The sequence below is a fragment of the Miniopterus schreibersii genome (assembly GCF_964146895.1).
Source record: "Miniopterus schreibersii genome assembly, chromosome: 19".
Taxonomy (NCBI): domain Eukaryota; kingdom Metazoa; phylum Chordata; class Mammalia; order Chiroptera; family Miniopteridae; genus Miniopterus; species Miniopterus schreibersii.
In genome coordinates this window covers 35,200,392-35,344,570 of record NC_138119.1, presented here as the reverse complement: position 1 = coordinate 35,344,570, position 144,179 = coordinate 35,200,392, and the positions used below count along the sequence as shown (strand labels likewise).

The 144,179-nt window shown below is 43.3% G+C and overlaps 3 protein-coding genes and 1 long non-coding RNA gene across 7 annotated transcripts; 3 read left to right on the top strand and 1 right to left on the bottom strand.

The window, feature by feature from the left end:
- Window positions 1-31,686: 31,686 nt before the first annotated feature.
- GJA8 (gap junction protein alpha 8) lies at window positions 31,687-34,574 on the top strand (the record flags this gene model as incomplete). Its single annotated transcript, XM_081121913.1, has 1 exon — window positions 31,687-34,574. Exon 1 carries the CDS (start codon window positions 32,991-32,993, stop codon window positions 34,572-34,574), a length of 1,584 nt encoding a protein of 527 aa, XP_080978039.1. The 5' UTR covers window positions 31,687-32,990.
- A 15,444-nt stretch (window positions 34,575-50,018) lies between these two features.
- Window positions 50,019-106,258, top strand: GPR89A (G protein-coupled receptor 89A). 4 transcript variants are annotated; one of them, XM_081122036.1, is made up of 15 exons: window positions 50,023-50,225; window positions 68,381-68,440; window positions 70,315-70,418; window positions 72,422-72,528; window positions 72,837-72,938; window positions 78,691-78,811; window positions 79,542-79,622; window positions 85,650-85,759; window positions 92,380-92,468; window positions 93,304-93,396; window positions 100,242-100,337; window positions 102,473-102,562; window positions 103,714-103,779; window positions 103,919-104,050; window positions 104,258-106,258. In XM_081122036.1, exons 1-15 carry the CDS (start codon window positions 50,184-50,186, stop codon window positions 104,330-104,332), a joined length of 1,368 nt encoding a protein of 455 aa, XP_080978162.1. In that variant the 5' UTR covers window positions 50,023-50,183; the 3' UTR covers window positions 104,333-106,258. The 4 variants fall into 4 exon arrangements, with proteins under 4 accessions (XP_080978163.1, XP_080978162.1, XP_080978161.1 ...); XM_081122037.1 differs by lacking the exon at window positions 104,258-106,258 and having other exon boundaries at window positions 50,019-50,105; window positions 103,919-104,214; XM_081122035.1 differs by lacking the exon at window positions 104,258-106,258 and having other exon boundaries at window positions 103,919-104,214.
- On the bottom strand, window positions 105,156-140,504 carry PDZK1 (PDZ domain containing 1). Its single transcript, XM_081122034.1, has 10 exons — window positions 140,237-140,504; window positions 132,725-132,803; window positions 115,426-115,637; window positions 114,481-114,730; window positions 112,752-112,888; window positions 111,427-111,622; window positions 110,502-110,698; window positions 107,985-108,209; window positions 107,069-107,356; window positions 105,156-105,637 (listed from the first exon to the last, which is right to left on the bottom strand). Exons 3-10 carry the CDS (start codon window positions 115,633-115,635, stop codon window positions 105,584-105,586), a joined length of 1,557 nt encoding a protein of 518 aa, XP_080978160.1. The 5' UTR covers window positions 115,636-115,637; window positions 132,725-132,803; window positions 140,237-140,504; the 3' UTR covers window positions 105,156-105,583.
- LOC308549444 lies at window positions 111,546-114,091 on the top strand. Its single transcript, XR_013997756.1, has 3 exons — window positions 111,546-111,926; window positions 113,259-113,359; window positions 113,732-114,091. It is a non-coding gene; the product is annotated as an uncharacterized lncRNA (long non-coding RNA).
- Window positions 140,505-144,179: the final 3,675 nt, after the last annotated feature.

The following is a 144,179-nucleotide window of genomic DNA, read 5'->3' as shown; positions in this document are numbered from 1 at the left end:
AGACTCCAGATAGCCATAGCAATCTTGAGACAGAAGAACTAAGTTGAAGGAATTATGCTACCTGATATCAAACTATACTTCAAGGCCAAAGTTATCAGAACAGCATGGTTCTAGCATAAAAACAGACATATAGATAAATGGAACAGAATAGAGAGCCCAGAAATATATCCATACAATTACGGTCAATTAATATTTGTCAAAGAAGTAACAAACATACAATCACTAAAAATAGTCTATTCAATAAATGGTATTGGGGAAATTGGACAGATATGTGCATAAAAGAAACTAAACCACTTTTTACACCATACACAAGAATAAACTCAAAATGGATTAAAGACTAAAATGTAAGGTTAGAAACCATAAAAATCCTAAAAGAAAATATAGTCAGTAAAATCTCAGACATTTCTGGTAGCAACATTTTTTCTGATATATCTCCTTGGGCAACGGAAACAAATCTAAATATATAAACAAGTGGAACTACATCAAACTAAGAAGTTCTTTCACCACAAAGGGTACCATCAAGAAAATGAAAAGACAACCCACTGAATGGGAGAACATATTCACCAATGATACACCTGATAAAGGGTTAATATGTAAAATTTATAAGGACTTTATAAAACTCAACACTAAAAGAACAAACAATCAGCCCTAGCCAGTTTGGCTCAGTGATTAGAGCATCAGCCCAAGGACTGAAGGGTCTTGGGTTTGATTCCTGTAAACGGCACATACCTCAGTTGCAGGCTTGATCCCCACCCCTCATCAGGGTGTGTTCAGGAGGCAACCAATCAATGTGTCTTTCTCACACAAATGTTCCTCTCTCTCTCTCTCCCTTCCACTCTCTCTGAGAAGCAATGGAAAAAATGTCTTCAGGTGAGGATTAAAAAAAAGAAGAAACAATCCAATTTAAAAATGGGCAAAGAAGTTGAATAGACACTTCTCCAAAGAGGACATACAGATGGCTAATAGACTTATGAAAAGATGCTCAACATCACTAATCATCAGAGAGATGCAAATTAAAACTACAGAGATATGGCCCCACACCTGTCAATACAGCTATTATTGATAAATCAACAAACAACCAGAGTTGGTGAGGATGTGAAGAGAAAGGGACCCTCCTGCACTGTTGGTGGGAATGCAGATTGTTGCAGCCACTGTGGAAAACAGTATGGAGTTTTCTCAAAAAAAATTAAAAATGGAACTGCCTTATGACCCAGCAACTTCACATCTGGGAATTTATCAAAAGAAACCTGAAACACTAATTCAAAAGATTATATGCACCCCTATGTTCATTGCAGTGTTATTTGCAATAACCAAGATTTGGAAGAAGCCCAAGTGCCCATCAACAGATGAACAGATAAAACAGCTATGGTACATTTATCCAGTGGAATACTATTCAACTGTAAAAAAGAAGGAAAGTTTACCTTTTGTAGCAGTATGGATGGACCTGGGAAGCATTATGCTGAGTGAAATAAGCCATTCAGAGAAAGACAAATACCATATGATTTCACTTATATGTGAAATCTAAAGAACAAAATAAACTAACAAACAAAATAGAAACAGACTCATAGATACAGAGAACAGACTGACAGCTGTCGGAGGGGAAGGGGGTTGAAGAACTGAGTAAAAAGGTGAAGAAATTAAGAAAAAATACTCATAGACACAGACAACATTATGGTGATTGCTAGAGGGAAAGAAGGGTAGCGGAAGGTAGAAGAAGGCAAATGGGGCAATAAATGGTGATGGAAGGAGACTTGATTTAGGGTGATGAACACACAATACAATATACAGATATACAGATGATGTATAATAGACTTGTACACTTGAAACCTATATAATTTTATTAACCAATGTCACCCCAATAAATTCAATTATAAATTTTTTTAATGGGAACTGGAATCTATTGTCAAAGGAATCAAATGGAAATTCTAAAGCTGAAAGAAATATAGTAACTTAAATTAGAAATGCAATAGCATGGTTTGAAAGCAGATTAGACATAGCTGAAAATGGGTTGGGTTCCCATTACCTACAAAGGAGCAAATTAAGACTGACAGATTACTTCATAAGAGAAACTATAGAAACCGGAAAGCAATGACATATTTTAGGTGTTGAAAGAAAATAACAGCCTGTGAGAAAACTCTATCATCAAAAATAAAGTTTAAGTTAATACATTTTTAAACAAAAGCAGAGAATTCATCAGAAGTAGGCTCACACTAAGAGAAATACTACAGTTGGTTCTTCCGAAAGAAAAAAAAAAATCATCCCAGTGGTAGGCTGGAGATGCAAAAAGAAAAGAGGCAACAGAAGTGATAAATATGTGGATGATGCTAAAGAAATATTGTATAAATTGATAATATCATGTAAAGAAATTTCAGTTCCTCAAGTTGCTTGTCTAATGGACACATCCACTATAGTCACCAAGGTGATCATTGGAAACACTTTGACATTTTTCAACCATCACATGTGTGCTGGCCCTTCTTCTTAAGTCACAGATGGATTTAACCTTTAACCACTAATACTAAATTTCATTATTTTTGTTAGATTTGTTTGTTTTTTACCAGAATGTGTTGATCTGTTACAATGACTCCATTCCTATACATATGAACATGATTTCTCCAACACACTATATGCAAATGGCTGTACAATCTTTGTGAACATAAGTTGATAAGTTATGTGGTCCCAGAATCTAATGATACATATTTTTAAATTAAAGGTCTGATGTCACCTTCATTATCATTTATTTTCTGCTCCTACTATCAACTATGTTGGATGCTCTGGTACACCTCACTCTATTTCAGCAGCAGTTATCCAATCTTGAGTTACAACCACAGCCACCTTCATTTTCACCCAAAATGAAATCCTTTAGGCTAGAATTAGGCACAGTTTTGACTAAGGAATTTAGGTTAGTATGGTGTATTTGCCATGCAGCTCTTTCATTTTTTAAAATCTAGACTTATTAGTATACCATTGTCTAGTCTATACTACAGATACCTAAGATTTATTGGGACCAAATGTTGATCCTTTATATTGATTATTTAAATATTTTGTTGTCTGGCGTTCTAAGAAGTTCAAGTCACTGCTTGGTGATGTTAAGTGAGACAATTTATACATTTTTAAAATTTGTCAATTATAGTTGGCATTCAATATTATTTTACATTTGTTTCAGGTGTACAGCATAACAGACATTTATATAATTTACAAAATGATCCCCCCTGTACTGTAATTGATTATATTCCCTGTACTGTAATTTACATCCCCATGACTGTTTTATAACTACCAATTTGTACTTCTTAATACCATCACCTTTTCCACCCAGCCCTCCAACCCCCCTCTTATCTGGAAACCATCAGTTTGTTCTCTGTATCTATGAGTTCATTTCTGGTGGGGTTTTGTTTGTTTGTTTACTTTGCTCGTTAGATACCACATATAAGCAAAATCGTATGGTATTTGTCTTTCTCTGTATGACTTATTCACTTAGCATAATATCCTCTAAGTTCATCCATGTCCTTGCAAATGGTAAGAATTTGTTCTTTTTTATGGTTGAGTAATATTCCATTGTATATATGAACCACATTTTTTTCTTTTAATCTTCGCCTGAGGATATGTATATTGATTTTTAGAGAGAGGGGAACAGAGAGAGAAAAAAAACATATTGATGTGAGGGAGAAATATCAATTGGTTGCCTCTCGTATGCACCATGACCAGGGATTGAATCTGCAACCTAAGTATGCGCCCTGACCAGGAATGAAATACACAACATTTTGGTGTATGGGATGATGCTCCACCCAACTGAGCCACCTGGCCAGGACTGTACCACATCTTCTTCATCCAATTGTCTATTGCTGGGTACTTAGGCTGCTTCCATATCTTGAGTATTGTAAATAATGCTGCAATGAACATAGGGGTGCATATACCTTTTCAAATTAATGTTTTGGATTTCTTCATATAAGTACCCAGAAGTGGAATTGTGAGTTGTAAGGTCGTTCTATTAAATTTTTGAGGAACTTCCATACTGTTTTCCACAGTGGCTACACCAGTTTGCAATCCCACCAACAATGCATGAGGGTTCCCTTATCTCCACATCCTTGCCAACACTTGTTGTTTGTGGATTTATTGTTGATAGCCATTCTGACAGGTGTGGCTTTAATTTGCATCTCTCTGATGATTAGTGACATTGAGTGTCTTTTCATGTCTATTGGCCATCTTTATATCCTCTTTGGAGAAACATCTATTCAAGTCCTATGCACATTTTTTAATTGGAGTGTTTGGTTTTTCAGTGTTAATTCACATGAGTTCTTTATAAAATTTGGATATTAACTCCTTATCAGTGTATCATTGGTGAATATCTTCTCCCAATCAGTAGGTTGTCTTTTTGTTTTGTTGATGGTTTTCTGTACTGTGCAAAAACTTTTTAGTCTGATGTTGTCTCATCTGATTATTTTTTCTTTTGTTTGCCTATCTGAGGAGATATATCAGAAAAATATTGCTATGAGCAATGTCAGAGAGTTTACTGCCTATGTTTTCTTAATGATTTTATGATTTCAGGTCTTACATTTAAGTCTTTAGTCCATTTTAAATTTATTCTTTTATATGGTATAAAGAGGTGGTCTAGTTTCTTTTTTTTACATGTATCTGTCCAATTTTTGCCGTACTATTCTTTTTTAAAATGTTTTTATTGATTTTTTTTTTTTAGAGAGAGAGAGAAAGGGAGAGAAACATGGATGTGAGAGAGAAACATCAATCGGCTGCTTCCAGCATGCCCCCTACTGGGGATCAAGCTTGGAACCCAGGCATGTGCCATGACTGGGAATTTAACCAGTGACCTCTTGGTTCATGGGACGACAATCAACTGAGCCACAGTGGTCAGGGCTTCTTGCCTCCTTGAGACAAATCATGTTTATTCATTCATTCGACAAACACTTTTTGAGCACCTAATATAGTAAAACTCCTGCAATGACAATGAATTAGAATTAAGACAATTGGATATTGGCGCCTATCCTCCATCCAACCCCATTCTCAAATGGAGCAGTCTGAATGTATGGGGAAAGAGAGGAAATGGGGAAAATGTGAAAGACAGTTTGGGGAGAAATTAGGGAAATAATACACAAATGTGCCTTTGGGAGCAGAGAGAGGAGGGTGAAACCCAGCATCCTCCATATCCCCTGAACCCATCTACTTGAATTGGGCCAACAAATGAGGGCTGCTAACCAGGAGATTTCTAGAATCACTGCTCTTGCCCTGGAAATTCTAACAACAAGACCTGAAATGTCCCTATCAATAATTAAGCTAGGACAGATAACTTCCACCAGGAGCTGCCAAATCAATCATGTGGTGATAAATTTGAATGAGAACTCCTAGTTAATTTGACCCCTCACTTACTAATAGTAAATTTTTGGACACTAGTCAATAATTAACATAATTTTATTAATATTAATTTAAATTACTATTCCCTCAAAGAACTTACATTTTATGGGAGGAGCCATCCAATGTAACCAATAATTGTCATGCAATTTAATAAATTCCATAATAGAGATATGGATAAGACAGAATCATCCCAACCAAACAAGGGAATAAGTGACTTTCTTTCTTATGTTTTTCAAGAGACTAACGTGATGATCTTCATTGTAAACACTTTGAGACTTTGAACAAGTTGTCAAGAACGATGTGTTTTAGATCTATGTCAGACTGACAGATGAATGTGTTGAAATAAATACTGCAAATGGATCAACCACTGCAGTTCAATTTGCTTTCATTGATTATATTCAGTGTCATCATCATTGTGGTCGCTATTTCAGTTGTTCTTAAGTTAAAGTTAGCTACATTAAGTCCATTCTTCAACTAAGCTAATTAACTTCTAAGCAGATAAAACACAACTTTATTTGACTATGCTAGTGGGGGGAAAGAGACCAGTTTAAAGAGTTATGAAAATCATTAAACTTAAAACTAACATGAGAGAGAAAAAAGATTCTTTTAGGACCATAGCTTTTTTCTTTCTAAGAATAGAAGAAATGGGAAGGTGCTAAATCATTCAACTGGAAGTTTAACATTTTTTAAGGCAGCTGGAGAAGACTCAGAGAAGGCTGTCCAAGGTCGAGTGCTTATAAACAGCATGAGACGAAGGAGGATTGGAGACCAAAAATCCCTGGACACTAATCTCAATGTTCTTACCTTGCCCTCTCTGCATAGTTCTTCTGCCTCGTCTTCAGTCTGCTCTAGCAGTCAGCCAAAGAGCAGTCAGCTGGTCTGGTTATAAAGGAATTTTCCATCCCCAGGAATAGTTACAATAGGGTTTCAAAAATGCAACTTACAAGCAAAAACATACAGCATGAAACATGAAAGGAACTGGGTTATGCATAAACCATGAGACATATTTGCCAGGGCCTTCTTCCTTAAAAGGGTGGATCTAATCACACACAGAGTCATGAAGGGGATGGAGTTAGCCTGAGTGGCCCCCAGAGCTCTGCATTACCAAGATTAAGGAAGAAAGACTGGGAAGAACTTGGGCATCCCTCTAACAGAAACAATTCCAGTTGGCAATGAGCTATGTGTCCCCTTTTCTGTAATCCTCTGGTCTTGGCCCCTTTTATCACTTTTATATTTGCCAGTTATGTGTCTCAGTTTCGTTTACCCATGCCCACTTCCGGCTGATTATATTTTCTCTCTCATTTTAATAGGCCCGTGAAAGTACAGATCTTCCATTCCCACCTCAAAGCAGACATCTTACTTCCTAGCCTTTCATTCCCATCCAATAAAACATGCTGAACATAAAATGATGTAAGATCCACTTCCACTAATACCAGTTTAAAGCTCAGTTGTAGACTCTTTCCTCCTTTCCCTTCATTGTTTATTAAGAGGAAAAAACTAATGTTACCAGAGCCTTGAACTCTGGCTGCTATCTCTATCTCTACATTCTCCAAAGGACCAGTGCCACGTAATGGAAAAAACACAAGCTCTTAAGTTCAGGGGGCCTGAATATAAATCCTGATCCTGTCACTTCTTAACATTTTGACCTTGTACAAGTGGATTAATATATTTAACTTCTATTCCACTTTAAAATGGGAATGAAAGAGGTACTTTATAAGACTTACATGAGAAATAAATGAAATGATGTATGTAAAGGTGTATGTCATACAATGTGTAGTTAATAAGTGCTAACTATTAGAAAAAAGACTCTTCCATTTTAGGTGTATAATGCTTTCATTTCTCATAATAACATTGATATCCACATCCACACATGTTTAACTCTTAGGATATAATTGGTTATACAATGAGAACTACATTGTGTCAGTCCCTAATAGCATGAGTGATAGACAGTAGCAGACCTTTCTGCTTAGTGTTTTGATCAAGAAGTTGCTGTGCTTTCTTATTTTTGGTCAGATTTCCAACCAAAATGGATAATGAATTAATAGAGCTAAACTAATATCTCTGCTCCAGTAATTGACAGAACCATTTCTCAATCTAGTTCCACTCACCCCTGGGGCCTTTCCATTCATCATGTAGAGTTTAAAGAAGGAAGCTGGCCTCCTTTAGAAAGTTCTGGCAGAAACAGTGGCCCAGGCTTTAGGCAGAATCAACGTGTGCCCATCCAGAGACTCACCATGAATCCAGACAAAGTATGGAGTTGGGGATTACTTCATCTTTTAGTTGGCACTGCAGTTTTCAAAGGTCTTTCATATTTCTAACCCTCTAGGAAAGCCAACTCTATATTATACACATATTTAACACTCGAGATGTCTCTTTCATTGAGACAATATTAATTAAATGATTACTTATGTATATCATTTGTTCAGTGTCTGTCTCCAGGACAGGGATCATGTATAATTAGTGCAGTGTTGTATATCCAGCTCCTAGCCCAGTGCCTGGCACAAAGTGGGTACTCAATAAATATCTGTTGAATGAAAAGATGTTACAACACTCATAGACCCATCACTCTCTAATAAAATATCTTTAATCAAGCTAACAGGCTTAGTTGAAAACTTAATCTCTTGCCAAAACAAACATCATGACATTTTTCCAAAGCCAAAAGTAAGTATCTTTTTGGATAATCCATGCTCGACAGGTAATCAGAAAAGGGCTACAAAAATCCTTAACTCTCCTTGCTAATGAATCATCATCCCATTTAAGAAGTCTGCAGAATATTTTCTTCCTGATTCCATTTCGTTTTACTTAAATAGTTTCCAACCTTAATAGATTGTTTCTCCAGATTAATTCTCCTCACATTTTTAGAAAATGGATGACACATGGCCCTCACTCTGATCTTTCTATTCTTCAAGTGGCCCAGGACTTAGAAAGCATCCTAAAGCTGATAATATATATTTTGAAAATTTCAGAAAGTTTTCAGATTTTTCCAGATTACTCTTTTCTGATTTCTGCCCATGGCTTCTTTTTTCTTTTTCTTTTTTAAAAAAAATCCTCACCAGAGGACATTTTCATTGATTTTTAGAGAGAGGGGGAGGGAGGGAGAGAGGGAAATATCAATGTGAGAGAGAAACATCGATCAGCTGCTTCCTGCTTGAGCTCCAACTGGGCCAGGAATCGAACCCGCAACCTAGATATGTGCCCCGATAGGAAATCAAACCCTTGGCCTTTCCGTGTGCAGGAGGACGCTCCTACCAACTGAGCCAGACTGGCTAGCCTCTTTTTTTTCTTTCCTTAAAATTTTTTTGTTGAAGACTAAAAATAAATAATCAGGGAGGTGTGAGAGAAGCCCTGGGATGTGCTTTATTCCTGGCCTTACCCAGATTCACTGTGGCTGTGCCTAAAGCTGTCAACACAGTTAAATGATATGCCACTGTCCACGACCTGTCCTGCCAGGCAGTGCCAAAAGCTGCTTTGGTTAATTATTTTTAAATACAATTGGTGTAGAAGTGGAGTATAGATCCTGCCTTTGCAAGCTTTGGGCAGGAACGCAGTCTGCCTCTTTCACCTATTTCTCCATCTGCAAAATTGGTATCACAATAAAATCTCTCCACCTTAATATATAGTAAAAGATAAACTACCCAGGACCATTGATGATGAAAAGGTGCCTTGCAAACACCTCAAAATTCTATTTTCTGGACTGTCTGTGTCACATCTTGCATCTCTAACAAGCTTTCCTCAGCCATGTTGTGGACCCGACCCCAGCATGTACAAGGAACACATACAGACTCATCTTAGTGCAAACTAAGTCAAATGAGATAAAAGTTCTCCTAAAACCCACATCATAACATTCCTGAGCCAAATGTAGATCACTTCTGGATAATCCAAGCCACAACTCTGTAGGCAATGAGGCCTAGCCTTCTTTGGGTGCTTACTACTGTGTGCCAGGAACTGCTTTCAGTGCATTAGCTATTCAATCCTAACAAGTACTCTATGATGTAGGTGCTATTATTAAACTGCATTTTATATATAAGGAAACTGAGGCACAGAGGGATTAAATGGTTTGCTTGATATCACACAGCTAGTAAGTGGTAGAGTTCAGACTTGAGCCAGCTGGCTTAGCTACAACCTCTATTGCATTTCAAGATAATGTCAGCAACCATTTATGTGCCAGCCAAGTACTTTACATAGATTATCTCATCAAATCCCCATAACAATCATCTCTAACTACAGGTGATAAAATTGAGAGACTTAAAAGAGTTAACCTGCCAAAGGAGAGACTGGAAAATGGCAGCAGAGGAGGTGAATCTTTCTCCCACCTCCTCCCAGAATCTAACTGGAACTGAACTAAATTGGGGAATATTCACCTGAAATACCAGCTGAAGACTGACTGAAGAGGAGTCTTTTAAACAAGGATAGGCAGAAACCAGCTCAAGACTGGTAGAAAGGGCGCCGTGGTGAGAGGCTCTGGCCCGGCTCTCAGGAGTGGCCGGCCAAGGGTGAGTAAGGCTCCCCCAGAGAGGAGGGAGGTCAGACACTCGGCAGGGCACCCCAGCCCAGGCGGCCGGAGCTGGGAACAGCCGCTCATGCAGCAACACTGGTGGGACCTCTAGGAGCCAGAGACCTGAACTGCCAGGAGACAAAGCCACTTGTTTTAAAGGGTTGGCACACAGGATTTCCACTTCCAGACAGTCACCCTACGTTTCAGTGGAGGGAGGGCAGTGCAGACGGAGTCACCTGGGGAGGGAAGGAGTTGGGGAGAGTCATGGGGAGGGCAGCTGCGAGGATACCTGTCCTGAATCATACCTCCCGCCCCCCATATCACAGCTGCAAAAGCCCCTCCCAACAGCAGAAGCCTAGGGAAAGGCAAATACCCCACCCCCTGGGATACTCTTGCCCCACCCTCAGGAATCCAGCCTGGCCACCCTGCATCTCAACCACTGCTGAGGAGACAGCAGTCTCAGAGAGCAGTAGTCTCAGGGAGCGTCAGTGGCTGGCTGTTGTGGGGCCGTTGCCCCCACATTCCTGGGAACCGGGCTGGTACTTCCCTCTCACAAGAGAGCTGATAGAAACTCCTGGATTCCAGCAGACTCCACCAGCCTACCTAAGAGGGGCTCTGACCAGTTGGGGCCATGGAAATAGTCCGGGTATACATATATCACCTTTCCTGAAGTCTGAACATATGCTGCTAAAAAGTTTGTCTAGGAGCTCAGCTTGGCCCCTCCCATGGAGGTAACCAAGCCCAGTGAAGGTAACCACAAGCTGTGATCCCTTAAAGCTTTGAACAGGGCACCCAGAACCAAACTTGGGCATCTTCTCACATCAGGTAGCAGAGAAGTACCTCCTGGTAGGCTGGAGATCAGCATACAAAACAGTAAGCCTCAGACAACATAAGAGCATGATCCAATGGGAAATCCTCGTAGGCACTAAAATCTGCTGAGACAAATTTCACTTGGTTGGGTTTTTTCTGGCTTTTTATTATTATCATTATTATTATTATTATTATTATTTTCTTTATTTTTTTCCTTTTTATTGCTTTGGTATTTTTTCTTCTCTTTTCTCTCTTCTTTCTTTGGTATCTCTTCTTTGCCTTCTACCTTTTCTTACTTTCTTTTTTATTATTTTTTTCCTGTTCTTTGCTTTATCTTTCTTTCTCTTCTATTCGCCTTTTCATAATTTTTTCTTTCTTCTTTTCTTTTTTACTGCTTTTCTTTTTCTGCTCTTTACTCTTATCATTTCTCCCCCTTCTTTCCTTTCAGAATCTTTTTTCTTCCCCTGTAATCTTTTAGTGTTCTTTTTATTTTATTATTATTTTCCTTCTTCTTTGTTTATTATTCTAGCTCTCTTTACTCCTTTCTAACACTCTTTTCTCTCCTGGTTGTTTTTGCTGTTGTTGTTGGGTACCTTGTATGTTTTTGTTTGTTTACTATTTTGTTTTGTTTTGTTTTGTTTTGTTTTATCCTATTATCACCTATAAAACAGCTCACACAAGGTTGTCAGGATTGAGCCACACAGTTAGCCAGCCTGAGAGGAGATCCTACACATGAACTAGACAACAACAATCAAGACCCAACTACAACAGGAGAGCCCCAAAAATGCACAAAAGAGTCACTCCTAGAGCATCCAGCTCAGAAGTTCAAGGAGACCACACCACTGGGTCCCACAGGACATTTAGTACAGAAGGCTACCCCACAAAGACTGGGAGTCATAGCAGGTATAACTAATACATAGAAACAAACACAAAGAGACAACTAAAATAGGGAGACAAAGAAAAAAACTCAAAAGAAAGAAGAGGAGGAATCTCCAGAATAAGACATAAAGCAATTTATCAAACATAGAGATCACAGTAATGGTTATGAGGATGCTCAAGAAATGTAATGAGAACTACAAGAGACTTAATGGGAACTACAAGAAACTTAATGGGAACTACAAGGAACTTGGTGAGAACTACATCAACAAGAAAAAAGACATAAAAACCATGAAAAAGAACCAATCAGAAATGAACAATACTATATCTGACATCAAGACTACACTGGAAGGAATTAATTAAAAGTAAGCTTGATGAAGCAGAGGATAGAATCAGCAATATGGGAGACAAGGTAGAAAAAACACTCAATTAGAGCAGCAAAAAACACACTCACATAAAAAGCATGAAGAGAGTTGAAGGGAACTATGGACAACATGAAACTGAACAACATCCACATCATAGTGGTTGAAGAAGGAGAAGAAAGTGAGCAAGGAGTAGAGAAACTGTTTGAATAAATAATGACAGAAAACTTCCCTAACTGGATGAAAGAAAAAAATCACACAAGTTCAGAAAGCACAGAGTCCCAATAAAGGTGAACACAAAGAAACCCTCACCAAGACACATCACAACTAAAATGGCAAATGTTAAAAACAAAGAGAGAATCTTAAGAGCAGCAAGAGAGATACAATTACCTACAAAGGAGTTCCGATAAGGCTGTCAGCTGATTTCTCAACAGAAACACTGCAGGCCAGAAGGGAATGGCATGAAGTATTCAAAGTAAGGATCTGAAACCAAGACTACATTCAAAATTGAAGGTGAAATAAAGAGCTTCCCAGGCAAAAAATTGGGGGGCTAAATGAGTTTATTACCACAGAACCAGCATTACAAGAAATGCTAATGGGGCTGTTCAAAGAAGATGAAGAAAGAAGGTGGGGGGAACATAGGCATAAAGAATAAAAATGGCAATAAATAAGTACTTATCAATAATAACCTTAAAAGCAAATGGATTAAATGCTCCAATCAAAAACATAGGGTAGCTGAATGGATAAGAAAATAAGACCCATATATATGCTGTCTACAAGAGACCCACCTCAACAAAAGACACAGGTTGAAAGTGAAGGTATGGAAAAAATTTTTAAGCAAATGGAAAAAAAAAGTGGGCCTAGTATGTATATCTGGCAAAATAGACTACAAAAGAAAGGCCATAAAAAGAGGCAAAGAAGGTCACTACATAATATTAAAAGGATTGCTCCAACAAGAAGATATATCCCTGGTAAACTATATGCACCCAATATAGGAGTGCCTAATATATTTTTAAAGTCCTGGAGGACTTTAAGGGCGAGATCAATAGCTATACAGTCATGGTAGGGATTTAATTGACATTGATAGTACCATTTCACCCCAAAGCTGCAGAATATACATTCTTCTCAGCTGCACATGGGACATTCTCAAAGATAGATCCATGTTAGGACACAAAGCAAGACTCTACAAATTCAAGAATATTGAAATCATATCAAGCATCTTCTCAGATCACAATGGCATGAAACTAGAAATCAACTACAAGAAAAACACTCAAGAACATTAAAAAACATGGAGCCTAAATAGCGTGTTATTAAACAATCAATAGGTTAGCAATGAAATCAAGGAAGAAATAAAAAACTTCCTTGAAACAAACAAAAATGAACCATACTGATCAAGAAAAAAAGAGAACACAAATAAATAAAATCAGAAACGAAAGAGGAGAAGTAACAACTGACACCAAAGATATAAAAAGGATTGTAAGAAAATATTAGGAACAACTTTATGCCAATAAATTGGGCAATCTGGAAGAAATGGATAAATACCTAGAAACACAATCTTCCAAAACTAAACCAGGAAGAATCAGAGAATCTGAATAAACAGATTACAACAGTGCAATTGAAGCAGTAATGATAATAAATAAATAAAAAACTCCCAACAAACAAAAACCCTGAACCCAATGGATTTACAGTTGAAATTTACCAAACATTCAAAGAAGAACTAACACTTATTCTTCTCAAACTATTCCAAAAAATTCAAGAGGAGGAAAAATTTCCAAGTTCATTTCTTGAGTTCAGCATTATTCTAATTCCAAAACCAGATAAAGACACTACAAAAAAAGAAAATTATAGGCCAGTATCTCTGATGAATATAGATGCTAAAATCCTCAACAAGGTATTAGCAAATCCAATCCAGTAACACATTAAAAAGATCATACACCAAGATCAATTTCAGGGAGGCAATGTTGATACTATATCCACAAAACAATAAATAGGATGCACCACATAAAACAAATTGAATGATAAAAATATGAACATATCAATAGGTGCAGAAAAAGCATTTGATAAATTCCAGCACCAATTTATGATAAAAACTCTCAGCAAACTGGGAATAGAGGAAACATACTTTGACATAATAAAGGCCATATATGACAAACCTACAGTCAACATCTTACTCAATGGGCAAAAACTATAAGCAATCCCCTTAAGATTGAGAACAAGACAAGGATGTCTGGTGACACTCTTATTCAACATAGTACTAGAAGGCATAGCCACAGCAATCAGACAGGAACAAGAATTAAAAGGCATTCAAATTGGAAAGGAGGAAGTAAAAGTATCATTATTTGCAGATGACATAATATCGTATATAGAGAACCCTAAAGTTTCCACCAAAAAACTACCAGAACTGATAAATGAATTTAGTAAAGTAGCAGGATACAAAGTAAATGTCCAGAAATCAGTTTGCATTTTTATACACCAATAATGTACTATCAGAAAGAGAAACTAAAAAATTAACCCCATTCACTATTGCTTCAAAAAGAATAAAATACCTAGGAATATATTTAATCAAGGATGTAAAAGACCTGTACTTGGAAAATTATAAGACACTAAAGAAGGAAATTTAGGAAGATGCAAATAAGTGGAAGTATATTCCATGTTCATGGATAGGAAGAATTAACATCATTAAAATGTCCATACTACCCAAAGCAATCTATATATTCAATGCAATTTCCATCAACATACCAAAGGCATATTTCACAGAACTAGAAGAAATGTTTCAAAAAATTACATACAACTGCAAAAGACCCCAAATAACAACAGCAATTTTGAAAAAGAACAAAGTTGGAGGGATCATGCTACCTGATATCAAACTATACTTCAAGGCCAGAGTTATCAGAACAGCATAGTACTGACATAAAAACAGACATAAAGATCAATGGAACAGAATAGAGAGCCCAGAAATAAATCCATGCCGTTATAGTCATTAATATTTGACAAAGGAGGCACAAGCATGCAATAGGCTAAAGATAGTCTATTCAACAAATGGTGTTGGGAAAATTGGACAGATACATGCAAAAAAGTGAAACTAGACCACCTCCTTACACCGCACACAAAAATAAACTCAAAATGGATTAAAGACTTAAATGTTAGATTCAAAACCATAAAAATCCTAAAAGAAAACACAGGCAGTAAAATCTCAGACATTTCTCATAGCAATATTTTTTCTGATATATCTCCTTGGGCAAGGGAAATAAATAAAAATAAATAAACAAATGGGACTGCATCAAACCAAAGAGATTTTGCACAGCAGAGAAAACTATCAACAAAATGAAAAGACTACCCATTGAATGGAAGAACATATTCACCAATGATACATCTGATAAGGGGTTAATATCCAAAATTTATAAAGAACTCATAAAACTCAACACCAAAAAAATAACCCAGTTTTAAAAAATGGGCAAAAGACCTGAATAGACACTTCTCTAAAGAGGACATACGGGTGGCCAATAGACATATGAAAAGATGCTCAATGTCACTAATAATCGGAGAGATGCAAATTAAAGCCACAATGAGGTATCACTTTACACCTGCCAGAATGGCTGCCATCAGTAAATCAACAAATGACATGTGCTGGTGAGGGTGTGGAGAAAGGGGAGCCCTAGCACACTGCTGATGGGAATGCAGACTGGTGCAACCACTATAGAAACAATATGGAGGTTCTTCAAAAAAATTAAAAATTGAACTGCTGTTTGACCCAGTGATCCCATTTCTGGAAATATATCCTAAGAATTCCGGAACACCAATCACAAACAATTTATGCACCCCTATGTTCATAGCAGTGTTATTTCCAATAGCTAAGATCTGGAAACAGCCCAAGTGCCCATCAGCAGATGAGTGGGTAAAAAAACTGGTACATTTACACCATGGAATACTATGCAGCTGTAAAGAAGAAGGATCTCTTACCCTTTGAGACAGCATGGAGGGACCTGGTAAATATTATGCTAAGTGAAATAAGCCAGGCAGAGAAAAACAAATATCACATGATCTCACACATATGTGAAATCTAATGAACAAAATAAACTGACAAAATATATCAAGAGATATGGAAGCATGGAACAGACTGACAATTCTCAGAGGGAAGGAGGAGGATGGGGGCGGGAAGAAACTAACCATAGAACTTATATGTGTATATGCATAACCCATGAGCACAGACAATAGTGTGGTGAAGGCCTGGAGCGGGGCGCAAGTCCGGTGGAGGTAGACAAAGGGAGAAATGGGGGACATCTGTAATACCCTCAACAATAAAAATAATAGTAATTTTTTTAAAAGGGTTAACTTGCCAAATATTAGTGAGCAGTAGGTTCAGAGCCAGGCTGTCTGATTATAGAGTCTGAAAGCCAAGAAAACACTAAACCATACTGAGAAAGCCAATAACTACAGTAACTACAGAGGCTTCCCTGCAAGGACCCCTCCCCCTTTAGAAGGACATGGAGATGTGCTCGCTGGATCTAGTGAGGAAATTCCTCTGGAGTTGCCACTCTGACGGGTTTGTAGACAGGCCAAGGGGAGCAGGAGCCTGGCTGTAACCTTGATCAGCCAGCAGGCATTTGGAGGGCAAACTCAAGGGCAGGCCACCCACCGCAGAGGAGGCCCCTCACAACTCGCTTCCATGGTTCCACCAACCGTGCCTCCAGTAAGAGAGGCTTCCTACAGCATACAAATGAATGAACCAAACTCACACAATCTCAGCCGTAACTCTCAGAATGGACTCTGTAACCAAAATGACCGCAGAATGTTTCTCTCTCTGAGGTCAGGGTCTGCTATCGCTGAAGTTTACCCTTGCTTTGCCTTCCTGGAACCAACACTCTCTACAGTTTACTTTTGCCCTTTCATGATCGCATATTGCCCCGGTACAGTCAGAGTACAGTGTACTTATGCAGGACCAGAAGAGACAGGCGGACCAGAAGAGGAAAGACGGAGGCAGCAGAGAATCTTGAGGCTTGGGTTTGGCAGTCTGGGGTTGAGGGGCGTGAGAGGCAGGGTGATTATTTCAGTGATGAAAGGTGCTAGCGAGTAAGAGAAAAGGAAAGGAGAATGGGGGTGCACTCCAGGCATCCAGCTCCACAGTGTAACAATCATTGAACAGTAAGAGGGGACACCAAAAGGCCCACCCAGGAAATGCGGTCATGCAATAAACAGTCCCCACATTCAGGCCCAGGTCTTGCCCTTTGGCATTTCCTATACTTTCAGTGCCTCCCATTTAGACCTGGCCCATCCACTCTGGCATGACTCAGTTCCCTCAACTGTGTTGCAGATCTGGAATTGGCCTCTTTCCTTGCCTAGTCACGGAAGATTTCCTAAAAGCCCGTGTGTGGAGCAAAAGGGAGACAGCATCGCCCCCTAGCGATGCGAGTCCAATCTCCAAGGTGCTCTGGAAGCTTTCCTGGACTGCCAGGAAAAGGCAAGCTGTCAGAATGGCAATGATTTCCTTAGAAACTCTGTCAAAGTGACCTATGTTTTGTCAGAATGGTGAGGTCTCCAGACACCACCACCCTGCTCCCCAACGCTCCCAGTCAGTTTCCCTTGGGGAAAAGCCACACCTGTCCGCAGTGTCTGTTTTAAGGTAGGATGTGGTTTGGTAGGATCTGGGCTGGGGAGGAAAGGAGAGTTCTGATTATTTTGTTTCATTTTGGTCCATTCTGCCAAACAGACAGATTTTCATTTGTCTCAAATACAAATAAATAAATAAAAATTTCTCAAGTCAAACACCGTTACAGATGCACCCCTAAGGAATAATGAATTACCTTTTTCATGCAAAGGAAAGAAAGGCCCAGAGAGTCATAGCCAAGCCCGGGGCAGATGGAGGAGGCAGGGAAGGAATTTTGTTGATAGGTAAACTTCTGGGCCTTGCGCTCAAAAGACAGGATAGGAGCACTGAGCTCCGGGTGCCTGGGTCAGCTCTGTCCCCCGAGCTGTGCTGTCTGCTTGCCCTGAAGGCCCAGGCAGACGAACAGTATTCCTTCTGCGCAGTATCTCTGGGGCGGCCTGAGGCTTTGCCGCCACACTGGGGTCGCCCTCCTCCCAGCCCCTCCTCTGCTCTGTTAAGAGGAGAGCGGACGCTGAAGGGTGGTCAGGGCACAGCTGAAGCAGCCACATCAGAGCGTACAGCCCAGTGTCCAGACCCAGCCCGGCCAACCCAGAAGCAGGCGTGACTGTGGCAGAAGGAGCCAGCCTGTTTCCATAGATACGGATTTCAGTTGCATCTTGAGACATCCATGCCAGGCTGCCTGGAGAGGCATTGTTTGGAAGCCTGGGGACTCGCTCAGAAGGAAAATGAAGAGGTAATTTAAAAAATTCCAGTGGTTTCTCTCCCAGCTGCAGGCCCAGAGCCCCCTCTGCCTCTAGGGAGGGTCACATGCGAAGGTAGGGGGGAAGGGGGCGCCCCTCGGGGCCCAGCTTGTGGTGAGCAGCGCCGGCCACGAGCTGCGCCTGCCCCTCGGAGAGCCCTCATTTTGAAGGACTTAGATTCCCATCTCTGCTTTCTCAGCACTCTTCCGTAGCTCTTGCAAGCCCTCAGACTTAAGGTAAAATGGGATTTATTAGCAGGATGTCCTTCCTCCACAGTTTGGGGGAGCCATTAACATGGCTCAGTGGGTCTCAGAGGGCACATCTAAAGCCCTGTGCCAGTGGTAATGTCAGAAGGTTTAGAGAGCTTTCCTCTGGGCCTCCCATACCCTCCCTATTACGTGTCCAGCGTCCCTGCAAGAGTGTGATCTGACTTTGGCCTGTTTTGGTGAACTGTCTGGGCAAAAGGGGCCTGACGTCTCCCAGCCTGGCCTTGGCCAGTCACGCCAGAAACACAAACGTTAAAGGAAATCCCAGGTTCCTCGGTGACCACAGGACCCGAGGACATACAGAGCCCTCACGTATCGAGTCTTCAGGAAACGGGCAGCCTCTTCCCCAGTGTCACCCTGGAGGGTAGGGCGGGCATGAACTGGCCAAGGACCTTCGAATTAAACCTTTTCAGTTCTTTGTAAGTTCACAGGAGTTTGCGAGTGAAGAGTCCAGTTTCAGGGGCCCGATGACGGGATCTGCGGTGCCCTTCTTGGGGGAAGGGCTCAGGAAGGCTCATTACTGCCTCAGCAGGCAGACCTGGGGCATCTTGGAAGAGTGAGCCTCTGCGCGGGAAGTGCCGAGGCCGGGGAGCGCAGAGTCCACCGACATTTTAGGGGCAAAGCAGATCTCCTGGTGTTCTGAAGGTCTTGTGCTCGCCAGAGCCAGAGACTAAGGGTGATAGCTCGCTGGGGAAGCTCTCTTGGTTCCCACACATGGTGCTGGCTCAGGCTGATTCCTGTGTCTGAGATCCCAAGGAGCCAGAACCATCTCCCCACTTCCCTGACCCTTCCCCTGCAGCTTTTCCCTCCTGGAACCATGTGGGCTGTTCCCCAGAATCTGCCCATCTGGGAAAGGTCACCTTCATTAAACCCAAGTGACCCTCTCCTACCCTTCTCAGGAATACTCGGTGGACATTCTCGGGCATCTTCCTGTCCGAGAAGAGGAAGAGAAACCGAGAAAGGTAAGAGTTTACATGCCCTTGTTTTAGGTGCACCTGAGCAGCTTTAGGCCCTCAATCCCAGGTCTCTGAAGGTCACAGCCAAATGTCTCTTAGAAGCAGCCATTTCAGGGTTTCTCTTACAGCTGCCAGATGGTGAAGGAATTACAATGTCCCACCCCCTGGTAACCCCCAGTGAGGCCTCCCACCAGGACTTTGAGAGGAGAGGACTTACCCTGGTCTCCTGGGAGTGGCTCTGCCTGGAGCCTAAGAAGGACTCCCCTTACCCCCAGGTTCAAACCACCCACTCCCTGAAACCCTCACTGCCCTTTTCCACTTCTATATATACATCTCTTGCCATCTCATCTACCTGGAATGCCCTTTTCTCTACTCACCACTCATTCATTTAGTCATTTATTCATTTACCAAAAACCCACTGAGTTCTTTCATTTGCACAGCCTTCATAAAATAGATATGAGTGAAACACACTGCCTTTACTCAGAAATCTCACAGACTAGCAGGGGAGACAGACACATAGCTGAACCATTAAAAACACACACAAAAAAAAAAACCTAGCCCTGGCCTGTGTGGCTCACTTGGTTGGAGTGTCCTACGGTACACCAAAAGGTGGTGGGTTCAGTCCCTGGTCAGGACACATTCCGAGGTTGTAGGCTCAATCCCCTGGTTGGGGCATGTATGGGAGGCAACCTATCAATGTTTCTTTGTCACACTGATGTTTCTCTCTCTCTCTCTCTCTCTTTCTCTCTCTCCCCCCTTTCTCTCTCTAAAATCAATTTTTAAAAATAAAAAATAAAAAACAGGTGTCAAAGTAGAGGCATGGAGGCAAGAATCAGGGTAATGTGTATGGGGAACTCAGTAGATTGTAGATGCTGAGGGTCAAGTGCAAAGCTGTGAGTGGCCAGCGATGGGCTGGAGTAGTAGGCAAGCTTCAGACAGCAGAGGGCCCCATATGCAATGTTAAAGGCTCTAAGGTTCATCAGCTGCTCTTGGGCCTGGTTTCATTGAGCTACAGGGCTCCTCTGTGGTGCCTGAGAGGCAGGGCCAGGGGCCTATTGTCCTTGGCCTCAGTGACTTATTCTATGTACTCAATTGCAGGGTAAGGTTTAACTTGAAATAAAAATGTTGAACAATATCTCTGATGTGACAGCAAGCTACAGAAGGGTTTTAAGTCTGGGAGGGATGTGGTCAAGCTTCTGTTGGCTTCTGGGCCCCACTTCCAACCATTCCTCAGGGCAGTCTGCTGCCTAAGAAATGTTCTGATGGTAATAAATGATTTGCAGCAAAAATGAAAGCACCTTTGTTACATCTGTGATCATTGTTGCTACTTACTGTACTCAGAGGGGGAAAAATGAAGTGAGGATCTCCTTCCCCCTTGGATTTCAGACAGACCCATCTTAGCCAGCTGTCTGTGCTGATGACTCCATCTAGTGGTACAAAGGCAACGTGACCCCAGAAGGAACCAAGCTGGCTGTGGAAGAGATAACCTGAGTCACATTTATTTGTAAAATTCTGTATTCTCTTATTTAACTCTCAAAACAACTCAGCAAGGTCTGCCTCATTGTTTATACTTGTAACAGGTCAGGAAACTGGTGGGTGGACAGGAAACAATATTTGTTTTGAGTCTTCTTTGGACCAGGACCCGACATTAGGTGATCTACATGAGACTGGCACCATCCTGGCTTCAAAGGTGGTAAAGCCGAAGTCCTTGGCGACTGAGACCAACTAGAGTAAACCACAGGCAGTAACGTTTTCCTGCTACTGGATCCATGCTCTGTGTGATGAATGTGGTCAAACTTAAACCCCTTTTTTAGGTTAAAAAAATAAACAATAAAAAATAAACCACCAAGTGGTAAAAGATAAAGAAAGAAGCTTTTTTGGAATTCAGGGCAACTGGCCCAGACCACAGCTATTTTCTTTGTCAGAAAGAAAAAGAAAGGGAAAAGATCTCCTCCCATAAAAGGGTAGGAAAAAATGCCTGTAAAGGAAAAGATGATAACATTTTTGCTCTCTCCTCCGCCCACACATAATATATGAATATAAGTACAAGTTAGGCATCTGGAACCATAAAGAGGCAAAACAAAAGAGCCTACAAGAAACCAGAGAACACAGGTGACCCCCAGCTTTGGCCTTCTGATATGCAAGTCAGAACAGGGCCTTGAAAACGGTGATGACGGTGAAATCTGTTGCCAAATGCATCAAGTTGGGGAATAACATTTATAGAATTCCTTTATCATTAAAATTAAAAGGCCAGTAGAGCCCGGCCGGGCGTGGCTCAGCGGTTGAGCGTCAACCTAGGATCCAGGCGATCGGGGTTCAATTCCCTGTCAGGGCACATGCCCGGGTTGCGGGCTCGATCAATGACTCTCTCACCATTGATGTTTCTCTCTCTCTCTCTCCCTCTCCTTTCCTCTCTCTGAGATCAATAAAGATATATTTAAAAAAAAAAAAAGGCCAGTAGAAAAACTAGGAGACTCAGCAGTACTCATATTGCTCTGACAACTCAGGTTTTCAAGAGTTTAGGCTTAAATGCTAAATTGAAACAGATTCTATCGTAGCAAAAGGTTTTTTCCAACTGGTCTCCTGAATTTTAACAAAAAGTAAAGGCCTTTCTATGCCAGGCCCAAAGGAACTATAAATTTTTAATGACAGATTTGATTAGATAAAAATATCAACCTTCTGTACAGCAAAACATACTAAAAGCAAAGTTACAAGTGATAGTTTGAAAATTTTTATAACATCTGTGACAGGAATAATAACTATAGTTTATTTAAAAAGAGCATATAACATGGAAAACTCAACTAACCCACCAAAAATGAGCAAAGGATATGAGTAGGCAACTCAGAGAAAAAGAAATGTAAATGGCTGGTAAACATATGAGAGCCATTCCATCTCTCTAGTCATTGGGGGCGGGGGCATGTAAATTAAAATAACACGATTAAGAAAATTTAAAAGACAGCAACTGAGACCCAGGCAACAGTATGGTGCTGGCCAGAGAGAAAGGGGTGGGCAGGTAGGAGAGGGCACGGGGATAAATGGCGATGGAGGAGACTTGACCGGGGTGGTGACCACACAATATACAGATGGTGCAGTGCAGAACTGTACCCCTGAAACCTGCATGATTTCATTAACCGATGTCATCCCAATAAATTCAATAAAAAAGTTTTGAAAAACAGTAACAATACTTTTGCCCATCCCATTGTCAAAAAAACATGAAGATGGACAATAGCCAGCAATGGTAAGAATATCTCAAGCCTGGCTGGTGGGGCTCAGCGGTTGAGCATCGACCCAGGATCTGGGAGATTGAGGTTCGATTCCCGGTCAGGGCACAGGCCCTGGTTGCTGGCTCGGTCCCCAGCAGGGGGCGTGCAGGAGGCCGCCGATCAAAGACTCTCTCATCATTGATGTTTCTCTCTCCCTTCCTCTCTGAAATCAATAAAGACATATATAAATATATATACATATATATATATCATGAAGTGCCCTCTCACAAGCTTTTTCAAGAGTACAGTCTGCTACAGTCTGTTTTTAGAGTAATTGGTAGTACCTACCAACTTTTAAATTTTACCTATCTTTTCAACAGTCAAAAGCAACCTAAATGTCCTTCGGAGAAAAACCAGGCTGAACGAATTTACCAGGAATGCTCTGCAGACAGTAACAGGATGAAGGTGTACTGCAAAGATCACCAAGATAGTTTACGTGAAAGAAGCAGGTCACGCGGTAATATAGAGTGCACTCATCTCATCGGCATTTATATACATATATGCATAGGAAAGAGTCTGGGGAGATACACCCCGAGCTGTTAAGCACAGTCACAGTGATGATAAATAGAAAGACGCGGGAAAGGAGAGATCGTCACTTTTTATCCTACAAGCTCCTATATTGCTTGATTTTCTTCAATATGCAAGTATTCATGCCATACATTTGTAATTTAATAGTTATACCTGGATATGTGCAAAGTGAATTAGTCTATTTAGAAAACATTTGCAGCTGTGTTGGTTTTTCAGAACAAAAAAAAACTTTAACACCCCAAATGTTAACTGATTAGCACAAAGATCAGAGACCTCAAAGGCTCTGAAAGGTCAGCGCTGCAGAGTTGAATCTTATCATTAAAGGGGACAGCGCGGGAAGCCAAAGCAAACATGGGCTTTGGAGTCCAGCAAAGCCAGCTCCAGTCTGGCCCTGACCCTTTCCTTTTTTGACTGGGAGAAAATTACTTAACCCCACTGAGTCTCCATAAAATGGAAATGAACATGCCTACCTCTCGATCTCAATGCACACATCATGCATGTATAAATGCCCCCCCTTCTGATTTATAGTATTATATATGTAGGATGGACTAATGTGGCAGCTGAGAGACTACAGTGACGTCCATAAGGTTGGTTGTTGTTTTTTCTAATGGACCCCAAAAAAGGTGTGAAGGGCCCTGTCTTGGCAGCAGAGTGTCAGGGCGTGCAGGGGGATGTGGGGGAGCGCTGCAATACAGTTCTGGGCACCGCAGCCAGGGCGGACAAGGTCAGTGGCTGGGGCTGCCTCTAGCAGCATTGCTAAAAGGTAAGCTGGCACCAGAATCACCAGGAGGGCCTGTTAACACAGCCTGCTGGAACCGCCCTGGGTTTCCGATCCAGGAGGTCTGGGTGGGACTTGAGAGCCTGCGTTCCGAACAAGTTCCCAGGCGCTGCTGATGTGGCCGGCCTGGGGAATCACCGTGCGAGACCCACTGACCTACGGAGGTTAGGCTGCAACAGCCTCTTTCCCTGCCCCTCTTCTGGAATGTTCTCTCCACACACCCGCAGCACCGTAGTCTCACCGCTGGCCAATGCCAGCTCCTGCAGCCTGTGCTTCTCTCTTCGAGGTGATGGGACAGCTGAGGAGAACCCAAGACTTGTAGCAGGGACGGGAGGAGTCAAGGACAGCCAAGAGCCAGCCCCAGCCCTGGCCCGGTCCCGCCTGTTCTGCGTGCTCAGCGCAAGGACGGGAAACGTGTCCCCTTCTGCCTAAGCAGATTGGGAAAGATAACTTTGTTAGCTGGAGAAGCCCAGGCGGAGGGGGTGTGCTCTATAGAATCGGCACAATCTGCTCTCACGCATGAGCTGCTCCTTTCAATGGAGAGCCCCGCCTTGTCCTGACCACTTGTCTGTGCGGGAAATCCTCTAATGAGTGAAAGTGACCTCCCCTTGCCCCCTCCAGCCCACCCTTTGCCCCTCAGGGCACAGGAGCACTTGAGTCTCGGCCAAACTGCTACGATGAAGAATCTCTGGCTCACAACCAAATCGGCCAGAGAGAAGCGACAGAGAGGGCCATGGCCCTCTCCAGGTGGCACAAACAAGAGGAAGCAGGCATGGATCCCTATGCAGGTGAAGCGAAGAACCCTTGAACTTTCTCCAGTAGTATCCAAACCTTCCTCCTAATAATCGTTAACACAGTGACTATTTATCAAGTGCTTATGATATGCCAAGCACTGAACTCAGCTTTACACACATTGGTTTTTTGTTTGTTGGCGTTGTGTGTGTTTTTTAATATATCTTTATTGATTTCAGAGAGAGGAAGGGAGAGGGAGGGAGACAGAAACATCAATGATGAGAGAGGGTCATTGATCTGCTGCTTCTTGCACGTCCCCTGCTGGGGATCAAGCCCACAACCCCGGCATGTGCCCTGACCGGGAATCGAACCTCAATCTCCTGGATCCTAGGTCGATGCTCAACCACTAAGCCACGCCCGGCCGGGCCACACATTGTTTTATTTAATCACTACAATTCTTTGAAGTAGGAACTGGTTCCCATTTTTCACAAGGGAAAACAGAGGCAGAGACACTCAGTTGAAGTCAGGCAGCTGGCTGGTAGTGATGCTAAGACCACCTCAGGCCATAGCCTGGCACTAACCACGTCTGTGTTTAGTTTCCTGCAAGGTGGAGGCCCAGTCCTAAGGCCAGATCAGGGGTTCAGGCTGGGAGACCAGCTTCCCCACCATCCCCCTCTCCTTGAGCACATGTACATGAGGCCTCTGCACACTCCATTAGCCAGGCATTGCAATGGGCCTGGGCCTTATCCACAGGGCACAGTGCCAGGCACACAGTCTCAGCAACAGCCCGTGGTGGACAGGAAGGGCAAAGTTGCACATCGAATGCTGGGTATCTCATCTGTTGGTGTTGGGGTTTTAAAAAGGTGAGAGCAAACAAAGCATAATTGGATAAACAAGAGACAAAAATTACACTTCCCAACCATTTTTGTTCTCTCCCACTCTGGTCCAGCCCCTCTGGCCTGCTTGCTGCTGAGGGCCTTTGCCCTGGATTGTTCTTCCCCACACACACCCACGGTTCCCTCCCTCACCTTCTTTAAAGTCAGCCCAAACCTTACCTTCTCAGTGAGGTCTGCGTGAACGCCACCTCCCTCCACCTGCCATACTTTTCATTTCTGGGGGCACATATCCCCTTCTAACCTCCTATGTAATACACCTGGGCACAGAGCCATGCCATGACCTCTGGGTATCATTTCCACCCTGAGTCTTGGTTTCCTCATCTATAAAATGAGGGAGTTGGGGCCAACAATCTCTTCTGATCTTTCTCAGTTCTGGCATTTTCCCTGTGGAAGGGGGAGTGTATGACCTTGGTCAAGGCACTCTTAGAAACAAAACAACCGGTGACCCTGCGGCATAGGACACAGTAACACTCAGAGGGGGAGAGCTCACAGCAAACTAATCAACGCCAGTCAGGGATGCACAGCATTGCATGGGTTAAATCAGTAGCCACCCTCGTTATCAAAAGTCCTTTTCACAAAACTGGAAGGGCAGTTATTATTATCTCTGTTTCACAGGTGAGGAAACTGAGGCTTGGAGGGGCTGAGCAAGCTGCCCACAAATAGAAAGCAAGAGAGCCACACCCAGAACCAGGTCCTACCTTGGCACTCATAACTGCTCCACTGTTTCCAAAACACTCTCTGGCAAAACAAGGCCACCATTAGGTTATCCAGAAGGTCAATAATTTAATAACCTATTCTATATGATTACAGAACTGGTATTTGCATTTAAATGTGGCAAATCTCATCTCCTAGAGATTTCTTTATATCAAATGAAACAATAGGACCACCATGAGAAGACACCCTCTGAAAACCTGAGCAACTGACTCCTTCCTGATAGGAACAGGCAACTCATTTCTCAGGGATGGCTATAAGAGCCTCTCTCCCCGTCTCGTTAAAAACGTTCCTCAACAGGTATGGAATTAAGTCTTTCTGTTTTCGAGGACTTTCCAGCTGCAAGGAGAACTGACAACAGAAATTCAATCAACTGGGCATTATTAGTAGAGTGTCTTCAATGTCAACAGAGTAAATAAGCAAAGAAAATGCTAAATTGGAAAGTGAGATTCTACCAAGCCTGGGAGACTATCATGGTTCAGAGGTCTGTTGACATTCCCTGCTTTTCCCAGACTCACACCATCTCTACTACCATCTCTCACACATGATGACAGGAGATGGGGCCGCCCCCCATATTAGCCAAGTTGGGTTGGGCAGCCCTGGATGGAAGCTCATTTTGAAAAGAAGCTTTGTAGGTTCTGGAATGTCTCAGGGAAAGCACAAGCTCCGGGAATTTACATTAAATGAATGTTCTCAAAAGAATGACCACATTTCTTCCCTCTCTCCTCTGACTTACTTCATTGATACTGGGGAGCAGCCTTGAACAGCTGTTTTTGACTGAGGGATTCCCTAGAGGGCACTGTCCTAGTCAGTGTGGGCTCTCAAATTTGAAAGTTAAAAAGAAATCCAAATTCTAAAGTAAATAAGGCTGTGGGCTACTGAGCATTTTAATAAAAATAAAATTTTAGACTCACACAACATTGGTGCCACCCTCCTTCAAACTGCTGCCACCAAAATGCAATCTGCTGCCTGGCCGGCGTGGCTCAGCAGCTGAGCACTGACCTCGGATCCAGGAGATCGCGGTTCGATTCCTGGTCAGGGCACATGCCCGGGTTGCGGGCTCGAACCCCAGTAGAGAGTGTGCAGGAGGCAGCTGATCAATGACTCTCTCATCATTGATGTTTCTATCTCTCTCTCCCTCTTTCTTCCTCTCTCTGAAATCAATAAAGATATATTTTTTAAAAAAATGCAATATGCCCATGACACCAGAAAGAATAGGAAACTGGAGGAGGGGGCAAGCACTTGGATTTCTTTTGTGTTAACCCTCAAAGCTGCCTTCCATTTAGTAATCATGCATTGAGATTTCCTTAAACAATCCCTCTTTCAACTATTTTTATCCATTGTTTCCACAAATAAACTTAGAGAATAATAATGACCCAATTTTTGGTTAAAAAAATGTGATCAAAACAACCATTTTTTTTATACCACTACAATAGTCAGCCCCAGACAGCGAGACAGGAGTGGGCCTCAGAGAGGCAGAGCATCGGTCCTCACTAAGCCACACTGGCATGTCACCCCAGAGCCCCTCAGTCCTCACTAAGCCACACTGGCATGTCACCCAAGAGGCCCTCAGTCCTCACTAAGCCACACTGGCATGTCATCCAAGAGGCCCTCGGTGAGCAAAAACCTCCTAACCCTTCTTCACAGATGGAAAAGCTAAAGTCTAAAACTAATAGCTGATGGTGTAGAATCCCCCTGATTCTGCAGCTTCTCAAAAGTATTCGTGGCCCTGGGAGGCGTGGCTCAGTGGGTTGGAGCTCATCCTGTGCACCAAAGGTGGCGGGTTCACGTTCAGGAGGCAGCCGATCGATCTTCTCTCTCACATCGGTGTCTCTCTCTCTCTCTTTCTTCTTCTCTCTCTTCCTCTCTCTCCCCCTTTCCTCTCCAGAATCAATTTTTAAAAACTTTTACGTATTTGTAATCATGAGTGAAACAGGTGGGAAACGTCATTACCTTGACAAATGGTGCGAGAGTTCTTGGGAGTATTAAGGCTGCTTTTCAGAGATGGGGCTGCCCTACTGAAAGTTGTTAGACGCAAGACCCACCAAAAGAGGGTAAAATATTGTCCTTTGAAAAAACCAACCTCTCTCTGGGGTGTCTTTGGCACAGTCTGGCTCAGAGCAGAGGGGTGCACACAGGTGACCTCTTACTGTTCCTACATCCCTATGACTCTCTAAGCTGCTGAGACATTGGGAAAATACCCCTGCACTCATGCCCCCGGAGGGAAGCCAGAGGCTCCTGTCGTAGAGGGCCTGTCTGCCACTGAAAGACACTTTCAGAGGCCGCAGAAGCCCCATCTGAGCTTTCCCACGTCAGCTCCCCGGCCCTCCTCCCCTCAGTGCCCAACATCGCTCTCCCATTCTCTCTCTCCTATTGTTTTCCAAACATCCCTCCCCTCATGAAAGCTGTCTGGCTGGGAGCTTAAAATATTGCTGGACAGTAAAACCTACCCATCAGGGCCAATCCAGTCGTTTCTGCTCGGTCGGGCAGCACAGCAGGGGTGGGGCAGAGAAGTGGGAGGCAGGCTTTTAGGCGCCAATGGGAAGAAGCCAAAGTTGCCATTTTGCTGCTGAGCGCCAAGGGAGAGAGCGCCTATTTCTCCAGGGGACCCTACTCTTATTGGCAAGTTTTCTTTGGGTGATATTAGTGTGTAGCCTTCCCCCCCCCTCCTCTTTCCCAGTCTAATCTCAGGGCCATTTCTGGGCTTCTCCAAAAGGGAAATGGTTTCCACTAAGATTCAGTCTTGGGTTGGGAGGGCTGGACTTAGAGTTCAATTCTGAAAACCCTGCAGAAAGGAAAGGAATGTAGGAATGGGGAGGGGGGCTCAGAGATGTCCAAATTGTAACTACAACTTGACTTTGTAGGGCCTTTTCCTTTTTCAGAATGAATTAACACGCCTCCAGGAATCCAGAGGCACACATTTGATGTTTATCAGTTTTGTGCTTTTTCACTCAAGCTCTGCAGTGGGGGTGATTCTTATAGCTATCGAGTGCTGTGGGTGTTGGGGAGGCTTCGTGCTCAGCATTTTCGATGTTGGAGTGTTTCGTGGATCACAGGAATGGCTCTGGCTAAGAACTGTAAAACTCCCTGGGAGTGGGTTCTGTTGTCTCTCAGGGAGCTGCTGGCTAAGGGAATGCTCTAGAAACATGAGTGGAGGCACATTTACAGTCCCTTACCAACAGGAACAGTAAGTGGCCCTCTGATCCTCTGGGGAGCTTGTTAATACGGATGCGTGTGTGTTGTTCTGCCTCTTCAAAGCCAGGCGAAATCTATGCTACGCTGGAAACTGCCCTGGGCTTGTCGCTGGGAAAGCAGGGCCCACAGCCCACCTCTGCCCTCACTAGCTGAGCCATCTCAGGAGACTTACTTTACCTCCTAGTCTGTCTCCCTACCTGGTAATGGGGGCTGGTAATGCCTAGTTCACTAGTTCTCAAACATCCATCTGTGGACTTGTCAGTTCTGGTCCCAGTGAATTTTCAGCATCCTATGAAAAAAATGTGAGGATGATGTAGTAAACAACATAGCAAACTTTTCACCAAGTTAAAGGTGTTTGATTTAAAGGTCTTTCACTCTGAAATTATGTTATTTTTAGTGTTATAATATTAAAATTCCCCTTTCATGAAATGATGGTGAAAACGGACTGTAGTCATAGTTAGTGGCTTAATAAGTTTATTTTTATGTCCTCGCTTGGCAAAATAAGAAGTTGGCAGCTGTATCGTGGCCACCCTATTTTGTTGTTTTTATACTAGTCTGTGAAATCCTGGTCTGAGAATCGCTGACCTAGTTCACAGGATATTACGAGGACTGAAATAAGATATGTGAAACTATATAATTTATGAATACATAAGGGCTCCCCAAACCTAAGGTGTTATTTTAATCCTTACCTGAAACCAGGGTCCGCTGGTGGGATGTTCTGGTGGATGTTTGAACTCCACCAGAGTTTGGAAGTTTGAACTCCAGGGCTTAGTTTCCATCTGTACCTGTTCACTAAATTTTCACAAGCAAAAGAAAGCAGAGGATTGCATCTTTGAAGAAGAGAAGAGAAATATTCTTTTAGATTCCTCACTGCTCCAGTGAAACAGTTTGCTCTGACTTCCTTCAAGTATAATTTTGATTGTTAGACATCAGGAACCTAAGGCGCTTTCCCTCAGCACCTCTAAGGCTTTTCTCCGTAACAGCTCAGTTTACTGTTCCAGTGGCATGGAATTGAAAAGAGTTTGTCCTAAGTTACAGTTTGTCTCAATTTTACAAGAAATATTGTAACTAGGCTTTAAAAAAACACACACACTCAAACAGCCCTAGCTTTGCAGGGTGGGGTGTGCAAGAGACGTCCTGTCTGGCTTGAGTACTCAGGAGGGACTTCATGTGTTGTGAACATGTGTCATGACACTGTTTGATCTTATACAAAAGTGTCTCAAAACAGCAAGTTTGGGATCAATTTACTATCCTTTTTCAGTACTTGCCATTTGTTTGCAAGCCCTCAGTCTCCCCACTGCTACCTGCAGCAAAGAGGACTCGAGTTCCCTAGACTCTAAGTAATACCGGTATTACATGCACTGGGGGACTGAGAACGTCAGATTTCAGATCATTACTGCTGGTCCCATCCACTGGTGTCTACGGAGCTCCCACACTGTGATGGTCTTTGTTCTGTGTCATGATGGTTCACGGAAGATGAAGACGAAATGGTACCTGCCCTCCGAGAGCTATTGCTCCTAAAGGGGAAAAACAAGACTGTAGACATACAGTCCTGAGAGCACGTGCTGGCTGCACACATTCATGTGGGTACGTGAGTGAACTACACAGAAACCCCAAAGGACAAACATGATACAATATAAGCAAGATTTCAAAACCGAGTTGATGTATCAATGGGGATGAAACATTAGCAACACTAGCCTTAGAGTACATCAATGCCAGACTTTGTCTTATAGGAGTAAAATACATAGTTGTTGTTTTAACATGAATTAATTATTTGATAAGAAATTCTGATTTTTTTAAAAAAAATTTTCTCTACCACCAATAGGATTTATACTTGGGTTGCTTACCTGATTGTGATGTTTCCCACCTTTTTTCACTTTTTTTTTTTTTTTGGAAGATGATGTGAATGGCTGCCACTCTTTACAGGGCAAGCACTAGATTTACCTCTTTGAGGAGTGTTAGCAGCAGAACTATAACTAGATACACACAACCGAGGTTCTGAACTGCTGGTTCTGAGAGGATCCTCTCTCACTCTCAACACCCCTTTCCTACAAGGAACTCTTCCCAGCCCCAGCGTGCTGACTGGCGATGCCACAGCTGCTCTCACCTTCCCAGGAGGAAAGAAGCTGCTGCTGGATGTCTCACCTAATTGGGAGTTTCCAGGGCACCAAGAAGAGCATTGTCCTCTGCCCTCCAATGTGCAGCAGACAGCGATTTTGTGCACCCCAAGAGCATAAGTTGGGCATCGCTCATGCCTGCAATCAGTGTTGGCAACCAAGTGCTGTTGGAAGGCGGCTTTCAGATGCCATTCTGCTCGTCTTCTCCTGAAGATGAAACCACTCTTCATCACTCTTTCAAGTGTTAACAAATATCGCTGTCATTAAAAATTGTGGGCATTTTCCTTTGGCCCCATGTGACTCCTGATCCTATAGGGTAGGACGTGGCTGGAAGAAGCCCAGAGCAGCACCTGTGAGAAGGACTCTTGCCCAGGTCTGAGGGCAGTGATGAGTAAATGCCACAACTCTAGAGATGTCCAAGCTGGAGGGACATCTGTCCTAGACTGAGGTGGAAGTTTTGTCATAGTCCTTCACAGGGCACCAGCTTGCACAGCGGGTTTGCACTGGGTTAATGGCCCAGTTTGCACACCTCACCCCTGTCACTTCAACCACATTTACATTAGTTGTTTGCTGTTGCTGGGGCTTTATATGTTATCGTACTTAATGGTTGCTATTTTTTGTTTTTATAAATCAGTTTTTAGCTCTGTTAAAATAACTGCACTATGGACCCTAACTCCTTTCATTCTGTGGGACACTAAAGGTGTCCCAGTGGCTTTCTCCCTCTGTAGCATGATTCCTCACCAAAGCACTCTCTCCATTCCTTGGGTTTAAAAGGGTATTGATAATAATTTTAAGATACTGCTCTCAGTTGTAAAGCTATTATGTAGGGTTTCCAGATTTCCACCTGGAGAAGAGAAAACATAAATTAAGAATACGGGAGCCAGAGAGCTGTGTAGCTCTGCCCCCAGGCGGTGTATTTCAGTGATGTCATGGACACGGCCTTGGAATCAGGCAGGCAGAACTGCTGCTGTTTAGTTTATCACAGACTATTATTTAACCTCCCTGAGCCTCAGCTTCCTCCTGTGTTGGAATCAAGTTTGTTGACAAGCACTTCTCAGGCTCTCATTATTTGCTGGGCTCTGTGAGGAGCACTCAGTATCCAGCTGTAAATAAAGCAAGTGTGCTCCACGTTCTCATGAAGAGTGCAGTCTAGCAGGATCAAACTAAATGAAATAACATAACGTCAGAGGTCTCTCGCAAAGTAGACATCCAGTCAATACCAGTTTCCTTCAAGCATGTGATCGTTAGGCAGCTCAACAGAGTCAAAAGTCAGGTAGCTACAGACACTCTCAGGCCTGCATGAGCCGTGCTGGGGGCCCAGGGCTCAGGCCGATGAGCCTTACCTATGCCTCATGCACCTTAGCTCCGCCTGTGCTCTTGGTTTCATTCCAGGTGACCATGGATCTGTATTTTGGGTGGCGTTCGGGGGATTACACACATATAGATCCTTTTAGTTGGCTTGTGAAGCGAATGAGTACAGCTATTACCATTAAGCCCGGTTTTCAGACAAGGGAGCTAGTGGAAGCTGATTCCTCTGACGTCCTATCAGGTGGGCTGTCCCGGCAGCTCAGACAGGGGAGGTCCCCCCAGGGTCGGCGGGACCGAGTGGGGTGCCCTGCGGCCGCTCAGCTTCTGCTGCTGCCCCCTCCAGGTGCGCGGGAGATGGGCGACTGGAGCTTCCTGGGGAGCGTCCTGGAGGAGGTGAACGAGCACTCCACGGTCGTGGGGCGCGTGTGGCTCACGGTGCTCTTCATCTTCCGGATCCTCATCCTGGGCACGGCCGCCGAGCTCGTGTGGGGCGACGAGCAGTCGGACTTCGTGTGCAACACGCAGCAGCCCGGCTGCGAGAACGTCTGCTACGACCAGGCCTTCCCCATCTCCCACGTGCGCCTGTGGGTGCTGCAGATCATCTTCGTGTCCGCGCCCTCGCTGGTGTACGTGGGCCACGCGGTGCACCGCGCGCGCGCCCAGGACAGGCGCAGGGCGCGCGGGGCGCGCGGGGCGGGCGCGCGCGCGGGGCGCGGGGCGGAGCGCGGCGCGGGGCGGCTCCGGCTGGAGGGCGCCCTGCTGAGGACCTACCTCTGCCACGTGGCGTTCAAGGCGCTCTTCGAGCTGGGCTTCGTGGCGGGCCACTACCTCCTGTACGGGTTCCGCGTCCCGCCCCTCTTCCGCTGCAGCCGCTGGCCCTGCCCCAACGTGGTGGACTGCTTCGTGTCGCGGCCCACGGAGAAGACCGTCTTCGTCGTGTTCATGCTGGCCGTGGCCTCCGTGTCCCTCTTCCTCAACATCGTGGAGATGAGCCACCTGGGCCTGAAGAGGGCGCGGTCGGCCGCCCCGGGGCCCGCGGGGCGCGCGCCCGAGAAGCGCCCCCCCTGCAGCGCCGCGCCCTCGCTGGGGAAAGCCGCGGGCTCCCGGCTCCTCCAAGGGGAGAAAACCGAGTCCCACTGCGTCCCCTTGGCCGAGGTCGGCACGGCGGGGACCAGCCCGCTGCCTGCCGGGCCTTGCCTTCCGCTCGAGCAGACGGGCGCAGGGCCCCTCGGGGACCCGTCCGGGGCTGACCGGGAGGCGCCGCCCTCCTCCGCCCCGGTGGGAGCGCAGGGATTGGGGGGCGACGGGCAGCCAGGGCGGGAAGGAGCGGAGCCCAGGGCGGGAGAGGCGGGGCAGGAAGCGGAGAGGGGGAGCGCCCGAGGGCCGGAGACCGCGGCGGGGCGGGAGGCGGGGGGAGCGGAGACCCCCGGAGCGCGGGAGGGGGCGGAGAGCGCGGAGCCGCGGGCCGAGCGGGCCCCGTCCCCGCGCGCAGCGCCGCCTGGCGGTGACACCGGCCCCCTGAGCGGGCTGAGCAAGGCCGGTAGCCGGGCCAGGTCTGACGACCTAACCATATGAAGTGGTGCCAAAGAAAGAAAGAAAGAAAGAAACCACCGGAGCTAACCCGTAGGGCAAGGTGAAGGGAAAAGATGCCAAGTGATTTGTCTTCTGTCCCTCCCCGCACACCCTCCCTGGCTGGACGGGCGCGCAGTGCACACTTAGGAAACTGTCTTTCCCGTATATAAGGGCTACCAAGATAAACGCATTGTCCCATCCAAGTTCCCAGGCTCCTGTGACTGCCCTGCCCTCTCCCTCAACAGCTGTGGGACCCTGCTTTGGTCCCCATTTCTCCATAGAAATCCTTCAGATCAGAGCTGCGATTGCCTCATAGCTTTTTATTAGTGTTGTCTCAAGCCCACTAACTCAGTCAGACTTTGTCGCCCCAGCCCTTCCCTAGCAGATACCATGTGACCCTGTATCAGGGGTCACAGATGCCTACAGGCCACAGGCAGGTGATTTCAGGTGGCGAGGTGGGCCTGTTCTAATGCATGGAAGAGCCAGGAGTGTGGAAATGGGAGAGCAGAGGGCAGCTGCTGCTCCCTTCCAGACCAGGGCTACCAGGCAGTTATCTGATTTTTCAAGAGAAGCCAGAAATGCAAACATTTAAGTGAAATTTCCAATATTTTTAATGTTGCCAACTAAATTTTAAATATGCATGTGGGCCAAACAAAATGTGTGTAAGCCAAGTTGAACCTGTGGGCTCCAACTTGCAAGGTCAGCATACAGTAGTGAGCCCGGCCGTCCTGTGGTGTTGGGCATATTTTTTGTGGTTTCAGCTTGTTTCTGTGGCTTCCGAACTCCATTACTCCGTTTTTGAGTGTTCAGTCGAAATAATCAACCCAAGAGATACCCAGCGTTCTCACTGTCCTTTCTTTTGAGTCACTGTAGCCCCTGGGTTCTGACACAATTATATCCCTGGTATTGTTGGTAATTCTGCCCTGGGCACCATCAGAGAAAGAAAGCATGACCCCAGGCCTTCTCCCTGTGAACTAAAAGGGCTCTGAGGCCTGGCAGTGGTTCTCTTCCCTGAAGCAAAAAGGCCCTTTGCTTTCCTTTCCTCTCCCAATAGCAGTGCTCAGCCTAAACTGTACACCTCTTTTCATCAGAACAGGGAGCAAGCCAGCTTTGAGCCAGAGGACACCTGCCCACAGACCTGCCTTAAGGAGAGTCAGCTCTTGGGCACCAACTGTGTACAGAGGCCCATCAAAGTGGCACTAGGGACAGTCTCACAAAGTGTAAGTCCAAACAGCCAAGCTCCCAAATTCAGTCCCAGGGCAGACTTCATCCTAGAAGGGATATAGAGCCTGAAGGGAACAAGAGGGTTCTCTAAGGTCTTCTATCTTTCATCCCCACAGCCAACAACCCTCAAGCATTGAGTCCAGTCAGGGAAACCCTCAGGAAAAGTACATATTTCACACAGGGAGCAGCTTTGCCTAGAGCCAGTCAATGCTCAGAGCAGAGGGAGAAAGTCAGTGGCCACCAAGATGCTTCATCTAAGCCAAAGTTACACTTCATGCACTGCAGAGCCAAGGCTAAGGCTGAAGGATAGAACCAAGTTGACCTGCTGGGGATCAGGACAGAAAACCATCAGGGGGCCCAAAAAAGGTACCTAGAAAAACTGCCTTCATTCTATCTTCCCCCCCACCAGCACCATCCTACAGCATGCAAATCCCTCTTGCTGCCCTCTGGTTACCACCTTCCTTTTAAGATATTCATACTAGAGCGAAGCCGACTCCCAAACCATTCCTCCCCCATGACAATATTCGCATTTCTTGGTGCCCCATTCTAAAGCAGAGGGGCCTAAAAATTAAATTAATCCTAAGGTCTGATTGTTTGATAATTACTCCAGAGAAAATTTGCATTTTGAAAGAAAAAGCCTAAAATATATTTTCCTGGTTCATCCAAAGTGATCTTTTTTTTTTAACCTTTATTTTTGAAAGTATTACAGATGTCCCTTTTTCCCCCCATTGATCCCCTCCATTCCGCATCCACCCTACCCCCAGGCCTTCCCCAGACCAATGTCTGTGTCCATGAGTTTTGCTTATAAACATTTAAGTTCTTTGATTAATCTCTCCCCATTCACTCCCTCCTCCCCACCTTCCCTCTGAGATCCCTCAGTCTGCTCCATGCTTCTATGTCTCTGGATCTATTTTGTTCATTATATTCCACATATGAGTGAGATCATGTGGTGTTTGTCTTTCCCTGACTGGCTTATTTCACTTAGCATAATACTCTCCAGGTCCCTTCATGCCATCCCAAAGGATAAGTGATTCTTCTTTTTTACAGCTGCATAGTATTCCATGCTGTAAATGTCCCACAGCTTTTTTATCCACTCATCTACTGATGGGCACTTGGGCTGTTTCCAGGTCTTAGCTATTGCAAATTGAGCTACTATGAACATAGAAGTGCATATGTTCTTTCTGATTAGTGTTTTGGGTTTCTTAGGATATATTCCTAGAAGTGGGGTCACTGGGTCAAATGGCAGTTCAAGTTTTAATTTTTTGAGGAACCTCCATACTGTTTTCCATAGTAGCTGCACAAATCTGTATTTCCACCACCAGTGTACCAGGGTTCCCCTTTCTCCACACCCTCACCAGTACTTGTCATTCATTGTTTTGTTGATGGTAGCCCTTCTGACAGGTATGAAGTGATACCTCATTGTGGTTGTAATTTGCATCTCTTTGATGGTTAGCAACATTGAGCATCTTTTCATATGTCTCTTGGCCATCTGTATGTCCTCTTTGGAGAAGTGTCTATTTAGGACCTTTGCCCATTTTTTAATTGGATTGTTTGTCTTCCTTTTGTTAAGTTGTATGAGTTCCTTATATATTTTGGATATTAACCCTTTATCAGATGTGTCACTGGCAAATATGTTCTCCCATACAGTGGGCCCCTTTTCGTTTTGTTGATGGTTTCTTTCGCTGTGCAGAAGCTTTTTATTTTGATGCAGTCCCATTTGTTTATTTTCTCCCTTGTTTCTCTTGCCCTAGGAGATGTGTCGGCAAACACACTGCTATGAGAGATGTCTGAGATTTTGCTGCCTACATTTTCTTCTAGGATTTTTATGGTTTCATGTCTTACATTTAAGTCTTTTATCCATTTTGTTTATTTTTGTGTATTGTGTAAGTTGGTGGTCTAGTTTTATTTTTTTGCATGTACCTGTCCAATTTTCCCAATATCATTTATTGAAGAGACTGTCTTTACTCCATTGTATGTTCTTGCTTCCTTTGTCAAATATTAATTGACCATAATGGCATGGGTCAATTTCTGGGTTCTCTGTTCTGTTCCATGGATCTATATGTCTGTTCTTGTACCAGTACTGGGCTGTTTTGATTACAGTGGCTTTGTAGTATAACTTGATATCTGGTATTGTGATCCCTCCAACTTTGTTCTTCCTTCTCAAGATGCCGTAGCTATTCGGGGTCATTTTTGGTTCCATATAAATTTTCGAAGTGTTTGTTCCAGGTCTGTGAAATATGCTGTTGATATTTTAATAGGGATTGCATTGAATTTATAGATTGCTTTGGGTAGTATGGACATTTTAATGATGTTAATTCTTACAATCCACGAACACAGTATATTTTTCCACTTGTTTATATCTTTATCACTTTTTGCAACATCCTATAGTTTTCTGAGTACAGGTCTTATACCTTCTTGTTTAAGTTTATTCCTAAGTATCTAAATTTTTTTGTTGCAATGGTAAATGGGATTGTTTTTTAGTTTATTATTGATAGATACGTATCTATTGCCATTTTAATTCTGTATGCCTATGTTTCTCTCTCTCTCTCTCTCTCTATTTCCACTTCTAATTACACAAGCTCCTTTAACATTTCCTGCAATGCTGGTTTGGTGGTGATAAACTCATTTAGCCTTTTTTTCTCTGGGAAGCTCTTTATTTCACCATCTATCTTGAATTATAGTCTTGCTGGGTAGAGTAGTCTTGGTTTCAGATCCCTGTTTTGCATTACCTTGAATACTTCATGCCATTCCCTTCTGGCCTCTAGAGTTTCTGATGAGAAGTCAGCTGACAACCTTATGGGGGCTCCTTTATAGGTAACAGATTGCTTTTTTATTGCTGCCTTTAATATTCTCTCTTTGTCTTGAATTTTTGGCATTTTAATTATGATGTATCCATGTGTGGGCTTCTTTGGGTTCTTCTTGCTTGGGACTCTCTGTGCCTCCTGAACTTGTGTGACTTTTTCCTTTACCAGGTTAGGGAAGTTTTCAGCCATTATTTCTTCAAACAGGTTCTCTACTCTTGCTTACTTTAGACCTCTTCTGGCATTCCTATGATGTGAATATTGTTACCTCCCATGTTGTCCCACAGCTCCCTTAGACTGTCCTCCTGTTTTTTGTTTCTTCTTTTTGGACCTCTGATTGAGTTTTTCTACCCTGTCTTCTAATTCACTGATCTAATCCTCAGCTTCCTCTAATCTGCTATTTATTCCTTCCAATGCATTCTTTATTTCTGCCATGTCATTTCCTTCATAGTTTCCATATCTTTTTTTATGCTGTTAAGCATCCTTACAATCAGTATTCTGAACTCTGTATCTGATAGATTGCTTATCTCCATTTCATTTAGCTCTTTTTCTGGAGACTTATCTTTCATTTGGGGCTTGTTTTTTTTTGTCTCCCCATTTTGGCTGCCTATTTGGGTTTGTTTCTATGTATTAGGTAGATCTGCTAAGACTCTTAGTCTTTGTGGAGGATCTCTGGTGCAGGCCAATGTCAGACGCAGTTTGTGACTGGCCCTGAGTACCCTGTTTGGAGCTATCAATGACCCTTGGCTCGAGGTCTCTTCTGCTGGTACTGGATGTGGTTGGACAGGACCAAAATGCACACTATTGCTCCTACAGTTTTGCTCTTGAATACCAGTTTTAAGGAAACATAAACTCAGAGCCTGAGAACAGCTTGGTACTTACCAGGATAAAGGATAAAGTGTACCTCAACTAGGACCTAATCCAAAAAAGAAAAAACTGTTATAAGTGGAAACTCCTGGTGCTGTTTAGAAGCAGTTGTAGAGGTATAGGTGCCAGTTGCTGGTCTCCTCTCTGCTGGGCGACCAGAGTGTGGATGAGTGTATTTGCTTGGATGAAGCAGCATCCTGCTTCACTCTCTCTACCTACCCTGCCACCATGGAAGCTGACATTTCTCCTTAGTCTTCCCAAAAAAAAAGAGGAAGCCTATTTTTGAAGAAACAGACACAGGCATCAAGGGGCCAGGATTTTTTTCTGTTTGTGCCATTTAGGAGCTGTGTTATTATCATCTACCTCAGTTTTCTGTCTACAAACTAGAGATAGTGTTTGTCACCTAATGAGTTGGCTGCCAACCCTGGAGCCTGCTGAGTGGTGCCACTTCCTGAGAGGCTTCTCCAACAGCAGGGAGACTGGGAAGAGGGGCAGGTGGGTGCTTTCCATCTGACCCTCCCCATCTGCCTCGCAGTTACCTGCTGAGGGTTTTTCAGTGTGGAATAGACACTCCGGAGCTCCAATCAGTTTTCTTAGAGAAGACTCAAAACAGAATCTTGACACCATATGTCTAGTAGGAACCTGAGACTCTGACCTTGAGAAATGTCTGGGAACAGATTGGCAATTACTTTCATCCTCTGCAAAATGTCCTTCATGCCCCGCCTTAAGCTGCCACACAACTGCTGCCAGCTTCCATTCACAGGCAGCTCTGTGTCCACGGAGGCTCTTACTCTCTCTACACAGCTGGGTCTCTCAGTATCAGTTTTGAGGCAAATGATTATGACTGACTCAGGATTATAATCCCCCAGGCTCCATTAGCTCCAGCTTTAAATCCTACTCCTTGTCCTTCCCTTGTTATAATAACCCTTTAGGGCACATGGACCTACCAATAAAAAGGATTGGACAGCAAGACATAAAAAGTGCCGCTCCCTCTGGAGGAGAAGGGCTAATTGACTAATAGCAGTTATAATACCTCCATCAGGGGAGATCTGTGACCAGGAGGGATCAAGTTACTCAAAGTTTGGTTAGACATTTTCAGGCCTGGCTCTGTAATCTCCATGCTCAGCATTTGCGGCATTATAAAAAGGCCTATCTGACTTTTCGCCATCTTTGTGTTTCTTTTGATCCATCAACAAAGCTAGACTGTGAAGAATCTGCCCCAGTTTCTGGTTATTATTCCTTTGAAATTAAGGAGTTGGGGAACAAGAGGACTGGGGTATGGTGAGAGGGGCAGTGGTATGCTGGTAAACATTTAACAACCAGCTCTCTCCAGTGTAAAGAGGCTCCAGTTTGTAGTGTCTGCCAGTTTCCTTGGTGTAAATTCTCTGGCATCACCAATTTCAAGCTACCAACATAACGTCACTGAACACAGAGATGGGAAGAGATGTGCAGTAGCACATTATAAAATATTTCCACCACATAATAGATATAAATAACCTCAAGAGCATGGGTAATAGTAAAATAATTAAGAATTAAAGAGCTTTCAGTATTTATTACCTTTGCACTTCATTTTTTTAAAGTTTATGTAATTTAATTGTTAACAGTGACTGTACTTAACTAGGTCACAAAATTTCATGAAACTTAGCAAATGATGTTTACAAACCAGTTCAAGTCAACTCCAGCACATATCTGGGTGGGACAGAGGAGTATTTGATTCAGAAAGAACATGAAAACTCTCCTTGTCATTTGAGATTTGATCCCTCCCTTTTTCACGCAAACCTCAGGAAAAATCAAAAAGTACATATATTTATTTTGCCTTGTGGGGAGAGGTAAAACAATAGGATTTATTCTCTTCCATGTGATTGAGAACTGTAGAAAGAGTTGAAGTTATTCAATGCAAGTAAAAATAAATAGGCAACTTAAGATAAGCCAAATGATTCTGCCTGAGATTTATCCTGGGCTACGTGACTAGTGAGTTGTTGCTGACAAGTCAGTTTCTCTCCACTTGGGCCTTTCCATGAGCCTGCTTGAGGGTCCTCATGATCTTGTGCCTGATTTCCCCCAGATCAAGTGATCCAGAGATCAAGGCAGAAGTTTCAGTGTCTTTTATGACTTAATTGTAGAAGTCACTTCCCATTACTTCCGTTGTATTTTATTGATCACTTTCTCTCAAACTTCTCTAACTACTGTGGAGGGACTAAACTAGAGAGGAACAAGGTTTATGGTAAAAATATCAATTTTGGCTCCTTTTTTCTTTTTTTAATGATTTCATTGTACATATGATATGTGTTGTAATCTGCTCTAAATGCTTCTTAGAAGTAGGCAGGATCTGAACATTAAATGGTAACTGTAATGCAAATTACAGATTGCTGTACAATTGGCAATATGAGGAACCCTCAGCCAAGGGTGATATCTGGTCATGATTCCATGGCCAGAACAGAGTTTTGAGGGTGTGTTTTTTTCTAGCTTCTGTTTTTCTTTAAGACTCAGCTTTCCTGAAAACTGTTCAGTTTTTTAATTCATCCAAGTTTTCCAGTTGCATTTTTCCACCTTTTTCATTTGCTACTGTTATCATCTCTACGCTGGCCAGATCTGAAGATGGAAGAAAGTGAGTCACTCCCAGAATTGAGTTAGGCTAATAAACCCAACAGAAAATAGATGAGATCAAATAAATGTAGGTGGGCTAAGCCAACAGGATACTATGTAACAAAACAAGGTACTCAGTCACATATTTAAAGCAGACCTAATGGCAAATTACAAATGTGGACATCTCTAGTATCTCCTAGACCAGAACCTCAGCTCTGGAACAACTCTATATATTTCTTGAATTACAGACTAGTTGTCTTTATATATTTTAGAGGAAGGACTGGACAACACTGTGGTGACTGCTGGGGGTAGGGGGAAGAGGGTACAAAAGAGTAAAGGGGGGATCAGTGGTGATGAACAGAGACTTGACTTGGGGTGGTGAACACATAATATAGTATACAGATGAGTGTTGCAGAATTGTGCACCTGAAACCTGTATAATTTTGTTAACCAGTGTGACCCCAATAAATTCAATAAAAAATAAATATTTTTAGGGACTGACCTAGTAATCAAAGACCCTTCTTGACTCTTTAAAACTCCTGTTGACCTAATTACTGTATCTAGTTGGTCCGACACATAGGCTGGAACAAATGAGTGACAGACAAGGAAAATAACAAAGAGACTGCTGACAACTTGGAGTCTCCGAAAGGTTTCAGAGACATGAGAAGAAAACAAACAGTGGACACCAAAGTAAACGAATAGTATAATTTCAGCCCTGGCTAGTTTGCTCAGTGGTTAGAGCGTCGGCTTGTGGACTGAAGCGTCCTGGGTTTGATTCCAGCCAAGGGCACATAACTTGCTTGGAGCCTTGATCCCCAGCCCTGGTCGGGGCATGTGCAGGAGGTAACCAATCGATGTTTCTCTCTCTCTCCCACTTCTATTCCCTCTGAAAAGCAGTGGAAAAATACCCTCAGGTGAAGATTAAAACACACACACACACAAACATACAAAAAAGAATAGTATAATTTCAAAAGGTATTTAAGAAAAAAAAGCAAGTTTAAAATCTGTTTTGAAGAAAACATGGGCTCTATAAAAACAGGAAGTGAAACACAATAAGATGATAAACTGAGTTGGAAAAGGAGTTGGCAGAGTTAGCAAACAATGCCACAGCAGAATTAAGAAGATAAAGAGCAGAATTAGCAACACATAAAGTTAAATCGGTTTTATAAAGAATAAACATCAGAAATTCTTCCAAGAGGAAGAACAAAGTGATGAAAATTACCAGAGAGGAGATAACAGATATGAAGAGAAGGCAACAGAAATCCAATCCATAGCCACTGGCGCTCCTCCAGCAGTCAGGAAAAGTGACCCATAGCACCAAAGATATAACGGGGAAACTTCATTGAGCTAATAAAACTGAAAACTCAAAGACATTCACCATGTACCAGGAAAAAAATCTAGATACATTTTTATTTCCAGGTATAGACATTATTCTACAATTTTCGCAGTATAAGAAAACTGCCCCCGCTACGGTTTGTGTGCTGCTAATGAACAGCTATGTTTTCACATTCTTGCCCAGTTGTGAATACAGAGGAGGCTCACTTTCTGTCGGTAGGAGGCGAGGCTCCCTGTCAAAAGAATGGCTGTTCCGATGTCAAATGCTGGAGAAAGATCCTAAGATGAGAAAAAAAATGATTTGGAAGGTGAGCCTTAAATAGGAAGAAGAGGGAATTAATTCCTTTCTCTGTCTGAGCTCATTCTCTTGAGTCTGGACTCCCAAGAGTCTCAAGGTGTTCAATATGTTTCCAAAAGATAAGGGAACAGTGCTACCTGCCTGTGGAAGCAGGTCAGGGACTAGTAGGGAGTTCATGAGTTAGTATCTGTCAAGACCGTGGAAGAGAACCTAGCACATAGTAAGCACTCGGTGAGTAAGCTATCATCACCACCATAAATATCCTATGTGATATCATTACTGTCATTTAACGTAGTGTTATTACTAAATGAGAGACCTTAGACTCAGCTGGGATTCAGGATGTAAGGGGAGGGTTTGTGCACTTGGCCTGGGAGGTTAGAGGGGAGAGATTTCCCCTCTCTCAGAGGCTACTGTTGGTCATGGAGATCAGTCATAGCTCTAAAGGAAAAGAGAAGCCATGGTGAGCAACCAAAAACCCATGGCTCTCCATTGCAGCCATTCCTCCCAGTGTGGAGTTAGTCCCTCAGGGGCCAACTTTGATGTACAGGATGTTTATTAGGTTACCCTCAAAGGAAGGTAATATCAGGCTGGCTTCATACGTTTCCATAACACATTAAATTTCAAGAAAGGCCAGAACATCTGTAGGCTATTGGGGATCAAACATTTAAACCAGGAACTCCACAACAAGCCAAATTTCATTCATAAGTGAAGGCATCTGAAAGGCATTCTCAATCTGCAAAAACGCAAAACACCTGCAAAACCTTCTTTAAAGAAAAATGTATTCATGATCCAAAGCTTGTTTCAAGCCAAAAGAGAAATAATTTTTAAAAAGAATTCAAGATGGTAAAGTAAGCAAAAGGCTAGTGATGAATACTGAAGACATTAAGCGTAAAATCAAACATAACTATAGTAAGTACAGTTACAAACAGAAGAGAAATGTCATAATAATTCTCAGCACACAGTAACTTTTTAAAATTCAGGCTTAAAGCCACAGATTGTACTGCCATACGCCTGGGAACTGAGTAAGGTGGAGGGCGCAGGGGAAGAGAAAGACATGGATGAAGATGGCGCCAACATTCTTAATGTACAAAGACGGTATTTTAGTCTCTCTGTCAGTAGTTAGGAAAACTGTATGTGTTATTCTAAAACAAAAGGTATGCCTCCCAAAGTGCTAAGGAAAAAAAGTAAGGAACAAACAGTCAATATAGCAAAAAAAAAAAAGGAGGGGGGGAGGAAAGCCAGGTAAAACAAAATAAGAGGGAAGAATCATTAAACCAAACCAAAATATTGATTTTTTTAATATAAAATATAACACGCAACAAAGACATAATATGAATAATTTTGTACTGAAAAATAAGATATTGGACCATATGAAGCCCTCAGACATATAAGGGGATATGTACGGAAAAATAGTAGTAGGGAAAGACTAATAAACCTCCTTCGGTTCGTGACAAATAGAACACAAAAATATAGAGGACCTGAATACAATTTACAAGCCTGGGTTCATGGACATGTAATGGAGTGCTAAATTAATACTCCCTATATCACAGACACAGCGACTGCCCCTTGCCCAGAGAAATTTGGAGGCTTGGATAAGTGTTTCTTGTGAGCTAAATTCTTCATCACAGTATTATTTTATCATAACAGCCAAGCAAACAAACAGAAAAGGCAGACTAGTGAAATAAATCATGGTCTACTCTTATGATGGGTACTATTGAGTCAATGCTGCAAAATCTTCAGCATGAGAAAATGCTCATGATCTATTTCTAAGCGAAGCAGCAGGTAGCAAAACACTTTGCTCACAGTGCCCACCTGGGGGGAAATGGAAAAGTATATGTGCCTGGGTGTGGATGGGGGACTAAATGAGTAACCAAGAATAATAATGAATGTCCAGGTTTTAAAAATACACCAGTATTGGGCTCCTTTGTGACCATGTGGTAAATCATACATCTTTTACTTTTATTTATGACTTTCAATTTATATGTTCAATTTTAAATTTTCTCTCTATGTAGTCTTCCCTTTTACTCACAGATTATATGGATCAAATTAATTCTGTACAAGAATCATATCAGTAGGGAATCCCCAAATGAGTTTTAATAAGCGGGGGAAATTTTAATGTTATATATTTTAAATAATGCCTCTGAGTCTTTCCAAATTTGGGAGATATACAATCACCAGTCTTTTCATTTCAACTTGAATAACTGAAAAATTTTAAATATACATTTGAACTGATTAATAATGAAGGAAAACTCTGAATGGAAATTCATAATAATAATGGGTAAAAATTATTGCATACATACTATAAAGTACTTGGTTTTCTTAAAGTTTTAAGTATATTACTTATTTATTCCTTGTAATAACTTTACGAGGTAAGCTCCTCTTCCTCATCCCTCTCTGTAAGATGAGGAAGATAAGGAACGGAGAGGAGAGCTGCTCGCATGGGGACACATGACCATTTAATGCTTCTTCATTCCCAGGAAGACAGCCTCAAGCACTTGATTCAGGTTAACTGTAACTTGCCCTGGCTGGTTATCTCAGTGGTTAGGGCATCAGCCTGTAGACTGAAGGGTCCTGGGTTTGATTCCTGCCAAGGTCACGTACCTTGGTTGCACACTTTATCCCCAGGTCCTGTTGGGGCACGTGCGGGAGGCAACCAATTGATGTCTCTCGCACCGATGTTTCCCTCTCTCCCTCCCTTTCTCCCCCCTCTCTCTGTCTCTCTCTCTCTCCCTTCCACTCTCTCTGAAAAGCAATGGAAAAAATATCCTTGGGTGAGGATTTAAAAAACAAAGCAAAAAACCTCTAACTTAGCTGAACCAATCAAGGCCCAGGACACGGCATCCCGAGTGCACACCAGGTGAGAGTCAAGGTCAACATATCCAAGATGAGGTTGTATGAGGGGAAAGAACGAAAGCCCACAGCCAAGGTCTGAAAGAGTGGGACCGGCTAGGGAAGGGGTTCGAATTAGACTCGAGGAAAATGAGTCTAGGGGAGTTTCTGAGCCAAGTCACAAGTGGTTGATAGGCTGTGCTCGGGCTAGAGTGAGCATGCCTAGACGGGGAAAGAAAGCCCGGAGTACAGCTGGCATCGCTCTGGCCCTCGGCTGCCTTTCGCCAGGCAAATCAGGGCTGACCTTTCCCCACTGGGAAGGTCCTGGCTCATTCTAAGAAGCCTTTGAGGTGGGAAGCAGATTCTCACCACCACTCCTCCAGCCCTGTCCCTGTCTGTAAGAATCTCCTGCGTAGCTGTTAAAATTCCTGGGAGCTACCCTCAGAAATCCTGAGTCCACTCGTCTGCCTTAGGGCCCAAAATTCTAAATTTTAAACAAGCTCCCCAAGCAGTGGAAACACCACACTTTAAGAAAACAGGCCCCATACACTTTCTAGGTATCCAGTATAGAAGCTGTCCATGGGACCATTGGGAGGTAAGTGCCTCCTCTCTGGATATTTGGGGTTTTCTGGCTTACTAGGGTATATGGTGGGGTTCAAGGTCCCAGTGAACCTGGCAAAGCAAGGAAAGCTACATGATAGGATGACTGTATGTGGACAGAGGAAGCTGGCATAGAATGCCATGGAAATGTCATGTCTCAAACTTACTTACAACTGCATGTAAATCTCCTACTGTATCACAATAAAAATTTTTTAAAGAATTCCTAACAGACATTAACCAGCCACTGACTGGCATGGGCAGGTGCTTACGTGTGTGCATGGAGACATGCTAGGGTGTTTCTCAGGGATCCAGTGTTAGTATCAACTCCTGGGCTCAGTCTTTTTATGAATTTTGAGGAAGAAGAGAATATGGTTAGCTGCCAGGATATGGATGGTGCTGGAAGATGAGAGAAGGCAGGTGTTATTAACACTGTAGTTGATATGAAAAAGGGTACAGCAAATTGATGTGAATAAACACTGGCCCAAGGGACATAGATTGATCATGCTGTCAGTAGGCACTTTACTGGCAGATCTGTCTGGCTGTCAATCTCTAGATCAACAGTAAACAATAGCCAGTAGCTATGAACATAAAATATTTTGGAAAGCATCCTTGGAAAATGGGATGCAAACTGGACGCTCAGTCAGAGCCCAGGTGGCTTGACAGTCCATGAAGGCAGAAGCAGATCTTACTACTGAACAGGATAGCAGCAACTAGAGTAGATTGAGAGAGTAGTACTAGGGGTAGGGATGGGAGGACAAGCCATTCCGGTGGCTAAGTCCACCACCATCAGGAAAGGGACCAGCTTTGAGAGGAGAGCAACTGAACAGTAACCTAGTGTGAAGGTTTCTAGAGACATTCTGCGGTCAAAAGCCGGGGTAGCAGTTCATAGGATCGTCCAGGCCTGTCCTTGACCTGGACACAGGCATTACACTGGGGAGAATCCTAAATAATGTCATTCAAAGCCTTGCACATTCCTGGGGTTAGCGGGATTGCATACCTTTCTCTGGAAAATCAGGTTCACTGAGACCCTGATCCCCACCATGCATCCCTGTAAGCCACCATGGTAAGCTGTTTGTCTTGATAGGCTCTCCCAGACTTCTGCACTCTCACATGGCCTTGAGTCTCAGTTACATGAGTTCTAACTCATCGTGCGTAGCTAAATGCCTACACAGTGTATACCTGCTTCCCTGATATGTGTAGCCAGGGACACAAAGTTCTCTGGTTTAAGACTTTCCCCTGGTCAGACTGCCTCTGCTGCTCCCTGGCCTTCTGGATCAGGACTGAACATGGGAGAGGTAGTTTTGGCTGCTTAGAATGGCAGAGTTCAATACTGAGAAAGAGAGACACCTTCCCTGTGTGTAATAAACATGTGAGTCTCAGTTACTCAGATTTCAGTAGTCTAAGCACTCGGGACCTAGATGTCAGTCCACACAAGGCTGTGCTTCTAGATATTTCGGCAGTTTTAATTGCAGCCACTCCCACACTAGGTGATTGCCCTCAGCTGGAGCCAGCTTCTAGGACTATGAAACTTGAGGGACTACAAGCACTGGCTAGAGCCCAGGTGGGAAAGAATAAGCCCACAGCTGTGCATTAAGCCTTCATGAAACCAGTGAATGGCTGAAATAGGGATTCCATTTACATTTGAGCAACTCCAACATGAGGAGGAGGGCTGCTTTCTAAAATAACTCATCTTCAGGTTCTTAAAGAATTATTTCTTGTTTTGAATTAAAACCTTAATTTAATTTCCTGTACTTTGCCCTACAAGTATCTCTTGGGGCCATATAAATTCTACCTATTGTGCCCTCCCCGCCCCCCGCCCTCCGGCCTAGCGCAAGGGTTGAGCATGGACCTAGGATTCAGGAAATAGAGGTTCGATTCCCACATGCCCGGTTTCGGGCTCAGGCCCCGGTAGGGGGCATGCAGGAGACAGTCGATCAATGACTCATCACTGACGTTTCTAGCTCTCTCTCCCTCTCTCTTCCTCTCTCTGAAATCAATAAAGACATATTAAAAAAAAAAAAAATTCTACCTATTCTTTCACATGAAGACAGCTATCATGTTCCTGAGTCTTCTTGCTTCAGTTCCTTTAATTTGTCCTAATCTAGTGGTTCACCAGCGAGCATGCTTCAGGGTCCCCAAAGGGCCCGAAGCTTCGGGACTGCGCCCCAGCCCCATGAATTGGAGAAGTGTGGCCCCGGGCGCAGAGGGGGCGCAGGGCAATCGGAGCTGGTTCCTGGGGCACGTGGGGGCCTCACTGACCAGCTGTCAAATGCTGAATGCGGTGAGGAGGAATGTGCCGCTGCCACTTGAGAGATCCAAGTGTCACGTTTCCTTTGTGCATTAACCCATCATTTATTCTCTGTGGTAAAAGGCTGCAGTACTCCAGGCGGCGTCTGATGGGTACCTCGCACGAGATTATCACTCCCTTGCTAGAGGAGGGCTTTGTCGTTCTTGCTATCACATCAGAAATTTACTTGTTAGCTAGAGTTTTAAAAAATCTCACCTGCGTTCCCACTCGCCCCTCTCCTTAACTGTGCAGTTGTTTGTGGAGCCAAGTATAAGTTGTAACACTTAGAACACAATGCCTGACTTGTGCTCTCATTATAATTATTATTAACTTCATCTTATTAGCTATGACCATTACGAAAAGGGGTTACCACTTAAAATAAGATGTTCGGTCGGGCCCCACCTCCTTCAGCCTCAGAAATGAAAATACTGCTTCGCGTTGCTCCGCTTTCGGATTTTCAGACCACAGCACAGCGTCTCATCGCTGGGCTTGGAGCCCGCTCGGGCTAACTAAGCCCCGCCTCCAGAGCCGCGTCTCCCTGGCCCCGCCCCTGCCTCGGCTGCTAGGCGACTGGCGTCCGCCCCGCCCACTCCCAGATCGCGGACGTGCGCTGGGTGCGGTCGCTGATTGGCTGGCTGGGGCGCAGCTTGATGGCGTCGGGCAGACCAGCCTCTGTCCCAGCCGAGGCCCGGGGCGAAGGCCACCAGGGTAAGGGGGCCGGCGGCCCTAGGCGCTGCCGCCTCGCGGAGTGGGGAGTGGACGCGCGAACTCTCCCTGCACTTCGCCATGAGTTTCCTAATAGACTCCAGCATCATGGTTACCTCCCAGGTGAGCCACTGCCTCCTGCCCCGGGCCCTCGGCCTCACTTTTCCGAATCGCCCTCTTGCGGCTCAGCGACGCGGGCGGGCCGGTGTCTCGCCCCCTCGCTCGCCGCCTGGCCCTCCGCGCCCGTTCCCCGAGCTCGGGAGGGTCCTGCGCCCCCGCCCTGGTGGTCGGGAGGCGGCCTGCGGCAGCCCGCACCCCGCCCAGCCTCCATTCCACCCTTCCCCGTACCCCCTCTTTTCTGTCCACTCTTGGAAGGGGTCAGGGGGCCTCAGCGCCCAGAGCCAGGGCCTCGAGAGAAGGGAGCGGTCCCCAAAGGGCCCCGAAACTTGCGGACGGCGCCCCTGTCCCACGGGTTGGAGAAGTGTGGTTCCCGGCGCAGAGTGCGCGGCGGGCCGGCGGGCCAATGGGAGCGGGCTGCTGGGGACACGTGGGCCTCGCTGGTCAGACGCGGGATCCGGGTGCGCGGGAAGCTGCCCCTGTCGCTGGCGGTCTGCAAAGTGGGAGGCTTCCTTGGTACAGTAACACGTCATTCTTGATGCTCTCTGCTGCCCGTGCTCTTCGGGTCTTTTTCTGACTCTCCTTTCTTCCCAATGGGCCACCTTCAATCATTCGTGCAGTCCTCGAACTTTTTATCGACCAATATATGAAGCTCTGAGGGTTCAATCATAAATAAGACACTGGCTGTCCCTGCTCTATAGAAGCTTCGCCTAGTGAGCTGCTTGCTTTTACCAGGTCATTTGTTGAATCACTCTGTTTTGTTTTCTTCATAGCATTTATCAAAGCGCTGATATTATTTATGTATTTTTTGACATCCTGTCTTGGTCATAGCTGAATCCCCCCTCAAGTGCAAGCACTCAAATATTTGTTGGCCAACTCTTTTCCACCCTCATTTTCCAGTAATTTAAAGTACTTTTTATTTTATTTTTTCCCCATTTTTCTTCAATTTATTGGTGTGACATAATTTTAATATACGTTCCAGGTGTACAACTCTATAATCACCATCTGCATATTCTATTGTGTATTCATCACCCTAAGTCAAGCCACCTTCCCTCATCATTTCTCCCCCCTATATCCCCTTCTACCTCACCCTACCCGCTTTCCCTCTGGTAATCACCACACTGTTGTCTGTGTCTATAAGGGTTTCTGTTTGTTTGTTTTGTTGGGGGGGTTGTTGTGGGGTTTTTTGTTTTTCTTTCTTGCTTAGTCCCTCACTTTTTACCCAGCCCTCAGCCCCCCTCCTCTCTGAAAGCTGTCAGCCTGTTCTCTATCCATGAGTCTGTTTCTATTTTGTTTGTTAGTTTATTTTGTTCATTAGATTCCACATATGAGTGAAGTCATATGGTACTTGTTTTTCTCTGACTGACTTATTTCACTCAGCATAGTGCATCCATGCTGCTGCAAAAGGTAAGATTTCTTTCTTTTTATGGCTGAGTAGTATTCCATTATGTAAATGTACCACAGCTGTTTTATCCACTCATTTACTGATAGACACAGGCTGCTTCCAAATCTTGGCTATTGTAAATAATGCTGCAATGAACAGAGGTGCATATATTCTTTTGAATTAGTGTTTTTGGGTTTCTTCAGATAAATTCCCAGAAGTGGAAATACTGGGTCATAAGGCAGTTTCATTTTTAATTTTTGAGGTAACTCCATGCTGCTTTCCTCAGTAGCTGCACTAGTCTGCATTCCCACCAACAGTGCACGAGGGTTCACTTTTCTGTGAATCCTCACCAACACTTGTTGCTTGTAGATTTATTGATGGCAGCCATTCTGACAGGTGTGAGGTGATAGCTCACTGTGGTTTTAATTTGCATCTTTCTTGATTAGTGATGTTGAGCATCTTTTTATGTCTATTGGCCATCTGTATGTCCTCTTCGGAAAAGTGTCTATTCAGCTCGTTTGCCCATTTTTTAATTGGATTGTTTGGGGTTTTTTGGTGTTGAGTTTTATGAGTTCCTTATAAATTTTAGATATTAACCCCTTATCAGATGTATCATTGGTGAATATATTTTTCCATTCATTGGGTTGTCTTTTCATTTTGTTGATAGTTTTCTTTGCTGTGGAAAAACTTTTTAGTTTGAAATAGTGCGATTTGTTTATTTTTTCTTTGGCTTCCCTTGCCCAAGGCAGTATATCAGAAAAAAATGTTGCTACAAGAAATGTCTGAGATTTTACTGCCTATGTTTTCTTCTATGACTTTTATGGTTTCAAGTCTTATATTTTAATCTTTTATCCATTTCGAGTTTATTTGTGTGTATGATTTAAGATGGAGGTCTAGTTTCATTTTTTATACATATCTGTCCAATTTTCCCATCACCATTTATTGAATAGATTGGCCTTATCCCATTGTATGTTCTTGCCTATATTTTGTTCCATTGATCTTTATGTCTGTTTTTATGCCAGTACCAGTCTGTTTTGATTACTATGGCCTTGTAGTATAGTTTCATATCAGGTAGTGTCATTCCTCCAACTTTTTTCTTCTTTCTCAAGATTGCTGTGGTTATTCAGGGTCTTTTTTGGTTCCATATAAGTTTTTGGAATATTTGCTCTAGTTTTGTGAAATACGATGTTGGTATTTTGATAGGCATTGCATTGAATCTGTAGGTTGTTTTGGGCAATATGGATGCTTTAATGATGTTAATTCTTCCTATCAATGAACACAATTTATGCTTCCACTTCTTTGTATATTCTTCAGTTTCTTTCTTCAGTGTCTTATAATTTTCCGAGTATGAGTCTTTTACATCCTAGGGTTTTTGTTTGCTTGTTTGTTTAAATTCCCACTTGGCCTGTCCAGGCGTGGCTCAGTGGTTGAGTGTCGACCTAGGATCCAGGCAGTGGGGGTTCGATTCCCGGTCAGGGCACATGCCCGGGTTGCGGGCTCGATCAATGACTCTCTCATCATTGATGTTTCTATCTCTCTCTCTCCCTCTCCTTTCCTCTCTCTGAAATCAATAAAGATATATATATTTTTTTTAATTAAAAAAAAAAATCCTCACTTGAAGGTATGTTTTTAAGAGAAAGAGGAAGGAGGGGTGGGGGAGAGAGAGAGAGAGAGAAACATTGATGTGAGACAGAAACATCAATCAGTTGCCTCCCACAGTGCCCCGACCAGGGATTGAACCTGCAACCTAGATATGTACCCTGACCAGGTACTGAACCTGCAACTTTTTGGTGTATAGAACAACGGTCCAACAAATAAGCTAACAGGCCAGGGCTTTATTTTATTATTATTATTTTTTATATAATTGTAAATGAGATTGTTTATTTCATTTCCTTTTCTGATAATTCATTATTGGTATATAAAAATGCAATTGATTTCTGGACATTTATTTTGTACCCTGCTACTTTACTGAATTCACTTATAAGTTCTGGTAGGGTTGTGGGGTTTTTTGGTGCAATCTTCGGGGTTCTCTACATACAATATTGTGTCATCTGCAAGTAATGACAGTTTTACTTTCCAGTTAGATGCCACTTATTTCTTCTTGTTGTCTAATTGCTATGGGTAGAACTTCCAGTACTATGTTGAATAAGAGTGGTGAAAGTGGACATCCCTGTCTTGTTCCTGATCTTAAGGGAAATGCTTATAGTTTTTGCCCATGAGTATGATGTTGGCTGTAGGTTTGTCATTCACTGCCTTTATTTTGCTGAGGTATGTTCCCTCTATTCCCACTTTGCTGAGAGTTTTTTATCATAAATGGGTGCTGGATTTTATCAGATGAATTTTCTGCATCTATTGGTATGATCATGTGGTTTTTATCTTTCATTTTGTTTATGTGATGTATCATGTTTATTGATTTGCAGATATTGTACCAGCCTTGCATGCCAGAATAAATCCCACTTGGTCATGGTGTATGATCTTTCAATGTATTGCTAGATCTGGTTTGTTAATATTTTGCTGAGGATTTCAGCATCTATGTTCATCAGGTTATTGGCCTATAATTTTCTTTTGTAGTGTCTTTATCTAGTTTTGGAATTAGGATAATGTTTGCCTTGTAAATTGAGCTTGGGATTCTTCCCTCCTCTTGAATTTTTTTGGATTAGTTTGAGAAGAATAGGCATTAGTTCTTCTCAGATTGTTTGGTTAAATTCACTGTAAAGCCATCTGGTCCAGGACTTTTGTCTTGTGGAAGTTTTGTTTTGTTTTGTTTTCAAATATGTCCTTATTGATTTCAGAGAGAGGAAGGGAGAGGGGGAGAGAGACAGATAGAAACATCAATGATGAGAGAGTCATTGATCCACTGCCTCCTGCACGCCCCCCACTGGGGATTGAGCCTGCAACCCGGGCATGTACCCTGACCGGCAATTGAACCACAATCTCCTGGATCATAGGTCGATGCTCAACTGCTGAACCAGATTGACCAGGCGGAAGTTTTTTACTAATCCTTCAATTTCACTAGTTGTAAACTGTCCAGATTCTCTTATTCTTCCTGATTCAGTTTTGCAAGATTGTATGTTTCTAGGAATTTGTCTGTTTCATCCAGATTTTCCAATTTATTGGCATATAGTTGTTCATATTTTCTTTCGTTTATTGTTGACTGTACTACAGATGTCCCCCACTTCCCCCCCTTTACTCTCTTCCATCGAAGCTCCACACTAACCCAGGTCTTCATCACACTATTGTCTGTGTCCATGGGCTATGTATATATGTTATTTGCTTAATCCCTTCCAATCCACCCCACCCCCACCCCCTCTGAGATCCATCAATCTGTTCCATGCATCTCTGGATCTATATTGTTTGTCAGTTTATTTTGTTTATTAGATTCCACATATAAGTAAGATCATGTCATATTTTTCTTTCTCTGACTGGCTTATTTCTCATCTCATAATAATCTCCAAGTCCATTTATGCAGCCACAAAGGATAAGAGGTCTTTCTTTTTTACAGCTGAATAGTATTCCATGGTGTAAATGTACCACAGCTTTTTTATCCACTCCTCTGCTGATGAGCACTTGGGCTGTTTCCAGATCTTAGCTGTTGTAAATAACACTACTCTGAACCTAGGGGTGCATATATTCTTTCTGATTGGTGTTTCAGGATTCTTAGGATATATTCCCAGAAGTGGGATTGCTGGGTCAAATGGCAGTTTCATTTTTAATTTTTGGAAGAAATTCCATACTGTTTTCCATAGTGGCTGTACCAGTCTGCATTCCCACCAGCAGTGTACTAGGGTTCCTTTTCTCCACATCCTCGTCAGCACTTGTTTGTTGATTTATTGATGGTAGCGGTTCTGGCAGCTGTGAGGTGATACCCCATTATAGTTTTAATTTGCATCTCTCTGGTGATTAGTGTGGTTGAGCATTTTTTCATATGTCTGTTGACCATCTCTATGTCCTCTTTGGAAAAGTGTCTATTCAGGTCCTTTGCCCAGTTTTTAATTGGATTGTTTGTCTTTCTCGTGTTGAGTTGTATAAGTTCTTTATATATTTTGGATATTAGCTTCTTATCAGATGTATTATTGGTGAGTATGTTCTCCCATATAGTACGTCTCCATTTAATTCTGTTGATAGTTTATTTTGCTCTGCAGGAGCTTTTTACTTTGATGTATCCCATTTGTTTATTTTTTCCTTTGTTTCTCTTGCCCTAGGAGATGTATCAGTGAAAATACTGCTGCATGAAATGTCTGAAATTGTTTTAGCTATGTTTTCTTCTAGGATTTTTATAGTTTGAGACTTACATTTAAGTATTTTATCCATTTTGAGTCTATTCTTGTGTATAGTGTAAGTTGATGGTCTAGTTTCATGTTTTTTCATGTACCTGTCCAATTTTCCCAGCACCATTTATTGAAAAGACTGTCTTTACTCTGTTGTATGCTCTTGCCTCCTTTGTCAAAGCTTAATAGACCATAATGGTGTGGGTTTATATCTGGGGTCTCTGTTGTATTCCATTGATCTATATGCCTGTTCTTGTGCCAGTACCAGGCTGTTTTGATTACAGTGGCTTTGTAGTGTAGTTTGATATATGGTATTGTGATCCCTCCAACTTTGTTCTTCTTTCTCAAGATTGCTGAAGCTATTCGGTCTTTTGGGGTTTCATATAAATTTTTGGAATAATTGTTCTAGATCTGTGAAATATTTCATTGATGTTTTAATAGGGATTGCATTGAATCTATGGATTGCTTTGGGTAATATGGATATTTTAATTATTTAATTCTTCCTAAACATGAACACAGTATATGTTTCCATTTGTTTGTACCTTCCTCTTATTTCTTTTTTCAATGTCCTATAGTTTTCCAAGTATAGGTATTTTACTTCCTTGGTTAACTTTATTCCTAGGTATCTTATTTTTTTAGTTGCAGTGGGGATTGCAAAAGGGATTGTCTTTTTAGTTTCTCTTTCTGAGATTTCATTATTGGTGTATAAAAATGCCACCGATTTCTGGATATTAATTTTGTATTCTGCTACTATGCCAAATTCATTTATTAAATCTAGTAGTTTTTTGGTGGAGACTATAGGGTTTTCTATGTACAATATCTTGTCATCTGCAAATAATGACAGTCTTACTTCCTCCTTTCCAATTTGGATACCTTTTATTTCTTGTTCTATTCTGATCACTGTGGATAAGATTTCCAGTACTATGTTGAATAAGAGTGGTGATTTTTATCCTTCATTTTGTTTATATGATGTCTCACATTTATTGATTTGTGAATATTGTACCAGCCTTGCATCCCTGGAATAAATCCCACTTGGTCATGGTATATGATCTTTTTAATGTATTACTGGATCCCATTTGCTAATATATATATATTTTTTAGCATTTTGGTATCTATGTTCATCAGGTATCTTGGCCTGTAATTTTCTTTCTTTGTAGTGTCTATTTCTGGTTTTGGAATTAGGATAATGTTGACCTTATAAAAGGAGCTTGGAAGTCTTCCTTCCTCTTGAATATTTTGGAATAGTCTGAGGAGAATAGTTGTTAGTTCTTCTTGGAATGTTTGGTAAAACTCCCCTGTGAGGCCATCTGATCTATTCAGATTTAATGGTTCTTCCTGATTGAGTTTTGGAAGATTGTATGTTTCTAGGAATTTACCCATTTCACCCAGGTTGTCCAATTTGTTGGTGTACTGTTGCTCACTGTATTTTCTTACAATTATTTGTATTTCTATGGTTTCAGTTGTTACTTCACCTGTTTCATTTCTGGTTTTACTTATTTGGACCCTCTGTCTTTGTTTCTTGATGAGTCTGGCCAAAGGTTCATCAATCTTATTTGTCTTTTCAAAGAACAAGTTTTTTGTTTCATTGATCTTTTGTATTGTTTTTTTAGTCTCTATGTCATTTATTTCTTCTCTGATCTTTATTATTTCCTTCCTTCTGCTTCCTCTGGGATTTTCTTGTTCTCTTTCTAATTCTTTTAGTTGTAATGTTAGATTGTTTAGTCAAGATATTTCTTGTTTCTTGAGGTAGACTTATAATGCTATAAACTTCCCTCTCAGGACTGCTTTTGCTCAGTCCCAAAGATTTGGGATTGTTGTATGTTCGTTCTCATTTGTTTCCAGGAAATTTTTATTTCTTCCTTGATTTCATTGGTAACCCATTCATTGTTTAATTACATGCTATTTAGTCTCCATGTGTTTGAATATTTTGAGTGGGTTTCTTTTATAGTCAATTTCTACATTCATACCATTGTGATCCAAGAAGATGCTTGATATGATTTCAGTCTTTTAGAATTTGTTAAAACTTATTTTGTGTCCTAACACCTTTAGCTTTTTCTTGTCTGAAAAGCTCTTATCTCTGCTTCAATTTTAAATGATAGCCTTTCTGGGTAAAGTAGTCTTGGTTGTAGGTCCTTGCTTTTCATTACTTTGAATAGTTCATGCCAGTCCCTTCTGGCCTAAAATGTTTCTGTTGAGAAATCAGCTGACAGTCTTATGGGAGCTTCCTTGTAAGTAGTTAATTGTCTTTCTCTTGCTGCTTTTAAGATTCTCTCTTTGTCTTTAACCTTTGCTGTTTTAATTATGATGTGCTGTGGTGTGGGCCTTTTAGGGTTCATCTTGTTTTGGACTCTCAGTGCTTCCTGGGCTTGTGTGTCTTTTTCCTTCACCAGGTTAGGGAAGTTTTCAGTCATTATTTCTTCAAATAAGTTCTTGATCCCATGCTCTCTCTCTGTTGTCCTTCTGGTACCCCTATGATATGGATGTTGTTACACTTCATGTTGTCCCAAAAGTTCCTTAAACTATCCTCATTTTTTAAAATTCTTATTTCTTTTTGCTGCTCTGATTGGGTGTTTTATTCTACCTTGTTTTCCAAATCATGATTTGATCCTCTGTTTCATCCAACTTACTGTCTATTTTAGTGTATTCTTCATTTCAGACATTGTGTTCTTCATTTCTGACTGGTCCTTTTTATGGTTTCTGTGTCCTTTTTCATGCTGTTGAGCATCCTTATAACCATTGCTTTGAACTCTATATTTGATAAATTGCTTGCCTCCATTTCATTTAACTCTTTTTCTGTAGATATCTCCTGTTCTTTCATTTGGGGCATGTTTCATTGTCTCCCCATTTTGGCTGCCTTTTTGTGTTTGTTTCTATAGATAGATCTGCTGTGACTCCCAGTCTTGGTGGGGTCGCCTTATATGGTAGGTGTCCTCTGACACCCAGTTGTGCTGTCCCCTTGATCACCTGTGCTGGATGCTCCAGGAATGTCTCTTATGTGAGTAATGCGAGCCATCCTGTTATATTTGAGTCTTGATTGCTATTGGCTCATTTGTGCATAGGATCTGCCCTCTGGCTGGCTGACTGTTAGACAACCCAGACCACAGTGTGCGAGATTTTGTGCAGGTGCTGACCACAGCTTATTGGATCCTGCTCTGATGTAGTCTGAAGCTGGGCACTGAGTATGTTGGTTTTGGGCCACTTGGGATGGACTCTTGTGCAGACCAATGTCAGACACTGCCTGTGACTGACCCTGATCACCTCTCTGGAGCTACAAGTGATCCACATTTTCTAGCTGCCCTTCTGGGCCTTGGTGAGGGGGAAAGGGCCAAGCCGCACACCAATGTCAGCTTTTACCAGTACCTGTTTTTGGGGCAGGTCAGCATAGTCCCAAAGCACCCCAAGATCTACCTTCGCCTGCCGGTTGCCTGTTAGGCTTAGCCACTGGAAGACCCCCTAACGGTACTCAAGCTGCATGAGGTACATTCTCAGTGAGTCACCAGGTAGGGGTTATGTTGTTCACCAACTTGATACAGGTTCAAATTCAGTGCCAGTGATGGGTGTGAGTCCACTCAGCAAATGTCCCCAGGTATACCAAGTATAGCTGCCATCCACTCGGTGTTTGCTCACCTTTGTGTTAGGGCAGCATCTCAGGGAGTCAAAAGGGTGAGACCAACAGAGTTTGTCAGTCCTAAACAGACCGAGATTTGGCATGCGAAGGGAGGGCTCTGTTCCAGTGCCGCACGCGAGAGAAAATGGCCCCTGTCCTAGAGCCACACAACTCAGTCTGTCCCAGATTTTGCCAGGAGGAGAGCGAGCTCAGCAGGGTGTGCCATAGGCAAGGGGGAGGATGGGGCTAGTGGATCTCTTGTGAGAGTAAGGTACCAGTCAGGCTTTGGTGGGGGTTATGGCCCCTGTACCAAAGCCACATAATTCAGTCTGTCCCATATTTTGCCTCGACCTCGACAGGGCAGAGCCACCAGGAATCAGTCAGCCAAAAGCCCAGAAGGTGGTTCTAGTTGGTGTCCCGTGAATGGAAAGCGCCAGTCAGATTCACGGGAAAGTGGGAGTAATGGCCCCTGCCCCAAAGCTACACAACTCAGTCATTTACACCCCCTGATCTCAGACCTCTACACCCTGGCCAAAGGAGCTGACTCCTCAGCAGGGCATAAGCTCCCCAGGGTGGGGCAAGATGGAGTCCAGAGTTTGGGACTATGGCTTTCCCCCAGGCTGATGCCACATGGAGGGGAGTGTTCCACCTAAGGAAGGTGGCTTCTGTGGTATGGGAAAATGTAAAGTACTTTTTCCTAATTTTTCTTTTACCAAGTGGCAAATGACAGAAACAGTTCCTTTTTGAGATTTAAAGTCAATTAAATCTTTGGTTTTTTGACCCAGGTTTCATATTGCTTCATCCTAATGCTTCTCTCTTTCAAGGAGAGCATTGTCCTTGGCTCTTGAAAAACTTTTATTACATTTTAGAAAGTACAAAACAAGGAACACCCTAATACAATAACTATTTTGAAATTTGCAATCCCTTTTATAGTTTTCATAATTATTGGTTTTTATTGACTGCATAATATTCAAGTGTATCAATATACAAAAATCTGGACATGTAATTTTCTTGCTTTCCTAACTTCTCTAAGGCTTCCTGTGCCCTTGGTGACAACTCAGGGTTATTTTCAACCCTGTGTCAACTCAAGAAAAATGACAATATTTGAGTATCTTTTTTTCCACTCAGTATAAAAATAAAGGTGTCAGTGAGGAGATTGGCATTTCATGTAGCCTCTAACTAAGACTTTTAACATGAATGTAATTGATTGATAAGTTGATCCAAGAGAGTGGCTTTCTGATCTTTTATGCCATCTAATACTTTAACTTGCACACATGCATTCCACATGCAGTATTAAATTCTCAAACCTGCCCTTTACAAATGAAGAACTAAGACCTAAAGAATCCACTGCATGTAATGTTCTGTATACAAATATTTATGTGGCTGCTTTATCATTATTTAGATATCAGTAAAAATGTCACTTGGCGAAGGCTTTACCTACTCCCCCCACCCAGTCAAAGCATTCTCCATTCCAGCCACCTTCTTTCTCATTTCCCTGTTTCAATTTCTTCTTAGCATCCATCAGTATTGTTTGTGTTTTAGTGAAATGTAAACTCCATGAGCCCAGGGTATTCTTTCTTGTTTTCTGCTGTAGTCCCTAACATCTAGACCAGTTGCTGGCACACATTCGTGGCCTGGAAAATATTTACTTAATGAAAGCATCTATGTAGAGAGGTGTGGTTCCCTTAGAAATGCCTGCCCCTCATTTTTCCTGTCTTATATGAACTGAAAGATTTATTTGAAATGAAATCTGAAATTAGAGGTCATATATTGAAAGTGGTCATTCTCAGGTAACATCTTGGTTGTAGAGATGTTCACCATGTCACAAGATAAAGTTCAAACTCTTCCTATGGCTCACATCTTATGATGAGACCCAGCTCTTTCCTCTGCAGCTTTGGCCCTCACCATTTTCCCTTCACTTCATACTCTAGCCTTCTACTTCCTTACCTTCAGATTTCCAGCTTGCTCTCTCTTTCTGGACCTTGTACCCTGCCGCTTCACTTCTTTCTCCTGGCTAATTCCTTCAGATTTCAGCATGAACAGCCAAGAAGCCTCTCCCACACTAGACTGTATGTGTCCCTATACATAATACTTCCATAGTACTCTTTGCCTACTTCCCTTGTAATATCACTATAATATAATTACATTATCATCGTGTTTTGTAATTACTTGTCTGTCTCCTCCACAGATTATAAACTTCAGAGCAGTGACCATGCTCTCTTGTTCACCATTCTGTCCCTAGGACCTGGCACATATTAGATACTAATAAATATTTGTTAAATAAAGTAGTAAATAAATTATTCAAGAAAGGGATCTTTTCCAGTCAGTTCTTAATAACTGGCCATCTTTTTTTTTTTTTTTTATCTGTAGCTAATTTTCAATGTAGGAGTGATTTTTTTGATTTTTTTTTTGTAAAAGCAACTGTTATCTAACTCATCTTTTGAGCCTTCTGTACAGTCATAAGAGTTGCTAGTTCCAGAGTACATTCTAAGTCCCAAGGTCAAGACTGTATAATTTAAAAAATATTAACTCTCTGTTTTGAATAAGAAGTTGTGCACCTTTTATATGCAAAACTGTTTGAAAATGCTTTTTTTTCCTTCTGCTTGTTTTTCAGATCCTCTATAATTTTACCAGAATTCATATTTATCTTGGACTTAATTCTCCAGTTGCTTTTTTTTTTTTTGTATTAGTTGAGTAAAAGTCTTAAGCTTTTTTGTCAATGTGAAAGAAGTCCACAATGAAGTATTAAAGGTATAGATCTCTTCCTCTTTTTCTTCCGTTTCCCATCCTCTCATATATATTTATCATTTTCTCTTGTTTTCTTTTCCTTATATAAGTTCCATTTCAGGGCAGTCTAGGTGTTACATACTGTTTTCTTTTTTATCATCTACCTTCATCGTACCACTCACAGTCCTGAATGCCTAACTTCTCCATCCTCAGACATGACTCCATAAGTCATGTCAACGTAGCCTCTAAACTCGGAATTTAAGTATCTTCTCCAGTGGTGATTTATAATAGCCAGAGGGTCTCCTAGGTGTTCTAGGGGTATTTTCTCCTAATCTGCTCACCTCTTTCCTTTTCTTCTCAGTCTGAAACTACTTTCTCACACCCTCTTGTTTCTTTACCTACATACAAAACTCTACACTTGGATCACTGCTGTTGTTTGTCCACTACTAATTCAGGGCCTGAAGGCTGATGCGGAAAATCATGCAGCTGTGGAGATTACCAATGCCACGAGTTTATGGACACCCTCAGCTCTGAATCATTTTTTCTTTGACTTTAATTGGCAACTTGTTCCATTCCCCTCATTATTTCTCTGAGTCTTTATCACTCTCCTCAAAGTCCCTTTTTCCATCCTCACCTCTCTTACTCTCAGCAGATGACCTTGCCTCCTACTTTAGCAACTAAAGTGAGGCTGGAAGTGTGATCTCCTTCTACTTCCTACCTCTTAATCCAAGCAGTTACCATACGCACAACCCCTTCTTCCTTCCATGTCAGGAAATAAGGTGCTCCCTACACCTATTGAAAACCATCTTTGCCACCTGTGCCTTTGATCTTGGAGCAGCTTATTGTGAAGTGGCTGAAAGCACAAGCTTTTAGAGTCTGTCACTCAGACTTCAGATTGAATCCTGATTCTGATACTTACTGTAAACAGATTAACTTTTGTAAACCTCAACTTTCTCTGAAATGAGAGCAATCTAACCTACCTTATCAGGCTCTTCTGATTTAGTGACATTATCACACTAAGCACTCAGAGTTCCTGGAATATAGCAAATGGTCAATAAAGGATAGCTGCTGCTAATAATGGTAAATTAATAACATCGCCAACTCATCCTGATACCGGAAAGGGGACCTGGCCCTGAGAGGGCTTGCCTAGGGCCAGCCAGTAGTGTGTGGGTTTCTTGACTTCATGCAGGAAAGATTTCACATCACAAGTCCAGGTGAATTTTAGAGTGTGTTTATTAAAGCTGGGGACAGTGAAACAAGAAAGGGCTGGGGAAGTGAGCCTAGGCTGGTCTGCTTTGGCTCACTAAGAAGTCAGAGAAAAGGGGAGTTTGGGGACAGGTTCCAGGGGGTGGGGGGGTGTCTAGGGTGAACTGCCGCAGTCCATTGCTGCCTTGGTTGCAAGCCTCTTGGGGTCCATTAGAGTTTAGTAGATGCACGCCTGTGGGGGAAGAGGGAGACTTAAGGTGTAGGGATGCTCCTGGAGGGAGAGTGGTTTAGGGGAGGATCTCAGTAGAATATTCATCAGTTTTGTGTGGATGCACCAAAATGAAGATTATTCTCTTAACCTCATCTGTCCTTGGGTGTGGTTGGCAAGTGGTGCTAATTGGATTTCTGCTGTCTCCCTGAGTAGGGTGATTTAAGCTATTTACCCTCTGGTTGGGGAGGAGAAATGCAATTCATTTACTCTAGTCCCTAGTTTAGGGAAGATAGGATTTACTAGATGGCTGCAAACTGCTGTTTAACTCTCTGCCTCAGTTTCCCTATTCTGCGTGTCCTGCTTCTGGCCTGTCTCAGTCCTCCAGTGTCCCATCAGCTCCTTCTCATGTTTGTTTATCCTCTTACTCTGCTTTCTTCCTCTGGACCTATAAGCTTTACCCCACATTCTTCTCTAGGCTACTGTCTAAGAGAATGTTTTCTCTCTCATTCTTGGCTCTGCCTCGGGTAATTTGTGCTTCTGGTCTCGATTGCCTTACCCTCAGCCCGCTACAGTCTGGTTCCTGCCTCCGTCTCACTATTCAAACTGTTTTCCTTAAGGTCAGCACTGACCTCCCTTACCAAACCCTTTGAACGTTTTCCAGCCCGGCTTCATTTAATACTTTTTTAAACTCTATCCCCTTGGTTTCAGGAAACCATACTCTCCTGGTGTCTGTTCTTTCTCTGACCATCCCTTCGCTTTCTTCTTCCTGGTCTCTTTCCATTCCTACCCTCTAGTGTTTTGGTCTTGGCTTATGGCTCTCCTCACTCTACATACTATTCCTGAGTGATGTCATGTACTTTAGTGGTTTCAACTCTTAGGTGTATCTCAGCCCTGCCTTCAATCTGTCTTCTATATTGACCTGGGTGACCCGTAGGCACTTAGCATTTCTAAACGTGAACTTCTCATCTTCCCCTCTCCCACCCCCATTCCCAAACCTTTGCTTCCTCCAATATTCATTGTCTAGATTGGGCGCCTCACTCATCCTTGATTCCTCCCTGCTGATTTACCTTCTAGGTACTACTTAAATCCTCTCCGACAACTCTCATCTGCAACAACCTCTGTAATGTTTCTCTTTCAGCAGTGTTGTTTCTTTCAAATGCATCTTCGGTGTAGCTTCCGTAGTGCTCCATATAAAACAAACCCAGCCATGTCTTTTTCCCATTGAAATGACTCCTCATCACCTGTAGACTATAATCCAAGGTCCTTAGGGTGGCCTCTAATCCTCCTCACTAGCCTCATTTTTAAGCACTTCGTTCTTTGAATTTTGTCTTTCAGCCATACCAAGCCATGTATAGTTCCCAGCTTATGCCACACTGTTTCTTACCCTGTGCCTTTAATCGTGCTCTTTGCTCTGGGAAGAAAGCCCTGCCTGCCTACCCCACCCCTTGTCTTTTGCCTGCCTGACCCTTTTTCATCCCTTAGCAGAGTGATTTTTTAATATTTTAGAAGTGATGGAAACCTTTGAGTGTGTGCTAAATACCGTAGAACCTCTCTTTGGAGAAAATGCATATGATCCCCAAATTTGAACATACCAGGTTTTAAACCTAACCTAAAACCTCCTTCAGCTAAGGTATTATCTTCTCCAGAAAACTCTGTCCTAACCCACCATAGATTGGGTTGGTCTCCCTTTTTCATATTCATTAACAATATCATGTGCATATTTCGCTCATTGCATGTCCCATATTACATTAAAATTATTTATTTAGTGTCTTTACCACTATACTTTGATCTCCTTGAGGGTGCTGACTATCTTACTCATCTCTGTATCCCCAGCATCTAGCACAGCACATAGAAATTATTACACACACAAAAATTAAAGTTGAACATTCCCAAAGAACAAACCAGCATTCAGCAAACATTTATGGAGAGCCTGCTCTGTGCCAGGCATTGTGCTGAGTACTGAGGATTATTAACAAGACAAGCACGATCCTCCCAGAACTTACAATCTAATGGCTGAAGAAAGTATGTGTCTGTATGTCCTTGTTTTTTACTATGTACAATAAAAGAGTTTGTATGCTTCCATCTCTTCCCACGTCCCTGCCAGTTCCTCTCCTCTGTCACCAGCTTTTAGTTAAATATATTCTATTACGGTTTTAGTTCTAGTATTTCTGTGTTTAAATATCCTTTGTACCTTTACATATTTTTATATAACTTTGCACCTTTAAATGTCCTTTTATATCTGTTAGTTGACTTATCAGTTTTAATATTCTTTGGACTCAGGTTATGAAAGATAAGTTAATCTACACTTAAGTTACTTCCTGTCTTCTCTCCCCTTCTGTTTATCCAGTCATTTATTACTTACATTATTTCTAAGTTGTGGCTTAATTTTACATATTTCTAAAGTTGTTTTAGGCATGGCTGTACATTTTTAAAACTTCACTCTTGCCCCTAGTCTTTTTTTCTGTGGTTTTTCTAGTCATTTTGTAGTTGGCTGAAATTTCCTACAGTTTTTCTTTTACTCTGTCTTCTCCTATTCAGACTTTGTACCTCAATATCCCTGAATAGAAGTAGCAAGAATATTAACAGCAAGATTTATTGGGTACTTAGTGTGCTCAGCACATTTATTATTTGTTTTTGGTTTTTTGGTTTTTAATTTAGCTTATACAACTTTATCATAAATAAATGTTTGATTTTTTTTTTTTTTAATTTCTCCCATCCCCACTCTTCCCTCCCCTTTGGCAACCATCAGCTTGTTCTCTGTATCTGTTGGTCTGTTTTGTTTTGTTTGTTCACTTGTTTTGTTTAGATTCCACATGTAAGTGAAAGACAAATTGTGGATTTGTCTTTTTGTTTGACTTTTTTCTCTTAGCATAATACCCTTTAGGTCCATCCATGTTGTTGCAAATAGCAAGATTTCATTCTTTTTCTTGTTGAGTAATATTCGACTGTGTGTGTGTGTGTGTGAGAGAGAGAGAGAGAGGGAGAGAGGCATCTTCTTTATCCGTTTATCTATCGATGGATATCTAGGTTGCTTCCATATCTGGGCTATTACTAGTAATGCAACAATGAACATAGGGGTGCATGTATCTTACAGAATTAGTGTTTTTTGTTTCCTTCAGATAAATAACAAGAAGTGAAATTGCTGGGTTGTATGGCAGCTCTGTTTTTTATTTTTTGAGAAATCTTCATACTGTTTTCCATTGTGACTGCACAAATTTACAATCCCAGTAATGCCCATGAGGGTCCCCTTTTTTCCACATCCTTAACAACACTGTTGATCCTTGATTTATTGATGGTAGCCATTCTGACACGTGTAAGCTGGTATCTCATTGTGGTTTTATTTGCATTTCTCTGATGATTAGTGACATTGAGCATGTTTTCATATGCTTGTTGGCCATCTGTATGTTCCCTTGGGAGAAATGTCTCTTCAGGTCCTCTGCCATTTTTTAATTGGATTGTTTGGGGGTTTTTGGTATTAGGTTTTATGAGTTCCATATATTTTTTTGGATATTAACTCCTAATTGGATGTATCATTTGCAAATATCTAATCCCATTCATTAGGTTGTCTTTTCATTTTGCTGATAATTTCCTTCACTGTGCAAAAACTTTTTAGTTTGTTATTTTGATGTTTTGTTGAGTTTTAATCTTAAAAGGATATTGAATAAAAATGTATGTATTTAAATCAGACATCTAAAAAGTATGTGGTAAGTGCTTTGATAAGGGAAGTAAGGATAGAATAGGGATTGTATGAAAAGAGAAAGTTATTTTTATTTGGCAGGTCAGAGAATGCCTTCCAGAGGTATGTTAAAACCTGTAGGATAAGTAGGGAGGGGACTGGAGGGAAGTTCCTGTTAGAGGCCAACATCTGCAGAGGTCTTGATATGAAACAGTGTTGTGTCCAAAGAACCAAAGGCAGTTCCGTGTGGCTGAAAATGTGACTTTGGTGGGTAGGAGGACACAGCAAGAGGAGGAGGTGTCTGTTAAACTGCTTAAGAGTCCTCACTTGCTCCTCAACTCAGTGGGAAGGCATAAGGAATTTTACTCTTTAATAAGGTTCCTAGCCCATATAGGAGAAGAGGGGTTGTGCCAGAGTGTGTGTGCGTGTGTGTGTAAAGAAGGTTCTGTTTACTTGAGATAAACAAACCAGCTCGAGAGCACTGAACGGAGCTGTCATGTGGCTACTGCCTCTGATGCCCTCCCAAGCCAAACTGACACAGTGGCATCATGCGATCTCTTGGCTTTACACTGAGATGGAAACCACTTACATGGATTAGGAGGGATGGTAGAGAAGCTAAGAATGCCCCATGAAGGAAAAACCTATAAAAAATACCACTCTTTCTACTACTTTCTATTTTGTTTTTTTAATCTTCTTTCCCATGAAGTTGTTTTGTCTTTTTTTTTTTTAATATTTGCAAACAGGGATCATCTGTAAGTAAGCAAGTTTCACTGACTCCTTTTTTATTTGCTAACTTCTCTGGCTCATAAAAGGATTATCATTAAGATTATAGGAAAAACATATACTTTAATTTTTGTCTAACTTAAAAAACATTTTAAAACATGAATAACTTCAAAGATTGAAGAGCATTTCAATATCTACTCCCAATGTTGAGGATTTTAATGAATAGATCTTATATGAGTAGATCTCATCTTTAATGTCTGAAATAAACTAGTTAGCAGACCTTTTATCATAAAATACTCTATATAAGGCATTTATCAAAAGCTTATGCATATTTACTTTCTATCTCCTTTCTCCTTCAGATACTTTTCTTTGGATTTGGGTGGCTTTTCTTCATGCGCCAGCTGTTCAAGGACTATGAGGTGAGAGGAAATCATTCTGATGATGCTAATACTGTATGAATTTAAATTGCTTTAAAATGGGGCAAAAAGAAGGCTTCCATTAAAGAAAGGTCATGTTCACTTCCAAGATAGGAAGTTTTTGTCAAATGAGCCCTGTGTAATTCTTAACTTGCAGACTACGATTAGGCGTAGTTGATTTTTTTTAAAAGCAAGTCGTGTATATAGCCAAGAAGCCAGGTACAAGAAATGTCATGCCTTGGTTACATCAGTGTGCACACCAGTAGCAAAGACTTACTCTTTGGGAGAGAATTTAACTTATGTCTCATAAATGTTCCTGTTCATTTGGGCACCTGTCCGTCAATGTTAATGACCAATCTTACATCCTAAATTAATTCCAAAATCCTAAGGCTGGTCTGGTTCTTACCTTAAGCCTTGAATTCCGAAAAATATCAGCCTCGACTGGACTTTCCCTACTTACTCCTCTTTGTTTAGTAAAAGCTCAGCGGCTATCGGCTGTTTTGCGGCCCTTCCTAGAACATCCTCCATTAAACCTCCCTGGTGAGATTGGACTGTGGTCTGAAAGAGCCTGGGATTCTAGAGTTTCTGTTCTGCTCAATACTTCAAGACCTCCCAGGGAGGTTCCAGAACTGGTCCACAGTCTGCAGAATATTGAAGAAACCTCTTTAGCTCTAACGTACATATATATAACCTGCCATTTTTATTGTCACTGTGCCTCAGGAATTCTAAGTGCTACTTATGACCCTGGCACTTCATTTTCTTGTTCTTTAAATTCTCCCTCCATAGAGGATGAGAGTAATAGTGACCCATGATTCAGAAGCACTACCTACTTTCTTTCTTTTTTTTAATTTCTATTTTATTTTTTAACATATTTTTATTGAATTTATTGGGGTTACTTTGGTTACTAAAATTATACAGGTTTCAAGTGTACAATTCTATAATACATCATCTGTATATTCTATTGTGTGTTCACCACCCAAAGTCTAGTCTCCTTCTGTCACCATTTATCCCCACACCCCTTTACCCTCTTCTACCTGCCCCCACCCCCTTTTCCTCTGGTAATCACCATACTGTTGTCTATTTATGAGGGTGTATTTTGTGGGGTTTGTTTTTGCTTAATCCCTTTACCTATTTCACCCTGCCCCTCAACCCCTGTCCCCCTCTATCTATGAGTCTGTTTCTATTTTGTTTATTTATTTTGTTCATTAGATTCCACATATAATTGAAATCATATGGTACTTGTCTTTCTCTGACTGACTTATTCACTTAGCATAATACCTTCTAGGTCCATCCATTCTGTTGCAAAAGGTAGATTTCCTTCTTTTTACAGCTGAGTAGTAGTCTGTTGTGTAAATGTGCCACAGTTTTTTATCCACTCCTCTACTGATGGGCACTTGGGCTGCTTCCAAATCTTGGCTATTTTAAGTAGTGCTGCAGTGAACATAGGGGTACATATATTCTTTCGAATTAGTGTTTTGGGTTTTTTCAGATATATTCCCAGAAGTGGGATCACTGGGTCAAAAGGCAGTTCCATTTTTAATTTTTTTTAACTTATCTTTGTTATCAAAAGTATTACAGATGTCCCATTTTTTCATCCACTGACCCCCTCCAGCCTGCCCCCAGCCCAGCCCAGCCCTTCACTGCACTATAATTTTTTGAGGAAACTCCATACAGTTTTCTACAGTGGCTGCACCAATCTGCATTCCCATTACCTACTTTAATCTATTTCTTTAGCAACAGGCAAGTTACTTTTGTGGCCCTCTTTTAATGACTTGAGAATTTCTTCAAAATAAGTTTTCTGACTTGTAACCCAAAGATTATCAATTCAATATTTCATACAAGAAAGTGAGCCTTAGTCTCTCTTTGGCTTTTGGCAGGTACGTCAGTATGTCGTCCAGGTGATCTTCTCTGTGACTTTTGCATTTTCTTGCACCATGTTTGAGCTCATCATCTTTGAAATCTTAGGAGTGTTGAATAGCAGGTGAGTAAGCGTGTTCAGTAGCTCTCCTCCTGAAGAGGCCTATGGGACTTTCTTTGCAGTAGAAGACTTTCTTGTATCCCATAGCTGAAAAAATTAACCATGTGGGTAGTTCTTACTAACTTCATTAACTGTGTTGATTTCACAGGCATGACCAAGTCTGATTGAAATTTCAGTGTTCCTTAAGGATCTGTTTTAAAGCTACTCCTGTCCTCCTCCAGATAACATACCTGTTAGTTTATTAAACAGTCTACCCAAAATATTTCTTGCTTGTTAAATTGCAAGCTTGAGGGGTTGTTTTGTGTTGCCAGTGTTTGTATGTAGAGTATACTAGCTATTCTATATGGATTTTTGTTGTGATTTTTTATCACTACATGTAAATGTGTTTTAAGAATAAAGTGGCAGCAAAGGAACAGTGGCCTCTGCTGCCTACACTTCTGCCTGGAAGAAAGCTGCCCTTCCATCCCTCGCCCTGATGCCAGACAGTTCAGTTCCTCTCTGTAAGTCCCTAGTGCCTTTCCAGCTGCTGCCCAGCATTGGAGCTCAGAGAGTGAATCAACTCCAGAACCTGTTGGCAGTCCCCAGGAGCATTATAATAATCTATGTATGGAAAATCCCAGAAAATTGATCTTTTTATATTGCATATACTCCAAGGAGTGGATGAAGAAACTGAAAAGGGATTGGAAGGAATCACATTAAATATTGCTGGTAACAATCACTTAATGCCAATGGAAAGAGGAACAGGTGAAGATTTTTGGACTCTTCTCAGAACTTTAGAGAAGAATTGTATGTTAGATATCACCCCATAAGTGATGTGAGTGCATACTATGCTGCAAAAGTGCTTCAGAAACAGTCCCATTACTTAAACCTTATAATGATATTCTCCAGAGCAGGAGGATTGATTGCTAAAGCACAGCATAAGAATACAACTCTGAAATACTTAAGAATGACTGGAGCCCTGGCCGGTGTGGTTGGGCATCGTTTGGTTGGGCATCGTTCTGCGCACTGAAACGTAGCCAGTTTGATTCCCCATTAGGGTGCATGCCCAGATCGCAGGCTCAATCCCTCCTCTCTCTCTAAAAATCAATTTAAAAATCTTTAAAAAATAAAAGAATGACTGGAAACAAGATTGAAAATAAAGGTGGAATGTTTTTTGCTGCAATGCTACAAGTTAATTCATCCTTAGTATGCATTGACTACATTCAGAATACCAGTTTTCAAAGGAGAATCTTGGCCCTGACCAAGAGTATTTTTTTGTTCACTGCTGAGCAGAAGTAGTGTGGCCTCCTCTTCAAAAATATAATCTTGTTAGGATCCTTAATTTTCTCAAGAGAGTGTCACTTTACCCTCAGCTCAAAAGACTGTTAAAATGCATGGATCACTTTTGATTGGCACTATGGATTACACTTGTCCTCTCAAGCTCACTGCTCCCTCCCCATTTCAGAGCTGAACTGCTAAGTATGACTGCCTGGAGGATGTGTAGCTTTCTTGTTTCCCTGGAGGCTCTAAAGTGGGTGAATCCAGATGAGCAAAAAGCTGTCAGTATATCTAGACTAAGCGATACTGGCTCCCTGTAGGGCGGCCTTTACTGGATAGCTCTGTTTTATGATTCCTGCCATCTGTACTAAGGGGAAACAGTACGAAACAGTCTCTGAAACTCAGTGATGTTTCTCTTGAAAGGATGGTGTTGATGACATTGTTAATTGCCCTCACATCTTCTTCCTTTTGAAGTCTTTGAAAAAATTTCATTGTGATTTTGGTAATAATTCAGTAATAATAAATCAGTAATAATTATGCTTCCTTTAAGCAATTGTTAAGATGATTATACATACCTTTTGGAACTTTATTTTTTTAATCTCTATAAATGAGCAGATGGTATCAGCCTAGCTGACTAATTAGATGGGATATACTAAGTACTGAGTTCAAAGAGCAAGAGATCCTTTGGAAGACTAAAAGGATGAAAGTTGCTGTCTTCTCCTCGTGATAGTCTTTGGCATTTATTTCAGCTCCCGTTATTTCCACTGGAAAATGAACCTGTGCGTAATTCTACTGATCCTGGTTTTCATGGTGCCTTTTTACATTGGCTATTTTATTGTCAGCAACATCCGACTATGTGAGTAGTTTACCTTCTCATGTTGGCTCATACATTGAGGCTGTGGGAAGCTTTATTTCTACATTACTTTCAGTAGCTGTTGTTTGGGGCCACCTCACACACAACATCTTAAAAAGGTTGGCACAAAATAAATAATGAATGAATGAAAGTGGTAAGGATGCTTTCTCTAAAAGTTGTATTGTTCCATTGTTCATTTGCCTAGTGAACAAGCCAGCCAAATGTTAATTAGCATTACCCCTTGGCTTTTAAGTAGAGCAAGTCTTTAGCATGTACCTATTTAACTTACAGACTTGTCTCCTCTTTCTTAGTGCATAAACAGCGACTGCTTTTTTCCTGTCTCCTATGGTTGACTTTTATGTATTTCTTCTGGAAACTAGGAGATCCATTTCCCATTCTCAGCCCCAAACACGGTGAGTGTGTATGTGGTGGAGAGGGGGAATGGGTTGTTTATAATTTTCTGATACTGAAAAAAATAATTTTTAAAAACTTCTGATTGTGAGAAATATAGCAAATTATGTCTGAAAATTTTATGGTTTTTAATCAAATTGTGCCTTCACCCTAGGTGTTACATGCTGATTTCTAGAACAGACTTCTTTCATTTGAGAACAGGAGTTTTTGACCTTAGGTTAGTGTTTAAACTTCAGGAGAGTAAGGAGTAGATAAAGGTGTCCTTAACTTAAATCTCCTGATACTATATGCAGATTATGGAAATATATTTGTATGTGTGTTTGGAGGTGGGGTGTCTATAAGCTTTTATCAGATTCCCAAATGAGTCTGTGACCCAGAATATCAATGGCCACTGCTAAAGTGATGCTAAAGATTATCTTCAGGGAGAATATGTATTTGAGGAAGGAACAGTGACATAAAACGCTCACAATTAATAAAAATAGAAAAGCTTTCAAGAAACAGTATCTCTCCTCACAGAAGAAAGTTCATTTTAAATACAAGAATAGGTCATGAACAGAGTCCAAATTTCTGTGCTAAAAGCCATAAACAAAAATCTCTTGGCTAACAAATTCTTGTAGAACTACATCAGAAATACATATACAAACCCATCTAAAATAAATTGGAGAGCTCACCTGCAGCTTTCATACTGGAGCTTTTTAGAGATTATATATATATATATATAAAACTTTTCTGCTCTACCAGGATTCTTATAACAGAAAACAGTCTAAGTAGTTTAAAGCAGAAAGTGATATATTACTGAGTTTTAGGGAGTTTATAGAATTTCTAGGAAAGTGGAGACATGAAGCTTAAATGCTACATAGTGAAGAGAAACATCCTAGGAATACCACAGTACTAAACTAGAAAAAATCCCACTGAGGTTATCACCTGCCACTCAGGACCTATGACATCAGGGGCCAGAAGAACCTGGGCCCCAGCTGCTCCAGCCCCCAAGTGCTGTTATTATTCCTACACTATTTACTAATGCATTTGGTCTCATGCGGGCATGTGAATTTGATGCAGCACTGGTAACATTCAGACTCTTACCTTCGGAGAAACCTAGGAAAGAACTTTTGCTTTCTGCCAGATTCTATAGTATAAGAAAACATGCTAGAAAGGGGTTGGAATAGTGTTAAATGAACCAGCATCTAGAATCTGCCTTCTCTCTCAGGCATCTTTCCATGTCTACTCATTTCCTGTATCAGGGATTTGGGAGAGAGGTTATGAGACTCTCCTGCAGGAGGAACAGAAGAAATGTGTAAATTTTAAAAGCATATGCAACATCATAAACAACTGTATATTTTATAAACTATTTTGAAATTTCAAATAACATTTTTAAAAGACCAAAAAGTTAAGAAACATTAGCCCACCAAAAACATTCAAACTCAACATGGCATACAAGACCCTCCACAGCCTGACTTGCTCTGTGTGTCTGTCCTCCAGGCCTCCCAAATTACTTGAAGTTTCTGGAGCTGTTCTATCAGCCTGGACAATCCCTTACCCCTTGTCTACCTGGAAAGTGCCTGTTTATTCTTTCAATAGTCAACTCTTGTCAATTCCTCTAAGAAGATTTTCTTGGCCATCATAAGGGAATATTAATTGCTCCCATCTCAATGTACTTGTATCTCCTATAAAATTTATAATTACTTGTTTTCTTTTCTACTTGCTCATTCACCTATGAGTTCTCTGATGTCAGAAACTACATCTTATTTATCTTTGTACCTCTAGTGCCTAGCGTGGAACCTAGCAGTAAGTTTTTATTACCCGTTTATTGAATCAGTGAATGAAAAAAATTTTAAGTCTTGCCAAGGAAGTAGATGAGTTCAGGAAAGTAACTAACACTCTAGATAGGAATTTAGGATTTGACAATATGGTCAGCGTGCCCATTTCAGTGTTGGGAAAGATTTGGAGAAGAGAGGCCCTGATAATATAGCTCTCATATAAACTATATCAAATAAACCCACAGAGAGAGAGATTTGCTTGTGATGTTAGAAATGAGGGACAAGAGTTATAAAAGGCTCCCAGGGCTGCTTATGATAACACAAGGTCACATTCAGTCCACAGATGTGACTGAAGCCACTCTCCAGCGTTTATCCTGTGAGCAGTCAGCCCATATGACCAGGGCAGCCAGACCTTGCCCAAGGAGAAAGAAGGCTGTCCTATCTATCGGACTTGAACCTCTCCCCTTCTCTCAGTTCTATGGGAATATCCTAAAGGACACACTGAGAGGAAGAGCTAGGGAAATCGTTTCTGTTTCAGTCTTACCTTTGTGCTCCAGTAAATAGGTATTTTGATTTTATGTCCAAATGTTCAGGTATCTAAGTTATTTGACCCTTAAGAGAAGTAAGATAGAAGAAAAGTTTTGAGAGTGGCTGAGAAACAGCCAGACTTACACTTTGTAGATAGTATCTACAAAGTACTTTAAACCAGGGAACGTATTCAATAAAGGGACGCCACCTTAAGCAGGATAAAAGTAAAGGAGACATTTTTCTGGGTTTTTATATTTAATAACCTGTATTAATCTCTTGGATATTTTCTATGTTACTGGGTGATAATTACATACCCATAGTCAACAAATATTTGTTAAACATTTCCCACGTGCCAGGCTGTCAGGAAAACAGGTCAGTAAGGCACGATTCTTTCCTGTAAAGAGGTGCCAGCCCGGGAGGGAAAGTAGAATCAGCGGGATTTGGATGAGGGCTCACTCATTCGCTTGACACCCACAGCTGTTCACTGAGCACCTGGCGTACAGGAAGCGCTGGGGATACAGCAGGAACAAAACCAACTTGCCCTCTGCCTTCCTGAAAGTATAACCTGGCAGGGGCACTAAACAGTAAACAAGTAAATATGTAAACAAGTAGTTGCTGGTTGTGACCACTGTCATCAGGGAGCAAGCACGCAGCTCTGAGAGAGGAAAATGAAGACAAGGGCATCATTAATCGAGTGGCGAGTCAGCCTTTCTGCATTAAACTGAGATTTAAGGGACAAGGCCAAAGGTGGACCCAGCGAGAAGGCACAAGAGGCATCATGTAAAGCTTCGAGGTCAAGAAGACTCGGTGTATTCCAGGGAGAATAAGAGAGTGGAGAGTAGTGGTATGGATTTTTAATTTTGGTGACTAGATAGTTGATGATGTCATTTTCTAAGGTAGGCCACGCAGAAGAAGGAAGTTCATTTGAGCTTGGGATATGTTGAATTTGAGTTACCGATGCACATCCAAGTGATGTTCAGTAGGCAACCGGATACAAAGTCAGGAGCTTCAGAGAGAGAGATGGATTCATCAGCCCTCATGGAGCTAACTCCTGGAATTGAAAAAATTAGACTAGGCATCATCAGCTAAATGCCGTTAGGTGAAGCTGGGGAAACGGGGGAGATCACCCAAGGAAGATGTGGAGACTGAAATGAAAGAGAGGATTCTGGCCCATGCAGAGCAAAAGACCGAAAAAAAAAAAGCAACTGGAAAAGTAAAAGGGAAAACTGAGGGAAATGGTAATATGAAAGCCAAGAAAGGAAAATAATTTTAATAGGAACAATTCCTTATCTTAAAAGATCAAATAAAACAAGGATTGGAAAGTGTCATTGAATTTGCAGCCAGAAGAAAACTCATGACCGTATGATAGGAATGGGTAAGAGCCCAGGCCCTGGAGCCAGACTGCTTGGGTTTGAATCCTCACCTTCCACAGTTGCCCTGTGGCCTCGACTGAGTTACTAACCTCTTCATGCCTCCGTTTCCTCACTGTAAAGTGAAGTTTTTAATATCTACCTCATAGGGTTGTTAGGAGGAGTAAATGAAGTAATGCAGTAGAAAGCTTAGAACAGTGCCTGGTACGTAGCAGGTGGGTCATGACGTCATGAATGTTACTGTTGTGTTGCCAGTACTGTTATTAGTGAAAGCAGATTCCTTCAGTGTGGAAGATTGGGACGAAAGCTGAATTGCAGCCAGTTGATTAATGAATGCAGGTGAGGAAGAGGTGACAGGGAGTGTAAACTTCTCTCAAGAAGCTTGGCTGTTAAGGGGAAAATAGAGAGGATTGGTAACTAGAGGTAAACTCAAGGCCAAGGGCAGACTTTTTCGTTTAATATGTCTTTATTGATTTCAGAGAGAGGAAGGGAGAGGGAGAGAGAGAGAGAAACATCAATGAGGAGAGTCACTGATTGGTTGCTTCCTGCACGCCCCCCACTGTGCCCTGACCCATCATTGAACTTCGATTTCTGGATCATGGGTCAATGCTCAACCACTGAGCCACACCAGCTGGGCTAAGGGCAGACTTTTTCTTAGGAAAGAGACTTGAAACTGAAGGGATAGAACCAGGAAAAATTGGAGATACCAGAGAGAGGACAAGCAGTGGAAGAAGATTCTGGAGGAGTCGGAAAGGGAATAAAATCAGAAGCACAAGTAGAGCAGTCTTAACTTTGAACACCGTTTTGTTCCAGGGGGACAAGTGGGGAGGATGCTGCAGATGTAAATATTAGAGTAGGGTGGAGGTAGTCATGCCTAACAACTTATTTCTTACATAATAAGGGCGTTAGCTATGGCGAACAGGATTGGAAAAATGGATTAGAGAGTGTCTGCTGAGGGGAGTGGGAGCAGATGGCCGACCAAGGGCAAGAAAAAGATTCCTCAGTAGTGTTGGGAGCTCTGTTAAGACTGGAGGCCATAAGTCTTTAATGGCACCAATATCATATGCTTTCTAGCAACTTTAGGCAGCTCAGGTGTGGGCACAGGGAGGGCAGAGTGTTAGATTGACCGGGTCGGGAGTTTGCATGACCAGCGCCTCAGGAGAACGGTAGAGGGTGAGCGTCCTGGAGAGAAGCTGAAGCAGGCAAGCCTGGAGTCCAGGCTCGGCGCAGAAGGAAGTGGAAGGTGGCGGAGAGCAAAGAAACCGAGGCCGGAGTCCCATGGAGCTCTGGAGCGGCCTGGTGGAAATAAGAGGCCAGGGGACTCAAACACTGGAATTTGTGGGTTCAGAGCTGAGGGAATTTCTGAATGGCCTCTCAGACAGATGGCCATAGAAGTAAATGGCTGAAGTGGGTTGTATCCTAGAAACAGAAAGTGAAAAACAAAACTATTTTTCCTGTGACACCAAATGTTCCGAGTTACTCGTCAGCATTGCTTTCTCTCATCCCACACACATCAACAGCAGCATTTGCTTTAACCACTGAGCTGATTTCCAGCATCTCGAATAGGGAAATGATTGATAATTAGAATACCATCGATAATCTAAAATTCATGTCTTTGCCTTTGAATTACTTATTCATCCTTAAATTCAGCCCATTTTTAGATGCATTATGCATTTATTGGTGGCAAAAGTGAATGACAGATAAGCTAAAGAGCTTATGACCTACAGGGGAATGTACATATCGAAGGAGATCACTTTTTTATTTTTTGTTTCTTGTGTTTTTTTCATTTGCCAAAACTGAAAGTACTTTAGTTTGTTAGACTTCATACCGCCTTGAGTAAACAGTCAATAGTGTTACTTACAATTATTGTTGCTATTATTTTATTATTACCATCACCCAATAATAGTGATGATTCTGGAAGCATATGAGATAGGTAGACTTTTATATATTTATTGTAGATGATCTACATAGTAACAAAACCTGGCCTCTGTAAGTGAGTTCTGTGTAACAGCTGCTATTTTCAGTGATGTTTCCTTTCGCACTGCAGATGAGGCCACTTCATCTCCATTACCTGCTTTAATGTGCTTGGATGTTTTTAGGGATCTTGTCCATAGAACAGCTCATCAGCCGGGTAGGTGTGATTGGTGTGACTCTCATGGCTCTTCTTTCTGGATTCGGCGCTGTCAACTGCCCCTACACCTACATGTCCTACTTCCTCAGGTAATGAGAACTTGGTCCCTTTTTTCCCCCTTTACTGCCTTTTTATTATTTTCCTCCATCCTTATGGACATTGACCTAGGGATCTTTCTAAATAAGTCTTATTACTTACATTGCTTGCTCTTATTTGTCCTACATGTATTTATTTTAATGGCAATTTCAATTTGACCCTCTCCATCCCCAACTCACCCCACCCCCTTTTTCTTTTCTTTTTTTTTTTAATATATCTTTATTGATTTCAGAGAGAGGAAAGGAGAGGGAGAGAGAGAGATAGAAACATCAATGATGAGAGTCATTGAGGGAATTGAACCCTGATCGCCTGGATCCTAGGTCGACGCTCAACCGCTGAGCCACTCCCGGCCGGGCCCACCCCTTTTTAAAGGCACATTTCTAGTGGGCAGTAATGTGAGCTAATCCCAACAAATGAGTTCCTCCCAAAAGTAAAAGGCAATGCCGAGTCAAAAGTGTGCTTACACGTGCACGTGAATGTTGCTAGATGAAAGCTAAGAAAGACTGTAAGAGAACTACTTACCTTGCATTGCCCTGAGACCCCAGAAGTATTAACTAAAAAAATGACAACAAAAGCACTTTTGCTCATTTTAATGTTTTCTAGAAAAAGACAGGTTCTTGTGTTGCTGGGTAACAATTGAGGAGTGTGTGTTTCTCCAGCTGCCTTGGATTATGCCCAAGGATGGGACCCCAAAACAGTGCTAACAGTTTGTGCTCATTATAGGAATGTGACTGACGTAGATATTCTAGCCCTGGAACGGCGGCTGCTCCAAACCATGGATATGATCATAAGCAAAAAGAAAAGGTAAGATAGCAACGCATTAAAAAACTTGTACTGTTAGAATTTCTCAGCAAGAAAGTTTGATTGAATTGGTGCTAATGGGGAATTTCATCTGACTCATTTTCACTCTAAGTCAAGTTGTCATCAAAGACTTACTGTCTAGTCCTGTGTGAAAAAATTTTTCAAATATAATCCTGACTTTAGATAAATTCTCTTGAGGTGAATTGTTAGAATAACGTATTTGAAGGTGTTCTACATTGGATGTTTAAAAGTCTATACTCCTGAATTTTTACAAACTTTTTCATGCCTGACTTCCACCTTTTCAACTTCCTTTCTCTAACCACTTTAAAAAATTCTTCAGGTCTTCAGCTTTTGTTGTTGTTTTTACTATTTTAAAAGTATATTTGAAATGTATGTTTTCAAAGTGGCATTTCTAGAAACTGTACCACAATGGGTAAGAGGATGAGCTCTAAACTCAGGCTGTCTGAATTTGAATCCTTGGCCTACAGCTCAGAGTGATCTTAAACCAGCTACTTTATCTCCTTATGTCTTGGTTTCCTCATCTGTAAAATAGAAATAATAATAATGAACTGACATGTAGAGGTCTTAGAACAATGAGTTATACACAGCCAAGGAAAACTATTAAATGTATTAATAATCTCTGCATAATAATCATTTGGTTTTAATGTTTTACCTTCATTTATTCATTCATATATTCATTCACTTAATAATCATAGAAAGCCTAGTTTATTCCAAGCACTGTACTAAATGCTGAATAGAACATAGAAATACAAACATGAACAGGATAATCAGTTTCTGCCTTCATGAAGCTTATCAGTCTCCTGTCTTTATTAAAGTTATTATTGCCCATATAAAAATGGTGACATAGAGGTTTTAAGTTGCATGAGTGTTTTTGTGTTTCATGCTTCTTCCTTCAACACTTTTTATAGTAAGAGCCATGGTCAAATCAAAGAAGCCTTAATATAAGAAATAGCAGTAGACATTAGAATGATAAAGAGGCCCAGATTCACCAACTAATTATTTGTCTCCATTTCTATACACTTTGCTAGAATATTGAAAGTAGATACACATATGTATACATTTATTTACTTAAATGTTTCATTTATGTTTATTCTATACAGTTTATTTTACATGAATGAGTATGAACGCAGATTTTAAAAACATAACAATAAAAGCAACAGTATTCAGTATTGGAAGACACTTATATAGAAACAATCCTATTTTGATTCCTAAGAACATTCTCCCTTCTACTATATTTCTCTTATTCATACCAAGAAATGAATATAAATTCATTACTCGTGTCAAGTTTGGATGTGCACGTTTCAGCCACCTTATCACTAGTCATGGTTCGTAATTGATTCTGATGTTCCCCTATAGACCTTGTCTCATCGGGATCTGTGATGGTTTGTGGTCCTGCAAGTGGTCTTATTAATTCATCGGAGTGGTTCTCAGGTGAATCGGCCTCCCAACTTGACCGAGTTACCACAGTTATTTACCGGGGAGCCAACAGGGCAGACGAACAGCTGCATGATAACACTGGGGCCCTTGCGATTCATACAATGCCCTTGTTACTCACCAGTATATAGGAAAACTGTTTTCACAGACACTCATAGACTGTCTTCCAATTTAACAGCAGAGGACCACAGTGAGATGAGACACAAGAAAAGTAACGTCTGTTACAAACGAAAAGGTTAATGGTTGACAATGGGGACAGGAAAAAGGCATGCTGTCTTCTCACTTGGAACACTGAACAGAAGACGAGCTTTGTAGTATTAGGGAGACATTCAAGAACTTAGTTCAGGCAGTGAACATGCCGGTTTAGTGATCAAAGCCTTTCAGCTTTTTCTGGTTGAGAGAATTAGTTATTTACTTTGTTTTGTTCTTCTGTTGACTTAGATATTGAAGCTTTTGTGTTGGTAATCTACAGTATAGCTGAAAAATGGTCTCTGTTCACAAACAGTAGCAGGGCAATTTTGAAATTATGGTTTTGTGGAAGATAGAAAATGTAGCTGTGCAACTACACCATGGTATAAAGAAAAGAACCTGAACTAAACAATCACGTTACAATAAACATGTTAAGTGATCTTGAGCTAATACTCATTTGTAGAATGACAGGGTTGATTAAAGGGTCTATGGGATCCCTTTCAACCCACAAATTCTGAATTTATAATATTTCACATAGCTTGTGACATGCAAAAGAAACTAGAGCTATAACATGTAAAAGTTAATGCAAGCTATAACTATAAAGAAAACAATTTTAACCTCTATCCTTGAGTTAGGATTTTTTAGTGTCTCTTTTGAAAATTTGTAGGGATAGAGAACAAATACATATTCACTGGTGAAATTTCAGCACCAGCCCCAGCTGCTGTCAGACTGTAGTAGAGGGAGTTTCCAGGAATGGCACTAAATAAAGATGTCAAGCAATTCCTTCCACAGAAAATCATCAAACTGGAAAAATTATTAAAAGCAAATATTTGAAAGCACTGGAAAATAAACAGAGACAAGTAGAAATCTGAGAAGAGTGTCAGGTAACTGCATGTTTGTGGCTTTTTTGCCCAAGGGTGCTCTTCAACCATCATCCACCCTCCCAGCATCCACTCAGGTACACAGATTGATAGAGTTCAAATCAGTAAAGTAACTGGACATCTAAAAAGAAAATGTTGGAAGCAAGAGAAATGCAGAAGGATAAGATCTAGAATCCAAGTATAAACTCTGCCCAAATCTGTCTCATCATTAAACAATACATATGCTGAGTAAACACCAGACAGCCTAAGAAAACATAGGCAGAAAACTAGAAGGGGGTCTACTCTTGAGACAAAATTGCCAATCCACAAAGGTTTCATGCTGTACGATTCTATTTCTATAACTTTTGTGAAGTGACGAGATGGAAATGGAAAACAGATTCGTGGTCGCCAGGGTTTAGAGAGGGGTTGGAGGTAGGAGGGAAGTGGGCTGTACAAAGGCCACATGAGTGATGCTTGTAGTGGTGGAAATGTTCTATACCTTGGCTGACCAGTGACAATACCCTGGTTGTGATACTGTGCTATAAATTTGCAAGATGTTTCCACTGGAGAAAGCTGAGGAAAGCATGGGTGGGATCTCTCTGTATTATTTTACAACCACGTGTAAACCTATAATTTTCTCAAAATAAAACATTTCATTAAAAAAGAAAAGTATGCTCTCGCCAGTGTGACTCGGCTGAGCATCGTCCGTGCACCAAAAGGTCACCAGTTTGATTCCCAGTCAGGGCACATGCCCAGGTTGCGGGTTCAGTCCCGTCGGGGCATATATGGAGGCAACCAATTGATGTTTCTCTCTTACATTAATATTTCTTTCCCTCCCCCTCTCTCTCCCTCTCCCCCTCTCCTCCTCTCCTTCTCTCTTCCTCCCCTTCTCTCTTCCTCCCCTTCTCTCTTCCTCCCTCCCTGTCCCTCTCCCTCTCTCCCTCCTTCTCTCCCTAAAATCAATAAACAAATCCTCGGGTGAGGATTGAAAAATAATAGTAAGCCCGGCCAGTGTAGCTCAGTGGTTGAGAGTCGACTTATGATCCAGGAGATCACTGTTCGATTCCCAGTCAGGGCACATGCCCGGGTTGTGGGCTCGATCCCCAATCTGGGGCATGCAGGAGGCAGCCAATCAATGATTCTCATCATTGATGTTTCTCTCTCTCTCCCTCTCCCTTCCTCTCTCTGAAACCAATAAAGACATATTTTAAAATAAATAAGTAAATAAATAGTAATGAATTTTAAAAAGAAAAGTAAAAACAAAAAAGAAAAAAGAAAAGTAATTTCTGACTTCACACCAGAAATGATGGAGACCAGAAAACTACTGTTTTCTGTAGCATATTTAAACCATAGTAAACATTTTCAGTCTTTTCACTTGAAGATTTTTCAGCATCTTCACTCGGAGACGACCAGTAAACCTCAGCCAAGTGCGTATGTTTTTCCAGATTGTGGGTTTTTTAAAGGCATTCAGCTAATAATTCTTGTTCTGGACCTACCCGTTATAAAGAGACGATAGTCCTGGTCAGCGTAGCTCAGTGGTTAGAGATTCGGCCTGCAGACCAAAGGGTCACAGGTTCAATTCTCTGTCAAGGGCATGTACCTGGGTTGCAGGTTCATTCTCCAGCCCCAGTTGGGGCACATGCAGGAGGCAAGCAATTGATGTGTCTGTCTCACATTGATGTTTCTCTCTCCCCCTCCCTCCCTTCCACTCTCTAAAGCAATCTATTGAAAAATACCCTTCAGTGAGGATTAACAACAGCAACAGAAAGAGACAGTAGTGGTGATGACCATGGTGGTGGTGATAGTGAAGAACAGTTCACGACACCGTCAGCTGCTGCTATAGCACCTCACTGCTTTTCATTCCTTTTTACTGCATCTCAGGAAGTTTGTCGTACTTTCTTTTTTAAACATATTAATATGTTTAATATTAATTATTTAATATTAATATTAAACATATTTTTATATGCAGCTTATCTAAGAAGAGGAAATTGGTTCAGAGGCAAAAGATAAAGTTGAAAGTGAAAGTGAATTGTTTAAAACAAGCCCATGCTTGTCTGTGTGCAGCCAACACACTTCCAGTGACTGTACCTCTCTGCCTGTTATGGGGCCACAATTCAGCGTCAGTCACCTCTGCACAGTCCACCAGTTCCACTCCACAGCCCGCCCGTTTGCTGTGCTGTAAACACTGACACTAAGGAACCCAGAAATGGGCTCTGCGCGCCCTCTCCCCCCACCTCCCCATTACCAGTGCGGTGAGCTGACCTGAGCTTTAAAATGAGTAGGATAGAACTTCTGTTTACGTACTTGTCCTAGCTTCCCCGACATGAAGACAGAAAAATGGTTCTGAGTCTTGTCAAGTCCAAGTCTCCCTAGGTCTGATCCTCTCGGTTATTCACGACACCTCCAGCAGTGCCGATGACGGTGAAAGTGTGTAATTATGGAGAAGGCAGGAGGAGCTGATTGGAGCCATGTTCCCTTCCCTCATTACCAGGCAGAGGTCATTTTGAGGAGGAAATAGTCAGCATGGCCAACACACCTAATATTCTTTATTGTTAATACCATTTTTGCCAATAGCTTAAAAAGTTTAGCCCCCAGAAATACCATTTGCATAAATGCCAACGCTGCTGCTTCCTCCTCCTCAGCACTTCTGTCTCTTGTCACCCAAAAATATCCATCTGAGTTAAATTTTTCTTTAGTCCTACTACTCTGTTTTTATTAAATTCATACTGGTTTATTTTAGGCCCGCAGGCTTTGGCCCATTATACCCTTCAAGTAACCATTTATGCACAAATGACCTTACTTTTCCTCACAAAGACCCTGTTCTTAATACCCGTGAGGTGGACTGGACCGTGCCAGCAGCTACCACTGAGGCAGTGGGTTCTCCATAGACAGAGCACAAGAGGAAGGCGTAGTGTGCTTCCTGGTAGCTCATTCAGTAGTGGGAGGAGATTGGAGTCAGAGGAGGAGGCTGAGGCTGTAGAAGAGTCCGGGTTTGTATGATCTGGCTGGGTTCTCTTTTTTGTCTGCTTTTTTGAGTGCCTACTCTGTACCTCGTCCTTTAGCTAGATGTGTTAGCTATTATTTTATTTTGTCCTTAAATGATAACAGCAATAATTATTAATATGTGTGGAGCACTTTGTAGTTGACAACATGAATTCGTATATATTATTTCACTGATCTTCACAACTATCCAGAGATGAGGAAATGAAAACTCTTAAGAAATGAAAACAGCTTCCGAGTGCCAGAGCCAATCCTCAAATTTATTACCTACTCCAAATTCCACGATCTTCACCTGGGCCACATTGCATTGTGGAGAGTCTAGTTTCCCTTCCATTGTAAGATGTGGAAAAGGGACTCCGCAGTTTGCACCCTTCCCTGAACCTCAGCAGGTAAAAGAGTCAGTTATGAGACTAGAAAGTGGCTGAGAATAACTATGAGGGTTATGCTTCCTTGCTGAGGTTTGTTTTGTTTTTTGGTTGGTTGGTTTGGTTGGTTATTTGGGGTTTTTGTTTGATTTTCATTTCAGGATGGCAATGACACGGAGAACTATGTTCCAGAAGGGGGAGGTGCATAACAAACCGTCAGGATTCTGGGGAATGATAAAGAGTGTGACCACTTCAGCACCAGGAAGCGAAAGTATCCTTTATCCCTCTGCTTGATTCTTTCCCAGTTACATTTGATATTCAATATTATACTGGTTTCAGGTGTGCAGCATAGTGATTAGACATTTATGTGTATAACTTACGATGTGATCCTCCTGATAAGTCTAGTACCCAGCTGGCACCATTCATTCTTTTTCTCAACTCTGGACCAAGGGCCAGAGAAGAAAGTAGTGTTGGGATCGCCTCTTCTCAGGTAGCTGACTGCATCCAGAGTCCAGCTGGCCAGAGCTAGGCCTAGGAAACACAGTGTGTACAGGGTCACCTTTCCAACACCCATAGACGATCATACCATCATAGAACCATTGTCTTTGAGCTGAAGGGATCCTAACAAGTGAGCCTTTCCTTTACAGATGAGAAAATAGACCCAGAGGAAGTTAAGTCACATAGTGGTTTGTGGCAAAGACAGAACCAGAACTGTGGTCTCCCTTCCTTAGTTCTTTCTGCTACACTACTGCGTTTTCCAGCTCTGAAAAACAACTACAAAACACAGTGGCCCCCTAACATGGATGGTTTGTATAGGAGATAGTAAGGGCCCATTTCTAAAGCAATCAGTTTTCCTAAACAATTTGTAAGCAGCTCTGTATCTCCAGGGACTTTTTGTTCTGAAAATCAAGGAGATTGTGTTAATGGGTTATTCTTGGCCCAGCTGGTTACAGTGTTAAACTAATTCCCAAACTGAGTAACCAAACCTGTTTGTGGCTATCAGACTATTAGGTTAAAACTTCAGAGACGCAGGGCCGAAACAGCAAAATCCTTCTTCCCTGGCCTGGGGAAGTACAGGTTCCCTTTTGCTTCAATTGGAGGCAAAGGATGTAATCTGTTCTTGTTATAAATTATGACATATCTTTCTGGAGTCAAATGCAGGTAAGAATTGGACCGAAGACAGGTAGGATGACCAAAGGAGAGGGGGAAAAAAGGATTACTTTAAATTCAATTACTTTAAAGCCAATGCCTCTGTTTTAGAAGGGGCTGTCTTTACTATTTTTATTACTGAAAAATCCATAAAAGCAAAAGTTTAGGGATAAGCTATCTTAGCGACAGTAAGTCAAGTCAACAAAAGTATCAGGATTCTTTAACTTCTCAGCCCATTTCCTAACTGGAGAGAAGGCAGCACGACCTCACTGAGGCTGCAGGGGGCATAGGGTACCAGAAAGAGCGGCCTTGGGGAAGACAGGTCTGACTTTGCATCCGCGCCCACTAGCCATGTGACTCAGCAAGGTATTTGACTCTGAGCTTGACTCTCATCTGCAAAATGGATACAAACACCTATCTCAGGGGATTGCTGTGAGAGTAATAGAAGATAATGTCTCTAAAGAAGGTAATGTGTATAAATCCTAGCCTGTATGATAATTTAGTAAATATGTGTTCCTTTTTCTAATATTGTATTCAGATAGTTTAGGAGAGACTATGCTATGTTACAGGTGTTTTTCTTACTATGTAACCATTTAAGGTTCCCACCCCACCCCCGCCTTCTGCAAGCTAAGGGCACCGCCCTTAGTCTGTTCAAACCATCCTGGCCAGGACCTGGAATCCCAGCAGAGCCCAGTTCCATGGGGAGGGAGAGCAGCTCAGAACAGAGACATTCCAGGAGCAGGCCCAGGGCAGACCCAGCCTCTGGGAGACGGAGCCCGCCCGTCAAACTGCCTGGTGCTCAGTGAGGTTGCCAGGGCCCGGCGGGGACGGCACCCCATTGGATTGCGCCAGGGCCTTCCAGGAATCCCAGACCCAGAAACCGAGCCCCAAATCCGCGTCGGAGGAAACGTCAGCGGGCTTCACAAATAGCAGGTCCAGAGTTTGGGGGTTTTCTTTCTTCTCTTTTTTCTTTCATAGCTCTCATATCTCTCTCCTTTTATTCTATACTCTCTTTTCTCTTTCTTTTTTCTGTTTTTAAATTTTATTTTTCCTATTTTATTTTTTTCTCTTTTCCCTTTTTTTCTATTCTATATTTTAATTATTCATTATTCTTTTTAAAATTATTATTTCATTTATTTTTTCCATTTTTTATTCTTATTCTAGTTCTTTTATTTTCTTTCATATTCTCTGTTTTGGTTCCTTATTTTTCCTCCTCTAATTCTTTTGCTCCCTGGTTTTTTAGTATTTTTTTTCATTTTCTTTGTTAGTCTTTCTTGATGTTTTTGTTGTGTGGTTTTTTTGTGTTGTTTTTAATTTGGTCTTTTTTTTCCTGTTTTGTTCTGTCAGCACCTGTATAATAGCTGGCATGATGTGGTTGGCACAGTCAGCAAGCCTGACAGCTCAGCCCACCCTAGAATGGGACAAAAGCAAAGACCCAAATACAACAGAAAGGCCCACATAACCCACACAAGGGACACTCCTAGAGCACTTACCTCAGAAGATCAAGGAGACTACACCACTGTGTCCCACAAGGAGGCCATGTCACCAAGACTACGAGGCATAGCCACCTTATCCAATACAAACAAATAGCAAAAAAAATGGGGAAACAAAACACAGGCCCCAAATGAAAGAACAGGAGGAATCTCCAGAAACAGAGATAAATGAAATGGAGGCAAGCAATTTACCAGAAACAGAGGATAAAGTAATGGTTTTTAGAATGCTCAACAGCACAAAAAGGGACATAGAAACCATGAAAAACAACCAGGTGGGAACGAAGAATGACACAGTGAAAATAAAGAATAAACTGGAAGCCCTGGCCAGTGTTATTCAGTTGATGGGGCATTGTCCCATACACCAAAAGGTTGCTGGTTCGATTCCCAGTCAGGGCATATGCCCAGCTTGCAGGCTCGATCCCTGGAGGGGGCGTGCAGGGGGCAGCCTCTGCTCTCACATTGATGTTTCTCTTTCTCCCTCTCTGTTCTCTCTCTCTAAAAGTCAATAAAAGTATTTTTTTAAATAAAGGATACACTGGAAGTAATTAACAGTAGGTTAGAAGAAGCAGAGGACTGAATTAGCAAATTAGAAGGCAAGGCTGAAAAATCATTCAATCAGTAGCACAAAGAAAAAATACTTTAAAAGCATGACAGTTTAAAGGAACTTTGGGACAACATGGAATGTAACAACATCCACATCATAGGGGTATCAGAGGGAGAAGTTTGAAGAAATAATGACAGAAAACTTCCCTAACCTAGTGAAGAAGAAGTCACACAGGTTCAGGAAACACAGAGAGTCCCAATCAAGATGAACCCAAAGAGAACCACACCATGACACGTCATAATTAAAATGGCAAACGTTAGGAGAATGCCATGTGAAGATACAGAGACACAAAGAAAGAAGACCATGTAAAGAGGTAGGCAGAGATTGGAGTTATGTTGCCACAAGCCAAGGAATCCCTTGAGCTATCAAAGCTGAGAGAAGCAAGGAGACATCATCTCTTAGAGACTTCAGTGGGACATAGCCCACCCAACACCTTGATTTTGGACTCGGGGCCTCCAGAAATCTAACAGGAGCTGAGGAGAAAAGAGCTGAGCCCTCTCTGACTCTGCCAGCCCTCTGGTAACAAAAGGGGAAAAGTTTCATTAGATATGGCAGTGATTTCTTGCATAGGTCATGAAAAGCACAGGCAACAAGATAAAAAATAGATAAATTAGACTTCATCAAATTAAAAAACTTTTGTGCATCAAAGGATACTACTAACACAATGAAAAGGAAACCTATGGAATGAGAGAAAACATTTACTAATTATATATTTGATAAGGGATTACCATCCAGAATATATAAAGAATTTCTTCAACTCAACTAACAAAAACAACAACAAACCTCACCAAAAATTGAGCAAAGGACTTGAATTGACATTTCTCCAAAGAAGACATACAAATGCCCAATAAGCACCTGAAAAGATGCTCAACATAACTATACATTAGGGAAATGCAAATCAAAATCGTAATGACCTACCACTTCATACCTATTAAAATGGATATATAAGACCAGAAACTAACAAGTATTGTTAAGGATGTGGAGAAATTACAGCCTTTATGGATTGCTGGTGGGAATGTTAAATGGTGCAGCCACTATGGGAAACAAAATGGCAGTTCTTCAAAAAATTAAACATAGAGCCCTGGGTGGTATGGTTCTGTTGGTTGAGCATTGTCCCATGCACCAATCGGGACACATACCCGGGTTTTGGGCTCAATCCCCAGTAGGGGATGTACAGGAGGCAGCTGGCAGGAGTTTCTCTCTCCCTCTCGCTTTCTTTCTAAAACCAATAAAAACATTTTAAAAAATAAATAAAATGGCAAACGTTAAAGACAAAGAGAGAATCTTAAGGGCAGCACAAGAGAGAGAATCAGTTACCTAAAAGAAGCTCCCATAAACCTGTCAGCTGATTTCTCAACAGAAACACTACAGGCCAGAAGGGAATGGCATGAAGTATTCAAAGCAAGGATCTGAAACCAAGACTACACTATCCAGCAAAACTATCATTCAAAATTGAAGGTGAAATAAAGAGCTTCCCAGACAAAAAACAGATAAAGGAGCTCACTACCACCAAACCAACATTGTGAGAAATGTTAAAGGGACTGCTATACAAAGAAGAAATAGAGGAACATAGGCATCAAAAATAAAAATGGCAATAAATAAGTACCTATCAATAGTATCCTTAAATATAAATGGATTAAATGATCCAATCAAAAGATATAGTGTAGCTGAATGGATAAGAAAACATGACCCATATATATGCTGTCTACATGAGACCCACCTCAGAACAAAATACACAGGGTGAAAGTGAAGGAATGGAAAAAAATTTTCCATGCATATAAAAATGAAAAAATAAGTGGGAGTAGCAGTACTTATATCTTGACAAAATAGATTCCAAAACAAAGGCCCTAACAAGAGACAAAGAAGATCACTACATAATACTAAAGGGATTGATCCAACAATAGGATATAACCTTGGTAAACATATATGCACCCAATATTGGAGCACCTAAATAGATTTTTTAAACTCTTGGAGGACTTTAAGGGAGATATCAACAGCAATATAGTCATAGTAGGGGACTTTAACACACCACTGACCTCACTGGATAGATCTTCCAAACAAAAAAATCAGTAAGGAAACAGCAACCTTAAACAGCACACTAGATCAGATGGATTTAATTGACGTTTACAGAGCATTTCATCCCAAAACTGCAGAATATACATTCTTCTCAAGTGCACATGTAATATTCTCAAAGATAGACAACATGTTAGGACATAAAATAAGTTTCTACAAGTTCAAGAAGATTGAAATTATGTCAGGCATCTTCTCAGATCACAATGGCATGAAACTAGAAATCAACAACAATAAAAAAACTCAAAAACACATGGAAGCTAAATAGCATGTTATTAAACAGTGAATGGGTTACCAATGAGGTCAAAGAAGAAGTCAGAAACCTGGAAATATATGAAAATGAACACACAAAAACAAAATTTGAGACACAGCCAAAGCAGCCCTGAGAGGTTCATAGCATTACAGGCCTACCTTAGAAACAAGAAAAGGTCAAGCTACAACTAAAAGAATTAGAGAACAAGAAAAGCCCAGAGTAAGTAGAATGAAGGAAATAATAAAGATCAGAGTGGAAATAAATGACATAGAGACTGAAAAACAATACTAAAGATCAATGAAACCAAGAGCTGGTTCTTTGAAAAGATAAACAAGATTGATGAACCTTTAGCCAGACTCATCAAAAGTCTCTCACATTGATGTTTCTCTCTCTCTCTGTCAGTCTCTCCCCACCCCCTCTCTGAAAAGCAATGGAAGAATATCCTCAGGTGAGGATTAAAAAAAAACTACAATGAGCTATCACCTCACACCTGCCAGAATGCTATCAGTATATCAACAAACGACAAGTGCTGGCGAGGGTATGGAGAAAAGGGACCCTAGTACACTGCTGGTGGGAATGCAGACTGGGGCAGCCACTATGGAAAACAGTATGGAGGTTCCTCAAAAATTAAAAATGGTACTGCCATTTGACCCAGTGATCTCACTGCTAGGAATATATCTTAAGAATCCCAAAACACCAATGAGAAAGAATATATGCACCCCTATGTTTACTGCAGCAGTATTTTCAATAGCTAAGATCTGGAAACAACCCAAGTGCCCATCAGTAAATGAGTTGGTAAAAAAAAAAACTGGTACATTTACACAATGGAATACTATGCAGCTGTTAAAAAAGAAGGAACTCTTACCCTTTGAGACAGCATAGATGGGCCTGGAGATTATTATGCTAAATGGTATAAGCCAGTCAGAGAAAGACAAATATCACATGATCTCACATATATGTGGAATCTAATGAACAAACTGACAAAATAGGTCCAAAGGCATGGATGCATGGAACAGACTGACAGATCTCAGAGGGGAGGGGAGTGGGGAAGAGATTAACCAAAGGACTTATATGCACATGTGCATAGCCCGTGGACAGGGACAATAGTGTGGTGAAGACCTAGGGTGGAGCTGAGGCTGGGTGGAGGGGACCAAAGGGGTGGAGAAATGGGGTGCATCTCTAATACTGATGAAGCAGGAAATTGAAAATATAGGCAGTTCCTAGGATCCACAGTATAGGGGAAACCAGAAACATATGCTTTCTTCATTTCTATTTCTTGAAACCTCTATGTGATTTAAACCTTGATGCCCATTTTGTGCCAGATCTTACTCTTATTCAGCAGGAAGTGGATGCTTTGGAAGAACTAAGTCGGCAGCTTTTTCTGGAAACAGCTGATCTACATGCTACCAAGGTACGGAGCAAGAAAACTAAAGTGTGCTTTTTGTCCATATGATTGAAGAGAAAACAAGACTAAATAGCTTGTTAGTGTCCTCTATTGCCAAGCAGTGCAAGAGACACCGCATAGCTTCAATATTAGCCATGAAGCATTAGAAGTCTGCACTCCTCATGCCATTGCTCCTACCACTAGCAAAATCCTTAATGGAATAGTCTCAATAATAGAAATTAGTGGGACAGTCAAAAGGGGCTTTTCAACATCTAGGACGGTGGCACACGCCACTTCCTGCTGACCCAGGACAAGATGGTAGCTCCTTTGATTGCTTTTGATTCCCTTACAAGTTAGTAATGTAAAAGCAGTAAGACACTTCTGCCATGATCTAGCCCTATTTTAAAGGATCCAGATCAAGAAGTGACCTAACTACAAGAAGTAACCTTTCTGTTTATACCTAAAATGCAATATAAATATTGCAAAATCTGTTAAGGTGGTTCCAATTGTTTTAATCCTTTTTGAGGATCACTTCACAGGAGTCGCCTATAGGGGCGAGTTAACCGAAGCTTTGGGGAGACCTGAGCCTTACTTCCCTCCTCACTAGCTACATGGCCTTGGGCAATTAGTTAACCTCTAAGCTTCAGCTGTGAAGGTTAAAGAGACGATGCATGTACGGTCTTTACCTCACTTTCTGGCTTAAAGTAGTATTCGGTAAATGTTGCCCACTACTACTGCTGTTTTAATATTAGCATTACCATGTGTGGTTTTCTGACTTAGCCTGAACAAGTAAATCATTTTTGTTAAATATAAATTTACATGTTGCTGAGACTAACCGTGTTTTGTGTTTGTTTTCCCTCAGGAGAGAATAGAATATTCCAAAACTTTCAAGGGGAAATATTTTAATTTTCTTGGTTACTTTTTCTCTATTTACTGTGTTTGGAAAATTTTCATGGTAAGTGTATTATTTTTAACTATCAGAGTTTAGGTAACTTTCCCTGGTAATGGCAGAAGGAGAAAGGGAAAGTGGGTTTGACTGAGGCACTGAACTAAATTCCAACCTAATTTTCAATTCAATTGAGTCAACAGAAAATACGATCTTTCACATATTTGAGCCTCTCTCTTTCCCTTCTCCTTAGGTCACCTAGAGAAGGGAGGTTGCCTTTTTCTTGTGTCAGAAATCATTAATAAGGTCTTAGATTATGATATATGAAGCAAATATAAAAGTTTCTTATTTTACACTCCACTTTCCATATTATCCCTGAGAATGTGACTGTGAATTCAACTCCTACCTTCAGCTCAGAACAGAAACCGCCTGTCCCTTTTAATAAGGTGCATATACCTAAAAATTAAGTCAAGAGTAAGTTCTGAAATGGATTTCTATAGATAAATTCAGCCTGTGTGTTTGTAGATCTGATTCTTTTGTGTCTCTCCTGTAATGTTTATTCTCTGTGGGCATTTTATGTACGTCATTTGTCTTTGCCTGTGATTCATCTGCAGGTATTAGTGGGTTCCAGTGTGATTATAGGAAAGGCTGGTTTGACTTCCTAGTTTGGTTACCTTTCTGCTGGAACTGTGTTTGCACAGAGGAGCTTTGTCAGCTTGTTAGTTAATTTTGATCAGTGTAAATGAATGGAGGATTCTGGATTTAATGGATCGAATGTTATATATCTTTTTAACATTTAATACAACCCTATATTTTATACATTTATTTTACACAAAAATGTTATAATAATTTGATGTCAATACCTATTCACATGACATTTTTAAATCTTGATTCATGCTGTGGGAAAGAATGAATGACGACAGTGTGTCCAGTTAGCTACGCTCCCGAAAGCTTTCCCTGAGATACAGCCTTGGAGGGGAGCATATCACATTTTCTTTTCAATTACAGTCGATGTTCAATATTATAGTAGTTTCAGATGTAAAACATAGTGGTTACACATTTATATAATTTATGAAGCAATCTCCCGATAAGTCTAGAACCCATCTGGTACCATACATAGTTATTACAATATTATTGACTATGTTTCCTATGATGTACTTTACATCCCCATAACTATTTTGTAACTGCCAATTTGTACTTAATCCCTTCACCTTTTTGACTCATCCCCATCCTCCCATCCCCCCTCCCAATTGGGAACATATTTTTTAACAGTTTTATTGAGGTATAATTGACATTCATAAGTGCACATATTTAAAGTGTACAATTTGGTAAATTTTGACAAATGTGTAACTATGCAACAACCATCACCAAGATCAAGATAGAAAACATACCCACCCGTCACTTCCAAAAGTTTCTTGTGCCCCTTTGTAATGCCTCTCTCCTGTATCCCCAGTCTCCAGGCAGCCACTGATCTGCTGTCATTATACATTAGTTTATATTTCCTAGAACTTTATATAAATGGAATCTTACAGTATGTACCCTTTTTTCTGGCTGGCTTCTTTTACTCAGCATAATTACTTTAAGTTTCATCCATGTTATTGTGTGTATTGATAGCTTGTTCCTTTTTATTGCTGAGTTAGTATTCCATGGTATGGGTATACCACAGTTTATCTCCTTTCCAGCTGATGGAGATGTTTGTCTCCAGTTTGGGGATATTACAAATAAAGCTGCTGTGAGCATTTGTGTACAAGTCTGTATATGGACATATGCTCTCTTTTATCTTGGGAGAAGATATGTAGGTATGGACTGGCTGGGTCATATGGCAGATGTATGTTTAGCTTTGAAGAAATGGCCAAACTTTTCTGAAGAGGTTGTACCATTTACATTCCCACCTGCAGCATATGAGAGTTTCAGTTACCTCACATCCTCATCAACACTTCATATGGTCAGTCCTTTTAACTTTGGACGTTCTAATTGGGTATGAGATGGTATTTGATTTAATTTACATTTCCCTAATGTCTAATGATGTTGAACAACTTTTCATGTGCTTATTTTCCACCTTTTTATCCTCTTAGGTGACATATCTATTCAAATTTTTGCCAGTTTTAAAATAATGCTTGTTTTCTTTTTATTGGATTTATATTCTGGAAATTCATTATCAAATATGTGATTTTAAAATATTTTCTCCCTATCGGTGGCTTGGCTTTTCTTTCTCTTAACAGTATCTTTCAAAAACCAGAAGTTCTTGATTTGATGAAGCACAATGTATCTCTTTTATTTTTTTCTATTATGAGTTATACTTTTGGTGTTGTATCTAAGAAATATTTGCCTAACCCAAGGTCACAAAGATTTTTTTCACTTTTTTTTCTAGAAGTTTTATAGTTCTAGTTTTTATATTTAGGTGTATGATCCACCTTGACTTAATTTTCTAATATGATGCTGGAGTATGGCTCCAAGTTCATTTTCTGCATATAGATATCCAGTTTTTCTAGCACTATTTGTTGAAAAGATTATCCTTTCTTTATTGAATTGACTTTGTAATTTTGTCAATAACTAATTGAGCATATATGTGTGGGCCTGTTTCTGTGCTCTCTAGTCTTTATTGCTATCTATATTTGCTTTATATTCAGTACCACACTGTCTTGACCACTGTAGCTTTATAATACATCTTGAAATCAGATAGTGTCAGTTCTCTAACTTTGTCCTCTTTTCAAACATACTTGGCTAATCTATGTCCTTTGCATTTCCATGTGAATTTTAGAATCAGATTATTAATGCCTACAGAAACACCCCTTGGAATTTGTATTAGAATGTCAATGAATCTTCTTCAGGTCAATTTGAAGAGATGTGACATCTCAGCAATATTGAATCTTCCAGTCCATGAACATGGTATAACTTCTCAGTTATTTAGATCTTCTTTAGTTTCTCTCAGCAGTGTTTTATACGTTTTAGTATACAGGTCTTTCACATCTTTCATTGGATTTATCTCATAAGTATTTAATTTTTTTAAAAATATATCTTTATTGATTTCAGAGAGAAGAAGGGAAAGGGAGAGAGAGAGTTGAAATATCAATGATGAGAGAGTCATCCTTGATTGGGTGCCCCCTGCACACACTCGACTGGGGATCGAGCCCACAACCCGGGCATGTGCCCTGACCAGGAATCGAACTGCGATCTCCTGGATCCTAGGTCAGTGCTCAACCACTGAGCCACTCCCGGCTGGGCAGTATTTAATATTTTTGATGCTATCATAAATGGGATTGTTTTTATAATTTCAGTTTCTGAGTATTGCTAGCATATAGATATACAATTGATTCTTGTATTTTGCTTTTATATTCTGCAACCTTGCTAAATCCCTTACTAGTTCTAAAAGCTTTTAGTAGATTTCATAAGATTTTCTATATGGACAGTCAGATCTCTGCAAATACAGTTTTGCTTCTTCCTTCCAATCTGGAAGCCTTATTTCTTCCCTTCCTTTTTTTTCCTACCTTTCCCTTCCCTCCTGTTCCACCCCATTTCATCCCATCTTTCTTCTTTTCTCCTCTTCCTCCTCTAGCCTTGCTGCACTGACCAATGCCTCCAGTAAAAAGTTAAATAGAGCAGTCGTCCTGCTTTTGTTCCTGATCTTAGGGGTAAAGCATCCAGTCTTATACCATTAAGTATGGTGTGAGCTGTTGGTTTTTCCTAGAAGCCCTTCATCAGGCTGAGGAAGTTTCTTCTATTCATAGTTTGTTGAGTGTTTTAAACATGAAGCATGTTTGATTTTGTCAAGTGCTTTTTCTGCATCTATTGAGATGATCACCTGGTTTTTCTTTTTTAATCTGCTATTATAGTGAATTATATTGATTAAGTTTTGAATATTAAATTGACCTTGCATTCCTTCAGAAAACCTTACTTGGCCATAGTGTATTATCCTTGGATTTAATATGCTAAGGTTTTGTTAAGAATTTTTTGCATCTGTTTATGAGGAATATTGGAGTATAGTTTTTTTTTCTTACAATGTCTTTCTTGGTTTTGATGTCAGAGTAATGCTAACTTTAGTGAATAAGATGAGAAGTATTCCTTCCTCTTCCAATTAGTGGAAGAGTTTGTGTGGAATTGTTATTATTCTTTCTTTAATGTTTGGTAGAATTCATCAGTGCAGCCATCTGAGCCTAGAGTTTTCTTTGCCAGAAGCTTTTTTAACTACAGGTTTAATTTTTTTAATAGACGTAAGGGGTTTCTAGGTTATCTGTTTCTTCTTGAGTAAGCTTTTGCAGTCGATGTCTTTCAAGGAATTGGTCCATTTTTATTGAAGTTGTGAAGTTTATTGGGATATGATTTCTCATAATATTCCCTTATCCTTTTACTATCTATAAAATCTGTTGTGATAGCACCCCTCTCATTCTCTTTTTAGCAGCTTTATTGAAATATAATTCACTTACAATACAATTCACCCATTTTAGTGGTTTTTAATATATTCAGAGTTGTGCAACCATCAACAGAGTCCATTTTTATCACTCCAAAAAGCAATCCCATACCCATTAGCAGTCTTTCCCTTTTTCTCCCTCAGCCCTAGGCAGCCACTAATCTACTTTCTGTCTATATATTTCCCTATTTTGGACACTTCATATGCATGGAATTACACGTACAATACAATGTGGTTTTTTATGATTGTCTTAACTTAGCATAATGTTTTCAAGCTTCATTGTGTGGTAACTTCTGTCAACACTTCGTTCCTTTCTATGGCTGAATAATATTCATTCCATTATATGGCTATACCACATTTTTAATTACTCATTCATCAGTTGATGGACATTTGGGTTGTTTCCACTTTTTGGCTATTATAAATAGTGCTGTTGTGAGCATTCATGTATAAGTTTTTATGTACACATATGTTTTCATTTCTCTTAGGTATATACCTGTAAGAGTAGAATTTTTGGGTCATACACTAACTGTATGTTTAGCCTTTTGATAAACTGCGAAACTACCAGGCTGTTTTTCAAAGCAGCCGCACCGTCTACATTCCCACAGCACGTGTAACAGTGGCAGTTTCTCCACATCCTTGCCAACACTTATTACCTATCTTTTTTATTATAGTCATTCCAGGGGATGTAAAGTGATTCCCCTCTCATTCTTAATATTGATCATTTGTATCTCTTCTCTTTTTTTCCTGATCAGTCTAGATAAAGGTTTATCAGTTTTATTGAACTTTTCAAAGAACCAGCTTTTGGGTTAATTGATTTTCTCTAGTTTTTCTGCTTTCTGTTTTATTGATTTCTGCTCCAATCTTTATTATTTCTGTTCTAGTGCTTAATTGGGGTCTCCTTTTTTTAATTTCTTAACGTAGAAACTCACGTCATTGATTCAAAGCCTTTTTTAATATAGGTTGTTTCAGTGCTATAAATTTCTTGCTAGGCACTATTTTAGTTGCATCTCACAAAATGCAACTTTTTTTGATGTGTTGTATTTGTATTTTCATTCAATTCAGAAAGTTTCTAATTTACTTTTTGATTTTTTATTTGACTCATGGGTTATTTAGAAATATGTGGGGGATCTCTGAATATCATTCTGTAATTGATTTCTAATTTAATTTCGTGTGATCTGAGAACATACTTTGTATGATTTTAATTTTTTTTAATTTATTGAGACTTGTTTTCTGGCCCATAATATGGTCAACCATGGTTAATAGCTTCATGCACTTGAGTCTCTTGTTGGCTGTAATGTTTTATAAATGTCAATTAGTTCAAGTTGGTTGATAGTATTGTTAAAGTTTTCTATACCCTTACTGACTTTTTACTACTTTTCTTATCAATTATGGAGAGATGTTGAAATTTCCAACTATTGTTGTGGATTTGTTTATTTCTTTTTATAGTTCTATCAGTTTTTGCTTCATGTATTTTAAAGCTCTGTTATTAGGTACATACACATTTTAGGGTCATTATGTACCCTGTGTTGAAATCATCCTTTTGTCATTATGAAATGACCCTTTTAATCCTTGGCAATAGTTTTTGCTATGAAATCTACTTTGCTGATATTAATATAGATATTCCAGCTTTCTTTTGATTAGTATTGGCATAATATATATTTTTCTATATTTTCCCTTTTAACCTATTTGTATCTTTATATTTAAAGTGGATTTCCTTATAATCAACATACAGTTTCGTCTTGCTTTTTTATCCAATCTGACCATCTCTGCCATTTAATTGGCATGTTTAGAGCAGCAGTCAGCTATCTGCAGCCCACAGGTGAAATCCTACTTTTGTAAATAAAGTGTTATTGGAACACAGCCAAGCCCATTCTTCTACATATTGTCTGTGGCTACTATCATCCTGCAGTGACAGCATTTGCCAACCCCTGGTTTTGACCATATACATTTAATGTGATTATTGATATTGTTGGCTTTAAAACAACCATAATGCTATATACTTTTTATGTATCTCAACTGTTTACTTCCCTTTTTCCTTTTTTTCTGCCTTCTTTTGGATTAATTGGGTATTTCTCATAATTCCATTTGATCTTTGTTGGCTTGTTAGCTCTAACTCTCTTTTTGTTATTTTAGTGATTGCTTTTAGAGCATTCAGGAAATAACCACAGGGAATGACCCTAGAAATCCTTTATTCTCTTACCCTGGCTTCATCTTCCAGAATGTTGCCTTTCTGGCTCCTGATAAATTAAGGTGTATATGCCATAGCCTAGTCCCCTATGTTCTTTACAGAAGAGAAAGATAGGGTAGGTAGGGACTTTTGTTTGCCTTTATGTGAATAGCCAAAGTAGGTTTCTTATATATGATTTAGAGTGAGAGTAGAATTTCATTTTTGGGAACATCCAGCAGTAAGATTTGTTGTGGTGATTAATTCATTCTTTTGAATCACCTTTTTGAAATAGTAGGCTATTATTGACCTGCTCTAATGTAAAGTTCTGTGTCTCTGCAGGCAACCATTAATATCGTTTTTGACAGAGTTGGGAAAACGGATCCTGTCACAAGAGGCATTGAGATCACTGTGAATTATCTGGGGATCCAGTTTGATGTAAGAGTTGTATCAAGATCCTGGTTTGTTCTATTTCTTTCTATTTTACCTGCTATAAGTTGTAATTATTAAGATTCTAATTCCTTACTATAGGGACGTGGTTCTGCTTTTGTTCTTCCCACTCTCCCCTGTATATTATGACACATTCATATGCCAGATTTGTAAAGGGCATAAGCTGTAAGTAACGACTGGTACTTAACATTGTCGTGGATGCTGGTTAGTTCTACAGTCCCTCCTCTGCTTCTCTGTGGCAGCTGCCACTTACCAGTCCCCCCAAACGCTCAGATACGTGTCTCTGTGAGATCCTCACATACACAGCTCACCTTTGACTCCTCTGGTAGAATATTAACTGCTTATTAGTGTTCTGTGTTTGAACTGAAATGATTTCTCCTATAAAAAATTATCTTAATTAATGTGGGCTTTGGGCTAAAGATGGTAACTGTAACCTGTGCATAAATTTCTTGTCATCTTTCTACCTGTTTTATAATAACCACTGTCATTAAACACACTCTTGTCCCAACTTAAATTTAACATCTTTATTTGTAGAATAGTATATTTTCTAAGAATATAGATGGCCAATGTTTCTGGCTGATAATAAGGCCAATGTCGTGTTCCTGGTCCCTCTGAGGGCCCTTTAGCTGTGCTATGATTCTAGCCACAGGCTGCATGCTGCCCCCAGCCAGCCATCTCAGCTGGACATGCCCCTGGTAGCTGGATGCAATAAAAACAAACCAGAGCAAATTGAGCTTCAGTCCTTAAGAAATAGCTTAAAGCACACTTTTTTCTTTTTTTTTTTTATTGATTGATTTTAGTGAATGAGGAGGGGGAGAAAAGGAGGGGAGAGAGAGAAACATCAATTTGTTGCTCTGCTTGTTTGTGCATCATTGGTTGATTCTTGGGTGTGTCCTGACCTGGGATTCGACCCCAGCCTTGGTGCATCGGGACGATGCTCTGAGCAGCTAAGCTGCCCAGCCAGGCCCAAGCACACAGTTCTGATGCTCAATCCATAGCCCATCCTTTTTCCCTTGAAGGAGCCTCGCGTCTTCCCTTCCAGTGTTATATGAGTCACACTGAGAAGCACTTCATGAGTGTTGCATGTGTTTTCCTCTCTTAAGTTTCTTACTGGGCTGAATTTTTAGAAATGCTCTTCCTCATCAGTGCTTTCTGAGGCTATCCCATTGCTGTGCATGTGCCTACATTCCATCTATAATTCATCTGTATACTCCATATTTCATGATTCTGAATAAATCTTTCAGACGAGAGTAATAGCAGCTCCCCCTGCACACTTCTCAGACCTGAATCGAGCGCAGGGCCCCGGAGCTGCCCCTTGTTGAAGCAGTCCCAGGGGAGAGGGAGGCATCGTCGTGGGACTTAGACGAGGGGCAGCTGTTTCCTAGGCCGTAGCCGAGAATGTCTGTATATCCTTTTATTTAAAAAGAAAATTTCCTTAAAGTTTTGGGTGATCAGAGAACTATCATTCACAAATAATAGAAATAATCAAGCTGTTATTTAGTCTCCTTTCGATTTGCCCTTTTCATTTATCACATTGAAACTGTACATTAGGTTTGTGTGTCTTCTGATTTATTTGTTTTCTTTTCATCACTGCACTGCACTGGGCTTTCTTCTGTCCTTACACCTTGGCTACTCTGCTAGTGAAGACATCCACTCTCCCCTGCAGTCTTCCTGGAGGTGTTTTACTTGCCACTTGCTTTCTTCCCTAAATTTTTTTTTAAATCAGATAGGGCCTAATGAAGTTCCCTCTCAATCACATAAGCAACCAGAATGCTTTGTTTTTGTTTTGTTTTTTTGGTTAATCCTCACCTGAGGATATTTTTCTTATTGATATTTTTTTTTTAGAGAGTGGGAGGGAGGGAGAAAAAGAGAGAGAGAAAAGCATCAATGTGAGAGAGACACATGGATTGGTTGCCTCCTGCACATGCCCCGACCCGGGCCAAAGATCAAACCTGCAACCCAGGTATGTGCCCTTGACCAGGAATCGAACCTGTGACCCTTTGGTGCGTGAGCCAGTGCTCTAACTGCTGAGAACACTGGCCAGGGCCACAGTGCATCTTCTTAATCTTCACATCTCTCTGAACAGAGACTTAACAGATTTATTCTTTCTATTACGGTGACAGGTGAAGTTCTGGTCCCAACACATTTCCTTCATTCTGGTTGGAATAATCATTGTCACATCTATCAGAGGATTGCTGATCACCCTTACCAAGGTATGTTGTATCACAGAATTTAAAAAAGTAATTATTTGCTTAATTACATGTGGCACCATGAGATAATTTTACCCTATTTAAGATTTCTGTCATTTGAAATCTTAAACAATAGTCACAAATATTTAAAAGACATACAACAGCCCTGGCCTATGTGGTTCAGTTGGTTGGAGCATTGTCCTGTGCACTGAAAGGTCACCGGTTCGATTCCCGTTCAGGGCACATGCCCAGGTTGCAGGCTTGATCCCTTGCAGGGGTGCATGCAGGAAGCAATCAATCCATGTTTTTCTCTCACATCACTGTTTCTTTTTGGCTTCCTCTCTCTCTCTCTCTCTAAGAAAAGGTAACAAAATTTCAATAAAAACATTAAAATTAAATAAATAAAAGACATACAACAGATTTTTTTAAAAGTTAAGCTGATACATGAATTGATGATGATGTACTTACGTCATATAATCAGATAACTGCATTTACCAAAGGTCATAGAGTGACACCACGGTCTGTTTTGTTCACTGATATGTCAGCAACATCGGGAGCAGCCCCTGGCACACGGTAGGTATTCAGCAGATATCTGGAGTGAAAGGATGAGATAGGTATTTGAGGTTAGAAGAATAATTGTGAGAGTCGTCTGTAAGGAGGACCTGGAAGTAGGAGAAGCAAAATGTTCAACTGTCTTCTGCTCAACATGGGAAGGCTTCCTGGGAGGTGAGTCCTCTCTGTAAAAGATGGGGATTTCAGATCCAGGAGTTGTTTGAATGACAGGAAAGAAAAGGTTGAGAAAAAGGAGACAGGATCTCCAGGCATCTAGCACAATTTTGGAAAGAGCTCTGGAGCCCAGTAATCACAGGAGCCTGGAGTAATCTGTTTTGATGCTTTCTAGTGATGTATCACAGTTTCTTAAAGTTTGTTAGCAATTGCAGTTCTTTTGTATTTCAGTGTAATACTTGAAACCACCAACTGCCCCATGGAAAGAGTATAACGATGCTTTTTCGGTGTGTTTAATCTCTCCTTTATAGCCTTAACCATACAAATGGTGCCATACAGGGTCGTGGCATGAGAGAGACCTTCAGTTAGGTGTGAACCTGCTGCTTGATGTTCTTGACACGGGACATAGTAGCACCACGTAAATTCGCCTCTTCTCCCTTTCTTGACAGTTCTTCTACGCCATCTCTAGCAGCAAGTCCTCCAACGTCATCGTCCTGCTGTTAGCACAAATAATGGTAAGTTTTAAAAACCAGCTTTATCTTTACAGCTGTAAAATACCAATAGTGTTTTATATTTTAAATATTTAACTGTGTCCTTTGACCTGTCCCTCACTCCATTCTAAATGACTTCTGGATGGACATGTTTGACTTACAGGGCATGTACTTCGTCTCCTCCGTGCTGCTGATCCGAATGAGCATGCCCCTCGAGTACCGCACCATAATCACCGAAGTCCTCGGAGAGCTGCAGTTCAACTTCTACCACCGTTGGTTCGATGTGATCTTCCTGGTCAGTGCTCTCTCCAGCATACTGTTCCTCTATTTGGCTCACAAACAGGCACCAGAAAAGCACATGACACCTTGAACTCGCGCCTATTACAGACTGCTCACAGGCCAGTGGTGTCAGAATTTAGATATAAGAGGGGAAAATGGAGGGGACCAGGGCCAAATATTATTTAAACAAACAAAATGCTGTGGTATCATATTCTACCTCCAGCTTATGCCTTCCTCCTCCGATGATACAGTGATCCTGAGTAGCATCAGCCGGAGCACGAGAGAGCAAGGTAGCTGACTCTAACCCTCAGCCAGGAGTTCCTGTGTGGGTTTCAGGCTGGTGCAGTGTTGGGAAAGGGGGTGGAAAAGAGCCAAGAAACTAGAGGGAGAAATACACTGGAACTCTGGGGTAAGGGATGGCTACGGTAGCTGGGCCAAACATGTGGGATTTCTGTTTTAGTCAAGGTTCACATGGAAAAGGTTTTCGCTTTCCCTGGAGGTTGATTGTCATTAAAATCAGAGATTGTAACTCATTGGCCTTAGCTTTATTTTGTCAAGGATAGCTTGGATTTTGCTTGTATGATCTAACATGAGTCAGCATCCCACCCCTCCTACCCCAGCCCTTGTCCTATTAAAATAACCAAGACGTTATCTGTTCTTTTCTGGGGTTGGGGTAGGGTGCAATTGAAATAGATTCTATCAAGAGAGATTTCAAGTGTGCCATTTTTCTTGATTTCCTTTAACTTAGTATCATTTAAGAGTGAATTCCTGTACATTCAATTCAGTAATATCCCATATTTTCTTCCCATCTGCCCCTCATGCTGTGGGTAAAGCAGTGAATAACTGTAACTGGAATAAGTCACTTTCCTATCCTATGACTCACTTTCTTCATCGGTAAAAGATGATGTTGGAAAATTTGTAGAACACTCAGAAATGCAATATAAGAAAATCCTTAAATAGAGACTTTCTGGTAGTAAAATTATTACCAAGGTCTTATTCTGAGTTTTATTTTGTTTTGGGTTTCTAGAGGCAAAAGGAAGGTTCAAGCATAAAATGCTTACCAAAAACAAACACTGTTAAGTTAGATCAGCTAGCAGGGAAGGTTCAAGCACACTCAGAGACATTGTTAATGGCATTTATTTTAGTAACCACAACATTCTTTAAAAAGCATATTTTTAATAGGCTTATCTGCTCAGATACTTTAATTAGCAGCTCCCACATATACAGATTTATGAATCATCTTTGGTGCTCAAGGAGCCTATAGAAGTAAGGGATATCATCATACAGAGAAATACAGTTAAGTTGAAGCTTAAGAGAGTACATGAAAAGAATCTGGTCCCCACCTTAACTTCTCCTAAGCTGACCATAAATAAGCCATCTGCAAGAGCCACCCTGAGACAAATGACAGCAGAAAACAATTACATATGATGAACTGGTTTCCAGAGGGGTTCTTTGACAGAGATGGCAAATGGGTGGCAGCTCATCTCCTGGAAAAGGATTCCGTTAAATACCCACAAACAGCTATCAGCAAAGCCGTTATTTGTTCTCATCACATCGCTGTATCTTCAGAATTGGAAGAAGACTGAGAGGCTGTACTGTGGGCCTGTGCAAAAGAAAACAAAGGGTCTATAAGTGGCAGAGCTTGAATATCAGGAGATGGAAGATCTATATAGAGTTGCATGACATAAGCCAGGGAGTAGAGTCTCTTACTAGAAGCCAGGTGACCTGAATTCTACACTTGGTTTGTTTTCAGCTCGCTGTTTGTTTGAAACTAACAGATTTCTTAAAGTCTATATATATTTCCTTTCTATAAAGCTAGCATGGTACTATAATTGACTCCCTAGTCAATTATGGAATTCTTAAAAGACAATGAGAATACTTTGTTAAAATATCTAGAATTTAGTCAATGGCTATTGTGTGTACTTTGATCTGAGTATTTGTATCTCCCCATAATTCATATGGTGAAATCCTTAGCTCCAAGGTGATAGTATTAGGAGGTAGGGCCTTTGGGGTGTGATTAAGTCATGAGGGCAGAGCTGGGATTAGTGCCCTTATAAAGGGGACCGGGAGCTCCCTAGCTCCTCCCACCATGTGAGCACCGCAGAAGTCCGCAGTCCACAGCCCAGAAGAGGGTCCTCACCAAACCCCAAATCTGCCAACATCTTGACCTTGGACTTCCCAGCCTCCAGAATGTGAGAAATAAATGTTTGTTGTTTATAAGCCACCCAGTCTATGGTATTTTGTTATTGCAGCCTAAGTGGACTACAATGGTGGGTATTCATTAAAAATTAGTACTTTTATATTACCAATCAGAAGAATTAATGTAATGAAAGAAAAATAATATAAAGCTTTCAGAGTCTTGGCTTTGCCAAACATTTCTTTTGTGAACTTGGATAGATCAGTTCACCTTTGGACCTCAAGTTCATCTATGAAAAGAAATTGGACAAAAATAAAAACTGAGACTTGCCAAGGAATTTCTCTAATCTAAATACATACAGAATAATGTTTACTGTTCCCTAGTAATAAAACCTGAATACCTACCAGGGCTTTTTTTTAAAATATATCTTTTTTTATTTCAGAGAGAGGAAGGGAGAGGGGGAGAGAGAGAGAGAGAAACATCAGTGATGAGTCATTGATCGGCTGCCCCCTGCACGCTCCCTACTGGGGATCGAGCCCGCACCCTGGGCATGTGCCCTGACCGGGAATCGAACCTCGATCTCCTGAATCCTAGGTCAATGCTGAACCGCTGGGCCATGCCTGGCTGGGCCCTACCAGTTATTTTTAAAACAAAACTGTCTCTAACCACCAGCTTTCACTTTCATGCTGAGGGTGCACAAGGCACTAGTGGAACCGCTTTAATAGTCTTGGTAAATATAATCCTAATAGTGGTCCTACAAATTACCCTTGTTTTATAGGTGAGGAAACCAAGGCGCAGAGAGAGGAAATCCATTTACTTGTAGCAGAACCAGAATTTGTACCTAAATAGTTTGATCACTGGAAGTTAGGTCACTGAGGGAAATGTGTCACCACTCACTCGATCTTTCGCCACGTGTGAGTCGTGCTCTGAGTCCGCCTGTGCTCCTCTGGAATCCGGAGGTACATCCAGCGGGTCAGCCATGGAGGAAACAATGGGGATTTTCTTAGCCTGGAAATAGTCGTAGGCCGCCTTTCCGCAGACCAGGAGTGTGACGCTCTTCCCGCTGCTCTGGATCCTGCCCACCACCTTCTCGTAGGGCTCGTCCAGCACAGGCACCCCGTTCACCTCGACCACGATGTCCTCGTCTGCCAGCCCCGCCAGGCTGGCGGGGCTGCCCTTCTGCACCTGTGAACAGAGGTCCTGAGTCATCACTTCCAAATGCGGATAAGGGGCTGCCAGACTCGCTTCCCTCCAGGCACAGCAGGAGTCTGTGAATTTATGCTAACGGGGTTATTTCCCCTTGGGGCACAGAAATTAAGAGCAGTGCTCTCATACTTTCTGCTTGCGAAAGCTACAGCTTCCACGCTCGAGTAAGTAGTGTTACCGCAGTTGAATGTCATGGATGTCTCCCGGGTTACAGGCATTAGATTCCATAGGTCCCCTCCTGCATTCCCAACCTGGGAGCCAGAGGGATAGTCTCTCACTGTCGGTCCCTACAGCGTAGGGCCTTATGCCAGATGCACAGGAGCACACGAGCATCACCCCCAGTCAATGTTGACAGTGACTGTCACCTACGGTCACCGCAGCTCTATTTGATCTGAAAGTATCCAGAGACAACTGGGTGGGCCAGATGTTGAAGAAAAACAGATGTGAGCTGAGGATGTACTAGTAGCTACCTTAAAGGGCCCGGGACCATGACAGCAATCAACTGAACCCAAGTGAAACCTTTTTACTAGGCCGTCAATGAACGGGAGAAACAGGCCCTCCCGACTGTGGCTGTATTCATGGGGCTGCGGGAACCAGATTACCGTACCTCTTTGACATATGGGCCTGGCTGACCCCGAATTGCATTTAAGTGGAAGCCATAGCCATTTTCACCTCTAACCAGCCTGCACAGCTTAGGCTTATGTTCTACTTCCTCCGCAGTGTCTGGACGTGAGACCTCCAGAGGAGCAGGAGTAGGAGGAGCTGGAGCATCCTTGACAGAACCATTAGGCAGTTGTTGACTTTGATAGTAGAGAATTGGAGAAAAATGAGCCTTGAAAATAAAGGGGGGGAAACATTTATTGTAAATATGAGTAATTACACTATTAAATGTGCGAGTTTAGTTTACAAGGTGTCATTCATGCTCCACTCCTCTTACAGATGCATATCACTGTGGGCTGTAAAATTTCTCTATTACCCCAACCATGAAAAGTATAAAAGAAGATCGAGCTTGGTTATGGAATAATGTGTATAAACATGTAAACAAATACATGGCACATATACATAAAATAAAAGCAGTACAGAATGTTGTACAAGGATCCAAAAAAGAGTCTTGCTAACAGAATTGCTAGTTCCTTCTGACTTGGTGATAGTAAGCAACCCCTGAACTGTAGGCATCTCCATGTGGGAGATTACACACATTGGGTGACTTGCCACTATCTAATGCAAAGTAGGTCCATCTGGCCCTTGCCCTTCAGTAAGATGATTGTCAAAGCTCCTTAAACACCTAGAGAAAGTGTACCACAGGACACTATTTTCATCACAATCCAAAGTACACACAGTAATTCATTGGGAGCGGGCCAGTGGCAGCAGCAACCATATGGTCACCTGGTGTCTCCGATCCTTTGATGTTTGCTTCCCCTGCTGCCCTCCAGCACTGTGACCTGTTGAACTCCATTTTACTATTTATTGTTGGGACCATTAGCTGACACTTCTGTTATGCCAAGCTCCTCACTATCTTTATATACTTCTAATCCATCTCAACTCCCAGACCATCCGTGAGGAGAAGGCAGTGATGGTCTTAAATATAGAACAGGCATTAAACAAGGAACATAAGACTGATTTTTTTAATAGAAATAAGAGCTTAGCTGTCTGGGTATTAGTTAAGAGAATTAAAGGGTAGATTTGGGTATGGTAAGATCCTAGGTCAGTAATTAAATTGCTGCCCACAGATGCCCAAGACTTTTGTAAGGCAATGAGTAAAAAACTGGAGCAATTGAAAGTGAGTACAATGTGTGCTCTGCCCAAATCGTCCTGTTCAGCAGCCTGGCTAGAATTAGATGTGGAGGCCTCCGGTTATCATCTGCCTTACCAACAAGACCACAGCTTCCTTTCTGAATGAGAGTAGCACCAGTACAGAACCTTCTAGCCACCCAATTCAGCTAACTCCAGAACTTTCAGGGATATGCTTGCAAATTTTCCACATTTCTTTCTCTCTTTAAAATGCGGGAAATTATCAGTAACTCATGGCATGCAAAAATACCTCTGGCATCACTACCCAAACAAGCAAATCAACTGCCTGACAGTAGCAGCTAATCCTGTGGCAAAGGACAACAGTGAGTTTTTATTCATTCTTCATTCAAAACCAACCCCTAAACCAGTTCCTGTAACACATTTACTAGTATACAGGACTAGTTACAGAACTGGTCTAGGTGTTGGTTTTAGTCCCTGATGTGTCTCAGACACCCACCCACCTATGCAACTTACTTTGGGGGGAAGAGGAAGATGGGGATGGTCATCTCTACAGATCAAAGTTCTCTCTTAACCAAAACATTAAACTTAGAGCAAAGTCATTCTGTCCTAAGAAGTTGGAAAGGACTCAATGCCAGATCCCCTGTACGACAGCCAGAGCAGTGACCTTCTGACTCCTTGACCTTTTCTACCAACTGGGAGCTCACGTCTCTGCAGAAACGGCTTACACTGTTCCGAGCAGCTTCAACTGTCTTAGCTAAGACAAAAACTGGCCCCTATAGCTTCTCTAGCTGATCAAGCTATGTCCCGTAACACCTCCAACACCTCCCAAGTCAGTCCCCTTCTTGGATATAATAGCCTTACAGGTTATTACAAGCTGTTTAATAATCCTGTGTAGGCTTTTACATGGGATGAATGGAACTTACTGGTCTGTAGTTTAAAATCCAACTGCTCCCTCTTTAGGAAAGCGAGGGCTACATCTGCCTGTTTCCAGGCTTCTATTCATAGATTTTTCTCAGGTCACCGAGAGTAATTGTACAGTTGTACTTGCAAATTCTTTCAAACACCTGAGCCTAAGGACTTACAACTCATGTGCCAATCACATGGCATGCCCGAGTCTCTCACTTCGAGCTTCAAGGCAGCCTTAAAGATGATCCTTATACACTTTCCAGTTTGAAGATCAAAGTGGTAACTTAACTAACCAAGTAGAGAGAATGACCCAGCCCATTAAAATCAGCCAGGCTCCCTCCTCAGCTAACACAAGGGGCCCCTGAATGGAGCCGGCTAAACAAAAAAAGGGAACTTAGCCAAAGTTTGAGAGCATGAGTGAAAGGACCCAACCCTAGCGCGTGGATCTGTGACTCGTGTTACTTGCCAGTCGGTAGATGCTGTCCGTCTCTTTGTCCACCACCAGCAGCGAAGTCTGGTCTCCGCCCTTCCTGATCATTTCCACCACGCTGTCATGACCGAGGGATTCCACAGACTCGCCGTTGACGGCAATTACCAGGTCATTGGTCTTCAAGCCAGCCTCCTCTGCTGGGCTTCCAGAATCTATGTCTTTGATGATTTGACCTAACCAACCCCAAAACAATAAATGATCAGAAAGACTCCTAAAAGACTAGGATTTCTACCCCGGCCGGTTTGGCTCAGTGGTTAGAGTGTCGGCTCGCGGACCGAAGGGTGGCCTGTTTGATTCTCGGTCAAGGGCACATACCCCGGTTGCAGGCTAGCTCCCAGCCTCAGTCAGGGCATGCGCAGGAGGCAACCAGTCGATGTGTCTCCCTCACATCGATGTGTTACATACCCTCCCTAAGAGGACTCTGTACTTACCTTGTTGAGTTACAAGAAATCAGAAAGATTCCCGGTTCTGTTTGAGTCCGAGATCCCAACCACGCCTGCGCCTCAGATCTAGTGACATGCGGGAGCTGCCTCGCACCGGCGCATGAGCACCAGCTGCGCACAGTGCTTCCCCACCTTGCATCCTGTGTCGGGTTGGTAGCTTGAAATCAGGCATGGTGGGGGTACTCATACCTCAAAACTCACAAATGCTACAAATTAAGGCCCTATCCCCACCCCTCCCCGAGAGCCAGTTAACAGCACACTACTGCCCAGATCCAAATTCTGCCTTATCGTCCTGCTCTGGAAACCTGGGGGGACCCCCCGTCGGGCCCCGCGTGACACGGAAGCTGACCCAGCTGTGCACTCTAGCTTCTTCCTGTGCCCCGTGGAACTCTGGAGTGAGGTGGGCTGCAGAATTGGGTGAGTCCACTGCCAAGCTTTCTGCTCTCCTCCTGCCTTACCTTTCTGATCTGGGCCTGCCCTCAGGTAGAAACCATAGCCATTGCTTCCCTTCTTCATCTCAACAAGCCGGGGCTGGTGGGGTAGTAATTTCAAACTGGCCGTTTCTCTCTTGAATTTTATCTTCTGCTCATTATGGTGTTTGTCAGTGTCTTTGTCCACCAGCAGGAACACGACATGGCTTCCCGACTTCCTCACCTGCAACGACACACAGGTGAGCGCCAGCATCCGTCTCCAACTGCTGATGCTGGGCAACAGGAAAGTTTCTGTGTGGAGGCACAGTCTCTGGATTCAACAGAAAATATGGAATGTAAAATGCAAGTTTCAGCTGTTATACGATCTCCTGCCACCTCGCTGGTATTTATCTGCCTCCACTTCCCAGCTGTCCGCCGTGACCTCACCTACACAGGTGCCAACCGAACCCAAGGGAGAGCTGGCATTCAGGAAACCCAGAAAGGCATGTAGATGGAAGCTGGAAAAGGAGTTTGGAAAAGAAAATAAGGTAAAGGTCTATTTTGAAATATCACTCTACTAAGAATGAGGTTGGTCAATGTTCAAGATTAAATAAACTGATGAACAAAATAGATCCACAAACATGGCACAGACTGACGAATCTCATAGGGAAGGCGGGGTGGGGAGGGCTGGAGAGAGATTAATCAAAGGACTTCTATGCATATATGTGTAACCCACAGACACACAATAGTGGGGTGAAGGCCTGGGAGGGGAGCGGATGTGGGGTGGAGGGGATCAATGGGGGGGAACGCTTACACCTGTAATACTTTGAACAATAAAGATAAAAAATAAAATAGCAATAATAATAAAGCGATAGTGTCACAATATGAAATATAGAGTATACTGTGCAAAATAATAAAATCTCACTGGTTATATTTTTTTAAAAAAAGATTCCATATGACCTTAAAGGAAAACCTCAGACTGTTTTCCAGTGTCATGGGACTGTGCTGGGACATAAGATTTGGGGTAACTGGCCTCCCGGTACCCCCATGTGTAGCTCTACATTCATCACCACAGTGGTTGTATAATATTTTAGTAGCATTGGTTCAACATTGAATTTACTATAAATTCAGAGGGTTTTCCCAGTCGGGTGCAATAATATCTAAAAGATGAAGTTAATGGGAACACTTATCTTCACGCTAACATGACACTAAGCTTATTCTCAAACCTCTGTCAACACTGCTTAGGCCACTAGAGGGTCTGTTTGCTCTTAATTCAAAAGGGCGACTTCCCATCATATTTCCCCCATCACAAACTATCCCGTGTCCCCGTTTCTCCCAATGAGAACAGATGAAAGCTAAGGCAAGACAAGTACCTTTTCAACCACCTCCTCGTGAGTGGCATCTTCCACATTCTCTCCATTCACTTCAATCAGGTGATCGTCGGCCAGGACGCCAGCTCTCATGGCCACACCCTGAGGTGCTACGTCAGTCATGTACACTCCCTTCTTACCTGGAGGAGAGCAGGGTGACAAACGTTGCCGCTCCGCTGGGCAGGAAGCACAGCAGTGAAGGGTCTCCTCCCGATAATGTAAAATTAGAGCTTGCGATTTTAGAGCTAACTCAAGTAGCCCTTAGCTTCTGACTCAGATTCATAATTACAGCTGCTGGCAAAGCCTGATACAGCCGTTACTCAACTGGTCTTTGTAGATTTGAATAGAATTTCTGAGCCCAACTAAATGCAAAGAAGGAATCTCAGGTGGCACTGGCCTCTTGAACCAGAAAGAACCAAACCATTCCCTTGCTGCATCATTGTATTTGTAGAATTAGAGACATCCACTCCATGTGTCCTCTTTAATTAGTATTGTCACCAACCATCACAGGCCAACGGAGCCAGTAAATCTCGCTGATGCAGGCGACAGAGGACAGAGGCACAGGAGGGGAAGCCCACATGCACGCAGTCTGGATTAGTTGGAGGTGTGAGGTAAGTGCTTCTTAAAGATATGCTGGCAGTTTTTTCAATATATTAATATTCAGTCTAGGCAAAGGGTTGCTTTATGATGACTAAATAAACCTGTAAGGAATCACAGTAACTTAAACTCAGCTTCCTTAAAAACGGTTCTGCTGTTACCTTGTTATATCTCTGTCATGAAGAAAATATTTTCTTTAGGAAGCTAATCTAAAACATTCACCCTGCACCTTAGCCCAAGGGACTAATGAATAGAATCTGAATCATAATTTTTTACCATTTTACTGATAATGGACATCTAAGAAATTCGACCACCTACACCCTGTGTTTAATAACTGACAAACTTGAGAAACGCCTCTTATCTTTAATTTATATCTCTTGCTACAGGTTAAATAGCAACATGAGAGGTGGAAGCACAAGGCTAACACAGCTCCCGGGGTTCCAGCCTCCATCCCAGAGAAACCACGACAGAACCGTTGTCAGCTGCACACAAGTCAGCCTGCCGTCTGAAATCCAGAAACAGAACTTCCAGGACTTCCTGATGCTCGGGGGTTTCGATCACTATGTACCCCTCAGCTAGAGGTCAGGGGCGCACCTCAGGGTGAGGCTGGGCCGCGGAGGAGGGCACCATTTAAATGTCACAGGAGGGTAGGGATTTTTGCAGTATCCTCAACAACTCTAAGTGCCTGACACGTCAATAGGTGCCCAAGAATTTCTTGAGTAAATGAGTGACAACCTGGACTCTCTAAGAGATGAAAAGAGATGTCATTCTTACTCAAAAGTAGCTATTATGAAGAACCTCTTTTTCTTGCTGTTATTTCCCAATCTGCCCTCCACCCTCACCCTAACAAAGCTAAAAAAGAATTCCAAAGAAGTATTAACCCTCTAACCCTCTGTCCTCAAAGGCTCAGCCACACAAACACTGGGGGTCAGGAACTCCAGTGCCACCCCCCAACCCTGCTGCTGTCCAATGTCTGGCTCCCTCATTGCAGAATTGTGCAGGCAAGGGAAGGGCTGGGGAGGGGACTACTGCTGTTGGATACCCATAGCAACGGAAAAGTTAGTCAAAGAGGCCATTAATCCATAATATCGTTTTTCTGGAAAGTCAGTTGTTCATGCCCCGCCCTCCAGCTTACCTTGGACGGTCTTCAGAGAAAAGCCAAAGCTGCTCCCCTCCTTCACCAGGTAGCAGAGCCGAGGCTGGGCCCAAGCCTGTGCTCCTCCGTTCATCACGGGGGGCAGTTTCTTATCATTCAAACTTGGCCCCTTCTGACTTTGACCCAACTCTTTCAGGTCCACCTTTTTTGCCATGGCTTTCTCGTAGGAATCCCCATCCAGAACTAGTAAGGTCACTGAATTCCCACTCTTTCTGACCAGATCCACGACCTAGGAGGAAGAAAGGACAGCTTTAACCAGTAACCTCTGTTAACCACCAGAGGGGGGTTGCCGGGTCATTACCTGGCCCTGAGATTCTGACAGCTGCTCCCTGACACCCAGATAGTCAGCAGACAGCGCCCCGGCCATCTCCGCCTCAGCCCTCCAGAGCCAGGTGCAGGTTAGGCCGGGCCTCTGGCACTGTTGGAACCGAGAGTGTGGCCCAGCCCCCGCCCAGGAAACTCTTCAAAGGACCGGTCCTTTCTGGGGGTGAATGCTGCCTTAGAGCGCAGCAGGTCCTCAGGTCTGTGCAGACAGCGGGGTGCAGTGAAAAGGCGCGCTGGGGGAGGATCCCGCGCTCCCACGTGCTCGCTGCATGCACACGTCATCCGAGCCCGCGCCTCCGCTGTGTGTACCTCGTGGGCTGTGTGAGGATTTAGCAAAATACAGAAATGAAACTGCCCAGTACAGTTCCCGGCATATAGCCGATATTCAATGCATTTTAGGCCTGACATTACTGAAAGCTAGGAATCATCTGTAGAGCTCTTGGTTAAGTGTAAGAGACTTGATTAGCTGGCAGAAAGTACAGCCTTAAAGGTGTCCTGCCTCGCTGGTGGCAGCCAGGCAGCCATTGACCCCCAGGACAGCAATCAGCGAAGGTGTGGGCCTGAAGAGCCCTGGGAGCAACACCACAAACGTCCACTCGCCTGCATATGCTCCTGCTTGTCCACAAAGACGCCATTGATCCTGAGAACTCTGTCCCCATCCTGGAGGCCAGCCCTCTCCGCCGGGCTGCCCTTCTCCACCACCCGGACCAGGTGGCCTGCAGTGTCCTTCTCAATCCGCAGGAAGAAGCCATAGCTTTGCCCTTCTTGTTTAGACAGCTTACATTCTCGGGGGTGGAAGGCGGAGGCCATTTCTGTGATGAAAAACATGGGTGAGTCTATGGGAAAGAAAATCTAATTGGAGTGGGAGCCCTGTCCTCCACCCCCTGTAATTGTATTCTGATCACACCAAATCCAGACCATTTGAGTAGCAACATTGGGGGTATAGGAGGCGTCCTTCCAGGACTTACTAGTGATTTCCAAATCTGTTTCCCCGAAGATAACCTTCTTACTTAGTTTCAGTTGCATATATTTGTGTGGGCACTAGACACAGATGCTTCCATTTCAGTAGCTCCAAAACCAAATGCTTCTTTGTCCCTGACCTAAAGAAATTAGGTCCAAATACATTACCTAACATGTTTAAGAAAGTACAGGCCCACTTTCATTCAAATAGATGCCTGGCAAGTTCTAGGCATTGAGGGTAAATCTTTACACAAGACAGACCCATATGCCTCTCATATCGGGGAGAACATATTTTTACAAAGACGTGGTGCGTGATATGGAAGAGTGAAGTAAAGAGGGAGGCTATAAAAACAGGCCTGGGGAGGGGCAGAGGGGTGGGAAGAATTTCGAATGGCTTCCTAGAGGAAGGCTTTTCCAAGACCTGAAGGATTCACAGGAGTAGGTGAGGCGGGACGGGCCAAGGAAGACCTCGATTTAAACAGAGCAGCCAGGCCTCGGAGCTGGCCTGATACACTGGAAGTGAAGTAGGAAGGTGGTTTCCCGGAACCCCAAAGTTCCAGTCAGAGCGGAGGAGGGCTGCCCCGGCCAGGCCCGTGTCCCCCCCCGCAGCAGCATCCATCGCACCCGTCCTTCCCCTCCCGCTGCCCCGCTGCAGGAGCGAGGTCCTGGGCCCAGGAGGAGGGCAGGACAAGTGTGAAAACCAACAGCTGCAGCTTCGGCACCCAGTTCGTAAGTGGAAGAGTCCTGCCAGCGTCCCAGACCCTCCAGGCTTAAGCTCCTTGGTTCATAGAATAAGAAAGGAGGCCAGGGCTGCGGGGGGAAGGGTGCCGAGGGGGTGAAGCCCAGGAGCAGACAGCTAGCCTACTGGTTAACTGCCTGCAGGGCAACCCCTCGTGTTCCTCTCATCTGTTCTCTACCAGTTAATCAGAGAATAAACGGACTGTCCCTTCCCTCCTGGAGGGACAGGAGCTGATGGCCATACAGTGCATGGGGGTGGAGGAGGGAGGAGAGACAAAATGCTCCAGGCTCCCTGGACGCCACACCTGGTAACTCAGGATTGCCATCTCCGACCTTTGTGCCCACAGAGACGCACAGTACAAGCCGGGCAGAAAGCCTCCCACTACCTGGTGACTCGGCCATTTCACGTGGGCTCAGCAGAGCCTGGCAGCCACACCAGCAGTGGCATGAGTGACTAAGCAGCCAGGGAAACAATAAACAAACAGGCAGTGTTTCCAGTGATCTCTTACCAAGGGCCCAGGGCCTGAACCCTCCCACTGAATATCAGGGGAAGAGAGTGAAGCCCTAATCACTGCGGTCATTCCCCAAACTTGGGAAAGCGCCCTGGCCGATTTGGCTCAGTGGTCAGAGCGTCGGCCTGCGGACTGAAGGGTTCCGGGTTTGATTCCTGCCAAGGGCATGTACCTCGGTTGCAGGCTCCACCACTGGCCCTGGTAGGGGAGCATGGGGGAGGCAACCAATCCATGTGTCTCTCTCACTTCGATGTTTCTCTCTCTCTCTCTCTCTCTCTCTCCCCCCCCCCACTCTCTCTGAAAAGCAATGGAAAAGAGGGGTTTTTTTAAAAAAAAACAACCTGGGGAAGCTTAGCAGCTCTGCTGTATCAGGACCAACCAACCGCCGCTTTCTATGCACTGTGGGTAGAAAGAAGAAAGCGGGAGTGAGGGGAGAAGAGGCACCGCCCGAGTGGGGCTCCTCCCGCACAGGCACCTGGGCACAGCCCCTGACTCTCTGACGACTGGCCTGCGAGCCTCCAACCCACATCCGTACCCAAAGCCGACCCTTGTCCTTGTCAGCTCTCAGTGTCGTCATAGCCCTGAACAGCTTCAAGGATAGAAAACAAACGCTCTGAGGTTCGGAGGCAATTACAGAGAAACCTCATCCAGACCCTACAAAATTCTAAACAAGTCCTTATAAGCAAAGTAAAGGCCATAAAGGCCTTTGGAGGCCGTGTTTCCATCGAGAGAGAAGGCCGTTCGCGGTCAGCATGCGAGTGCTTATTTCTGAGGCTCCCACACCTAAAGTTCATTGATCTCACACTGGATGGAGGTGAAACTTCCCTGCTAGTAGGACTAGTCCTGTTTGGGGAGGAGGGGACGAGGCAGTGTTCTTGTGTCCCAATAGAGACTAGAAAGCCTGATATGCAAGGAAACACAAACCACTATTTCTGGACAAAATCTCAAGTTGTCTTTTACTTGCTGAAGTGTTTAGACGGTCGGGCCACAGTCACTCATGTCTGCCCTGTGTCTCTGAAGCCTTGGGCACTTGAGGTCAAAGCTTCTTTTCACATCTGTGGTTGAAGCCCAGAGAACTTGGCCATTCACACCAATAGAAATACAGATAGAAATGGCAACATGCCGGTTGGAAAAGTGACTGGTTGAGCCCCTGATCGCCCCCTGTAACCACATCTGCCCTCCCCACAGTTCAGCCCCTAAAGGCTTAATGCTGGTGCCCATTTCAAGCTGATGGTACGTTTAACACCTTCATCTGCACCAATGGAGAAAGCTGATCAAACGCCCAAAGCCTAGCCGTACGTGGGGCCCTTGGGGTCCTAACACTTTTGTGGGGAGATGATTAAACTAGTAATGAAGAGGCTGGTCCTGCTCCAGTCCCAGCTCTGTCGAGTCCACAACCTGATGTTACACTGGCCTCTGAGTCAGGGCTGGGGTCAGTCACTGGAGCAAGACTCTATCACTGGGATGCAGGGTGGAGGGGGTCAATGGGGGAAAAGGGGGGGGCATCTGTAATACTTTCAACAATAAAGATAAATTTAAAATAATTTTTTTAAAAAGACCCCGTCACTGGTAGATGAGGAGGATGCCTGGGATTGGAACGCAGGGCCTAACTAGGAAGGATCTTCATATTTAAGGATATTGTCTCCTGTTTCTTCAGCCCCCTACCTCCATCTCTGCTTCCTGAGAAAGGCCAGAGATCAGACTCCTGTGGTGGGTAGATATGTGACTAGGGAAGATCTACGGGTTTCTATGATCTCCTAACAAATCTAAAGCCAGGGCCATTAAATCTTCAGCAGGATTTATTCCCACGTTCAAATAGCCAAAAATACTGGAAATGAAAGAAAGCTATAACCATTGTGAGCTCTGGGAAAAAGTTAATTCTAGGCAACAAAGTCATTTGTCTACAGAAAAGAGAACGAAGTGCTGACTGGTGGGCAGGAAGACGCGGGGGTGAGTCCCACAGAGATTTTGTAAATCAATCTGAATTACTAATCATACCTTTAGACCCCACCTTTTTCTAAAAGAATTCTATTATTGCTACCGGGATAGAAAATAATAAGCTCATGGTCAAGAAGAAAACTTAGGTACATTTTAGAAGTTAGGAAGGCTAGGCAGTGACCACAAGGAGGGTTAGGTAGACCGCTGGGTGTGGCCAGAGAAGAAAGAGCTACATGTTGGGACCCAGGGGACTCTTCCAAGTCCAAGGTAGGCCGGGCCTTCCCAGCTCCCGGGCCACCATCAACACGGCCCACCCGTGACCCCAAGTCAGCACTCACCCCGCAGCTCTGCAGGGGCCGGAGCCTGAGCCGGGAGGGGCTCCCGGGGCATCACGACTGCACACGTGAGACCCAAGCAGCCGGAGGAGTGCAGCTGAGGTGGCCGAGGCCAAGGGGAAGTCTCATTTTCACCTCGGTCTGTGTGTTGGGGACGGAAGCTGCAGGACGTTCTGCAGCAGGGCTAGTGGGGAAAGAGTGAGACTCCATTTCAATGAATCCGTCACTGAGGCTTATAGAGGCTTATAGTGACGCGTGCCAGCCCTGTCACCCTGCATGTTAGAAATCGCTCTGTCCTAAGGTCATTGCTATATGTGGAAATGTCCAATTAAAAAATCACATGGGCCTGGCCGGTGTGGCTCAGCGGTTGAGCATGGTCCTATGATCCAGGAGATCGTGGTTCGATTCCCGGTCAGGGCACATGCCCGGGTTGCAGGCTCGATCCCCAGTCGGGGGCGTGCAGGAGGCAGCCGATCAATGACCTTCTCTCATCATTCATGTTTCTCTCTCTCTCCCCCTTTCCCTTCCTGTCTCTGAAATTAATTAAAACTTTTTTTTTTTTTTTAAATCACACGGGCATGCATGTTCATAAGCCTACCCAGGGCAGGGGACTGGTTAGGAATGAAGGGATCTTAATCCATGATCCCTTGAGAAATATTTGAGAGTCTCAAGTTCAGTGGGAATCTGACAAGAACCCAAAACAGTTCCCAATACAAAAGCAAACATGCAGTAAAAGCAATTATTTGTCTAACTTCTGTGAGCTTCCAGTTATCATTTTATAAAGGAATCCTGAAGTTGCTACAGACCAGATAAAACACAGACCAGGGGAAGCAAATTATTCTGAGGAAGGAAGAGAGGTGATAACCACTGTGGAAGTGAAGTCAGCAACAATAATTTTTTTTAACTATTTTTTTAATATGGTGGGTTTTTTAATTGCCTTTTAGAGAGGCAGGAAGGGAGAGGGAGAGATAAAAACATCGATTAGAGAGAAGCATCAATCAGCTGCCTCCTGCATGGACTGAGCCCAAAACCGGGACATGTGCCCTGACCAGGAACTGAACCAGCAACCTCTTGGTTCATGGGTCGATGCTCAACCGCTGAGTCACACCAGCTGGGCAAGAATAATGGACTCTCTATTCACGTCTTCAATCCTGGGAGTTGCCCACCCATGCCCAAAGGCACCTGCTGGCCTCATCTGAACTGACAGATATACTTAGTTGAAATGTAAATCTATATACCACTGATAATAAATTACCATTTGAGAACTCACTATGTGTCAAGCATGGTACATCATCTCATTTAATCCTCACAATCACCTTACAAGTTTGATTCTGAATCCTAGCTCTACCCCCCCCCCATCACCTATAGAGATCACCTATCAAAGTAGATGCTTAGACCCCACCTCAGATCTACTTACTGACTCAGAATCCCCAGACTTGAAACCTGAACATGAGCATTTTTTAAAATGTCACTAATTTAAGAAACTAGTGCTTAAAACCACCCTTTGCTGCTTCAAACTCCTTTTCTCTCCCCTCAGTCTTGGAATAACACCCTCACGGGTCAGAGAAGAATGTCAAGGTTGGGTAAACTATTAACAGCCACCTTGAGCTCACCTTTGTTCAACCTGAGAAACCAAGGTGGCAGCCTGGTTAGGGGAGATCCTTGGTGGCCCTATGGAGTCTTCAGGATCCAGCTCTACCCGTTGTCAGAGCCCTGGCCAACAGGATAGGAATATGTGGCAACCTGAAGTCTGTGCTTTGCGCCTCCCTCCCCAAGTTCTAGCTCTGAGCCAGGCAAACTTAGAATCAAGCAGATGAAAGCAACCTTTAACAGCCCCTGGGCCCCCAAACCTAACCACCTCCAGAGCTGAGTCCTTCCCCCTCCACCCGACGGATGGAGTTCTGAGCTCCATTCATGTCTGAGGCCCTACCAGTCATCCTTGGAGCCCCTGAGTAGGAGTGGCACTTGCCAGCTCTACTTCATAGCTTCTTACTCCCTCCCAACCTATTTCCTCCCCAAACAATTAGCTTCTTCAGTTAGCACACTGGAGTGGTCAAGTCAGCTCAGATTCATGAGCACAGGCCCTTCAGCTTTCTCTTGAACATCAAGAAGACATATTACTGCAAATCTGATTTCATCTGTGAATGCCACAAATGTTCACCTCACGCTTACATGCAAACCACTGTTAAGTGGTTGATGGGATAAAGTAAAACACCACCTCCCTTCTTATTCCTACTCTAGTTGAATAGGAATGAAGGAAAAGCTTTAGCACAAACATAGCTACCACTGTGAGCAGAGTATAAATGCCCTAAGACCTATAACATCAGACACGGTAAGGGAAACTTTACAAATTAGGCAGGATTTGATTTAGACCCTGATGACAGATAGGATTTCAGCAGGTACAGAAGTAGGGAGAGAACGTTTTAGATGAAGAGAATGGTGTACACATCACGCGTGGAAGTGGGAAGTGGCCAAAGATGAGCTGAAACCCAGCGTGACTAAAGGACAGCCAACAGGAGGGAACTCCTGGGTGACAAATTAGACTGTAAAGGCCTTGAATATCAGCCCAGGGAATCCGGCCTTAGTTTGATAGTCAGCTGGCACCACTCAAGGATTATAAACAAAGAGTGACAGGGTCAGAGTTGGGCTCCAAAAATGGTAGGTGGCATGTACCCGAGTAAAGACACACTGGAGGTCGGCCAGGTAAGAGGCTGCTGTAATAATCCGATTCCGTGCAAAAAAGCCTGGCCCGGTGTGGCAGCCATGAGAAGAGCACAGACGTCACCAACGTGGAAGAGCTACAGGAAGGACTAGGCGACGAATTGTATTAACTCCTCAGTCTTTTTCCCTCATATTTCTCCATGCAGAGGTGGCCTCAGACAGGACGTGTGTGACACTACAGATGTTCAAAATATTACACTGACCATGACCAGTGCCCAGGAGGTCCACAGCCCCCAGGCAGCGTCAGAGCCCACAGAGCCTCTCCTCTCCCTGGTTACTGCTTCCTTCACTCACAGGCAGCTTGGTCGTGGTTCGTGGCGATGAGGAAGGCCCCTGGCGCACAAAGAGGTACCTGAGTGGTGAAGTCTTCTGGGGCCATGGCTCAGCTTGAACACAGCTGTGCTTTGGCTCCTCTCAGCTCTGAGTCCCAAGAATACTCTGATTCCGTGGTCATTTCTCATTCTGTCGCTTCTCCACGCGGACCAACTGTGCACTTCCCCTGAATTCACTCCTTAGCTCAGTTTTTCCTACTAACCAATCTTGATGCCTTTCAAGCCCTTAGACTCCCCTTCTGTTATGGCCCGAATTGTGTCCCTCCAGAAATTCACATGGTGAAACCTTAACCCCCAACATGATTATATTTGGCGACAGCCTTATAAAGAGATGATTATGGTTAAATTAGGTCATAAGGGTGGGGCTGCTATCCAGTTGGACCGGGGTCCTTATAAGAGAAAGAAACACCAGGAGCGCATTTACATGGAGAAGAGGCCATGGGCGGACACAATGGAGAGGAAGCCATCTGCCCGCCACAGAGAGGCCTCAGGAAAAACCAAACCTACCAACACCCAAACCTTAGACTCTCAGCCTCTAGAAATGTGAGGAAATAAATTCCTGTTGTATAAGCCACCCAGCCTGTGCTATTCTGTTATGACGGCCGGGAGACCAGGAGCTATGAGCAGTGCTACCCACGAGGCTGGCTGTTGGGCAGGGAGATGTGAAAGAAAACCAACTTGGTCCTCGGTGACCGGCAGAAGAGTGACTGTCATTAGACAGTGGAGCAGTCATGAGGACTCAGGCGGCAAAATCAGTGTGGAACGGTGTGCATCAGAGCCCCGGGCAGAGCATCCTGCAGGGGGACGGCGTGGCCTGGAGCTCAGGGGTGCCGGGCAGGGCTCGGGGAAGGCCATGGCGAGACCAAAAGAAGAGAGCCCAGGGTCAAGCCAAGGAGGTGAGGCGGGAGGAACAACCAGAAGGCCAAGATCTCACAGCATGGTCAAAACCAAAAGATGAGTTTCACAGTAGGACAGCCAACAATGCCAATGCCACTGAAAACTGGAAGGGCCGCCAAGTTTAGGAAACGGAAATCCAGGACCGGTGAGGGGCTCCAAGCAGCGCACAGTAAGTAACAGGCAATGCGCGTCGGTGCATCTCAAGCAGGTGAGTGAGAGGGCTGGGCTGGTCACCTGCGGGGAAGGCCGGGTTGGCGGATGGTTTTATTTTTATTTTTAGTGTTGAGAAAACTATTGGCATGTTTGTACATCCCGGGATGACATGGAGAGCCTGTGAAATGGGTCTCGCCTGCTGAGCTGGAACTCTCCTGCTGGCCAGGAGAGGAGTGGGGAAGTGAGCTAAAGAGGCAAGTAACATCGCTTACTTCAGGTTCAGTCTTTCCTGCCAAGCAGTTGAGGCAAATCAGGAACTTTGAGACTACAGACCAAAATATCCACTAGGCTCAAACTAGTAGATCAGTGAAGCTGACCGGGGGAGGCCTGTGGATCAGGTGCAACTCACAGTTCTTGTGAGGAAGTGAGAGCCTGGTGTGACAGATCTCTCAAGAAATGGATGCAGAATGTCCCCATTTCAATTGCCGTTCACATTCAATATTCTTTTGTACTAATTTCAGGTGTACAGAATAGTGGTTAGGTAATCAGATACTTTACAAAGCGATCCCCCCAATATATCCAGTACCCACCTGGCACCATACTTAGTTACTGCAATATTGTTGATTATATTCCCTGTGCTGGACTTTACATCCCTATGACTGTAACTACCAGTTTGTACTTCTTAGTCCCTTCACCTTTTTTACCCTCTCCAGTCTGGTCTCTGTATCTATGAGTCTATTTCAATTTTGTTTGTTTGTTTATTTTGCTCTTTAGATTCCACATATAAGTGAAATCATATAGTGTTTTTCTTTCTCTGACGGACTTATTCACTTAGCTTAATACCCTCCAGGTTCATCCCTGCTGTCGCAAATGGTAAGATTTCATTCTTTTTTATGGCTAATGTTCCACTGTATAAATTCCCACAGCTCTTTATCCACTCGTCTATTGATGGGCACTTGGGCTGCTCCTATATCTTGGCTACTGTAAATAATGCTGCAATGAACATAGGGGTGCATATGTTCTTTCAAATTAGTGTTTTGGGTTTCTTCAGGTATATTTCCAGAAGTAGAATCACTAGGTCAATATGGCAGTTTCATTTTTAATTTTTTGAGGAACCCTCCCTACTGTTTTCCACAATGGCTGCACCAATCTGCATTCTCATCAACAGTGCAGAGGTTTCTCTTTTCTCCACATGTTCTCAAGCACTTATTGTTTGTGGATTTAGTGATGATAGCCATTCGGACAGGTGTGAGGTGATATCTCATTGTGGTTTTAAATTTACATTTCTCTGATGATTAGTGACTGCTAGCTGTGAGAACATGGGTGACTTCCTTAATTTTGAGCCAAAGACAGAAGTACACCCAGAATAGAAAATGCACATGGACAAGGTGAAGGCTACTTAAGATAGAAACATGTAACGCACTTAAGCACAGTACCTAGAGCAGAGAAGCCCAGTCCATATGCACCATCTCCCCAGTCCTGTGGCAATGGGAGTCTCATTTTCTAAAAGAACATTTGAGCAACGCTCCTGATTTCTTCTCAGATCAGACAAGTAGAGGTTGAATGAAGGGCCAGGGATGGGCAGGCACCTTGGTTATCAGGTCAGGGGTTCTCTGTCTATGCACTCCAGACCGTCTCTCCAAAGTTAGTTTTAGATGCTGAAAGGCCAGGGCTGAAGATTTTGTTCCCCATGAAAATTTAAAGCTCAAATAATAAACTCGAATTTCCTGGAGCCCAGAAGTGTCATGAAAGTCTGAGAGCTAGGTAAGTACAAAGATAGCACCAAATGCTGGGTGTCAAGGAGGTGTAGGCTTCCAGGGAGCATTCACAGAACTTCACGACTAAGCCGGTCAGAGTCCCAGCACCTGGACCAGATGAGCTCCAGCAGATGTGAGCCCAAGGGACCCCAGCAAGGGCCCCAAGGAACAGACAAGGGTGGGGAAGATGGAGTGAGGGAAGAATTACCTTCTAGAGAGATATCTGGCCCAATGTATGAATCATGGCAACCAGGGAGTAACTAGGGAGCCGGCTCACTCACCAGACAGCATCACTGAATTTTCAAAAGATTACAGAAAGGATGTGCTTGGAGGTGGGAAAACAGAACAGGGCTGTTTTAGCCAGTGACAGCCAGGCACAGTGACTACTCAGGAAAGGAAGCGCCCAGGGAGTATCTTCTTTGCTGACCTCCCAAAGTCCAGATGCGATAGGATTGTCCTGTAAGTACGGTGATTTACAGATGTTAGTCATGAGTACTCTGGCCTCACGCCGGCTTATCTCACAGTAATTAGGGACCATGATGCCGTCAGTGTCAGGCTACAAAGCAAATAACAGTCTCTCCTCACGAGGCATTTACATAACCAACGGGGAGCCATGAAAATGCTAAACAGCACAAACTTAGCAAAACAGGAGGTGAGTAATATTTAACCCTCGTTCCTGAGACTATGGAAGGATATTCTACTGTGCAGCCTAGGGTGTAACCACCGAGTAAATGATTTCTGCTTCATGGAGGCATGAGGGGGAGAGGGCCAGAGCGCTCGGTAACGGTCAACCTGAGTGCGCTTCACTTTGCACTGAACTCCACGCTGGTGTGAAAACACCCTGCACTTCAGCAGGAGCGACAGTCCTGGGAAGCCCGCCGGGGCACCCGTCGCACAGCGCCCTCCTGAGGAACGCTTCCCCTCGGCGCGCGTGCTCGTGGAAGGAGCGAGACAAACAGGCCACTAGACTTTTGTTGGAAAATATAACTGGTGGAGACTAGTGATGCTAAGCGAGCAAGTCCAGACCGGCGGAGAAGCCTCCACAGCCAGCAGCCCTGTGCGGGCCCCTGTACCTGCCTTCAGAGCCTGGGTCCGAGCCTCAGCGCAGGCTGCTCCTCCCAACAGCCTGCAGGGAGCCCTACTGACCCTCAGCTGGTGCTTACCGAGGTCTCAGGCAAGGAACAGATAAGGCAATTCGATTTTATTATCCTTCAGAAATATCTTACTAGAGCAGATCCTGTATCTTTGCTGCAGATAATATATTTAAGGCCACCTGGATTCCTCCCTTGAAAAGCAAGACTCGTAGAAATTCAAACACTCAAGTGTATTAATTTTAAGTAATTAAAAAAATAGGATAAGTGGGGCCCTAAGATATGTATTTGCTAACTGTACTTCCCCATGGTGATAGCTGCAATCGATTTCAAATATGGTAAATTAACGAACTGCTCTTCACAATTGAGAACAATGTGGAAGAGTGGTCATAGGCCCAGGGAGTAATCCAGTTCTTATTTCTGATTTATGATAAGGAGTGGAATGTGTTTATCTCGAGGCTAATTTGCCCGCTGCTCCTCAGTACTGCCCCAGCCACCGTGAACACCCTGTCCTATACGGCAGGACTCCGGGCTGGAGGTCAAAGTCTTTCAGGCTTCACTTGCTTACCTAAGAGTCTGTAAGTTGGGAGAGAGATGGAGTCATTATTGTTGGAAACAGAGATGCCCCCATAGAAACGATACACTATCTACTCCTGCTCATAGAACTGGCTCCTGAAAATACTCAAACCATCCTGAGCTGGCTGGAGCAAAGATTTCCCCCAAACTGGCATCTTGTTTTACAAGATCCTTTGAACTTGCATGTCTACCTGCTCATTTTGTTGTTGTTTAGTTTTTATTTCATAATGATGAACTTAACTCTGCAATCCAGCTAGACTGAGAAGGGGTAAGGAAATATAAAACCCAATGAACTGGCGCGAGAACATTCCAGGCAGATGGGGCGAAGGGGGGCTCTCCTGAGCAACAGAAGGTGGTGAAGATAAGACACAGTCAAGTTCATTGGCATTGCCCACAGTCGGCAACGGTTGTCTTGCTGGTCTTGCCGTCCGGGACCCACAGCGCTCCGTGGCTGCGCAATGTCCACGTCACCCCTCCTGGCTGAAGACCACACGCCGGCCATCCGGCTGCTCGGGCGGCCTGTGCAGATGAAACACGGGCCCAGCACTGGCCCCAGACGAGGTGCCAGGGCCCACGAGCTTCAGGATGAAATTCCCGTCATCAGTTTCTCCCCAGAGACAGACTTGCCGCCTGTACCATCCTGGCTGTGAGGTCACCACAATCCTGCAGTGGTTCTGTGAAAGCAGGAACCTCTATAACCAGGTCCTTTCTCCCGGGGGCTCAGAGCACAAGAGTTTCCTGCCGTCTTTGCAACTTTGTCTGCAAATTGTTCAAAGGAGACGTGGCCCAAGGGCTCGCCAAGGACACAGTGTTGAAGGACATGGTGGTTCCCCATGGCTGGGCACAGGTCTGCAAGGCCACCTCATTTTTTTTGTATGTACCAGTCCTCTCACCATCTGTTTCTCCCAGTCATGGCCTCAAGACAAACTCCCTGCTCTTGTTCTCACCATGTTAGTCTCTAAAAAGATTCAAAAAACACAAGTGCAGATGCCTGGCTCAGGCCTCGAGGCTCCATGTAATCCAGCCCTACCTGGTTCTGCGCTATTCCTCAGGCACCACACCTGCCCTTTGCACAGGCCCCACTCTGCCGGGAGTACTATCCGCACTCAGATTAGGTCCTGAGCAAACTTCTTTACTAGTGAATGAATTCAAGACCTACCCATTTTCAAGGCTAAGTTCAAATTTTAGATTATATACAAATCCTTTCCTGGCCAGCACAGTCTGAAGGTATCACTCCACCCTCTGAATTTCAAATATCATTCATATAATCAATAGGTTATATTGAGTGCCTACTGTGGGGCAGATACTGAGGCTCGGTGCAGATTAGTAGCTGTCCTGCCCTCACAGAGCTGAGTGCAGCGGAGAGCTGCGAGCATAACTACCAGGCACGGGCATGGGCAAAGGGAATATTGAGACAAACTCACTGATACAGAGACAGAATGGCGGTCACCAGGTGGGAGGGGAGGTTGGGGGATGAGTGAAAAAGGTGAAAGGTATTAAGTACAATTGCCAGTTATAAAATTAGTCACAGGGACGTAAAGTGCAGCATAAGGAATATAGTCAATAATATTGTAAAGGTGCCAGGTGGGTACTAGGTTTATCTGGGTGATCACTTCCTTCAGAAGTTATATGAATGTCTAACACTATGTTGTACACCTGAAACTAATAGAATATCTCCTGCCACTGTAACTGAAAGGGCAAATAAAAGTAAAGCTGTTGTTGTTGTTGTTACACATATTCGTTGAGCTCCCACTAGGCTCCAAGCACCAGCCGAGCCTATGAGTTCTCATTCAATCCTAATGGTCCATTTTATGAGGGGGAAAAAGCAAAGACTCTGAAAAGCTAAGTTGGTTTCTCATGGCTATTTGGATAAGCAACAGAACCTGGATTCAAACCCAACTGAGTCTGGGGCCTTCCACCATCTTCCCCAGGCCCCCCAACCATGAGGAATTTGCTGTGTCAGAAACTAAGGAGTTAGGCTGGGTGGAGGAAGGAGGAAGAAACAGTACAGGTGAGCTCAGGAATGGTGAGCGGTCCAGGTATGTGCCGAAAGGATGGGGAAGGCTAGACTGTAAAGCGCCTTAGACACAGTCCTGTGGATTACAGAGGAGCTTCAGTGTTATGTCTGGGAGGCTGGGAGCCTTAGAAGCTGGTGGTCTTTTCAGGCCAAGAGCAGACCCTCCCTGGCTGTCACTGAGCAAACTAGTAGGTGCTTTTCCCTGCTTATCAGAGCCCCTTGCCACTGCCAGGGTTCCTTCCTTCCCGGGCGACGCCCCTCCAAAGCTGGCTGAAGACGCTCAGAAGACACTCGGAGGTGCCAGGCACAAACCGCATTCTCCCATCCAGTCCTCATAACCCTAGGGACTGGGGGCCATGATGCCTGACTGATGAGGAAACAGATTTAGAGAGGAAGAGTCCTTTGCTGTCTAATGCAGGTCTCCATTTCCAACACCCACGCTCTGAGTCACTTAGCCCTGCCACCGACCGGGCACAGAGGTGAGGGAGAGCCGAGCCGTCCCTCCTGACGGACCACGGTGAGGTGTTGCCGAGATCTTGAGGAAAATAAGTCTAGCTCTAACATAACTTTCTTAAATTCCTCTGCAATAGATGTGAAAATCATTTAACCAAGGTGTAAAAGAGACGCCCACTCCCACATTCTCAGACTCGGGGCATCGGGGGCCTGAGAGTATCAGAATTCTTCAACGTCCTCTCCTTTGGAGCAACTTATCCAAACGTCCTGATCCTATCCTTGCAGCTTCCCTGCCACACTAACTTCCATTTACCCAAATACCTAAGCATCTACTCCCGCCAGGTGTGGTTCCAGGAGCTGGGATTACAGCAGGTGACACAAAGGACAAGATCCCTGCTCTCCCGAAGCTAAACATTTGGCAAAGGTGGCACATAAAAGCAAACCAGATGATTTCTGATAAGGCTACAAGTGGGGGACATGGTGATGGAGTGGAGGCGAAACTGGGGAGCTAACATTTTAATTCATACCCAAGTGACAAAAAGGAGCCAGCCTTCAAAGCTCCAGGGTCTATTATTCTTGGTGGGCTGAAAAGAACAATTGTGATCATTAAGTCTCAACTCCTTATTTATAGGTGAGTAAACAGAAGCTCGAGGAGATTAAAAGATGGGACGAGGTCTCTGACTAGCCTCGAAGCTGCTTCTCCCACTCTTCCACAGGGCCTCTGGACACATACATTTAACATGTTTCGTGGAATCTAATGAACAAAATAAACTGAGTCTGAACAAAATAGATCCAGAGACATAGAAGCATGGAGCAGACTGATGAATCTCAGAGGGAAAGTGGGGTAGGGGTGGGTGTGTGAAGAGATTAACCAAAGAACTTAGATGCATATACATGCATAACCCATGGACACACAATAGCATGGAGAAGTCCTGGGGTGGGGTGTGGAGGGGGTCAATGGGGAAAGAAAGGGGACAACTGTAACACTTTCAGCAATAAAGATAAATTTTTAAGAAAGAAATGTAAGCACATTTGTGTTTCTGCTCAAACACGTATTTATAATTTTATTTCAGCCTCAGCAAAGATGAGAGGCTTTGAAAGAGGGTGAAATCGGGGCTCCAGCTGCCTACGTGACTTGTCGAACGGCCTGTCACTGACACCTGAATCACAGCCCAGGTTATTTGCATCCCAGCCCCAAGTTCTTTGCTCCAGCTGAGAAGCAGCTGTCTAACCAGCGGTCTATAAACATAAGACATCATTACCAGCAATTTCATAGTTTATGGTGCAAAGAACATGCAAAAGAGTCAAAGATAAGGCCAATTTACTTAGTCATAAGACACAAACTCAAAGTCCCTGAGCTATTTGCTTCAAGAAAGAACATGCGACTCGAGGTGACTAGACAACCAGGACCTGAGACAATCAGCCCCTGTGGCTTCTGGACAGAGGGGTGAGCATGTCAGAGCAACGCCGCAGGGACTGGGGCTATGGAGAGCTCGTTCTCAAGGAGCAGCCAGAGCAGGATCCTCCTTAGCTGCTGAGCCCTTAGATGAAAGTCACATTTACGTCCCTTGACCCCTCTGCTTAGGAAAGATGCTCCCAGTGGTTCCCAAACTTGCATGCACAGGAGAATCATCTGAGTATTAATAAAACAAATATTGCTTAGACCCACACAAGACCCAAAGAACCAGAAACTGCGAAGGGTGGAGCCTGGAGACATACATGTGAACATTCAGGCAGCCTAGAAATCCACTGGTTTTTCTTCACTTCTCAGCGCTAGCATGTAATGGAGAGCGAGGCCTGTCTTTGTTTCCCAGTTACACTAGGTTGCACCCTTTAGGAAAACCTCTCATACCCAAAGCCCTTGCTTAGTGGAAGGTACTGCGTGTCCCTGTGACCTGCGAGGTCTGTTGTCTCACTCCCTTTGGCTGCACATCAACCTCCATGCAACCCCGGGAGAGCTTTTCTGAAGGTCAGTCCCCAGCTCCTTTGCGAAGCAGGCCCTCGCCTGCGAGAGCTGGGGCATCTCAGGCAGAGAGAACCTAGAACAGCACTCGCACCCTCACACAGACCCGCACACACACACACCCTCACACGCGCACACACACACACCCTCACACACACCCTCACACACACCCCCTCACACACACCCCCCTCACATGCACACACACACCCCCTCACACACACCCCCTCACACGCACACCCCCTCACACACACCCCCCTCACATGCACACACACACCCCCTCACACACACCCCCTCACACACACCCCCTCACACACACACCCTCACACACACACCCTCACACGCACACACACACACCCTCACACACACCCCCTCACACACACCCATACATGCACACACACCCTCACACACACACCCCTTCACACACACACCCTCACACACACCCCCTCACACACACCCATACATGCACACACACCCTCACACACACACCCCTTCACACACACACCCTCACACACACCCTCACACACACCCCCCTCATATGCACACACACACACCCTCACACACACACCCTCACACACACACCCTCACACACACACCCTCACACGCACACACACACACCCTCACACACACCCCCTCACACACACCCATACATGCACACACACCCTCACACACACACCCCTTCACACACACACCCTCACACACACACACCCTCACACACATCCTCACACACCCTCACACACACACACCCTCACACACACACACACACCCTCACACACATCCTCACACACACACCCTCACACACACACACACCCTCACACACACACCCTCACACACACACACCCCCTCACACACACACACACGCCCTCACACACACACCCTCACACACACACACACCCTCACACACACACCCCCTCACACACACACCCCCTCACACACACACCCCCTCACACACACACACACCCCCTCACACACATCCTCACACACACACACCCCCTCACACACACACACACCCTCACACACACACCCCCTCACACACACACACACCCTCACACACACACCCCCTCACACACACACACCCCCTCACACACATCCTCACACACACACACCCCCTCACACACACACACACCCCCTCACACACATCCTCACACACACACACCCCCTCACACACACACACACCCTCACACACACACCCCCTCACACACACACACCCCCTCACACACACACCCCCTCACACACACACCCCCTCACACACCCTCACACACACACACCCTCACACACACACACCACCACCACCACCACCACCACCACTGAAGGGGCCTGGCCCCTTGCCCTTCCCCGTGAGCCTCCCTTCTGCTCGGGACAACCACACACCCCTTAGAAACAGGAAAACGAAAAGAAAGAAGGTGGTTCAGGCCCAGGGGCCGGCGCGTCAGTCAGAGGGACGCGAAGTCGGTCTTACCTGGATCCGAGAGGAAGAGCAGCTGGGTCCACTTGGGAATTCACTCTGCTGGAGAGTTGTTGTCTTGGAACTCACTGGACTTTGAACAAAGATTGATTTAAAAGATGATGTATTTAACAGGGACACATGGTCTGAGTTCAAGTGACCTCTGTCCTGCTTCCTGCCAGCTGGGCCCTGAGCTGGCGAACCCAATGCACTGCCCACCTGCCTAACTGTGCTCGATGCCACGCTTGCCAGCCCCTCCCAGAGGAAAGGAGGGCCGAGCGGAAGGCAGGCCGGCCAGGGAGGAGGTGCCTCTGCCTTCCTCAGTCCTGTCCCTTTGGCAGATGCCTTGGTCACATCCAACTAGCACCCAGTGCCTTAGGAGTCCCCACTGTCTCCCATCCCAGGGGCAGGCTGAAGCATCACCATCCACTGAGGTCTTCCTGGGGAGCAGTAACCCGCGCAGCCACCGCCAGTCGAAGGCCAGGCGGCCAATAGCCGTCACTGGAGCACAGCCCCGCAGGTGCCCGCTTCCCCTCTGCGGTGGGGGCTCTCTCTTGCTTGCTCCCTGGGAGCTGAGCAGTAGAGCTCTGGCTCTTATCGCCCAGGCTCCCTTCCTCTTGTTATACACTCTCTTCTCTCTCCCCCCGCCCCCACCTGAGCACGCTGTTTCTAGTCTCAGTGTCTCTCCCTTTCACCCTCAGCCTCTCAGGCAAGCCCAGCCAGGTCGGCGGGAGGCATTTCTAGGCATTTCTCAGCCCCACGCCCAGCCAGGCCAGCAGCTGATCCCTATCAGCGGCGCCCACGCAGGCAACCCAGCCCCCAGCTCCTCACTGACCTGGATCCTCAGCCCACACTGGAAATCAGGGCAAGAGACAGCTCCAGGCAGTGAGGCAAAGTGAACCACAGGCTGAGGAGGGGTGGCCTCCCCCTCCTCCACCCACACTGGAAGGGCCACTGGTCTTCACTGGGCCTTGGCTGTCCCCAACAAAAGCATGGCCTGAGCCAGATGCATCAAGTGACGACCATCTGAGAAGCTAGCTCAGGTCATCTCCACCTGGACACTATGCCCCCAAGCCTCCTGTAAATCTCCCAAAGCAAAGGGGAGAATGGGGAAATCTGGATTTTAAATCAGAACACCTGGTCTCAAATGCTGACCCTACCACTTCCCAGGTGTCTGGTCTAGAGTAATTCATTTTTAACTCTGATTCTTACTTCACTTCATCATCTGTAAATTGTTGTTATTATATTGCTTTCAGAGATTTCTTTTTTTAATTTTTTTTTAATTGACAAGAGAGAGAGAAACATTGATGTAAGAGTGAAACATCAATCGGCTGCCTCCCTCACATGCCCCAACCAGGGATCGAACCTGAAACCTGGGTATGTGCCCTGACTGGGAATCGAACCTGCAACCTTTCAGTGCACTGGACAGTGCTCCAACCAACTGAGCCACACAAGCCAGGGCTAGAGATTTCTTTTTTATATTGAGTCAAAATCTCTCTCACTTCCACCCACAGGTCCTGAGGGCTCCCTCTGAGCTGCCTAAGCTCACTCTTTGCACAGCAGCCCTTCAAGTGCGGGCAGGCTGGTACATCGCCCACAAACCCTCTTCTTTCAGATGGTCTGCCTGTGCCATGACTTCAAGATCTCTCGCCCTGGGCCACAGCCAACTTGTCAATATCCCTCTTAAAATCAAGGACCTAGCCCTGGCCTGTGTGGTTCAGTGGTTAGAGTGTTGGCCCATGCACCGAAGAGGCTGTCCCTGGGTAGCTGGTTCCACCCCAGCCCCGGTCTGGGGCACATGCAGGAGGCAACCAATCTATGCGTCTCTTTCACATTGATATGTCCCTCTTTCTCTCACTCCCCCTCCACTCTCTAAAAATCAATGGAAAAGTATCCTCAGGTGGGGATTAACACAAGAAAAATAATAAACCTAAGGGGACCTAAAGGGGAAACTTTAAAGTGAGGTAATTGTCCTATACCTCAAGTGTGGGGGTGGCTATGCAATTGTCTACAATTATTGAATTTTACCAAACTGTACCCCTAAAACAGATGAATTATATTACATGTAAATAATACCATAATTTTTAAACTAAGGAGCCTGAGTAAAATGTGTGGGGTTTTTTAATGTATCTTTATTGATTTCAGAGAGAGGAAGGGAGAGGGAGAAAGAGAGGTAGAAATATCGATGATGAGAGAGTCATTGCTCGGCTGCCTCCTGCACGGCCCCCGCTGCGGACCGAGCCCGCAACCCGGGCCTGTGCCCTGACCGGGAATAGAACCGTGATCTGGATCATAGGTCGATGCTCAACCGCTGACCCACGCTGGCCAGGAAAAATTTATTCTTGAAACTTCTAAATCAAAACAAGTTGTATAACACACACACACAAAAAGACAGCCCTCACAGTGAAGCTACTCTCCATCCCCAATCAAGAGGCTTCTCAGGCTCACCCTCTGCGTGGAGAATGGGAACATGGGCCCCTTCCCAAGCTCCAGCTCCCTTCCCACCCTGCGGGAGTATGAAGGAGGCCATCAGTAAGCGGACTGTGGGACCGACTTCGAGAGCCTGGCCAGCTCCTTGGTCAAAAAGTGGCCAAACATTAACTGTCCTGGCAGGCGAGGCTGGGCCGTAAACAACTGCGGAGAAGCAGCCCGCAGCTGGTGCGCGAGCACGTCCCCATGCCCCTGCACCCTGTTTTGCTTGTTTTCTGTACTCTATGTAACCTGGTCCTGCAAAAGTCTGCATTGTGGTAAAAGTTCACCAGCCAGCCTCCTGCAGTGTGGCCTGTCCGCGGGTCGGATGGCACTTGGCAGAAAGCTTCCCCAGTCAGCCGCCACCACTAATAAACCTGTGTCTTCTACAGCCGGTCCTCCGGGTTATTTCTTTGGAATCAACAGGCAACACGCTGAGGTTTCTTGGACCTCGGCTCTTTACATGACACCCTCCATTCCAGCACAGATGGAATAGGGACCCCAAGCCTTCAGGCTGGAAATAGAAGAGGCCTTGAAATACGGAAACAGTGTTGGTTCAAAATTAAATAGAAATTAGCAGTTTTGTCAATGACAAAACCCGTTCCCCATGGAATATTGAATTGAATGAGATTTGCCCTCTCTAAAATTTGGATTTTTTTAAAAAAAATTTCATGTCTATAACTGGATCTGATCTGATAAATGCAAAGCAGTCTTTTTAAAAAATAAATTTGTGTTTACTTTTATTTTAATCCTCACCTGAGGATATTTTTTTCCCCATGGATTTTTAGAGAAAGGGCAAGGGAGAGAAGAGGGGAAGAGAGAGAGAAAAACACCAATGTGAGAGAGAAATATCAGCTGCCTTCCGATCAAACTCACAACCTGGGTATGTGCCCTGACAGGGAATCGAACCTGCCACGTTCTGGTGGATGGAACGACACTCCAACCAACTGAGCCACAGCGGCCAGGGCCAGAGTAAGTCTTTTTATTGTTATTTAGATCTAAACATTAATGAGGGGGAAAAATAAGATTATATCCATTATTCTGTTTAAGCCTCAGCATGACCCTATGAGACAATATCCCCATTTAACAAAGGAGAAAACTTAAATTCATCTGATTAATTATCCTGCCCAAAATTATCTGTCTCAAAAGGATAAAGGAGCCTGTCTGTCTTCTTAGGTACTGTGGTTTTTCCCACCATCCAAGGGATGTGCACTCCTTCCTTAGAGGTATTCAAACAGACTGATGATCTGTGTCATGCTACAGAAAGGTGTCCTGCCTTGTTAGGGAGATTGGAGTAGGTGATTTTTCTGGGTCCCTTCCAACTTTAGGATTTTGTGATCTAAATACCTTGGATCCTTAGGGTACCCTCCCCATAAGTGTGTGTGGTATGCCTTGGTGCATGTGTAGAAGACACATGGATAAGTTATGAGTATGGGCTTTAGCATCAAACAACACTGTATTGAATCCTCAATCTGCCATAAATAGTTTGTATTTTTTTATTGTGAGCTCAGGTTTGCCTGGCCTTTATCTGTGGGAACCCTTGGCAGCCTGGGTGGCGAGTTTTCTTTGGCTTTTTTCAGGCAGCGCCTCTCCACACCCCCAGAATGAGGAGGAAAGGCACTAACAACCTGGAGTCAACTTATGTTAGTTACATGCCTTAGTGTTTTCAGATCATGCAAATAATTAATGTCAGTTACAACCCCAGCGTCTCCTAAAGGGCAGATTCATGGCTGGGAATTTGCAGGGCAGAATTTGTTTTCCTTCCGGAGTCCAGGCCAACACAGATGGTTTCCTCACTATCCCTGATCCGTTTTTCCCTTGTTCTGTTTTTCCAATAACATATCCCCTTCTATCATACTGATATGTTATGTTTATTAAGCATGTTCTGTCTCTCCCCAACCAAAATATAAATCCCCCAGGGGCAGAGATCTATATTTTTGTCACTGTATCCCAAAGTGCCAGGAATATAAGTCTAGCTTATGGCAGGCTTTCAAAAAATGGTATTGAATCAATGAGAGAATGAGTGGATCTCATTTTGCCAACAGGACTGGCTTTTAGCCCATCCTTTCACTGAGAATGTACCTGTTTGAGGGTCTCAGACCCTAGGTCTTGTTTCCTGTCCTGAGGTGGCCCTATGAAGAAAGCAAACTGCTTGGTTACTGGTTTCAGCTTTTGCTTCACTTTTGGACCTTAGAGAGTTCTTTCATCTCTTCCAAGTTCAACTATCTATTTTTTAAAATTGTTTTATATATTTCACCCAGTATTTCTATGAACTTTGTAGAGGGAGGTTTTCAGATCATCTAGTCTGCCACGCTTGAAGAAATGGTTCTACCATTTCACAGTTACTTTGCCTCTTGAAGCTCCAGCTTTTTCTCCTGTAAAATACATATAATACTAACAACCTCATAGATTTCTTGAAGCCTTAAGTAAAAAGACACTTGTACCTCACCCAGAACCAGGTAAGTGCTCAGTACATGATCACATTATTAATGTCTTTGCAAGAATAAGCCCTCTTAATTTATGGGCACACACCGTACAGACAGGCTCCCGGAAATAAATGGGCTAGAAGTAGACACTGGACAATTTAGGAGTTCAGTAGATTTGGGGGCATTGTGGTGGCATTCTTGTCCATTCACAACACAGTGTTTTGTGCAAATGGTCAGAAACAGAACACTGGAGAGACTTCCCAATTCTTCCCAATATTTTCCCCACCATGTCACACAGAGAAATTGATAATAGCTGTATAGTTCACGAGGGTAACAACTAAGCCTTTTCAAGGCCGAAGTGACCTGCCTAGGGCCAGCTAGCTGCCCCAGGCTCTGCCCACACTACCCAAAGGTTGAAGGGATCAATACTTTAGCAAACTTTTAGAAGACTGTAAAACATCATTGAGAGCAACTAAAGAAAACTTAAGTAAATGGAGATTATACCATATCCATGGATTGACATTTCAACACTGTAAAGATGTCAATTCTCTCCAAATTGATTTATAGATTAATGTATTGCCAATCAAAACTCCCCCAGGCTTTGTTTAGTTATTTGGTTTTTGGTTGACCTTGATGAGCTAATTCTGAAAAGCAGTAATAAAGAAGGAGTTGCTCTGCTGGGTAGCAAGACAGTGGAGTGGCAGTAATTGCTACAATGTAGGATGGGCACAAGATATGCAAATGGACCAGTGGAATAGACTAGAAAGCCTCAAAACAGACCTATTCAAATAAAACAGTTGGTTTTTGACAAAGAACAGAGGGAAAGGTGGTCTTTTTCAATAAATTGTTCTGGTGTAGTCCTCTTGGGGCTCGTCCCTGTTTATTTTCATCTGGGATTCCATTTATATAGAGGTGGGGGGCAAAAGTAGGTTAAACTACCAGTTATAATTACCTAAAAGATAAATCATAAGTAAGGATATGAAATAATAATAAGACAAATAATACAAATAAATAATACAATAATTAATAAAAATACAAGAGTAAACTGTGTTTCATGTACTTACAACTGTAAACCCACTTTTGCCCACCTCTGTATAATGTCCAAATACCAGGCAGAACTTTGGGCGATGCCTGCTTAGGTGGTAACACACTGTTCTGACTTCTGGGATGCTGGCAAGAGTCTAGCTCTTGAGCTGAGTGGTGATTACGCAGGTGTCTATGATTAGATCTGAGCTCTGCATTTTGGTTTTATGCACTTTCCTGTATGCGTATTATATCAGACAGTTCATGAGGTTAAGAAATAAGAAACTTCAAAAGTCATGATGTGTGTATAGCATGCTGGGGTCAACAGAAGCAGTTCTTCGAGGCTGGAAGTGACTCACCTAATGGTTTCAGTTGCCCTCGGCCCTGCCTGGCGTATTCAAAATTAGAAGGGATCGGTATCCTGGCAATGCTGTACCCCGGCACTCTTGGCAAGAATATTTACCCCTCTACCTCCATATTTTTAATGTGATAAAATTTACCATTTGAACTATTTTTGAGTATTCAGTTCAGAGGCATTAAGTATATTCACACTGTTGTGCAACCTTCAGCAACATCCATCGCCAGAACTTTTTCATCTTCCCAGACTGGAACTCTATACTTATTAAACAACAACTGCTCATTTTCACCCCCTCCAGGCCCCGGCACCCACCATTCTACTCTGTCTTTATGAATTTGACTCCTCTAGATCCCTCATCTAAGTGGAATCATACAGTATTTGTCTTTTTGTGGCTGGCTTATTTCACTTAGCACATGTCTTCAAGGCTCATCCGTGTTGTAGCATATATCAGATTTCCTTCCTTTTTAAGGCTGAATAATATTCCATTGTATGTATACAACACATTTTATTTATCTGGTCCTCTGGCAATAAATGGATTACTTCTACCTTTTGGATGCTATGAACACTGCAGCTATGAACATGGGTGTACAGATATCTGTTTGAGTCTCTGCTTTCAATTGTTTTGGGTATAGATCCAGAAGTGGGGTTGCTGGATCACATGGTAATTTTATGTTTAATTTTTGGAGGAACTGCCATACTGTCTTTCACAGTGGCTGCACCATTTTACATTCCTATTAGCAATGCACAGGGTTCCAATTTCTCAATGTCCTCACCAACACTTATTTTCTATTTTTTTACAATAGTCATCCTATTGGGTATAAGCCATCTTATGGCTTTGATTTGCATTTTCCTAAAAATGATGTTGAGCCTCTTTTCATGGGCTTATTTACCTTTTGCATATCTTCTTTGGAGAAATGTCTACTCAAGTCCTTTACCCACTTTTAGTCAGGTAGTTTAATTTTCTGTTGTTGAGTTGTACCTCCTCAGTGTTTTGACTATGAAACAAAGATCCAGGAGATAAAGTGACTTAGCCAAAGTCACTCAAGTTCGTAGCAGAGCCGTGGTTCAAACTCTGTGTTTGCTATCAGGGCCAGTGCTCTCTCTAGTACATCAGTCTGCGTGGCTCAGGACAGGCTTCCAGCCTCCACCCTCCACATTTGAGCTCCATTTCTGATATCCCCAAATTTTTGCTCCAACTTCAGATCTGATTATCCTCATGTTACCTTGTTTTCTGGTAGCTCATTAACTTACCCAGAGCCTAGTGCTTTAAGCTCCAGCGGTTTCCTGTCCCTGTGCTGGGTCCATGTTTACGACAGCCTCCCTTTACTCTCCGAGCTGCCCTGGCCTCGCCCATCACCTGCAGAAGCGGTCTGTGTAGTGGGGATGCCTCCAGAGAAACGTACTAGGCGGCTCTGTATGCAGACCTGAGAGAAATGTTTCCCCGCCGCAAGGTGATGGGCCGGAGGAAGGGCAAAGCCTCCCTCCCCTGCTGCTTCACACACTGTGACTCCATATGACTGCTGGTCGAGTTTTTTCAGCAACCAGGTAGCAGGTCAGGGGAGGCTTGAGGACTCCCGGAAACTGGTGAATTTTTAACACTTGCAAGCTGGCTGCAAAGGATACTTTAGTTGTCATTCCCTCCCTCCTACTTTTCCCAGCTGAGGTGTCAGAATGCGCAATCCTTTTTTTCCCCGATTTATCTTTATTATTGAAAGTATTACAGATGTTCCCCCTCTTTCCCCCATTGGCCCCCTATACCCCACATCCACACCCCCCAGGCCTTCCCCATACTATGGTCTGTGTCCATGGGTTATGCATATAAACATATAAGTTCTTTGGTTAATCTCTCCCCACCCACTCATGCCCCTCCTTCCCTCTGAGATCCCTCAGTCTGCTCCATGCTTCTATGTCTCTGGATCTATTTTGTTCATCAGTTTATTTTGTTCATTAGATTCCACATATGAGTGGATCATGTGATACTTGTTGTTCTCTGCCTGGCTTATTCCACTCAGCTTAATACTCCCCAGGTCCCTCCATACTGTCCCAAAGGGTTAGAGACCCTTCTTCTTTACAGCTGCATAGTATTCCACGGTGTCAATGTCCTGCAGCTTTTTATCCACTCACCTACTGATGGGCACTTGGGCTGTTTCCAGATCTTAGCAGTTGTAAATTGCACTGCTATGAGCATAGGGGTGCAGAGAAGAGAATATACAATCCTTTTATACCAAAAGAAAAACTGAGGTGCAGAGCAAGAGCAAGCCATGCCCTGAGTTCCTGCATGTTCCAAAGTCTAGGAATATGGATTAGGCTCCATTTGCCTCTTTCTGAGAAACACAGGGGTCCTTGGGAGTTTGGACCCTTTTTTTTTTTTTTCCCAATTACAGTTGGCATTTAATATTATTTTATATTAGCTTCAGGTGTACAGCATAGTGATAATTTATGAAGTGATTCCCCTGGTAATACATAGCTATTACGATATTATTGACTGTGTCCCCTATCCTGTACTCTACACCCCGGGACTGTTTTGTGACTACCAATTAGCACATCTTAATCCCTTCACCTTTTTCAGCCAGCCCCCCAACCCCCCTCCCATTTGGCAACCATCAGTTTGTTCTCTGTATCCATAAGTTTGGACCCTGTCTTAAAAGGTCAACTTCTCAGGGCCCCCAGAGGGTCCAGCTTGGCAGCAGGAGAACAGCAAAGTGCGAGGGATCTCAAGACCACAGCCTCAGCCTGACTCCGCCCCTCACAGGGATTGGGGACCGTCCCACCCAGGGGTGAAGGGCCAGTGAGAGGGAATCAAGCCTGGTGGTTCCAAGTCGGTGGCATGATTTAAAAGATACCCCTGCCTCAAAGTATTTCCTCCATCAGAGCGTCAGTGTCCCCTGACACTCTTGTTTAGACAGCAAAGTAATCCTTGCTCACCCGGTTTTCCCCACTGCTTAGAATTCTAACATGGGGGGGGGGGGCACCTGCTTTCATCATCCACTGAGGAAGGTACATTTTCTTCCGGAAGCCCAGGTCAGGATGAGGGTGGTGCCATCCGACCTGCCTTCAGCTGGACCGCAGCCCCCCCCCACCCCGCAGTTCCACCCGGGATCATGCTGAAAATCTCCTGGAGGGCAAATGTTAAAACCTCTGATTCAGAGACTTAGGCGTCCACCTCTGGGTTGCAGTCTCTACAAGAGGTTAAGAAACCCCGTCCGGCACTAGAGCCGGGGGGGTGCGGGGGGGGAGTCCCCACCACCTGGGAGCAAGAGTGTCTGGCTTGCGCATGGTCCACATGAGCAGGAATCCACTTCTCTGTGGAAACAATGACATCAAGAAGGTCCTTCCTCCACTGGCAGATATTGAGCATGACTCGTGTGTGTCAAGTACGTGTGGATGCTCTCAGTCCCTTTTCCTCTTGTCAGCCATCCTTCAGAATGCTCTGGTTTCCTGGTGAGATTTTGCTGGAATTAAACATGAACACCTCATGAAAAAAACCCCAAACCATGAGGCGTCAGGAAGGCCTGGGATTCCTGGTGCTGGGAAGACTGAGGAAATGCACACACCACCAAGTGCAGGCTCCTTTCCTCAGCTCCGCCGGCCAGAGACCCAGCTTGGCACTGGCGGCCGCCCCAGGCCAACGGCAGAGGAGGAAGCCAGTTCTCAGCTATAGGGCCACGTGCTGTGTGACTTCGGCGTCAAGAAGGCAGTGTGGCCTTGAGGTGGGGAGAGGAGCCCTGTCCCTGTTTGCTCACACAGCACAGTGTGGCCTGGGGGGGGGGGGGAGGGCGGTGAAGGGCACCCCAGCCAGAAGACAGAAAGAGCTGTAACTGAAGCCATTTCTGCCATCAGGCCGGTGTGTCCTGGAGGAGCTCAGGTTACCCCCGGACAGACCAGTGCGTGATGCAGGTGGCAGCAGCTCCCAGGCCTGGTTACCCATCAGCAGGAGGCCTGGCTATGAAGGAATCTGGTGTCTTCTATGGCCAGGGAGAGACAAGACAGACTCTCTAGGGCACCACAGTGACTTGGACAGATTTTTCTCTGCCTTCTATTTAAAAAGATGGAACTTGTGGTCAATATTCCTCGTGAGCATTCGTCATAGACTGGAAATGAGCACTGAGCCCAAGAAGGGCCCTCTTCCCAGGCCCCGTCCTGTCATCTCGATGTTCAAACCCCAGGAGCTGCCAGCCCTTCTCCACAATAAGACAACCCTGACTCCCTCCTCCTAGGAATTGCCAATGACACTGGCACAAGGCCACTGGGACCAGCAGCTGGGGGTGGGGACTGAAATGCCTACACAGCTTTGCTCTAAGTGCCCTCTGGCCCGAGGCTTGGTTTCCTGCCAGAAAACTGTTGGCTGGGCCAAAGGGGTCAGCTCACCCTTCTTCTGGAGAAACGCCTGGAGCCAGGAGGAGCTGAGGCCCAGGGAGGAAGGGTAGCAGAGCCCTGTCCTCTGTCAGCCTCTGATGTGCTTCCTCACAGTCGTTCCAGCTGCTGGCTGTCACATCAGTCACATGAGCCCCAATTTGAACCGAGGATCAGAGGTGCTCTCCCAACCAACCCACAAACTCACACTTGGCAAGAGCCACATGTGGCTGTAGCCAGGGGAGCGTCAAGGAGAAATGTGGCAATAACAAGACCTGCTATGAGCAGACGTGGCCTGAGAATCTGATACGGGCAAGTGAAACGTGGAAATGAGTCACAGAAGCAAAGTGATCTTTGGCTGCAGTGACTACACAAAGCTCTGACTATGCTGAGGCCAGTCCCACACCTCACAAGGGAACTGAACAAACTAGATTCCGTTCCAGAAAGAGCAACAAGGATGAAGGAAATATTGAAACTGTGCCATAAAGAAGAGCTCAAGGAACTGGTGATATGTAGCCAGAAAGGAGAAATGTTAGCTGGAACGTTAACTTTCCGCAGAGACTTGACGGGCTCCATGCAGAAAAGGGAGACAGGGTGATGACAACAGCCAGCGTTTGCTCAGTACTCACTTTGTGCCAAGCACCGTACTAATTGCTTTCTATATATGTTTTCATTTAATCTAAACATCAATCCTATTACGTAAGTGCTTTTATTCTTCCCATTCTACAGATAAGGGAAGTTCAGAAAAGCTGAGTGACTTGCCCAAGGTCACACAAGTGGTGGAGTCAGGAGATGAACCGGGCGGTCTGACTCCTGCGGGTGCGGAGACACGTTCCGTGCA

Excerpts from the sequence above, each read along its gene's own strand:
- PDZK1 (XM_081122034.1), bottom strand. The coding sequence starts at position 115,635 with ATGGCCTCCGCCTTCCACCCCCGAGAATGTAAGCTGTCTAAACAAGAA. Across the intron at positions 114,731-115,425 it reads ACAAGCAGGAGCATATGCAG|GTCGTGGATCTGGTCAGAAA; the intron begins GCGAGTGGACGT and ends TCTTCCTCCTAG. Across the intron at positions 107,357-107,984 it reads CAGGCCCATATGTCAAAGAG|GTGCAGAAGGGCAGCCCCGC; the intron begins GTACGGTAATCT and ends CTCTGTTCACAG.
- GPR89A (XM_081122036.1), top strand. The coding sequence starts at position 50,184 with ATGAGTTTCCTAATAGACTCCAGCATCATGGTTACCTCCCAG. Across the intron at positions 92,469-93,303 it reads CTGATCTACATGCTACCAAG|GAGAGAATAGAATATTCCAA; the intron begins GTACGGAGCAAG and ends GTTTTCCCTCAG. Across the intron at positions 93,397-100,241 it reads GTGTTTGGAAAATTTTCATG|GCAACCATTAATATCGTTTT; the intron begins GTAAGTGTATTA and ends GTGTCTCTGCAG.